At 39.9% G+C, this 144,179-nt stretch overlaps 2 protein-coding genes across 6 annotated transcripts; one reads left to right on the top strand and one right to left on the bottom strand.

Annotated features, from left to right (window-relative positions):
- Positions 1-54,924: 54,924 nt before the first annotated feature.
- Positions 54,925-137,128, bottom strand: AKAP7 (A-kinase anchoring protein 7). 5 transcript variants are annotated; one of them, XR_011336979.1, is made up of 9 exons: positions 136,992-137,128; positions 133,258-133,407; positions 132,070-132,215; positions 129,286-129,422; positions 123,525-123,685; positions 115,378-115,490; positions 103,368-103,512; positions 56,557-57,176; positions 56,087-56,226 (listed from the first exon to the last, which is right to left on the bottom strand). XR_011336979.1 is itself a non-coding variant. In XM_069851923.1 (8 exons), the coding sequence occupies exons 1-8, from the start codon at positions 137,092-137,094 to the stop codon at positions 56,027-56,029; spliced, it is 1,155 nt and encodes a 384-aa protein (XP_069708024.1). In that variant the 5' UTR covers positions 137,095-137,128; the 3' UTR covers positions 54,925-56,026. The 5 variants fall into 5 exon arrangements, 4 of the variants coding, with proteins under 4 accessions (XP_069708024.1, XP_069708023.1, XP_069708026.1 ...); XM_069851923.1 differs by lacking the exon at positions 56,557-57,176 and having other exon boundaries at positions 54,925-56,226; XM_069851922.1 differs by having other exon boundaries at positions 56,085-57,176.
- Positions 107,742-111,205, top strand: MSH5 (mutS homolog 5). Its single transcript, XM_069850975.1, has 2 exons — positions 107,742-107,752; positions 108,769-111,205. Exons 1-2 carry the CDS (start codon positions 107,742-107,744, stop codon positions 111,203-111,205), a joined length of 2,448 nt encoding a protein of 815 aa, XP_069707076.1.
- Positions 137,129-144,179: the final 7,051 nt, after the last annotated feature.

Raw genomic sequence — 144,179 nt, 5'->3', positions numbered from 1 at the left:
ATTTTCTTGGGTACAGAGCCATTTATTCATATTTTTTTCATTACTTTGGTTATTTTGTGAGAGCTTATTTCTATATCCTAATGATCCTTTCAGAGATATTTTGGGTTTGCTAATTACTATCCTCATTCTTCATCTTCGTTCTCTTTATCTGCCCTTTCTCAATCTCTAGCTTTGTTGCTGCTGTTGGTACTAGTAGGGAGATTTTGGAAGGATGCATCCATACAATCCTCCACTGCAGATGCAAGGACAGAGGAAATGCTAACAGACACAATGACACACCATCTGTTAAACCCTGAGACTGGAAGAGGAAAGACAAATAAAGCAAGAAGAGAAAAAAGCTCATTTTCAGGTACAGAGTTCTTAAAAAATAGGGCATAAAATTGCAAGATACCATATGGTATTTTAAGCTAATTGTGTCTATTTTGAGATGTCTCATTCCAAAAGCATTAACAGAACTCTCTTCCCTTAGTGCGTAAGTGCCACTTCTACTATTCAGCTACACAAGTTTAAAGCTGACAATATACTTTTCCACTGCACATTATCGTTAATAAAACCAAGACCTAGGTGTATTCATTACTCATGGCTATGAAATACCAATGTGATACAGCTGTGAAATGAGTTACTAAAGTAAAAGACAGCATTGTCACAAGAATATACAGATAGGATCAGCCATTTATAACCATGATCTGGAAACTAGGAGATTTCTAAGCATCAAAGTTGTGAAGTTCTGCTAAGTCTTCTTGCAGAACAGTAAAGCATAAAACTCAAATTCCACCTAAAGACATCACTTGAGTACTTTCAGGGATCTATTGCTGCAGTAACAGCAGGACCTACACCCTAGGAAGGTCCTTGTGTCCTACACACCTTGGAGAAGGAGACATCTAAGTCCACAGGACATAGCACACACAGACCAAATTCCTGTCTTTCTTTTTTTTTTCCTTTCTCATCTTAATTTTTCATTTTCTCCATTAGTTTCCACTTCCGTCTGACCTTTCATCACTTTTTACCCATTCTTGCTTTCTTTATGAGGCAGAAATATGTCTGGCTTGAGGAAACTGAGAAAGCAGAGCAAGCACCAGGAGAACAAACAGAGAGGTGGAAAGATGAACAACAGACAATGAAAGCGCTTAAGGTCTGTATCTCAGTGTTGTTGGTGATTGCTTTTTGGTGTTTGAATCTCAGAGTCTGGGGATTTGTTCTTTTTTTATTTTTCAGTCTCAAAACTATACTAAGAAACTTTGGGAACAATTGTATCAATTTCCCCTTCCCCCACCTCACTGAAAAAAAATAAAAAAAGATTTTCTAAGCCTTAACATTTGAGTTTACATGGCAGGAATTTACTTGGAAAAGCCTCATGAATCCCTTCCTGTCACTGAAGTCATCCTTACCCTCCAAGAAGGAAAGACTTGTTCTCCTCCTGCAAACATTTGCTAAGAATTCTCTATTAAGAAAGGATGCAGAGTGTCTGCAGGACTAATCCTCTCTTCCATCTCTGGCTGTAAATGCAGTCCCCGAATGTAGCTACCTTCAGGTTTTGGAGACACAGTCCTCCACAAGGGACTGTAGAGCAACTGGAAGCAGTGGTGAAGCATGACAGTGTCAGAAGACTTCGCAGACTTCATTTCTATCGTGGTATGAGTTAAAGTAGAGCCAGTTTTCTACATTCAGCTATGTCTCATCTAAGTAAATTTATTTTCTGAAAGATAACTGCATGTTTTCCAGACAGTGTTTCTCTTAAGAAATGATAACATGGGGCACTGGTACGCAGAAAAGCCATTGCTTATACTTATTCCTATAGAAACAAAGGCAGTTCTCAAGCTGGTGGAGTGCTGTAAGTCAAAGACTAAAAAGGTTGCACCTGCAGAGAGGGACAGAGTGGACAGGTGACCCCAAACTGACCAACAGAGTATTCCATCTCATATTCATCATACTCGGTATAAACCTGAGAGATTACTTGAGTCTTGCTTTCTTCACTGATGGCCGATGTCCAGTGGGGACCTCATCTGTCTGTTTTCCCCTGATTATGGACCTGTGTATTCCTGAATCCAGTTACTGCGTCCAGCTTTCTCCTGTGGCTGGTCCCTTCCCCAACTTGCTCTGCAGGTTTTTTTGTGATATGTAGTCAGTGAGTGGTGGGGATGCAATTTCTTATATTTCTATATATTTAATTATTTTCTTATTAATTGTATTTTCTTCATTATAATTATGATATTTTCATTAAAGCCGTTCTAGTTTTAGTTTCCAACCTGCATGTCTTTTTCTCCCATTTCCCTTTCCCCTTACCCTGAGGATGAACATTAAGGGAATTTGGAGGCCAACTGCTCAATTTTAGCTGCTGAAATTGGCCAGGTCAGGGCTAAGACATGACAACTTCTAATTACTTAAACAAAAATCTTGTTGTGACGAAGTCAATGCAATTTCCTCCTATCACACTTTGATCTGTCAGAAACTTATTACTTGCCTTTGCACAGGTAATATTTATGGATTTAATGGTGCGATATGCATGTATGGATGTCTAGTACAGTTACATGCCCCTGGAGAACACCAATCAATGTGGCATTCAGCTTCACAGCTGCACCGGTGTTGGGCTCTCTCTGTTCTTTCTTTCCTGGGTGGCAAGGAGCCATGCCCTGCCACAATGCCTGCATTGTTGAGACGTAAAGAACAAAATGCACATATTTAGCCTGATCAGTACTGGAACAAATCACTTGTACTTATTGGATTGCAAGGCCGTTTCTGGGAACAGAAATTTGGAGTCCTCAGAAACTCAACAAAAAAACCCAAAACTCGAAGAAAATAGCAACAGTCAGACAAGTCAAAATACAGTTAGGTAGGTCCACCTTTGTGTCATGGTGTTTCACCAGTTGTTCATCTGTGTAACTAAGCATTATAGAGCTGTGGTGACATTTACACATCCAGACATCTGAGCTGGAAGAAAGCAACTTTTCTATAATGAAATACTTACCCGAAATAGTAATCCTTTCTGCCTAAAAACAAGGTATGAACTAAAAGATAAGGAATTGCAACCTAGGACAAGACTGTTCCAGTGTCCTCTCTAACACCGTTTTGTACCAGAGAAGTTGCCAAAATGTCATTTGTGAGTAATCATTCCCTAGGAAGTTTTTTCCCTTCCTAGCACTTCAGATATCATGCTGATGCTGCATTATTCAAGGAAAAACACCCTAGCATGTCAAACTGTGACACAGATATGAATTGAATATAGGTCATCTGTGTAAGTGGTTGTCCCTTATTTACATTTTTGCCTGTCAGAGAATGGCTGGTGTGTTTTAGTCCTGAACCTAAGTAGGCTGAAAACAATGCGCTCAAGAAAAGGACCACCCGTTGCTATTGCTGGGATCTGCAGTTCAGTGACCTTGGCAGTCTCCTTCAATCTTGTATTATTTCCAGTTCTCTGCAAACACCTCTTTGATTGTTCCTAACCATCTTTGGCATCTCTAAGTAAGCTAATATATGTTTTCTTCCCTAAGTTTTAATAATACTGAGTTTGGTGCCAAGGAGCCCTCACAGTCAGAGATCAGTCAACTACATTCCTCGTTGAGCTTCAGAAACAGTCTGTTTATACCCAGAGCCTGTGCAAACAACATTTTGCTTTTCTTGGAGTATAGCTCATTTAGCGTAACAAGTTTGCTAAAGTAAGTGGAGTCAGGAATTCACAGTCTTCTTCCTAGTGTTGTCTTTCTAACCCTGCCTTTCCCAGACCAACATTCCACCTGTGTGCTTAGGGTCTCCACAATTTGCCTCTCTAGGGCTTCTTTCTTCTTTCCTCCAGAAATGGCTTTTTCTGAGTCATCTAACCAGCTTTAACCTTGGCTTTTCTCTTTCCAGGCAAACCAAAGGATCCTAAATGTCTGACTCTGGTTTAGCAGGGAGAGAGAGGAGATACAGTTTTCATACTCCACCCTAAATAACATTCAGATACCTTAATGAAAAGAAGTCACTGCATTTGGAGTGCATACTTTGGTATTATCTGTAGTGTCCACAAAAACTTTTCAATAAATGCACCTATTCATTGCTTTCCAGCTGACAAAAGAATTAAGTTAAATTAGTCATTCTTTCCTGTTCTTATTTCAGTTGTCTATTCCTTTTCTTATTGCTAGTTCTCTTCTGTAATATTTCAGTAAAAATTTCTCCAGTGTAATTCACAGCCTCCCTTCAGCACACAAAAACATGCTGTGTTTGGATATTTAGGACACTTTCACAGTTTCTGTTGATATACACATGAAGAGTGTCATTCTCCTGGCTTCCTTACGATGGGGTTAGGTCCTGCAGGCAGCCACTCTCTCTATGATGTCCTACCTTTTTTACCTTCCTGGAAAAAAAGTTCTTTTCTGGTTGTCCCACTATACTCACTGGTTCTCTTCTGTTAGTTCCACAAAAACAGCTAAAGGAAGTGATTAAACCCAACAGATATTGTTTTGTTGTTAGATCTTCTCATTCCCAGCAGCTTGACAACTGGAAAATGAGATTTGTAAGCAGACAGCAACGCTGTCTAGTATAGCCTGAAATTTTTACTATTGATTTTTATAGGATTTTGTAGCATATATATCTCAGTCAGACAGAATGAGGCACAGCCCTAAAAACTGTTCTGTGTATGTTTGCAGATATGTCTAAAAATATCAAAAAGTACACACCTGACCAAATGAATTCCCATGATCCCCTTCTTTCTCCCCAGTGTTTTTCCTTCAGGTTCTTCTGTGATTCACACTGGTAAATTAGCACCAGTGATAAAAAACAGTTGTTACTGACCTGTAGAAGATAAAAAGGAAATGTTATTTTGCATCTGCAGCTCATTTCTTACTTTTCTTCCTCTAATGTGTGAAATACATATTTAAGGTATTTATCAATCCTTCATAAGAAAAAAGCATAACCGGACAAAAATAGGTGTTGATTTCCCCATCTGCACTTGTCTCTTTTGCAATGTTTCCCTCATTGGCACAGAAGATGAAGGGAGCATTTAAGGAAGACTCGTAGACCATGCAAGCCATTCAGTTTGATGAGGTAGCCTCGTGCAATACCTGTGCTCCCCTTCTACTTTTATCAGTACATTCATCTGCTTGGAGTATAGCAGAAATAAGAAAAGTTTTATCACAGCAGCACAACCCAGATGTACTGCCCCATCTGTACATTCTGAATTACAACATATCCTAGCACCCCAGTTTCTAGGAAAAAAAAAGGCAGGAGGAAATGGGAGGAGCAGTCAGCCAAGTGGGCACTGGGGTGCTGGGATGCTGCAGCAGAACTGCGCCTTGTGCAGATCCTCTTGCCTCCTTGTTCTTTCTACTGTTCCTCTGCTGCATCCATGTGGGGTCATAAGAGGTGTGGGAGCCAGCCTGGGAGCATTAAGGTGAGACAGACCTCTGGGATACTGATGGATCAAAATGCTGGGAGTGAATGATAGAGGCAGTGAGGCTGGCTATGTTCAATGTTTGAAGGCCAGGAAACTAAAAAAAAGTGTTTGGGCAATTTGACGGAAGAATCAGGGATGACAATAAGAGCAGAATGCTATAGTCAGAGAACTGGTGAAAGAAATGTGGCCATGGTAGCAGTGTCTGCCTTTGAGAGCTGGGGGAACCAGAGAAATTAAGACGAAAGAGCTGAAAGAAGAAAAGGAGCAGAGTAAGCATAGGGAACAAGGAAAATAAGGAAGAGTAAATCTTGGTAAAATTATTGGGAAAACATGGAAAAATTTGTAACAGATACTCTATATAAGATCTACCAAGCAACAATAAAGGTTCAAAAATAAACTTCTGCGCTGGTTAAGGCAACTGCTAATTTTGACAACAATGAAAATTCACAACTCCAGAAGAAGATTTATTTTTACTTCTGTTAACTGATGTGCCTTTAATTGTGTTAAGATCTCCCTTTACAAAAGCAGTTATTTTATCATCTTTGAGATGACTGAGGTTAATGATCCCTTTACACCCAGAAGTAGCAGAGAGGGGTTTGAAAAACGTTAAGGGCTCAGAAGTACCATGTCCAAGCTAGGGCATGGGCTAAAGGGCAGGTGTTAAAAGAAAGGAGATTCGGCAATTGTCATATTCCAAGCATTTTTTCTGGTTTCCCCTAAACTTTTGTGCTCATCATGTTGCTATTGCCCACAGTGATGTGGGTGCCTGGGATGAAGGGTGACTCTAACTTCTTCGGCTGCAGTGACAAATCCTGCTCCCTACTAACCTGATATGTGTTTGAACCAGTAACCTAGAGCTAGGAGGCTGCATAGCTCATTAAAAATTCCCCGAGCGAGTTTCCTGACCCAGTTCCAAAACAACAGAGAAAGCTTCTTAAGTTGGTTTTTGGAATTCATGTCATAAAAGATTCAGGCAACATATGGATTATTTATTCACTTAGGGGATTTAAAAATGTTGCTTTATTAAAAAAAAATGCATCTGATATCCAGTACTGTCTTTGTTTTACAGCTATTCAGGCAGCTACTAAAGAAGCAGGTGGAGGAAAGTGGGACAAGGTCTTCAGCATGACTACAAGGATCCAACAAGTCCATTTCTAGTGCCAAATTCTTTTAATGAAAGGGATGATTTTACTTCTAATTTGCCTGTGGAGGGCAAAAGAGCATATTATCTCAGCTATTTTATTTGGTTTTTTCTATATAAAGGACAAGCTCCATTTTCCATGCATTTTGTATTAATCAGAAAAAATAATTCCTCCCATATTTGTTTATATCCTTCATTTCAGAGTCAAATACACAACAGATGTCAGCAGGGTCAGGTCCATTGAAGCCACACTGGCTGTCACAGCTTTACCTCTGTTCCACATTCTATTAAAGAAAGTGAATACTAGTTTGCGGCTTCACCACAGCTATTGTTCTCAGCTTTGGGCTCTAGTTGGAAGCTCCCTCTTGCAGTTGTGATGCACATCAAAATCTTTATGAGGAAAGCAAAGGTAAAAATAGAAAAGCAACATTGTCATTACAGACAAATGTCAAGCAGGGTATAGCCTCTCTCTGTGACCTTTAAGTAGAGAAAATATTTTTGCAGGAAATCCGGGCAGCACTTGAACTCTTCAGCATATGGAAAGTCTTCTGTAGAGCCAGAGTAAGAAACAGAATCACAGAATCACTAGGTTGGAAAAGATCCACTGTATCATCAAGTCCAACCATTCCTATCAATCATTAAACCATGCCCCTCAGCACTTCATCCATCCGTCCCTTAAACACCTCCAGGGAAGGCGGCTCAACCACCTCCCTGGGCAGCCTGTTCCAGGGCCCAATGACCCTCTCTGTGAAAATTTTTTTCCTGACGCCCAGCCTGAACCTCCCCTGGCAGAGCTTGAGGCCATTCCCCCTTGTCCTGTCCCCTGTCACTTGGGAGGAGAGGCCCACCACAATGTGTAGTTTCTATCTCTTCCATCATTGGTTAATGAAAAACTCAGGCAGGAAAAAAAAAGAACCGAGCATAAACACCCTGGAAGTGTTCAAGTGGATGGGGACTTGAGCAGCCTGATCTAGTGAGCAGTGTCCCTGCCCACGGCAGGGGTGTTGGAATTAGATGATCTTTAAGGTCTCTTCCAATCCAAACCATTCTATGACTCTGTGATAAAGTTATGCACAGGACTTTTACACATGACAAAGAGGCTAGAAGGACAAAGAACAAGCCCTCACAGCAGGAACGGTATTGTAGCCTAATCAACATCTGCACATTTGGTGCTGAACTGTTCTGGTTTATCCCCTGGATAGAGGAGTGCTAAACAGCCAAAGACCCTCAGGACAAACAGAGATGCCAGCTCCTCCCTGGTGCCTGCGCGGAGGTCCCACTCTGAAGTTCCCCCAGCACAGGAGCTCCAAAACTGGTGCTGCCACTGCTGGGTTCCTGTACCCTCTATGCATCCCTGTACACTCTCCCCCTGCTCCCCTGGCATCAGGTCTGAGGCGCCCCTGACTCCTTTCCTTCTGGGTAAGACTCATCTGACATCGGAAGACAAAAGGTTTGGTTTCTAAAATTTTCAGCCCAGAGCAGTGTACCAGAACCCAGGAGCTTCCCACCCAAAAAAAGGCTGATGTCTCACACACTCACCTGAGAGTTGAAAGATTCAAAAACAGTCCAGCCAAGGTCATGTTATAACTTGAATAAACATCTAGTGCTGCACTCCTAGAAAAAACAAGTACAGAGCTGTATCTTACAAGTCTTCTCAAACAAGACAAATAAAAGAGTCCATGTAATTATAAGCCTGATAACCCAAAACTAATTCGAGGTAAAATACTCCATAGCTGACCTGAGAGTAAACTAATAAAAATTAAAAGGAAGTGGTGTATTTAATGCTGAACAAAGTGCAATTGTGAAAAAATAGCTTGTTATCCATTGATAATATTACAAGATTGATTGCAAAAGCTAACTGGCTGTTGTAATAGACTCTACGGGGTGTGTGATGTGGTACAGCATGGTACTTTGATTAAGAGACAAAGTGGATTAAAAAACACCTGGTAGGTCTCAAAACGTAATGGGGATTTTTGTTTTGATGGTTCTATTTCTACTGGTTCCCACAGAGATCAATTTTTAGCATTATGTAATTTAAAACTGTTCATTAACATCCTTGACAAATGTAATAGTCTGCAAATGCTAAAAAAAGGCTTCCAATCATTTATGAAGAAAACAGTTCTCTAATACAGAACAGTATGTAGCTATCAGTAAATGAGCTACAAGTAAAAAATACATATTTCAATGTGGTCCATAATGAAAGTACATCTCTACAAACACTGCAAGTTAAATCCTGGGGAGGAATGTAGTAAAGGCTGGAAGTCCTGGTGCATCATCTGCTGAACACGGGCTGCCGATTGCTGATGGCAAAACCACCAGATGTTATCTTTGCCATATCCTGGTTAAAAAAGCACGAAGCAAAAGGAACAGAGATGTTTGGGTCATGCCCACAGGGAGGCTGCTGTTGAAACGTTTGTCCTGTCCGATGACTACAAATTCAAGGTAGACACAGATTAGATTGGAGAAGATTCAGGAAGGAGCCACAGGAATTGCTGAGGGACTGGAAAACATGTCTTTTGAGAAACAAATCAAGATATTTCAGTTATTTAATTTGTTAAAAAGTGTGTTGGCGAGGGAGATGTTTAGTTTTTAAATATGGGTAACAAAGATATGTAGTTAGTCTTCAAGATAACAAACAGACTCAAAAGCTGGAAAATTGACCTGGCCAGAAATAAGGTATTTTTCACACTGTTTCCAAGGAACAGCAAAGACTATGTGACTGGGCTGTCCATTCATCTTTCAGTTCCATCCCTTGTTTTTCCTCCTCCTCTCCTGCTCAGGAAATTTTAAAACATCTTTAGCATGTTTGCCCAGTTACAACCAAAGATACTGGGGTGAAGCAGTAGAAAAATAGAAATCTCAAATAAATCACAAGACTGTAAGTGTCTTGACAAGAAGCAGCTTGGCAGAGCGCTGTACAGATTTGTGTTCTTGTGCAGAGGAAGGCAGCTGTGATTATGTTTCATGCTGTCTAGTGCAGATACCAGCTGGCCAGTCAGTGTACACAAACACACACATACTGCCCAGTTAGCCAATTCATGTCCTATTTGGTTTATACTAGTTTTTTTCAAAAAGCCTGACCAACAGTGTAACAAAGACTGAATCAGAGCAGTCCTGTGTTTTGCACATTGCAGAAGATCAAAGCAGACATCCATAGTGGCCTTTTTGGTCTTACTGTCTCTGCATCCATGATCAATTAACTCAGAAACGAAGCCAGTGAAGAAAGCAAAAGGGGACAAAAATGTTAACCAGTCTGTTTGTCCAAGGGAAACTGCCTTGCCAGACAACAAAGAGGAGCTTACACAAGTGCCACTGGGTCTGACTTTGCCCTGCTCTCTACAGGGATTTCTGAGAGCTGTGTGAGCAGGGCTACCAGGAAAGTCAGAGAGGTGGCATTGTCTTGTCTGTGGCAGACTTCAGCTGTCCAAGGTGGAAATGAGAGCTGCTGTTGCTGCTGTCCTGGGCCTCTGCTTCACAGACAGCACAGGCAACTCAACAGGACATCCTTCCTCTCACCAGCGGCTTGGATCTATGACCCAGTGCAGTCATGTTCTCTGCCAGTTGTTCCAATTTACAAGTAATTCCCTAGGCTGGAAACTGCACCATCCCCTGCTGTTCCTGCCATTGCACCTCTGGCTGTGATTGCATGGTCAGCATAAAAGCAACTTGCCCTGGCCCTTGCAGCCCTCGCTCTGCTCCTCCTCCCGCTGTACCAAGGCTTGCACTCACCCTGGGACACCTGCCCACTGCTTGAGCTGAGGAGCAGCACGGTGAGGACACACAGGGAGAGCTTCCAGCTTCCTTGGTCTTCAGCTGGACCATGCAGCTGCAGAAGCAACAGTGACAGCACTAAAGAGCAGGTGATGCAAGGGCAGGAGCAAGCGGTTGGGGAATGCAGGAAGGAGGCTTGAGCCAGGCATGAAATGCCCGCATGGCAACACTGTCAGCCAAATCCACAAGGAAATGCAATTCGTAGCCCCTAGGCAGTGAGCCCAGGCTGAACATGCGGTCTTTGAGCTGCGTGTGCTAACGCTAACTCAGGTATAAGTACAGAAACTGCTGTCATCCCTTACATATGGGCATGTACTTTGAGAGTCTCATACTCAAAGGAAGTTTTTCTTCCTGGTGTGTTTCATTTATCCTGAATATTTCACTTGTAAAGCGGTCTTCACAGGAGGAAGGAAATACCCCAAGCACTGGGGCTGTGGGTGAGCTGACGAGGAGCAGAACCCCACCAGCTGCTCCCCAGCCAGGTGCCTGCAGCCTTTGAGAGAGGCAAAGTGTCAGTTTGTACAATCTCTTCCACCTGAGCATCCAGCACTTGCTCAGAACATGCTGAGAGGTAAAGTAAGACTGCGACTGACAGATCTATTCCTATTTCTTCTTTGGGTACACGCTTGGTAAGCAGGGGTCGCGTGGACAGAGGGGTCTGTTGTAGGTACAGTGACAGTGTGACTTTACTTGAGTACACATGTGACTTTGGTGGTCAGGATGATTACAGCCATTCAAAGACCTGGTTTTGACGCAGTATATTACCTCACCTGTTTTCAGTATTAGAAACACTTCCCTGGAGGTGTTTAAAAGACGGGTGGATGAGGAGCTGAGGGGCATGATTTAGTGATTGATGGGAATGGTTGGATTCAATGATCCAGTGGGTCCTTTCCAACCTAGTGATTCTATGATTCTATGAAATGAGGAAGCTATAGGTTTGAATGGACCTGTTTGAGCTTTCATCTCCCAGCTTGAGCTTTACATGGGAATTCAAAGGTATCATCTGATGCCATGGGGCTCTACTCTAGACAATGATGGGAAAAAATGAACAATACAGGTCTTGCTACTCTGGATTCAAGGTGGCACCTACACTCCTGCACTTTGCAGCCCAGTGTTGCGTGGCTCCACAATGAAAAGCAGCATACACCCTGGTGACTCAATCACCTCCCTAGAAGGCTGGGTAGGCTGGTACAGGACTAGCCCAAAGCAGCAGACTATCGGTTCAGACTCAGGTCGAGATGTGTCCAGTTTTGTACTTCTTCCCAGGTCCTGAGGGAAAAAACAGCTGAGCCCTGGAGAATGGCAGGGGCATTTTGTGTATGTGTAAATTGTCGCAATACGTTTTTGGAGGAGCATAACTCATTTTCCTAGAAATGTACACAGATGAATAGGAACTAGGAAACTTGCAAACAGTTATCTATTGCACCCGAAACACAGGAAACTCACACAGGCCCTAGTAGGCTTGACAGTTTCTCCAGGTCTCCAGTGTGACTAGACCAGCTCCACCAATGCAGGTACCTGCAGGCTGCTGGGGACACCTTCAGGATGAACCTCTGCTGCAGCCCGAATTCTCCCTCCTGGTGTCACAGTGCAACACCTTAGCTGTTCTGCTGCCTCAGTAACACCTCAGGCTTCAAATACTTTGCAACAGCTTCAAGTCAGAGTGCAGTCAAAGCTTGTTTTGAAAGCTCATCAGCCTGTGATGTGGGCCTCAGCAGATGTCTTGCAGACCTGTGGGTACCTCTCCAGATGCTGTTTGCTTGTCTCACACTACCCATCTGCTGACAACAAAGGGAAGTGGCTGCTGAATCTTCCTGGAGAAACTGCAGCTCAAAAAGCCTCATGGCAGCCTAGAAGACACAAGATAAAAAGAAGAGCCCAGTTTTTGTTCAAGGACAAGAGAGTGTTTACAGGCTTGTTCCAGGGAAGAGAGAAAAAGTGTCTGGGGGACAGTGCAGGAGAGATCCCTGAACACTGTGAAAGATTTTAACAGTAGTGTATCTGCCTAAATCCACACAGTCAACCAATAGTGTTATAGAGTTAAATATCTCACTAACTTCCTTCCTATTTTCCTCCCTATGGTCCTAACCTTTACTCTTCCATTGCTGCTACCTGCCTTCTGCTTTTCCTATCTTTTTTCTCTTTCTGTGCCGGTTCTGCCTTCCATGCCTGATGCTCACCTGTTCTCCAGTACTAAATATCAATTATTCTTTTAAAGTCAGTGATGGATTGGGGAAAAACAATTCTGAAGATGAATTTTCTGTGGTTGTTAAAAGGCACTAGACCTGACCTCGGAGAACCACCAGTTTGAAACCCCAGGGCTCTCTTGTCAAAGCTGTTAGCCAAAAAACACTTGTGTGTTGAGGGGGGAAAGCTGGTGGTTTGCACCCAGACTGGTACCAGGCTCTCTGTGAATTGAACAGAGCAGAAAGCAGCACCGAAATTTTGCTCCGCTTTTCTCTAGGAGCCAGAAAGAAGCGAAGACGTTCTTTTAAAGCCATCACCCTTCCCCATTTACAGCCCCCAGGATACATCTGTTTCTGCCTTGGGAGATTTGTTAATGAGGGATGTAACCTGGGCTCCCAGCTCTCTGCCCAAGTTTGCATCTGATTATCGATATGGCCTGGAAAGATTTCCTTAGCTCTAACAATACAATGTCCATGATGGGCCTCAGAAGGGTTCTGTGGAGAAGACTTTGATGTGGATTAAATTTTGCAGCATAAAGGAGTTGCTTTTCACTTTGGCAGCACGGACAGCCTCAGTAGATATTCCATTCAGAAAGTCTTGTCAGCATTTAAGGATTTGAGATTGGTTGAGATTTATTATTTAGTCAAAAGTAGAGACTAAATTAGCAGGGATAAAACAGAATTTACATCAGCTATTTGTAAACCTCTGTCAAACACACTTTTTTGCTCAAACCTTAACCTACAAATGTGCCACGTAGTCCTCCTTTTCATCACAGAACAAGTGTGTGGTGTCTTTATAGTGGCAAGATCTAGCATAAGGATAAAGCCTTTTTTGCATTCATCTTCAATCACACTGATGCAACCACACAGAGGTGTTTGTGACTGCTTTACATGAAGAGCTAAGAAAACTGTAATGCACGTATTTTTTTTCTGGACTCCTGGGAGCTGTGAGTCAATCACAGCTGAATATGCATTGGAAATCCCAGAAAACCTTGTTGGATTTTCATTACAGGCACTGTGTAAAAAAATGTGCAGAAATGCTGGAGTTCAGGCAGTATAGAGACACCATTATACATCATTTTATATGTTTAAAAACTGCTGGTAAATGCAAAGGGGTTCCCCAGCCAGCCTTCATTAGGATAAAATAGTTGTGTTTTCTCTTGCTTTTCCATCTTAATTTTTTCTAACCCTTTCAGTGTTAAACAACACCAGAGGCAGCAAAACTACTAGCAAGTCTTCCCTTGCCATCCCAAGGGCTTGCAGTGAATGTGCTCCTTGAGACCTGACAGGCATGAGTAGACGAGAGTGGTGGTCACTGTGGGCTCCCACTGCATGGTAGTAGCCCTGAGCTATAACCAATGCAAAGGCACTCAGAAGTTGTCAGCCTTGCAGGCTGCTTGGATAATTTTCTCTTTTTTGTTTTTCCTTGATGCTAAGTACCATCCCTAAACAGATTAATGAAGCAGAGTCCATAAACTCTGCTATTAATTTATCAGAGAAACATGCCAGCTTGATAAGCCAATAGTGTATTAATTGAATAAGCTATTTTGATAGCAAGGCATGTGGATAAATAGAATTATTACTGAATAAGATTTTAGAAGATGTGTTCTTAATTATGTTCTATTCATATATATTTCTCTTAGCTTGTTATCCACATAGATATGTTGATATATTGTAGTTAGCATTTTATATATTTTGATATTGGTCCACATGCGTATGCATTTGGGGGAAAACAAATGTGGACAATTAGTTTTTAAGATATTAAATATACACTTGCTCTAGGTATTCTGCAACACCTTTTCCATCAAAGGTATGGTAATTGTACTTGCTCACAACTGAAAAGGCACAACAATTTGGCCTGCAGTTTTCTGTGCTTGAATAGACTAACCAAGAATGTTGTTTGTGATGGAATAAATAAAATTTCTTTACTTCTTTATAATGGAAAAATAAAATCCAAACATCTCCTGTCTTTGTTCTTTTGAACTTGGATACTGAAATTCACAAGTTGGCAAAGATAGTATTTCATTAGTTACTGAGGCCTGAGATGTTAAAAATACAGCATCATCATATTAATAGCAATAATAGCAGTAATAAATAATAATATCAAAACCAACAGTAGTGTTATAACTAATGCAGAGGCAGCCTGGACATCCTGGGGATCCCCTGCAGTGCAGTGGAGGGTGCTGTATCTCACTGCAAGCAGACAACAACCCATGTTCTGTGTGGCTGCTCTGCAAGGGGAAGGGAGCCAGTGACAGTTTACTTTGCCAAGACTTGCTCCTGCAATTTTACCTGAGGGAGGAAAGGTTCATGTCCTATAGTGTCTGGTTAATCTCAGTGGATTTTTGACAAGCCATGAGATCCATACCCTACACTGTCCATCTTCACATCACTACTTCAAACAGGGATGTAAACCTGACTCTGCCCTGGTACTTCATAGGCTGCGAGAAAGCCAAGATTTTACTCCTTAATTTTAAAGTTTCCTTAGCCTGAGATTTTGAATCAAAGACTAGAGAAATCAGTGGCATTATTTTACAATTTCAATATTTCATTTACGGTGCTTTCTTCTCTTATTATATTCAGGAGTAGCTTTTGCTTGGATTAGCTCAGGCATTTCTTACAACACACTGTATAGGAAATGACCCAGTGCAAGCCATGGCTTTGACAGGGAAGCTCCATGACTTTACTCAATTTGCTTGGCTCAAAGTTCTGCTCTGCCATCTCTTAAAGCTTATCTAGTGGCAGATGAGTGTCAAAAGAGGTGGTTTGATCTTCCCTCAGCCACCTTTCAGCTTGCAACTGGCCTCATGTTATCATGGTGTCTCTCATAGAATCATAGAATAACCAGGTTGGAAGAGACCCACCGGATCATCGAGTCCGACCGTTCCTATCAAACACTAAACCATGCCCCTCAGCACCTCGTCCACCCGTGCCTTAAACACCTCCAGGGAGGGTGACTCAACCACCTCCCTGGGCAGCCTGTTCCAGTGCCCAATGACCCTTTCCGTGAAAAATTTTTTCCTAATGTCCAGCCTAAACCTCCCCTGGCGGAGCTTGAGGCCATTCCCTCTTGTTCTGTCCCCTGTCACTTGGGAGAAGATGCCAGCACCCTCCTCTCCACAACCTCCTTTCAGGTAGTTATAGAGAGCAATGAGGTCTCCCCTCAGCCTCCTCTTCTCCAGGCTAAACAACCCCAGCTCTCTCAGCCGCTCCTCGTAAGACCTGCTCTCCAGCCCCCTCACCAGCTTTGTTGCTCTTCTCTGGACTTGCTCCAGAGCCTCAACATCCTTCTTGTGGTGAGGAGCCCAGAACTGAACACAGGATTCGAGGAGCGGTCTCACCAGTGCCGAGTACAGAGGGAGAATAACCTCCCTGGACCTGCAGGTCACGCCGTTTCTGATACAAGCCAAGATGCCATTGGCCTTCTTGGCCACCTGGGCACACAGCTGGCTCATGTTCAGTCGGCTGTCAACCAACACCCCCAGGTCCCTCTCCTCCAGGCAGCTTTCTAGACAGACATCTCCTAGTCTGTAGCACTGCACAGGGTTGTTGTGCCCCAAGTGCAGGACCCGGCACTTGGCCTTGTTAAACCTCATGCCATTGGACTCTGTCCAGCGGTCCAGCCTGTTCAGATCCCTTTGCAGAGCCTCCCTACTCTCATACTGGTACCAGTGTCCACATGGCCATGCAGTGAGCTGGAGCCCACAGTTTCTCTGGCTCAAAGCTAATCTTTACTTTTAAACTGCTATTGACAGGTTTATTTTCAGCAGATAACCTGGCAAAGGTACTGTTCAAGGGAGGCATTAAGGAGAGTGAGACCTCCTAAGGTCAACAGGACCAACCATTTTAGTAAAATTAGCTCACATACTGATTTTATATGACCAAGACACAATAACACACTCGCAGAGCACAGTTTGTAATCAGTAGTATTGCTAAAGGGCATTTCCTTTCCTCCTTTAAATTTACACTTACAAAACACACTACTATATAGGCAACTAAGTATACTAGAAAATTATCGGGTCTGTTTTTCACGCTTCATTGCTCTTTGATTCTTAAATAAAACACAAAAGATGAAGCAGTGAGGGAATCAAGAAAAAGTAAGAGAAGATAAAGGAATTTAAAAATGGGTCTTTGACCTGCAAAGCAGTGATGAGAATTTTCTCTTTAGTTTATGGAAATTAGAGTCTGCTGCCTAGATAGAGATAACTCTGCAGTGCAACTTCATTCTTGCTGATCTTTTCTTTCCTATAATCCTGCTGACTAGAAACAGTCTATTTCTGTACAGTAAGCATCATCTACTTCAACTGAAAAGCCTTATTTAATTATTTTAGACAGGAAGGTAAGATATTTCTGTGGTTGCTATTATGAACAGCAGAAAGCTAGGTAAAAACTATTGGTTTCTCAAATTAAATACAGTGACTGAAGATTTAAATCCTATGAAATTGGACATTTCTGATTCTTATGTATCGTCTTGAAAGATTCGTATTTGTGACTACTGTTTTCTGGCTCCACAGAGAGAATAAAATGTATAAATCAGGTGCTGAAGTTCATCTAAATTTCATCTGCTGGGAAAGGGAGAATAAGAGAGGAAGCCTTTTTGGAACTTCATTTGTTAACAAAATTATAAATGAGATGCTTGTATGCCAGCAGCAGTTGTAAGATGAGGAGTGTGATGTGGAGTACAAAGATGCAAAGCTAGCTCACAAACTAGTCGTAGCTGGCTAGATTTCACTGAAGTTGCTGGAGTTGCACTCGTATTTTTTTCCAGCTGAAGAGAAGAAAATTGAGGAGCTTTCATCAGAAACAATGTAAAAATGTATTTCACAGAGATGTAATTATTGGGTTGATGCGTGTGAAAGATGCAAAAGAGAAGCCTGTAGTTAGTTTTTCTCATTCAGGGGAGAATTACTGACACCAACCAACACAGCACAGACAACTGAATTAATCCCCTCGGTATCACTGTAGGAAAAGATGGAAGAATTGCTAACGATGGTGAATGAGCCAGGAAGATGAAATGCTGCAGTGCTGCAAGAAGTGCTTCATCATGCAGCCCTGCTGCCATAGCCATCCATACAAATACAAAATAAAGTTTGTTTTCCCACTGGCATTGCAGATTTGCAAAAGTTCTGACCACGCCTCACGGGTCCACAAATGGGTCCTGGCAGCTGGACTCTCCCCACTGCAGCTCCCACAGCTGCAGTCAGTGGACACCCATCTTCCACAGAAAATGTCCCCGCTTCCTTGATGATACATCTATTGTTTTCTAATCTCTGGTGTCAGATAGAATTCCTCTCAAATGTCTTTCAGGTTTGACATGTTTTTTGCTGTTGTGGTTGTCCTTCCTGTGCTCCTCACACACTGGCAGATACTGTTCACTCTCTGCAGCACTGGGTGCAGAGCTTTCAGAGGGTATAAAACATGGAAATAGTGACCCATTGCAATACCAGTTATGTCAGCAACAGGTCACATGTCTGCTTCTATAAAAATTATTGTAAAATATGGACACTGCTCATGCCATCACAGGATCCACATACTTTATGTTCGCTGCAGGACTGGTTTTATGTACAGGAAAGAGGAGCAGCCAGCCCATGAGATCCCACCTGTGCCTGCACCTCAAAGCAGGGAAGCCTCACGGGGAAACTGAAGCAAGCAGAAAAGTATATCCTCCCTTTAGGTCATTTCTAAACTTCCCCATGTAGTGGAACAGAAGGTGATATTTTAAGAGAGGCTGTTTGACAAGAAGCAGAGTAGTAGCTGCGGTCACAGCAGCAAGCTAGGACCCAAAGGAAGACATGGGTTCCCATCTCACTTAAACTGCTAGTGGAGGGCTGAAGGAAGGTGAGAAGCAGAATTTCAGGCTCTTCCTCCCCCTAGTACTTTTTGGTGAAAAAATAGACCAGTGGTATCCAAATTTTTTGATTGTGCAGCAAAAAAATTTTGAGCACTCACCTCCAATATATGTATATTTATTTATTTATAAATCGTATTAATATGTGACTATACTAATATAGTACAAACACAACAAAATACACAAAATAGAAATCAAAGTAGAATGAGATAAAGGTGAAACAAATGTTATTTTTATTTTATTTTAAAATTTAATTAATTAATGGTACAAAAACTATTTGCTTCCCACACCACAATGACCTGTCTGCGCAGCCTTGGTGTGCACACACCTTGTTTTGGAGACCACTGGTTTAGGCAGCTTCCATACTCTAGATGCCCTGAAACCCCCTGTGGAAAGCAATGTCTCTCCCTTCTGCAGCAGAGACCGTATGTGTTTGCCTTGTGTGTGGCCACCTTCTCACCCCTACCCACTTGGATCAGGACAGAGCTGTCTCCACTCCTGCACCTATGCTACTCCTGGCAAGCATCGCCTTTAGAAATTCTCTGCCCTAGGCGCCTCTGTTAACCACTCTAATGTTTCTTGAATCAGATTAATACAACCACCTAAGCAGCAGGTGCCAAGCCTTTAATTACATCCACAGTATGTTCAGCCTGCGCAGCATGCAGATGTGTTATTTTTCTACTTGATATACCAATCAGTTCTAATTATTCTAAACAACTGGAGTCAGAAAAGTACAAAAATGTCAAGGTATACTCTTTTGGCTTTTCTGTACAACTACTGTTCAGGCAATAAACTTTGGGTCTGAAAGTACCAGACCTCTTCATCAGTCACTTTATCCTCAGGAGGCAGATGCCCACCTGTCTTCTGGAAATACTTTCCACACCCTACTCCAAGCCTAACGCCACCACCAGTCACAGCTCAAACACAACCTGCAAAGAGCTTCCACAAAATTGAGCAATGAAAAGGCCTAGGCTAACAGAATGTACCTTCTCCACCTTCTCCAGCCCTAGGAGGAAATCAGCTTGATTATCTTCCCAGGTCTGGGAAGCAGTCCCTGCCCTGCAAGTTGGACGAAGGCCTTGGCTTTCATCAGCGCCAGCTTTCTTCTTACATCACCTTGCAGCCTTCTTCCAATCTTCAGTCACCTAACCCTAAGACCAAAGAGAACTTCAATGACAACCTGGGCAGACCAGATGCCTGGCCGCGGTCCAGCCTGCAGTGCCATCCATCCTTTACTTTGCCTGTGGGGGTATTTTTTGCATATGCTCCACTTGAAACCTAACCATGGTTGTTCTCTCTGCAAGATGCTAAAAGTATTTGTATCTGCTCTGTGCTAGTTCACCAGGGCCTGGAGAAGGCAGCCCACATCAGTGCTTGGGGGTGTAGTCCCCTGTGCCCAGAGAGCGGGAAGCAGCTCTTTATCTTAGTGGAAAAGTGCTTTCCTTTTCTATCTCAGTAGAGACTGTGCCAAGTTATGGCTTCTGTGAGGGTTATGAAAAAATAGCACAAAGACCAGAAATTTTTCATTAATTCAGTAGGACTGTGACCACCACCAGGAGTGTGGTTGCTGGTGATAACTGAGGAGTTTTATTGTATGCACCTTTGGTTGTGTCCGTAGGCTGTCATTCAGCTTAGGGGTAGGGTTTTATCTGGTGTTTGAACCAAGCAAGCCGAAGCTTCCAATCACCCTACTGGAGACCTCACTATGAAGGAGGCTAAGCTAGAAAGAAGGCTGGCATGGCTTGGATCCAACACCTTTTCTCATGTTTTACAGACTTGGTTCCATGGTGTACCTCAGGGGTGGTTCTATAAGCTGATCGCAAATTTAGGGTTGAACCCCACAGGGAAAGAGAACTAGTGGTCCCACCAGCTACCCACATCTGTACTCTTCATAGCTGCTCATGTCTTCTAAAATCTGATAACTAACCAAGGATGTTTGCTCAAGTCTACAGCACCTGAGGGGTTAGAAAGGTGGCTACTTTCAATTATAGCCCATCTTTTCTCAAGTGTAATTCTCCACTTGGATGGACTTAAGGGCAAGGTACTGATTAGTTCTGGAAAATAAATAGCTTCAAGAATGGAAGTGCTTGCTGGCATTTAGATAAACTTGAATTTACAGGAGGAAAGTAGTTGGCACTATCAGCTAAGGTTTTTGTTCTCTTCCTTTTTTACTATTCCTCAGTGTGTTACTCAGGCAAGGTTAAGATTTCTTCTAACTGGGAGTTAGGAAAACTCCATCCTCAGGAAGCCAGATTGCTCCTAGGCAGGGCTGGCCAAGGGGAGATTACCCATGCTACTTGGGGAGAACCAGAATCCTTTGCAAACTGGAGCAAGGACCAGTTCCATCGTTAATTACTCCAGGTTGGTGTTGGAGTTATTTATGTTTTGCCCCAGAGTTAGGCAAACCTGGAAACATTACAGAACGTGTAAATTCTCTGTACATGACTTCTTTAAAACAATTTCTGTATCAAGACGAAGCTAACAGCTGTGTTTCTCAGCCTATTAGAAAACAACAAGGCAAAGCAAGAACATTGTTGGGATTTTGAGGTTTAGGAAACATGGTTTGAAACAGTTTTCCAGAAAAGGTTTCATTTTTCCTTCCTGAGAAGTATTTATGACAGAGGTTGAATTTGTAAAAAGACAAATGTTGGTCTCTGGCAGAACTGTATTCTTTCAATATCTTAGAAAAGTAGCCTCACGAGAAGATATTTATATAATGAAACAGTTTATCTGATTATTTTCCTGAGTACTGGTCTTAATTTCTTGATCAGGACAGTAAAATGATAAACTTTGTTGCTAGTACATAAGGAGCAGGCATGCTTCAGTCTCTTTGGGCTTTTGAGGTAGACATAGAGAGTAAAGTTCCCTATGTTTCACAGCTTTTATGGTTGGACTTATTTTAATAGATGTATCAGTGAAGACAGTGAGTTTTTTCCTGATTTCTAGGTGAAAATATGAAGCTCTGACATTCTTGCAGAATGTCCTGTTTGTCCTCTGCTCATAGCATTTTCATGGCACATGTTAATAATTTATGGAGAAAAATATCGTGGTTAAAATTCTACTCTTAGCTGCATAAAAGCAGCTTGTTGGCCTGAAGGCTTTTCTTTATTTTTTTTTTAATTGGCTTATCCATACATTTTATTGAAAGTTGAGCTTCAGAGGTTCATGATGCGAAGCACAACTCCTTGTTTGGATGACTCTAGACCACCTTGAACTGCCCTGAGCCAAATGAACATTCAGGAGGGAGAAATCAGAAATAGCAAACTGGATGCCATTTCATTTCTTGTGCGCACACAATGTGCCTGGACTAGCAAGTCAGGCAGTACACAGTCGGGTATACTCTGCTGTCAGGGATGTTTTGGCATCATTTCCATCATGCAGAGGTCTGTCAGAGAAAAGGATGACTACTGACTGATTCCATGATTCCATGAATACTGTCAAGAAAAGTGTTGTCAATGGCACTTCACATCCAGAAATACATGCTTTATGTGCTTCAGATCTTAGAATACTACCTCGAAGAAGCAATATTTTACGTAGTTACACATAAAGATGGATAAACTGAAGCATCAAAGAGCTTCCTTGCATTACAGTAGGGCCATTGCTCTGAGTTCCCTGCTCTGAATTCCAGTTTCTGCTCCTCCTTTCAGATGTCAAAAAGGCAAATGGAAATGACAGCTTGTAGGCACTCAAACAGCATCTTGGGTTTGACAGCTGCCACGTGCTGCCAGGCACACAGACTGATGCATTTTGAACCATCCGATGTGTGTGGCATAATGCCAGTTTTGTAGGTCTGCTCCTGAAGTTAGAGCACTAGTCTCTGGAGCTTTTCAAGCAATGGGTTATTTGTGACAGCACATAGCAACACAAGCGCCAGAAATCTCAGTGATTCTTCTGAACTTCTTTTGGGGGTGGGAGATGGGAAGAAGGGAGAACAAACTAGTGATAACCTGGAAGATTTTTTTCCCATGAACCATCCACATTCTATGTAAAATATAAGGTAATTTTCAACAATGCATCTAGGATTAACCATGTCGACGATAAAAAATGACATCGTGTATCTTTTTTTCTCTTCTTTGCTCTAGCCTATGCCTTAGAAATTGAATAGTTTATAGTCTGACTGTAGATTGGAGTTTAGGGAAGAAATCTGTGTTCTTTTTCTAGAAAACTTCTAACTCCACTTTCACATTATCATTCAGCTCTGTGTTTGAATCTAGCCTGCAGTAAACAGGAATTTACTGTAAAACAATCAATATTCCATTTTGGCTGGGTATGGAGGAAGAAAAGGTCCTGGTGAGCCATTAATATCCATGGTGCCAGCAGAATTTACACTGTCTGATGATCTGTCTTCTAGTCTGCTCTCAGTACTCTTTTATTTCTTATCCTTCCTTCCATTTCCTGTGTTATTAAAGCCTTTCTTGGAAGACACCCAGCTCTCCCCTGGGAAGTCAGCTTTGTGCTACCAGATACACCAACACAGGCTTCAGGCTGCTGTAGGTTCAAGTTTTGCATGTAATGAAGCTTGATCCACTGTTGCATTCATAACACACAGTGAGGGATGTTGGTTAACAAGGACCCCACTGACCATGCTGGCTGCAAGCTGCTCATACATGGAGGGTAAATGAAAGCACTATGTGCCTCCTCAGACTACAGGTACAGTCAGTTGGTTTCATCACATTCATCCTCTCTTGTTAAAAAAAAAGTCACACACACTGCCCCGGGGAATTCAGATTAATTTGTAAATCTAGGGATCAACCCGCTGTAAATACACTCGACACAGCAGTCAAGCAGAATGCTGAAAGGCAATGCGGTACCATCTCTGCATTAATTCACTAGGCTCATCAGTGTTTTAATCACAAGATCCAGGTGGCTTTTTTGAACCATGGGATTATTAAAGCACAGTGGGATTTCTTATATCTATTGTCCCTTTATTCAGGAAAAAATATTCTGCATAACAATAGATTTACTTCCTACAGCTGTCAAACGTTGCCAGCAATACATACTAATGTTTCTGAGGAGGAGCTATTCGTCCTAGCCAGAGCATGTTGGACCACGAGGTGAAAACTGCAACAGACACTTAAGATTAGTATCCTGCAGTCCAAGAAGGTTGAGAAGTAGATTCTGATATTAAGAAATTAAAAATAAATTCATGTTTTCTCATGGCCTGGGGAAAAAAACTCCACAGTTCAGTTTCAGTTTCATTCTTCTTTTGCACTGAATCTGCTAGCTGAAATGCCTCCATTTAATACAGGAACATGAGGAGGAAAGGGATCAGGCTAGGTCTGTGTGCCCAGCTGCTCCCAGCTGCTGCCCAGCGCCTTTGCACCACGGCATCTGGTGGCATGTATGTACCATCAGACTGGGGAGCAGGACAGAGAACAGTGACGATGCTCCAGGGTGCCAACATTATACAGTGGCTTGTCCAATCCCCTGGTTAGAGAACCGTGGAGGAAAGGTAAAACACATTAATGTAATGCTGCTCATCACATGGAAAAACCCGTGGGAATAGATGGGATGCAGCTGAGGGCAAATGATAAAGGACAGCATAAAATTTTACCTAGTCCTTTTTAGATTCACATCATCAATCAGCCCATTGTAGAGAAGGGTTGTAGACTCCCTATCCTTGGAGATGTTCACAACTAGCATACAAAAGGCTCTGACCATCTGAGCTAACTTACACTGTTTCAGGGACCCCTTGCCATGTAAATTGTTCTATAACTCAATATCTCAGGATAATAGACAGCAGATAAAAACAGACAAAATATTTTTAAGGAGACATTGTTATGGTCTCTATGATCATAAATACTGATGTGAACCCTGAAAGGTGACGATGTTAGTATTTTCAGAAAGGAGCTGTCAATTAACAACATCATTAAAGGAAAGCTTTGTAGTATAGCTATCTAAAAAGACATATCCCATACTGAATTTTCCTCCAAGAGAATAATTACTTGTTCACATTTCTCTGTGTATTTATTTTGTGGCTCTTCACCAAGATGAAATACTGGATACTATTATGTCACTCTAAGAGCATGTGAATTAGTATTTTAGCAAGACAATATAAAATCAGTGTACTTAGCATTTGGATCTGCTGGAAAACTCTTTTCTTAGGGGTAAGCAACAGCTTTATTGAGTCTAATTAAGCAATCGGTGTGAACTGACCAGAGCTCTTTCACTCATTTGGACAAAAAATAAGTCATGATTTTCCTTCTGTGCTACTAAGGACAGTTCACAGCTTGGCTACAGTCTAGGAACACCAAGGTCTACCAGGTTTATGGTGGGTTCCTGAAGCATTTTTTTTTTATTTGTCAAAGGCTGTATTATGTTTCTTATATATTCCATCTGCCCCTATTGCTAGTTTTTTAGAATATATATATCTGTAGCCTTGGGGTCTTTATAAAGCTGAAAGTTTTTTATTGACTTTGCACAGAGGAAAGTCATTGTGAGTCGATTGCATGATCATAGGTTGAGCTTGCAGTCTGCACTAGCACACACAATGACTTTGTGGACAGATGTGTGGGAACAGGCCAAGACCTGCTATGGGTCTTATTGTTGCTTCTGAAACTCAGATAATCAGTGATCAGGTATCTTTGTATATATAAGAAGTATTTTTCCCACCTAAGATGTTTGGAGACCTATTCAATTGTCCTTGAGAATAGAATGTCACTTTGGTGACATTTCTTACTCACCTTCAACAAGATAAATGAATGTCTGGCCTGATTAAACACTTTTTAAAAGCCACATTTCCTCTCCTGTTCTTTTCCTGGTATAAAAATATTCAGTTTTATACAAGTTTAATATACAGAAATAGCATTTCTTTCTTTATTGCAAAATTTTTGGCTGCCCTGGAATATATCAAATGACTGGTGTTTGTTTAGAAGTAGAGAAGCTGAAAACTGGTTATTTCATTTCTCTCTTCTGGCACCAAGGATACTTCCTTAAAATTCTAACCTCATCATTACTGCAACATTCATCTGTCTAGGGCTTTAAAGTTGTGCAAGGCAGTCTGTCAGGGCAGTACTTAAAATCTTACTGTGATCCCTAGCATCACACAGTTTCTCAGCAGACACAGCTGAGTGAAGTAACACAGGCAAACAGTCACAGTGGTAGCCCTGGCAGGTAAGGGGAAAGAGAAGCCAAAAGGCAGCAATGGCAACTCAGCTTCCAGAAAGCACTAATGGGAAGATGCAGCAATGAGTGGCAACCGGGAATGTTGCTCAAGCATCCAAGCACTGTAAAAGTGCTTTATAGTTATAGTATAGAACTGATCACATAGTTCCAACTACACCTCTGAATATATAGCATGCTTGTTTCTTCCTGCTTTCCCATGCCACTTGGAAGACCCTCATAGTCATTGGCCCTCCTCTTCATTGCAAGATTTGGGGAAGAACCAGCTTCTCAAAGCCCCAAAACCAAGACGGAAGGGAACGAGAGGTATAATTATCATAATGGTAAAAAATCTCTAAAAGAAAACAGCAAACGTTGCTTTAGAAAAAGTTTTCCCTGGTTGTATCTGTTTAAAAAATAATAGGGATTGTGCCTCTGCTTTTCTTTCTGCCCTGCTCTAATCCCTGCAAGCATTACAGAAGCCTCCATAGTGCACGTGTCGATGTCCCACACAACTGCTTCCACATCAAGGTAGGATGAAGAAAGGTAACACCACTGATCTGCTTTGGCATCTTCCTGCACTCTCAGTTTATGTCAGATCATCACACTGATTTCTTTTAATGGGGACTTTTCTATTTAGTTAATAGAGACAAAGCTAAACTCTCCTCAGTATCTTCAGAATGCCACTATAAGTCAATGTGATTGTCCTGAGATAGATTGATTAAAGAAGTACCCATAACTGGTTTTTAATAAGGTTAGACCTGTTACCACTTTAGAAAATCCTTCATTGGAATTAAGTTTCTATAGAAGAGAACTCCATTCTCTCTATTTCACAGCTGAGCACAACCTGCCACACAAGTTTAGAAATATCTGACACTAAATCACTTCATTGTATGGAAAGGGTTGAAATGATAAAGAAATACTTCAGTCATTATTTTCCTCTGTTCTTTTTATTGATATGAGAAGATGACTTAAAATATCAAACTTAATTTAGATATGTGTTTGTGTTAAAAATCTTGCCAGTTTGTTAACAATGAAGAGTTTGTTGTTTTCAGTCAAAATATTGTTTTAGAAAGAACGAAGCAGTAAATCACAGATGAAAAACACACAAACTCAGTGATTTTTCAATCAGGAACATTTTAGAGAAAAGACATATCACAAAAAGAAGTAGCTTACTCTTTAGGCATATTGTTAAGACAAGGTTTGTAGGTAGAGCTGATCTTTTTACTGAATAGAGTATCTTAGCTGGAAAAAATAAGGTTTTGGATACATAAATCCTGGTCTCCAAAGAATCTGGAAATTTGAAGATTGTTTAATTTGTTGGTATTTATTATTTTATGAGACTTTTGTTGGAGAAGCCCCCATATTGCCTCCTCTGTTAAGAAGACTCAGCTTGAACATTTGGAAACTCATTTGAAAAACTGGGTTGTGGAAAATGTGAAATAGGCATGGTAAAAGGGATTAGTTATCTAAATAGCGTGGTTAGAAAGTCTCATTTAAGCTAAATTGTATCTTCTTTAATTTCATGGTCCTTACTGACTTCTGAAGGAGCTTTGCAAATACATGCAAGGGCATGGTTTGGTTTTTGAAGTGTAAATTTACCCGTCCCCATCCCAGTTGAAAGCTTTAGTGTATTGATCTGCAGAACCTAAAGTAATTTTTTTCACACTAATATATTCCACAAATTTTATCCGCGGTGGCAGTGTTATTACAACTCACAAGACAGTTAAACATACTGCCTCTCAGGCACCAGTGCACAAAAATCATCCTGGCCATCACTCTGCTGGAGGTAACGCTGATTCCTTTGACATTAGTGGAAAAATTTCAGAAGTTCACCTTGAATTTTAGTGGAATCTGTGAATAGTTGGATGAAAAATATCTAGAAATATCCTTAGTACCAAAGGGACTAATAAAGACTGTTGCTTTTGTAATTGCCACTTCATTAGACATGTACAGATTTCATGCCTGGAGAATGTGAAGGCTCAATGGAGCAAATAGACATGCAAGCATACACTTTGTTTGCTCTCTTCTGCTAAAACTGTATGTTCTGACAGCATTTCTGAGCAGCTGGGGGATTAATAATCATTGCTCCAGTCTATTGAAAGAAATTTAACACCCCACCATTGAATTTTTCCTCCACAGAAATCTGCACTTTATGCTGTGGAGATGAATATTCAGCATTGCAATAACCTCATTGCAGTAACTGATAGAAAACTCTTTTATGCTCATCTGAAAGAAAAAGACGTAGACAGGAAATGGAGACCAAAACAAGATAAATATTCTATGTCTGCTTAATTCTAATCCCGTTAGACAAAATAAAAGGTCTTGAAGAATCTCTTGAAACTATTTGACTAAAAGACAAAGGTTATATTATTGTCTCCTACAGTGGGAAAAGAAACACCAAGCATCTAAGCTGATCATATCTAAAGCTTCAGCATCTGCAAGCTTTTGAGACCATTGATAATCAGTAGTTTTGCTTCTCTTTCCCTTTAGCTGCTTTCAAATCACTGAAGGGCACAGGCTGCCAGCCGGTATTCCTCCTCCATTAGTCCCTTGCAGCCACTTACTCTCTATGAAGCCTGAGCTGGCCATGTAAGAGGGGAGGGAGCTGCACTCGGGTGGTATGAGCAAAAGAGCTTACCCTGTAAAAACCAAACAGTATTTTGGCTGTAGAAATCATTAGCAAGGCACATATTCAGCAGCCAGCTTTGCATGTCAGCTCATATCTATGTGGAGCAGCAGGGCTTGCAACTCAAGGGCCCAAAGGGCATTCAAGAATTTCAAGTGAATACAGCGTACTGTACAGAGCACAGCAGCATTTTGATGTCCTTGGATAAAAGCATGAAATATTTCCTGACAGATACTGGATAGTTCAAGGTGAGGCTAGTCTTGTTTTTCAAAAAGATGACTCGATACGTTTTGATCTCATGAAAACATCTTTCAGAATTCTTAGATATTTCTGAATACAGACTGTGTCGCTGAGCTTTCCTTACATGCTAGTGTTTTTCAGACTGAAACGATGTCTTATTTGTCTTACTTTTTCTCCCTGAGTGAAACCTAGAATAACCTACTATGAATGTGGTCCTAATACCTAGAAACTGCCCCCCAACCCTCTCTCGCTGCCTCCTGATCAGTGAACCCCTGACTGAGTTTCTGGGGAAGCTAGCAGAAATAGCAGAAATAGGGCAGGGGGGCAGGGATGGGAATGCCTTTCCTGCTGCAGGAGTTAAGAAGCAAGGTTCAATTAGAAAATGCTGAAAGCCTTACAGGCAACATCTCTGCTAAAGCTGGTGTCAGTCCCTGAGGCTGGAGCAGAATAAAGGAGAAACAAGTCAGGCTGGCTGGTTTTGTCTCCCTGCAACCTAATTGCATGGAAATGTTTTGGGAACACACAGCTGCTGTTACACATGGCACTGGCCCATATTTATAGGCAGGCAGAAATATCTGTTTAACCAACCCCAGGATTTCTATCTGGCTGCAGGAAGATGCAGTTATTTCCTAATCCCTACAGACAAGCCCTTGGCAGTTTTATCCAGCCACAGCAGCCATCTGTTTCAATAAGGATTATCTATACCCAAGGACAGGTGGGACCCTAACTCTGCCAGACAAAGCCAATGTTTCCACTCTGACTCTTAAGACAGAGACCTGCCAAGTGATACCTCTGCCATCAGTAGTCATGTAAAAAGGAGCAGTGATAGCTGGAGGTGCTTTGGGAGCCCAGTTAACATCTAACCTTTTCTGCCCCTGAACCAGCACCACTGATCATTAGCAGAGCTCTGTTCTTTGGTACTTGACCTGCTGACTTCTCTACTTGTTCATGCTGACCCCACCCTAGAAACACTCTCCCTCCTCCAGCCCTGTGCTGCCCAAGGTGCCAGACACCCACCAGACTGCGGCCCATCCGTCCTTGTGCCTTGGGCTGGGAGGGAGACCAGGAGCTCTGGGCTACGCTTGATCCTTGGCATCTCTTGCTCAGTGATTTGTCTCTTCAGGGAGAAGTTAATTCTCTCACGTTGCTTTTTGGGGAGTATGTATTTGGCTTGCAATGAATTTTCCTCATCGACTTCCTAGGAAGGCATATCAGGAGCAGTGCCCTTTTGCCACAGCCTGTCTGGAAAAGCCACTGGGAATAAAGTGGTGAAAACATGTCCCTGATTTTCTACAGCCTACTAAGGCCACTGTTGCCCCAGAGAGACAGAGCAGTCACTGGTTGCATGCAAATTTAATTGTGAGTCTTTTTTACTGGATTTAAATGGGTTTAGCTATTCCAAAGCTGCTCTCATACACATCTCTCGGTGCCAGAGTGTTCAGACCTCCATGGAGAATTTGACTTCTCACAAACTAGATTAGTTTATGAAAGGATCTTGGCATTTTGGGTGCTAATGAAGCTTTAAAACATTACTGGCCACAGAGCAAAAGGACATGGTTGTTGGCACAGAGGCAACAGCTGATCTGTCTGATAAGAATGGTTTATTCAAAACTTAATCAGTCACACTTTAGGTTTACCACAAAAAGGGCTGTCCCTGATCATCTCATAAATGTAAAGGAAGTCCTGTGCTCCAGGGTGAAGACTATGCACAGAAATTAAGTACCTTTTACATGAAGGCAGAGAATAATTATATCACAGACTGTCCCAATGTATTAAACCAGTTCAGTTCATAAAGTTTTCAGCAATGACAAGAACTGCAGGCAAAATGAAAATCTTGAATTGAGCCACTGCTTAAGACATTCACATGCTGTTCAGCCTCTATAAATTGCTGTTTCACACTGACTGCTCCATTTTCTTCCCAGGATAGCAACTCACTGGGTTTAGCCAAGAGGATCATGTTATCTCTGTGTAACTCCGATAGTTTTTTCATACCGGGGTTATCGCACACAGCCACATGGAGTCTGGCAGCTGCACTGACCTTTGATTCATTTATTATCGCTCACCAGTGAGGTAGCCCCATAAATTTACATAATGTTTTACGAACATAAATATATTGCTCGCGTTCCAGGAAGGGACCAGTTTAAAAAGTGCTGTGCTAGGAGTTGAATCGAGGTTAATGAGCTATTCAAGTATGATCAGAGAGCAGCCACATGTGTAAGGATGTAGGTGACTTAATTGATTTCAACACCAGGCATTTTCCACCTCCATTATCCCTCCTGCAGTAAAACACGGCTTTGCATGAAGGAGGCTACATGAGAAGAGAAAGCAGTGCTGTCAACAGAGGCACCTTCCACAGCATTTCCAGCTGAGCAAATTTGTCAAAATTCTTGTGCTGTTTCAGTTTACCAGGACACCCGAACATCCACCCACTGGCACTACCTGCTTTTCTCAGGCTGCACCTGCTTTCACAGTTTCTTCATCACTCACCTGGCGGCTGAAAGAGGAATGGCTGCAGAAGAGGAAGGTGATCAGTGGAAAACCTTTCCAATGTCTCCCAATTGCATGTGGGAGATGCTGAAACCATGTAACTTAGCCTGAGACAGCCCACAGGGGCTGAAGGACTGAATCTATTTTGAACTGTTTTGTCTTTGGAAGAATCTTGATGTAAAAAGCTACTTGGAGCCATTAGTGCCCGTTTGTTCTTCCTTGTACTTTTTTCTGGAGCAGAACAGCAAATCCCCTAGCCTGAGACTTTTTCATGTTCTATCCAGAGCTCTAGCGTTTGCAGGATTTTACTTCAGATTGCAGAAATGTGTAGGTTTTTTGTGAATACTGAAAAAGCAATAGTGCACAATTAGTACAAATTGCCATCGGGTGGATGTTGATTATAGTTAATAAGAACTGAAGAGTTTGTACAGAAGCAACTTGAAAGCAATAAAATTGAAGCTCATTTATGTTTTCCCAGCCTGCATTCTGTAGCTGTATGGCATATACACTACATTTTCTACCCTGATTGAAATTCAAATTACTTTCTATGTGGGAAGGTATAGTGAGAACTGAGGATACTCTTCCTCTGCAGATTTGAAATCTTGTGTTTGAAACATGCTATTTAGCCAAAAGGCAGGCTGTCAAACCAAACAGTCTGGCCTGAGCAAAGGAAGGGGAAGTACCTCACTGAAAAGAATCCTTCACCAAAGGGTTTGGGCAAAGTAAGACCCTTGTCCCCAGCCCATCTGTTCCTTCACAAAAACCTCTGTGTTAGCACTGCTGGAATGGACTAGACAAGTTATGCAGCAAGGAAGTGCGAGGGAAAGGCACAAGAAATAACCCTCATGTTCAGCATGTGTAACTCAGCAGCCCTCCAGTCTGTAATTAGCCCTTGTATAGCATTGCTTCTCCAGCACAGCAGAGCTTGCCTATGAATTGAAAGCCTTTAATACGGTCTTTTTTCTCAGTTGCTTGCTGTGAAATCGCAGTAACATGGTATGAGGGGAAAGAAAGTGCTGATGTCATTGATGAAAGCACTGAGATGCATCTTTGAAGGAGGATGAGATTTTATACTTCCAAAGGAGATGAGGCAAGACATAAAAAAGGCAACAGCTCCCACCACCAGTCCCCACTTTAGCAGTGGAGTAAGTGCATGCTTTTTAATATTTACAGTGCTGTACATGAGAGAAGACAAAACCCGCTAGTTCTTTGCTCTGTGTCCTGTCAGCACCAGGGGAAATATGAAGCTCTCTCTGACTGCTGAAGTGCAGAGTTAGTGCCTGAAAAGTTACTCATCCCTTAAGAGTGCTCACGTAACACCAGATGAAGTAACTCCTTCAGAAAGTACTCCCTGTAGTCTGGCATTGGGATGGTCTCTGAGTGCAGTAACCAACTTTTTGATCCCATCTTCAATGTTCATTTATAAGCAGATAGCTTTACTCTTGCAGTGAAGGATTAGGAGTTGCAGTGCCAGGTCTTGCAGCACCACTTCTTGCATTTGGGTAGTGGCAATGCTACGGGCCTGGGGAAGAGTGGCTGGAAAGCTGCTTGGTGGAAAAAGATCTGGGAGTGTTGGTCAACATCTGGCTGAACCAGCAGTGTGTCCAGGTGGCCAAGAAGGCCAGTACCATCCTGGCTTCTATCAGAAATAGTGTGGCCAGCAAGATGAAGGAAGTGATCATCCTCCTGTATTCGGCATTGATGAGACTACACCTCAAATACTGTGTTCGGTTTTGGGCCCCTCAAGTACACAAAAGACACTGAGGTGCTGGAGAGCATACAGAAAAGGGCAGCAAAGCTGGTGAAAGGTGTAGAGAATGTGTCTTACGAGGAGAAGCTGAGGAAACTGGGATTGTTTAACTTGGAGAAAAGGAGGCTGAGGGGAGACCTCTTTACAACCTGAAAGAAGGTTGTAGCAAGGTGGGTGTCAGTCTTTTTTTCCAAGGAATAAGTGATAAGACAGGAGGAAATGGCCTCAAGTTGCACTAGGGGAGGTTTAGGCTAGATATTAGGAAATACTAGTTCAGTAAAAGGATTGTCAAGCATTGAACAGACTGCCCAGGGAAGTGGTGTAGTCATCATCCCTGGAGGTATTTAAAAGATGTGTAGATGTGGCGCTTAGGGACATGGTTTATTGGTGAACTTGGCAGTGTTAGGTTTATGGTTGGACTCAAGGATCTTATGGGTCTTTTCCAGCCTGAATAATTCTATGGTTCCATTTTTTTTTCCAGAGCCCGTTGGCTGCATTTGCTTTCTAATACAGCACAAATAAGAACCTAATTTTTCACAAGTATTCGTCCCTTTGTCTTCCTGCCTCTAGAAAACATTTACAGCTAAACCTATGCAGTGGATGCAAAAGAAACAGCACAATTAGAGAGCAATGGTGAGATACTGGATCTGTTTAATTCAGCACTTTCCCACTTGCAGAAGAAAAGTTGTATTTTCCCTTTCATTCTTAAATTTAAATGATGGATGCAATAAATTAGCAATAATCAGACTCTGTAGGTTTCCATTCCTCAACAGCCTCTAAGTAGCGATGTAGCACAAGGCACAAACAGCCTGGCCCCCAAGCACTATGTGAGATCCCTCTTGTGGGGTGTGCTGCATCCTCACCATGTGGGTTGCAGCAGCCATGCCTTTCTCTTCAGGAAGATCGCACATTACAGAGTCCACCTCTCCAGACCTTGGACGGGCCTTTCTTTTTGTCAGAGTTTACAGTTGTGTTTCTTTTCCTAGGGGATGGAACTTTCTGCCTAGGGCAGCTCCCCCAACCCCTGCTCTCTCTCTTCCTCCTCATTCACAGCTGCCTACAGCTGCCTCTGTGGTGCGCAGAAATAGTGAAAACATGAGGAAATGTAAGACTGTAACAGACATCCTTGAGCAAAAAGGTTTCTGAAAGCTGTAGATGTGTCTTGACAAATGTTACTTCTCTTTACTGATAATTCTAATTTAAAGTGACAGTTTTTAAAATGGCTTTTGGATCTGATTTTCAAGGTGGCCTGAGCCATATCTTTTTTTTTTTTTTTGAGCCATGACAAGGGCAGAAGCAATCTGGTGAGTGTGAGCTTCAATCCTGACTCAGATTCCAGTGCATGGTCACTGTAGAAATTAGCTGATAACAAACCTAGAGATGTTCAAGGTGCCTGCTTATAGATGTTCCTGCCCTTCTTCTGAAGGTGAATAGTTCTTCATGTAAGTGAATTAGGGATTTTTTTTTTATGATCATTTTCCTAGACTTTCAGTTCCCTTGGAACCTGCAGCTTGTGAAGAAAAGACTTTTGTGAACTCTCTTCAACTAGGATCACTCCTCCTCTTTAGGTTTAGGGCAGAAGGGAGTGGAAGTCAAATCACCCCACAGAGAGCTCTACACAATATCTTTTTGCATTTTATATTCACCAGTTGGATACTTATCATTTTGCTATTTTCACATCTGGATTTTATCCTGATTATGCCCTATGTCCCGAAGTGAAGAAGATACTTGATCTATGGCAGCTGTCGTTGTGATTTCTTCCTTGCCTACTGTCAATGTTCCCCTCCAGCACACCTTGATGTTGCCAGCTCATGCTTAGTGTGTGCCCTTCTCCCTCAGGTGCCACTGCTGCTAATGAGCAATAAAGATCATACTACCCAGCACTAATAGTACTGGAAGTGCTAGGCAGCTACTGGTGGTCCCCATCACACCTAATACTAATAGAAAGGAGGTACTGCAACAAGGGCTTTCCTCATGCTGCTGTGTGCATGGATAAAGTGATGCTGTGGCACAAGGAGCTGGCTGAAAAATCCAGGCCTGCAGTATGCAGAGGAACAGCGATAACTCAGGCAGACAGATCTGTTCTGGGAAATGTAACCTTGGGTTCATATTCCAGCACTGCACTGGCGTAGTGCGCTGAAAAAGGTAGCAGAAATATCTACGATAAATGTAGACTGATTCTGAGCACAAGGAGAATGAGCAAACACAGAGAAAGCTCTGCAAGGAAGGGCAATATGATAAGCAGGAGTACTCTGTAAGTCGTAAACATGACCCACATAGCCAAATTGTAGAAGCAGTGACAATTTCAGGCTGGATGAACGTTGCTGTGCGGTAGTGTATTCTTGTGCTATATTAATGAACTGCCAAGGCATCAGCTGAAGACCTCCCCCAGTCATAGCAGCCACCCTCACATAAGAAGTCTCTCTGGACACAATGAATTCATCTGAGTATTGCTTTGTGAATGTCACAGTTTTCAGGCATTAGAAAAGAAGACACACTCATTCTGCATGTGAAAACTCCTATCATGCTTTAAGAGAGATATATCTTTGATACAAATAAGTGGTGTATTCAGAACTCGAGAGTTCTACCCAGCATTTGGTTTTGCAAATTGTTGTAATCATCACTAATCCACACAAAATATTCCTGAGGTGTTGTGACTGATGGGAAAGCTTTAATATCTCATAATCCCAAGGTCACAGCACAGATCTGCAGCTTAACCACAAGTCTTTGGAAAGTAGTATTTGGAAATTCTCTCTGGTTCTTAAAAAGCTTAATTGGTGATTAGCAAGCCATTTACTCATCCGCAATCATTTAGATAACTATTTCAGAGTACATAATACTTTTATGCAGGTACGGCTACCCCAGAGCATTGATCTGGTTATTGCTTTCTGGAAATATAGACAAGACATTTTCACTCCGAAGGCATCAATATTTTCTTGCAAAATACAAGATTTGAAGATCAAATAGTCTTCACAGATAAATCCCAAAGGCCCAGTGAAAAACATAGTTACTGTATGATCGCATCTCTGCAACGTATAGGTGGATTGTCCAGCAAAAAGAGCTGGTCGTTCCCCTTATTATCAAAAAAATAGGCTGAATTAAAGAATGATGCAATAATGCGTTCTGGTTTAAATCTTTGCCACTAAAGGCAAAAAAACCCCAACTTCAGCCCTGTCTGAGGCAAAACTGAGACAGCATGCTGAAGGTTTGTGTTAATGGACAAATCCATACACTTATTTTATGTTCATACTCCAGACCAGCAGGACACAAGCCACCTCCAGGCTAGAAGCTGCAGAACTGTGACCAAACAAATGAGTCAGAACACCGAAATTTTTTACTTGGTGTCCAGACTGGATCTGCCTCACGGTCAGACAAGCTGGAGTGCTCAGACTGTATCATGTCTGTAAGCACACACCTCTCTGTGTGCTCTCGTGGATAGGATCCCCTAGTTATAGAATAATCTTACTATTTTTGAAGTATTTTCAATTTTAAAATAAAATTGATCATGACTAGATCCATTTACTAAATTTAAAGTGTATTACAAGCACTATAGATTTATTTATTTAAAGTCATGATTTTAGAAACTAGCTGAGCTTGTTGGTTTCGTTTAATATCCTTTCTTTCTTTGTTTCTTCCATCCTTTCTTTCTCTTCTTTCCCTTTCTTTCAAACTTACTTTCTTCCCTCTGTCCTGCATATTTTCTTTCTCTCCTTCCTCTCTCTCTGTTTTTAAATTATTTTTTTTCCCAAACAAATTGTATGTATAAAATCAATCATTTTTTTATCCATTCCCATGTCATGCACTGTAATCATCTGGCTGGGGCAATCCAGGGACGTTTTCTCCTAGGGGGGCACCCCTAGTGCCAAGCCAGAGAAGCAGTAGGTGCCTCCTATGGGGCAGCATCCTCAGCTTTGCTGGCGACATGCCTCAAGGGAGAGTAACTCACACATTCAGATTTGTTTTCATAAGGCCCTGATTTTTTACTTACAAGATTTTCCATGTCTTTTTCTTGAGCCATCTGGAAGCCACTGACCACAGCCAGGCTGCACTGCACCCTCTGGACGGGTGACCTAACTTTCCTCTGCACGCAACCAGCTCACACTTCCTTCTAATGACATTTTCATTCCCCCACCCCCTAGCCTTTTACATTTCTCTTAAAACATACTTCCCATAGCATCCACCACATCAATAGCAATGGATATCATCTCACAAATTGCTGCTGACTGTATCTGCCAGAGTGCTTCTCCTGCAGCTAAAAACCAGCAGACAGTTCTTACTAAGAAATGTTTCTCATGACATTTGTATCTGGTCTCTCCCCAAGGATTGTCCCTCTGACATTTTATGCATTCAATGCTGCTGTGCCATACCTAATTGTTGCAAATCAGCTGTACAACTGAGATCCATGAGTGCTGGTATTTTACAGCAGGACTACTTGGCTGACAAGGGATGCTGCCCATAGGTCAGCAATGAAAGCCTCATCTCACAGAGGAATATGGCTGTAAATGAGGTTTTTCCTTCTTCTGAGCACATCGTGCTAATGGCCCTTAGGATCCCTCAGCTATAGTAGCATTGCTTCTGCTTGGAATCCCATGGACTGTCTGTGTTGCTCAAAGTGACACAAACTCCATTGATGGTATTCAATAAGACTAGTGATTTTAAACTTTCTGTCTGCCGTCAAAATCTCCACCTAATACCAGAACTAGAGAGACATTAGCAAAAGTCGTTGCACCTACCTGTGAATCCCAATGACAATTAATCAACCATTTTATTTCTATGAATAATTAAAAAATCCTGCATGTTCAATACAGATTTTGTTCTGTATTTGGAAATAAGTTAAGCTACCTGTAGATTATTAGTATGCTACTAGTAACTCCTAAGGACATGTAACAAATTCAGTGAATAAATTCAATTCAGTAGATATAACCAATCTATTCCCAGCTCCTAAAAGTGTTTACTGAGAAAGCTTTTCCCCATTAACATCATCACCCAGATGATGTGGAAGAGTGGTAATCTAGTGTCAGTAGTTTTTTTAAGACTATCAGTGAACAATGCAATATATGTATATAGCAGCCTGCCACAAATCTTAGGAAAAATAATGACGGAAAATAAAAATGGAGAATCACTGCTGATAGAATTTGTTCAGTTCAGTCATCAGGTAATAACTGCGGCCTGATTGCAGCCTGTATGTATCTTTTTAGGTGGAAAATAAAAGATGCAAAAGCCTTCTTTAATCTACCAGAAAAAAAAATAGTAATTAAAATCCGTCCTGGAATGCAAATCCAGAGAAACTCAATTAGCAATAAGGATCATATTCTTACCAGCAAGAGCACTTAGTGGGACAAGTTGCTTACAGAAATGAAGCAACTTGGTGTTTTCCAGAGAAAGGTGGATGCATTTGTAGGAAAATAGGGCTGGAGCCCACAGTGGGTGTTGACCATGCAAAATGAGCAGGACTGCACAGGGCAGGCAGAAAGAGCTGGTGCCATCGGCCCTGCTGCAGCACTCTGCCAGGCATGGGCAAGCCACCCCTCTGCTCTTTGGAGAGGTAAAAATCACATAACCTGAAATATGATCTGCTACCTTTTGGCTCAGATGCTTTAGTCCAAGTGGTGGCTGAAAAATAAATGTTTTGAGATGTCTGAGGGTGATAGTCTAGGAATTTCACTTCATGTATTTCTTGCAGCAGTGAACCCAAAACATAGGCAATGCCTGCAATCCTCTGCCCTCCTCTCCAGCATGTTATACTTGCTGGTTTTGACCTTTTGCAGACGGTTTTGAATTTGCTGTAAGGTACCATGAATGGCTTCAGTAAATGCCCTCTCTAGCCACCCATTACTTCTGTGCAGGCTGTTCCCTCTAAGTTCAGTGCTCCCACAAAGCCAGCGCTTGTGTGTAGTAGCCGTAGCATTGTGGTTTTGCTGATAATTTAGCCTTCTAGAAACAATTTCCAGGCTGCTTTGCAATGCTGCCTCCTCAAAAGTTGATCATTTGGATTCTTTTTTTAAATTTGGTTCTTTGGTTTAATTCTGGTTACACTTCAAACAGACAGTCATGTGGACTGGACACAAGTGGAAAAACATAACCTGCACTATGTGTCCCTGAGGGTCTAATGGCATCGTACCAGGTGTTCATCCCATGCCAAATGAGCCCTAGTGATTTCTTCTGCTCGATTAGCTGCTTCCCAAACTAACTGTAAAACGCTAAATGCTTGCTGTGTTCAGCACCAAGTATCTGGCAAGTCAGAAGCCACATTGTCTCAGCTACCCCTCATCCATGAGGGCCTGAGCTTTTGTTTTGTGGAGTGAAGTGAGGATGACAGAAACTAGAGCCCTAAGCAGCCCTATGACATGATGCATGCAGCCTAGCTTTGGGTAGGGGAGCTGAAAGGAAGTGCTTGTGCTGCAAAAATCTGAGGTCTCACAGAGGTAAAGAGTATGCCATTTTTTTCTCTGGATGCCTCATTCATGCAAGCTGCAGTAGAAAGAATCGTATTTGGTTTAAGGATTGGTAATGCTGAGGACTGTGTGGCTGTAACCCATACTGCTTGCAGCCATCACCTGAAAACACACATGTACATACCCCCAGAAGTATTCCCCTGGGGTCCCAGAGACCACCAAGCACTTGATTTCTTGAGGACTACTGGCATGTCATTATGAACGCATAGGACGGCAGTAAGGGGCTCTGCAGGGACATTCGGGAACAGAGGTGGTGGATCTGCAGCACCAAGCAGGGATAGAGGGCCCTCAGCCAGCCCAGGAGCAGTAGTGGCTCACACAGGATGCTTGACTTCCCTGACAAAAGATGAAGAACTTCTCCCAAGACAGTCTCAGAGACTTTGTTTCCATGGGAAAGAACTTAGCACTGAATGAAGCCATTTCTGGCCAAGCCTGGATCTGCAATAGGGTGTCCCAGTCACGCAGGAGGTTTCCTGCCTCCGGGCAGCCCATTTGTCCCTCAGCCCTTCATCCACTGCCTTCCTAGCATGCAGCCAAGAGATGCCATGTGCCAGCAGGGGAAGGAGATGTCCAGCAGCACTGAGTCCAGGGCAAGGAGATGCCCCAAGCACACTGGGCTGCTCCCTTGTGTCACTGCGGTAGAGCCAAGCCAAACGGGCCAGGTGTTGGGGACCCTTTCCTGAGGGTCCCACTGTTTCTAACCTTACTCCTGTAACTCCTCTTTCCCCCAGTAAGTGCTCAGGCCTCATTACTGTCAATGACTACCATCACAAAACCAAGATGGAGCAGGACTCTCTCCAGACGTCTGCCACATGACCTGCACCAGTCAATGGTTTTGTGAATAATGGCAGCAGGAAGGGTTCTTGTTTCTGTCATGACAGACACTGGCAGGAGGGGTGCTCAGTGCCCCAGCACAGGTTGGAAAAGAACAACTCTGCCTGCATGCCTCACCCTGAACCATGGCAGGCAGGAGGGCACAGAGGAAAAAGAAGAAATCTGTGGGAACAAATCATATGGGCAAATGTGAAGTGTTGGGAAGCATGGGCAAGTGCCATAAATAAAAAAAACCCAGCAAATCAAGTTTCCTAATTGGTGTTAATCTCTTCAGCCATATATCCATGTGACACTTGGGATTTCCGTGCTGGAACCTGGAACTTTGACAGGTTTGAAGAGAGGTGGCCACAAGGACTGCCTTCTCCTCTAGGGGAAAACAACTCTCTAGGGACAGAGAACTCTGAGGCCACACCACCCCCAGAGCTGTCTGTTCTTTGCCACTAACACAAGAAAGAGCATAGGAGGGAAGGGGACATGTGTCTGAATTGTCCAGGCTTTTGGGGGATCAGCTGCTCTAAGGAGGCAAATTGGTTCCTCAGTAGCCACATGGTCTTTGCGACAACGTTCAGCTCCTGTCTTACAGCTCATCTCTGTTCCAGTAACTCACCTAAAAACTCTTAAATCCAAGTAGGAACACTTTTTAAAAAAAATGATTCAAAGACATAGTATGAATTTCTTGGAGTTCACTGTAAAAAGAAAAGGTGAAAGAGGTTTTTAATTAGGAAAACTGTAGAAGTGAATGAGATTTTTAATTTGAAAACTGAAAACAGGAAGTCTCCAAAGACCACAGAATTTGAGTGAAGCACAAAAACACAAGGTGAAGTCATCCCACCATGACAATGGGGAGTCAAGGAGACTGGTACATCCCCAGCTACCATGAGCACATGGTCTCCAAAGGCATTAATTTTCATTACTAAGCTGAAAGAACTCTTTTCCCAGGCATCTGAAAATGTCCTAGAAACAGAGAGGAAGCACCAGCTAGATAAACGGACATAACTTGATAAGTATGTTCATTTTATGCCATGAAAGAAAGCATAGGTCTGTATAAAAGATTGTATTTAAAATTTATGTATGATAGCAACCTCATGTAACAACCCCTGGCATGTCAGGGTTTACCCATGGTTGCTCTCTCATCTACCTCTAACAAGGTCTCATGGCAATTGCAGATGCTTCTCTGAGATCTTAGAGGCCCTGGTGTCCAGGCTAAGGACACCCACAGCCTGTTAGGGTACAGTACTTCCCAGTATATGCTAGAGAGTAGCCTTAGAGGGAATCATAGAATCATCAGGTTGGAAAAGACCCACCAGATCAACGGGTCCAACCATTCCTATCAAACACTAAACACGCCCCTCAGCACCTCGTCCACCCATACCTTAAACGCCTCCAAGGAAGGTGACTCAACCACCTCCCTGGGCAGCCTGTTCCAGTGCCCAATGACCCTTTCCGTGAAAAATTTTTTCCTAATGTTCAGCCTAAACCTCCTCTGGCAGAGCTTGAGGCCATTCCCTCTTGTTCTGTCCCCTGTCACCTGGGAGAAGAGGCCAGCACCCTCCTCTCCACAACCTCCTTCCTGGCAGTTGTAGAGAGCAATGAGGTCTCCCCTCAGCCTCCTCTTCTCCAGGCTAAACAACCCCAGCTCTCTCAGCCGCTCCTCATAAGGCCTGTTCTCCAGCCCCTTCACCAGCTTTGTCGCTCTTCTCTGGACTCACTCCATATTAGTTCATGAACGCCTCTGCTAGCTCCCAGTTCCCAGCCCAGTACAGATTCTGGGAGGGGAGGCAGGGAAGAAAAGTGATCTATTATGGCTTTAGAATGAAAGAACTTGCAGGGCCAGGTAAAATTGCTTAGAAGTTTTCTCTTAAAGAAAAGTTAAATAAATAAAAAGGCTGCTTTATATACAACTAGGGAAGAATAGCATCAATTATCATCAAAATGCCAAAGAAACAGCAAGAAGGTTTTGTTAAATAGCAAACAGCAATAGGAAATATACCTTTCTATGCACAGCAGGGAGTAAAAGGAACCAATCAGTAGGAGACTAATGAAAGTATTGAACAATTAAATTGCCTCTGTCATTGCAAATGAGAGCTGTAGACAAGTGTACCTATAAAACTTGATTAAGAAGGCCAGAAGCAGACTCATGCAGAATGCTAAGACGTGGCATCAGATCATGCTTAAGAGAGTAAAAAAATTTTAACTGAACAAAGACCTCTGGTTGGAAAAGTCTACAGAGAACCTATGTTTGTTTCTTGGTGTTTTTAGCATTTCTCTGAGGGAAGAAAGATCATTCCAAGAAAAGAAGGGTGTGAGAAGGATTTCCTGTAAGGAAGGTTGCTGCTTTAGATTTTCATTCGAAATAACTGATGTCAAACAAACTTCATGGGATTTTGAAGACTTGCTAATTTATTCAACTTTTTTTTAATGCTTTGGTCTCCATTTCACAGGTGCTGCAAGGACTGGAACCACTGCATAGTTGTGTTAAACAGTTCCCAAAGTACTTCTAGCACAAACAGAAACAGGAAACCCCAGTAATCATAAGGAAAACTTTGTTTTAATCCACCTGCAAGGTTTAGATGCTTTCTTTGTTGCGTATCTAAACACCTGCTCTTATCTCTAGGAGGATTTTCCAGGATTACTTATCAATGGCAGTTGTGATATCTAGAGGCATGAGACTGTTGCATTTGTTTAAACATTATTTTAAATATTAAGATGACATATCCTGCAAATCAAAGTTCAAAGATTTGTACTCTTGCAAGTGAGGAGACCGTGTGTAAACAGAGAAGAAAATTTTTGCCTGGATAGATCTGTTTCTCTGTCATTGTGGGAAACATACTCCTAAATGTACATTTTCAGGTAGGTTTGTTCTGACATAGAATAAACTCAAGTCAGTAAAACTATTGACATATGCCAAAAACATTCTCCATTGCTTAGTTTTGCATTTGAAAATGAAGACTTAAATTGTATTCGTGCATCTGTTACTCTTGCCACATCCCTCAGAAGGATGATGGGACCTTGAGTCTTTGTCACTATACGTAGCAGGTCCAGGGGCAAGCCATGGGGTGAACTCTGCAGCAGCAGAAGGGAAAGTGCTGTAACAGGGTCCTTGTGAGGATGTAACAACTTGCACATCAAAGAACGTGAATCTCTGAAGAGAAAATCAATCTAGTATTTGATGTTGAATATTTAGTCTAACTTATGGAACATTTTTATTGCAATTGAGTTTTAGAGATCACTGCAACTAAGCTTACACAGGAATGGAAATATTTTCTGCCTGCAAACTGGAATAGAAGTCCAGATGGTACAAGCTGACTCTAGCATGACATAAAATTGAAAGCAGCTTTCTTTTTGAAGGCAAAAAAACCCCCATTTTCTTATATAAAACATTATTAACTTCAGCATATAAGGGTATTCTTTTTGTTAAATTCTCTATATATATTATCCTTATTTACTACCCCTCAAATTGCCTAAGTCTAAATACAGTCAAGGGGAAATTAGTCTAGACCAAAGCTGTTGTAAATGCTTGGAAGGTATCCCATCTTCTCCTTCCAACGACAAACTGTTGTCTGCCTTTGTTCCCTAGTTCCACCTCCGTGAGCCCTGGCAGAAGGATAAAAGGGAAGGTCCTTGTAATTTGATCTCTGACAGTATCTGCATTTTCTCTCCAGAGGTGAGCATGGTCTTATCTCACTTGGCAGCTTTTAATAGTCAAACTATTCATCTGAAAGAACAGAAATACTGTTCTTTTTGGTTGTGAGGCCATGGTTCTTCTGGTTATTGTTGAAATGAGAAGGAGGTAGCACATATAGCTTAGCTATATGAGATTCTCATATAGCAAAATTAACTAATTTATGCCAGTTTTGTTAAACTCGTTATTAAGGATCTAAACCAGTTTTCATAGCATATTTTGACAGAAGGACCACTAAAACCTTTCCCTTGGAATTGCACTGTACACGCATTTAAGGCCACTGGCAACAGGTGCCTGTTCTTACTACTTTCTGTTGAACCTTGAAAAAGAGGCTAAAAAATCCAAAAAGTCCTGGAGTTAAAAGGAACTGATACAAAGGAAATGTGTTCTCCTCTGCAGGAGGATGAGGTGCTAAGCCTGCAGCATTGCAGTGCTTTTTCTCTGAAACTTCCCACAGCAATGCAGCAAAACAGATACAGTGAAGTCTGTCTACCAGATCATGAATAACTTCTGCTTGACTCAGTCCTAGGATGGTTTGAAACAACCCAACTGTACTCCATTGCTTAAAATTATCTCAGATCCCAAGGACTGGAAAATGGTAAATGTGGTACCAATACTTAACAAGACTCTTGGTGAAATTTGGAGAATTACTGGGAGATAATTCTGCCTTATGTACTAAGCAGAGTAGCGGGGTGGGGGGAAGATAAATACGTAATACAGGGAATTGATCAATTTGGCTTTTTGAGTAAAATCTGTTAGTGTTATTTGAAGGTATCAAAACCCATACAATTAAGGATGAGCTAATCACCAAATAATTTTAACAATACCTCTCCCTGAAGTCCATTAAAGAAACTAAGCAATTACAAGTATAAAATTAGTACAGTAATAGGAAATGTAATAGCTGTAGAGTTCCATAAATGTTTATAAGTGATCATGAAAAGTACATGAAGAACTAGGAGACATGCTTGCTGATAAATACAATGTAATGCAAAGCCTGCCCTAATTACATATTCCCAGTAATGGTCTCTGTATTGGCCATCACCATCCAGGAGAAAGATCTTGCAATCACTGTGGAAATGTCTCCGAAAAAATCAGCTTAGTTCAGGGCTAAACTGGATGTTAGGAATTGTTAAGAAAGAAATAGGGAATATAAAGAAAACATCATTGAGACAGACCGTATATGCCTCTGGAATGACAATGGTGCCTTCAGTTCTAGCCATATCACCCCAGTGAGCCTGTCCTAGAGCTAGAGAGGTATAACAGCAGTAAACAAGGATAAAAATACAGAAATACAGAATGATTCTCTTGTGAGGAAAAACACACACTCCCAAGTAAAACAGAAATAGCAAGTAGGTTATTTGTGTTAGTAAGGATCTCTAAATTGGACAAAGGGGCAAGGGACAGAGGAGGATAATTCTCTGCAGCAGTGGTGGGAAAGATACTGCTGAACAGTGAAAATCCCCTTGGGCTATAAAAGAGCAATTTGCATATCTTATCACCTCCAACACGCTGTCCTGAATTTACCAAGTCTATGATTATATTTTTATTTGTAATTAGATTGCAGCTTGGCAAAAATGTGTTTCCTGTATATGATTATCTGAGTAGTACAACTTTCCAAAGCCCAAAGAGGAAGGGTAACAAAGATCACCACTTTTACAGACTAAATGAATTAAAAACTTAATAATTTTGTATTTTAAAAGACAGAAATAATTTTACCATTCAGGCTTTCCTGATGCGGATGCGATTTCCCTATCAATCCACAGTGGATTTCCCCTACAAGTACTAATCCATTCATCCCCCAAGCCATATAAAGATTTTCCACTAATGAGATCTTTCTGCAATAGGTTCCACCAGTCAATTTTCTGCTGCATGACAAACCTCTTCTGTTTGTTTTTTGTCCTGCCATCTTCCTCTGATGCTCCTTACTGCAACACAGTATATTGAAAGGATCCAGACAGTTGACATACCAAATAATAATATGCACTCAGACTGTATTTGAGAAGGACCACAATTTAAAAGAAGATAAATAGGAAAGGAGCATAGCAGAACAGGAATATGAATAATACTTTCTCTCCAGTTAGCAGATTTGATGCATTAAAAAGAGCCAGACTCTTCAGCTAACTGTGGCAATACTATTTCACCCAAAAATAAGTGGACAAATAAAAGTGTAATTTCAGTTGTAATTATTATTCAGATGTTTCTGCTGACCTAAAAACACAGTAAGAATGTTTCCTTTGAAAATATATCTCTAGTTTCTTCAGCCACAAATCAGCAACTTTGCCTAACATATTATATTTGACTCTCCGGTCTAGCTGAAATACATTTGCTCTGGTGTGTGCGAATTACCCAAATTGCTTACCTGTGAAAAGAGACCCCTGCTAAAGGGATCATGACCCTGCCAGGCAGAACAGCATGACTGCTCCTCAGCTGGTAGCCGTGGCCTCTGGGCCTCTCAGGTGGTGAGGATTTACAGTGTCCTGTTTGAAAAACAGAGCTGCCCACCAGCTTGTTGCTGGGAATATCCTCCTTACCACAACAACCAAACATTTCTGATTCAGCATGACAATAAAAGGACAGCTGTCGGTATTTAAGTGCTTTTCTACAGAATGCTGAGAGCCATGGCACAGGATGTGCTTTGCCATTCCCTGTGCACACTATGGATACAAATTCAGAGCTGATAGTATTAGGGCATATGAGCAACTGAAGTCCCTCAGCATTTTACAGCCCACCTCTACCTCTGTGAGAGCTGGGACACCACCAAATAATGCTCAATTCATCGCAGTTAAATGCAACTGAGTTTCCCTCTAGCACAGTTATTCACTTATGACTTCAACTGTCTTTTATTATCACCTTCTTTTGCCTCTTCTCTGCTTTTTGGATATAATTTTCATTTTTGGTAATCAGACTGGTAATCAAAGCCTCCAGTTCCACGAGCAAGCTCCACTTACAAAATCCCTGAAGAGTTGATTGCTGTAAACTGGGAGGATCTACCAGGGAAAAAACACCCACTCGGCTGACCCTGTTTAAGCAGCCACTGCTGGTTGCCCTTAGAAGCCAGCAACATGGATCTTTGCTCTAATTCAGTTCTCACATTTACATGAGGAAAGTAGATGGGGAAAAATTCTTGTTTGAAAGAGTACATTTATTCATGTAAACTACAGTCTGATAAGTGCAAAGACAGGGGATAGATTTCCTGTTCTTGTTTGGCTCTGAAATGCTATAGGGAGGCATACAGTCAAAATCAGACAATAAAAGGTGGTTTGCTTTAATGTTTTATTTGTTGTAAAAGCTGGACTGACCTTTCCGGTGTAATTTTATGCATAATGAGATTTGAGCCCATAAAAAGCAATAATGTGACTTGCAGCATGAATTTCTAAGTATATTCACAGATCTACTTCACCATTACTGAACTGTGTTTATCCCAGAGGCTCAGAACAAGAGTTTTAAAAGTATTCACTGGCCTAAATCTGTTTTCATTTCTGTTTATGTTAATGTCCCATTCTGGATAATATTTTCCCTGTAGTCTGTTAGGTCAGTTTACCTCAGTTGGTTGGCAATGGCACTTTCATTTCTCAAATGTAGCCTCAAGTAGTCTGATTTTTTTAAAAACTCAGAGGCTACTTCACATATCATACCAGCAACCCAGTCTACAAACAACTGCCTAATAAATATCTACTGGTTCTGGTTTGAGATTTTATTTCTGCATCTTTCCTTTCAATACCACAGTCTGGGTGATGAAAGACCCTCCTAAGGGTTACTTTGATTTGAAAGCAGTTTCTGTAGTTGTGCTGTCTCATAGCCCGGGTTTGTTTAGCTTTTGGGTATGCTGCCACATCATTCTGAGCTTCTTTTTCTCTCCAGTAAAGCACACAAGGGTGTGAAGGAAGATCTTATGGTGTTCACATGTATGGACAAACCCCCTCTTCTCAAACTAGTAACGTATGCGACGTGGGCTTCTGGAGCTGCAGGAGAAAGTGGAGGGAGTAGAAGTGATTATGTGAGCTTAGGCCCATGCACAACCATGCAGTAGCCTCAGTCGTAGACACCAGGCAAGCCTCCTTGGCCTGTGCTTTGTGCATAACCTGGCATGCCTGCTCATACAGTTAATAAAATGTTCGGACAGCAGATAGCCCATTGGTAAGCTTTTCTCTCTCTGCTTAAAGAAGTGCTTTCCTTTAAAAGCGGCTTAATTTATTTGCACCATTTCCAGGGCAAGTGTTGTTAGGATATGAAGTTTCTTTAATATCGGGGGAGTGTAACTTAGCTGCTGCAACATGTTCACACCTGACTGTGTTAGATCTCTATTTATTTTTAAACTGGTCTTATAAAAACCTACAGAACTAAATAACACAAACAAGAATGGATAAATTACATGAAACAGCTAAACACAAGCATTTCCACGTGGTGTAGTCCTCACCAGAGCAGTCTGCAAGTTGACTCTCAGATGAACCAGAGAAAGGAAAGAAAAAAGAAAATGAAGAACATTTTGGCAGACTCAAGTGCTATGGGATTTCTATGGAAGTCCAGACGGAGATCTGTAACAAGTTGTGTCTCTCAGGGGTCCATACTGGGACCGGTGCTGTTTCATATCTTCATTAATGATATTGACAGCAAGATTGAGTGCAGCCTCAGCAAGTTTGCAGATGACACCAAGCTGCTACATTGGAAGGACGGGATGTCATCCAGAGGGACCTGAACAAGCTGGAAAAATGGGCCAATATGAACCTTATGAGGTTAACAGGGCCAAATGCAAGGTCCTACACCTGGGTCGGGGCAATCCCCCATTTCAGTACACAATGGGGGATGACATTATTGAGAGCTGCCCTGAAGAGAAGGACTTGGGGGTGCTGGTTGATGAGAAGCTTGACACGAGCCAGCAATGCGTGCTTGCAGCCCAGAAGGCTAATCATGATGATCTTTAAGGTCCCCTCCAACCCTAACTGTTCTATGATTCTATGATTCTTTCAAGAATAATGATTAACAAATGTTAGCTAACAGCTTACTGAAACCTCCATTTTCTAATTCCTGCAAGGACCAGTTTGAGTCTGGAATATGAATAGTAACACTAATCCACTCATACATAAGCTAATGTAGAACTTGGATGGAAATGTCTGGTGGCATGGGGAACACGACAACTGTGGACATGGCTTGGTTGCAGGTCATGTTGTGGCTATGGGGGTGGATGTGGTGCGGGAAGAGCCATCTGAGGCCACACAGAGTGTGCTGGGACCCACACGCCAGCACTACCCCTGCCTTCCTAGAGTCTTGCCTGAACATGCTCAGAAGTGTGGTTGGCCTTCCTCAGCACCAGTCCTTGCCACTTCTCCTCCAGGGAAGCACAACATTGATGTCCAGCCAGGACTTGGCTCTCCTGCCAGGTACAGGCCACCTACAACCATATCTTAACTCTTCTTCCCTTTCTACGACTCCACCTTTGGTTCACAGCCACGTTAGGCCAGCCCCTGCAATGCATCTTCCTCCAGCCAGGAGTTTGCTGCTCACCTACCACAGAGCCAAGGTGCCCCTGCACAATTCTGGGTCAGGCTGCTGAGCAAGAGCTGTGAGACACTGTGGCAAGAGGTCAGCAATGCAAAATTACTGAGCTGGGAGTTCCTCAGACACACAGTCAGCGTATCAGCGTTGGTGCAGGAGGTGGCAGTGGCGCCTCAGCACTGGTGAGGCTCTGGTCCAGGGAACCGTGGAGATCGGCCCCTTTGTTCCTGTCTGATGCCCACATGGCCAGCAGAGACTTTGGGGTGGGGTGCATGACAATGCTTAGCTTAGTAGTTTGTCAAATCCCATTTTTTTAATGTGTGTTACATAAAAAATGATCAATTTGCATGACCCTGTCCTGTTTACAGAGTCTTTGTGCCTGGTTAAAGATACCCAAATCAACCCAAAAGAGAGGACATAACATGTTTTGAGATACAACCTACTTGCATTCACCTTCCCAGGCCACGTCTTCTTTGCTGAGGGGGTAGGTTGTTTGCCCAGCTTGCTAGTGCACGTTGCTTTTCTCCACAAAGACTGAAGATTCCCAATTCCTCCTCTTTTAGTCATGGCACTGGTGAGTTCATTGACTAGAAAGAAGATCTTTCTTCCCTTTGATCCCATGGCCTCCAGCCTCTGCTACTCCATCAGACTCTGTATTGTGAATTATTAATCTGCATAAATTATTAATTTGCATTGATGGTCCAGAAATACTACTAGTAAAATACCCAGAAGATTAATAAGTAATTATGAGGGAGCATCTCTGTAGTTACCACAGATGAAAGTCGTCTTCCAATAATCCTAAGTTACACGATAGCAACAAGCCAAAATGATGCAAACTGATTTGTGGCTTCTTTGTGCTTATCTTTTGTGTGACTCACCAAATCTAGTGACATCCAGTAACATGTTTCATCTGTGTTATTTTGAAAATAATAAACCCTCATATCGTGAAAATATAAAAAGTTTCTAGTACATAACTAATTAAGTTAATTTCCAGTCTCTATAAAAAAGTGCCTAACTTAATTTATTTTTTCATAACCTTTTAAGGTACAAGTCAAGTGGGTGTCCTCTGTATTTAAGCATGCTTCCTGTATTTCTAAGAAAGAATTATTACTGTGTCTACAGAGAAAATTCTAGAATACATATGTATAAATGCCAGGTAATTCACAACAAATGTTAGTTTGATAAGCAAAGAATCTATTTCTATATGTCTGCTTAAAAACAGTTTCAGTTATGTAGTTCCTTGATTAACACAACAGATTTTTTTGTGATTTAAGTGTAATGGAGTTACATGTATTAAAGACCTGCCCTGTACTTGAAGTTTTGCCAGGAAGGGTGAAGTTAAGAATATCCAGATTTACTAAACAATTAATCCACTTTTTCCTTTTTGCATCTTCCTTACCTTTGGAGTATCATTGATATAGGATGTTGGTTTCATTGTTCTCCACGTACTCCCCCTTGTTAGCAATCATTCTAGGAACAAGAGTATCCACCTTAGTGCAGTGATACATCTCATTTTAGAGCATGATGGTAAAGTGGCTTTTAATTTCTCTAGTTATCATGTTTGCTTGATGATTCTGCCTGGGTTTGCAATGGATCTTTCTTGGTAATTAACCTAAATAGTTTGCTGATGTTACCTGTACAAAGAACAGACATTGCCTTCCCTTCCTCTTACTCATGATCTGTACTCCAATTTCCTGTACTTTACAAGCATAAAGTAATGTAGCCAGTAGCTTGATGCTGATGCCATCGTACACAGGCTTTTGCAGGCATTCTGTCATCCATTTGTTTCTGCAGGAGGGAGGTTTGTTTCCCACTCTGCTCCGCTGGCTGGCAGCATGCAAACCTCAGAACTGAAGATTATTTGTAATTAATTTCTATAGCTCTCTGTGCACATTTAAGGATTTGATACTTAGTCCACTTTTATTTCTAGACAGAGAAGTTCAGTTGACCTACACAATGATAAAATGTATTGATTAGTAAAAGGGGCTTCAAAGGCACACTTGGTTTCTTTGCTTCTTCCAGCTCCTCTAGAGATCTTCTTCCTGACCTTTGCCTTGACTCAGCCTCTACCCTGCAATATTTCTTGCAGCCAGAGTCCTGCCAGAGTGGTATTTCATAGCCACAGGCTCGTTCAGCCTTCCCTCTCAGATATATTTGACTGGAAAATGTGACTGGGAAATGGGACGTTTGCCTGTACAGTACAGCTAAGTGACAAACACAGGTGGGCACCATTTGACTGACCAGTTACAGAGAACACTGTCATTTTGCTTCATTTCATCATTTATTTCTCTAAACATTTGGACTTATTACATCATTTTTACACTGGCAGCTACCTTTCAATTTCATCAGTAGCTGCCGGTGTTCCTTCTTGGCTTTGTTCTTCTGTTACATATTGGTTGTCTGAGATAGGACTGAAGTTAAATCATGTTTTCTACTTCTTCTCCTCTGACCATTTCAGTGCCTGAAGTTCTCCTTATGGCTGGGGAAAAAAAAAAAAAAAAAGGATTCTGAAAGTGCAATGCTTTCCCTGGCTTTTAATTCAAATTGTAATTTTGCTAAAAAATAAAACCCATGGGAATCTCTAGTCAATCCTGACCTCGAAGTATCTCTGCCTTTCTTATCTGAAAAAAAGCCTCCCTTGATTTCAAATAAGTTTCTGCTGTAATCCTCATGCGGTGTTTCTTAATCAACTCCTTTTAACTACCCCAGTTCTGCATTTTTGATTAGTTTAATCTCCAATCACCAGGAGCAAAAGGGAGCTTTATTTTCCAGCAATGAGGAGAGTATCTTGCAAGAAACAGTTCCACATCCAAGTCCCCGATAATACATTTTGTGTGACAAGAGTCACTAAGCAAAGCTCATAAAAAGCAGTGGGAGCAGGGACCAGAAGCCAGCAGCCAAATTCCAGCCTCTTGCTGCAGAAGTATTTGCTTATCAATGTCAGAGTGCTCTTTTTGCTATGCTAGGAATGGCAGGCATATCACTTTTTGTTTTCCTATATACTGTTCTAATTATTGCTCCACTATGAGTGTGTTTTATTTCTTAGCCCAGCCGTCTCTCAGGACTGATTTTCATTCAGTACAAATGTTCTTATTATAAAGACTTAACATGAGGAGAATATAAATGAGATGAGTGCACGCTAAGAACTTGCTTATACAGAAACTGTATTGATCAAAGGAATAGTAGAGTAAAACACATGTCGGCATTAATGTGCTCCTATTTCCAGGGTTCAAACAGTTTCCTTTCCCATAAAAATGGTGTTACTCCTTGCCTCTGAAAGCAGAACAATGTAATGATTTTGTTTAACTGAAATAAAAAGTGCAAAGCATTTCTATAGAACATTATGATACAGCACTAATGACCTCAGTGAAAGCAAATGCAGCTTCAACAGTTTCAGAGATTACCCAGATTCTTACGGAGCAATCAAAATTCCAAAAGGATTTCACAAATTAAATTACTACATGACCATGACTTAAAACAATTCTCATAAAACTGAAGTAACACTTACTTTATGCAACTGCCCACTAATCACACAGCTGACACACTCACCATCTTGGTTCTGGAAGAGAGCACCCCTTGGGAACTGCTTTTGTCTGGTCGGTTTGGGTTGTCTCCATTGCCCCAGGGTTAGACAGTAGTCATCCTACATGAAGTGAACAGCCATACGGGTCCTCCTCTAACCTCTGGTAGGTTGAGTGAGCAGAGTGAGTGAGTTGAGTGTCTCTGCAAAGATATCACCCTCTTTGGGATTTCAGTGACAACTTCCTCCCTCCTTCAAAGGGATGGAGGCAGCTGAATGCTACAGTACCTCTTCAGTCCTCCACTTTCTCAGGCCAAGACAATACGACACCAACAGCTCAAGAGAGGCAGAGGGCATTCACAGATAAAAGACTGCTTTGAAAAAGATTCTGCAAAACAAAGTCCCAGGCTAGAAGCAGAGTGAAACAACTCTCAGGTGTCTGGCCACCAGGCTCCACATGAGGCTGGATTCCCTGCTGACTTCCACGGAGCTGCAGCTGGTTCTCCAGGCAGTATTTCATCTGCAGCTAAAAAGTTTCAGTTTACACTTCATTTCACAAGCATTTCCCCAGAAACAACTGAATTTAAGAAGTAAATGTGTTTTTACTAAACTTAACTTACAAGCTCTGCTGGCTTTGCTCGTCTATTTTTCCTGCTTGCTGAGTGCATAAATGTGTAGGATATCTCGCAACGCTTTTATAAACTCAGAACTCTAACAAGATTATGAGTCATGTCTAGACTGACATAAAAATGAAACAGTACCATTCTTGTCACCAGAATGAAGCATGGCTGACACTCGTTGATCCATGACACACTCACATGGCCTTTAGGCTAAAATAGCACACACAAAAGTCTGTATAGTTATAATCAGAATCTTCTATAAATATAGAACATGAAGCCTCTTAAATAATAACTTCCAGATTGCATAACCTTGTCATGAAGAAGTATTTTAACTCTCAAACCATCATACTTACTTCGATGGGACAGGGCAATATCCGATGCACGTCCCAATATTCGAATATCTGGATACAGCGCCTGAATCTGATCTTAATATCACTTTCTCTCAACACAGAAACACTATTTAGTTTCCTTTTCACAAAGATCTTGATGCATACATATCTGCTGCTTTACTATCTAGCCATCAGGATCAGCATCCTTATGCCATGTTCACCCATGCTTGGAGACACTGGTTTCTACAACAGTCTCTCAGAAGGTAGAACTAAGACTAAAACATGGACAAACTTGCACCATCTGTTTTGAAATGCCAACACTTTCATGGAATAACCTGCGCATCCCTACTTCAAGATATGACCCAAAAGAAGGGCTTAGTTAAAAATAAAAAGGATTGTTGTCTGAGAATGATTTGTGAGCGGGAGGAAGAAAACATATTTGTTCTGGTGTGTGTGGCTCAGACCTTCACACCTGTCTATATTAGGTTCAGTCTCTAAGTATCTACATCCTTCAGTGCTCATCTCACAGTTCCATACAAGAGATTTATGCTTTAATTTGACAACCAGGCTTCACTAGCAGTGGAAAAAATTATAAAAAACAGGAAAAGCAAGAAAAAGAGTTGTCATAAGAGAATGAATATAGATGCAGGATTTTTTTTTTTTACCCTATTTAGTTTTCCAATTCATGTAATATAATAGTGGTATCTTGTCAAAACCTGAAATAAAGGTTATGATTGGCATTTCACAAGAAACGTGAATGGTTTAGAAACAAAAGCCTTGTTGACTTTCATGGGTCAAAACATCTGAAAATCAAAGATGGGGATTAATTGCTTAAACGTATATATCCAGTGTCTTTATATAGGCTCCAGGCTACCCTCTAGCCCGCAGTACTGTTATCTGCAGGCTGGACTTAAATCACTTGACACCATACAGATAGCTACCTCTGAATGAACTAGAACTCAGTAATATTTAATACGACAAAGAAAATTTGGAACAAGCTGGACTCAGAGAATCACTGTGCTGGGACATGTATACCCACTTGTGACTTTATCTCTAGGGATGACTGCAGATTCAGATGTTATTATTATTGTTGTTGTTGTTCTTCTTCTTATTATTATTATTATAATTATTATTATAATAGAGCAAATATGAGACTACTCATTAAACTCAAACTCAGTCTTTGACATTGAAGAATGGATACAGGCCTCTAGGAAGTTTTACCAGTACTTCCTCCTAAACCCATGCTAACCAGAATATAAATTAATGCCTAGAGATTCAAAGTTTTGCAGTCAGAAACAATAATGACTTAGGACTAGCTTATCTGTGTGAGCCTGTTCACATGATTTCAGTATCCAAGCTCTAGGTCACTATCTTGGCACAACACTCAAAGTCAACTTAATGGTGCAATTCATACAAGCACTGTTTTTGCCAATCCTGTCACTTTTAAGTACTTAATTTTATTAAAGAACAGTTGGAGACAGGTGAAAATATACACGGCATGCAGAGAAAAAATACTTTATTGTGTATATGGCATGTATGAGATGCATTTTCAGTATACTGTCACATATCAAATGAGAAAAAATAAACTCTGACGCATAAGCTAAATGACAAGTGCTTGAGACCAATGATGAATACGCACACAGCTGTTCTAACAGCACAATTCTGATACTGATCACAACACATAATATATAGTTTTATGATCAGAGGCAATTTTAAACAATGTACATAAAAAAATGCAAAGACTGGACCTACTCCTGTACTGTGGTACATCCAAAACTTCAGTGAATCTTCCAAGTGTGTGGAGGGAGCAAGGAGAGCAAACTGACGCCCCTCCTTGGGCAGCAGAGGGTAGAGATGGAGAAAACATCAAAAACAAAAGACAAAACCACTGTTCTACAAAAGTAAAAAGGCAAATATTATCCCAAGGAATATTCACAAGAAATCTTAACTGCAGCATCCCGACTCCATTAAAGTCAATGAGAGTCTGCCATTGAGATCAGTGGAGCCTGAATTTCATTCTGAAATTTAAAACATTCTTGTGTGAATGTAAACATCAACAAAAACAATGTCAGCATCTATACAAGTATTCAAGTGCTATTTTAAAAAAATAAAAACCAGACAGTCCAACCCAAAATGCCAGTACATATCCAAAAGTCAGATAATTAAAAGAGGCAGTTTTTTTTTTCAAATGTACATTTTAAAGTACTTAAAAGCATCATTTTTTTTAACACTTGTATATCATAGCTGGGAAAGCAAGCTATGAGAAAAATCTGAATCATTTGCAATGATACAGGAAGGGCACAGTGTTTGCTCAGATTTATTTGAAACCAGTATTTTTCCACTTTGGAGTCATGACATACCTGCACATTCAAGCATGTTTCAAAACAGGGCTCAGAAGTGGTTGTACTTTATCATTATGAACTATAATCCTTTTGTGCAAGTATTTTAGCACAATCCCTCATGGAACATTTACACTCATTCACATTTTCATCAAAAAAGAAAAGAAAATTTCTTGAAGAATTTTTTTTGTCATTAAAAACCCGATGAGATCTTACACTATGGCAATTTAAAATCATGCACTTGGAGATCCAGAGTCAATACAACTTTCCCATTTACTGTTAGAGTTGCCCCTGTCTTCAAACAGTTCTTTGCTAATTTTCGTGCGGATCTCAGGACTGGATAACAGCTTCTTTATCTGATTCAGTCTGGATAACAGGGCTTGTGTTTCTCTCTGCAAAGCTTCCTTTACTAAGTCTGCTGCATGGCTCTTTCCTAGAGGAAAACAACAATATAATACATTTTATAACAACTAATGTCATTTAGAATTATTAATTTATGGAGAGAGATAGTATCTAGCTTGGACCATATTATGTGCTCAGCCTTTTGCCCGTATTGATTTTCTTATAAAAAGATATTTTGTAAAAAAAATATAATTTACATCAACAAATGCTACCAAAAAGTACAGAACAGTACAGCATCACATTTAAGAGAAACTCCTGTCATATAACATACTGTGTGATAGTATCTGTGATGAATATCTGTACTGGTAATTTTTAGCTTGGGACTGACTGCTGTTTACCAGGAAACAGCATGTGCTCTTACATGGAGTAAGCAGCCCTGCAGCAGTGCCCAGCCCCTGGGTGGGAGGCATCGCTTCCACTTATGGCAAGGCCTCTTCCATGGCCATTCATGACAATCCAAAAGGCAAACACAAAGGGTGCAGTTTCTCTTCAAAAGCAAGGAAGGGTCTCTTGTTATCAAGAGCCAGTGAAGACTGGAGTTGTCTGTTTCACAGTTTTCTTTTTTCCACCGTCCATCCCTTCCAGCATTCAGCAGATTTGGAAGCACTTATGAAACTGGTAGACAGTGTCCTTCAATTCAGAACAAACTTTTGATAAGACTCACAGAGCAGAGTGCCTGTCACCCAGCACTACTTAGCAAATTTCATCAGGGAGCTGGGACACATTTTTGTTGTTATTCTTGGTGGGATATTTGCTCCCAGGCTTTTTTCCACAGTGCTCACTTGCTGTTATCATTGTTGCTCACGTTCTTTTTGCCATTTCCTGCTTCTTCAGTTTTCACGGGGCTTCCATCAGTCTGTCTGGGTTTGTTTTGTGTTTCTTCCAAATACTGCTGTACAGCTTTCAGCACCGCGTTCTCCACCAGCCTTTTGCTGAGGCTCACCAGCTCTGCATCATCTGGCTCTGCTGCACGTTTTTCACCTACGCATCACAACAGACAAGAGAAGGAATTCACTGCTACAGAAAGGTAGCCATAATTGTACTGAGAGCCTCCGGCTGAGCTGGATTTAAAATTTTCAGCTGCCTCTTCCTGACCGTAAAAAGCAAATTTTTCTTTTTTAAGCTCTGAATCAAAAGTGTTTCAGGAAGATATATACTGTATATCAGCTTAAAACCATTTCACTGCTCATCTTTATTGTAACACCCTAGTAAAAGCCACTGGATAACACTAAGCACGCACTCAGCTTAGAAAAGCACAACTTTCATTTCTTCTGGCCAACAATCATATGTGCCATTTGGGCAAAGATGAAGAACACTGCATACAATGAATTTACATTTTAGCAGCACTTTTAAATTTAGCTGATTTTGCTTAATAAATCTAAAATCTTCTACCTACTTATTCATCACTTGTAAATCAAGACTTTCTCACGGGAAAAGTGACTAAAATACTCTATGCTCAGTCTAACTCTTTTCCTAAACAAAGTGTAACACTTGGAAAAGCCTTGTACTCTTTCCTTGTCTCTCTTCCACCTTCTAACGTAAAGCTCTGACACTGAAGGCATGCAAGTTCCAGCAGTCTATTCTTAGATATCTGTTGATAAAAGCAAGAAGCTGGCATTTCACTGCTTTGTTAAGAGTTCACATGAATAGATATGCAACTGTACACATAATGAGGATTCTCATGCATTATTACATGTATTTTGAAATTGTAGTTTTCCATGAATCATTTTCCTAATAAACTACACAGCCTACTACAACAGTCTCCGCTTATGAAGAATGCAATCCAGAAAAAAATAGATTTTGTTTTCTGATTTCCACTGGCCATACAATTTGTCACTTAGCAATTTCTTGTACTAGGTAAATAACTGTTTCCCTTTATCTATATTTAAAGGCCACACTTTTAATGTCCTTTTCTGGAGTTAGCATTCGCCAACTAGGAGTAAGAAGCTGCTTAGTCACACACATCTGGTGAAAGAGAAACAATTATGCACTCTCTGCACAGAGCTTTGTACTGTTCATTTATCTAAATTTGCTCTTTTTCATATATGTAGATTTACTCAAGTTTGCCAGGACATGTAGATTATAACGAAGACTTTTATTAGTCTTCCTAGTGGATTGCACAACCCAGAAGCAAGTTTGCTGATAAAACATAATTCATATGGCGATTTGAGGGGGGAGAGGGAGAGGCAGACAAACCCCTTCATTTTCAGAGGCAGTGCCTTTACTAGCTGCTAGTAAGAGCACTCTGCTCTGGAACAGCAAGGTAGACCAAACTCTTCTGGTTCCAGGCCTCCACTGTGCAGTTACTGTGGTGAAGGAAACACTGTGCTCTCCAGCTGTAGGGTCACCAGATTTGACCTCAGTAATGCATTTCATTACATCTTGGAAAAAGTTTGGAAAAATACGCTGGAAAGTATTTTAAAAGGCAGCTACAGGAATAGTTCTAGTTAAAACCAAATTAAAAAGATAAAGAGAAAACATTAAAAATGTATTTAGGATTTCCAAGAAGAAACATTTTAAGTTAATATGTAAGTTCAAGGGAGGCACAAGCACTATTCCCCAAACCACTCCGTGCCCTCTGGCCCACTGCTTACCATGTTCCTTTCCTAGCTGTAAATCTTACGCTTAGATCTATCCTTAAACTTAGTTAGAGGAGGGACTTAGGCTCTTATCTCTCAGGACACCCTATAAACTTACATATGAGAAGCATCTCCTCACAGCTCTTACAAACTGATCCCACATGCTCCTTGCTCTTTTGAATGCAGCCCTTTGATTCCAAAATTCCTTTGCTTTTAATAAGGACGTTCAACAAAATTACTTGTTTGCCCCAGCCTATTTATTCACTAGAAAAAAAAAAAGAACACCATGGTTTCCACTTTGAGAGTTTTATATTTTTCAGAATTGCTACTGAATCACAGAAATTGTTACTCACACAGCTCTAATGATCTCTCCACACAATTCTGAACAAAATCAATGGCAAATATGGTGCTCAGCCACTCTGCCCCTTGACCCTATAGTACTTAATATGCAGACTATGACTAATCAGTCACAGAGGCCTCCAGATGCACCAAAACAGTACTGATTATGTTTACTCAGAATGCAATTTTACTTGTAGTACATTATGTATTATTCTTACAGCCTAAAAAAGGACAGAGCTCTTCTCTCATACTTATTTTCAGCAAAACCATCCTAACTTGCATATGTAACCATAAAATCCATATATCTACTATTGCATGTAAAACGTCAAATTAATTAGATAGCTCACTGTCTAAGTAGCATCTGAAGCATGGAAAAATCAGACTACCTAAAATAACCATTTTATAAGTACAGTTTTTATAGCTACAGATGAATGCTTTGGGTTTTTTTTGTTGTTGTGATTTGTTTTTAATATTTTGAGATATTCACAGCTCACCAGTCTAGAGGTGAGTCTATAGTACCTCTTAAATGAGCTCTGAACTCTCACTGGGAAGACACATGTGGGATCTGACTGACATGCGAATGCAAAGGCATAAACATCTGTGTATGAAGAGCACCCTTACAATTATATGTCCAGCCACCTTTGTGGCTTGGCATATGGGTCTATACGATTCATTCATGCTCTGGTTATATTGTCAGACTCCCTAAATAGCACTTGTGAGAGTGTCTGTGCAATGCAGGGGTTCATCAGCAAGGTACCAGTACTGTTGTACTATTCCTGTTCATGACTGTTGACAAAAGGAAGTAGCTCACATAATAATAACAGGTTTCAACCATCAGTATGTACTTGAATATTTGACACACATATGGCCCATTTATAGCACTCTCTCCTTGCTGCATCTGCTGCCTGCTTCTTAGGTGGATACAATTGATTTGCAGCAGGGAAATGCTTCTCTGTGTAGAAGCATTTATGTTACAGGAATTATCAGAATATCAGTAAAAAGTCATTGTAGATATGAATGGTTTAGACTTAAAAGGAAGGTTCACAAATTCAAATTTGCTTTGTTTTGTAAACTGCTCTGCAAAGGGAATGGATACATCATACGAACTGTACATGCATCTATGCTGTGCCTCTCAGTATAGACTGTGCCACTACTTTATTTCTGTACCTATAAATAAAAAAATCTACACTGCCTTCTCCTGCATGTGGCTTAGAATAAAAATGAAAAAAAAAAATTTGTTTTGTTTGTCCCAGAATTCTCTTCTATAATTTTTGAAAGATGAAACAGATTTGGACTCTTTGAATGTATCTCAATGCATCCATGCTAAGCAGTGCTCATTGTTACTGAAACTGAAGCACACCTATTGTCCTGAAATCACCACTGTTTTTTACAAAAGGGAACTATCAACTGCACAGAATTGCTTAAAAGGGGCTTTATGATCTCACAGCATGCAACTAGCAATGAAACATCCCTGCAACCAAGTCCAAGTGTAGATTCAAATTCACTGCTGCATCTCTCTACTGCACTAAATTTATTTGCCAAGTCTATGCTCCCTTACAAGATTGATCTGGATTTTGAAATACTAAATTGGAACAAAGTGGATTTCGTGATCCTGTCCTGAGCATTTTTATGGTCCCAACACAGACTGTTTTAGAGCCCACATAGGTATCTCAGATTCAGAGAGAGATAGGATAGTTACTTGGATTCCTCTTCTGTTTATAATACTAGCCCATATTTTTGTGGGATTTAAGTGAAAGAACCAACAGCGGATCCCTTCTGCAGGAAAAGCCAGTTTTACAATCATTTACCAGCTACACTCCAAGATGCTGTTTTGCCATCCTTGCCTCATGGTCTCAACACACTGGGGTTTTGTTTCTACCTCCAATAACCTTTCATCACAACAAAATTATGACAACGTGGGGAAAATTCTAAAGGAGACTCTTGGTATTTTGAATAGGAGACTGAGACTAGCTAAGTAGTCCATACTCTGGCAGCAGTGGTTACGGTTTCCACCCTGGAGAGGGCTGTGGTAACAGACACACCTCAGTCTACCTTTTGGTTTGTTAGTTTTCCAATACTGTTTTTACAAATCTAGAAACTAAGAAACCACGAGGGACTCAGGAAATCTGTCAAAACCTAAACATTAAGAAATTCCTTATGAATGCTGGAAAACTTCATTTTTCTACTTACATTGCGCCTCTTACTGACACCAAGAGGACAAGCTGTTGCATACATGCAAAGCTTTCACCACAAGACTCCCTTTCTGTGGGTGACACCTCAGTGGCTCCAACTCACAATAATCCCTTGCTATGAGATAACTAATTATTAAACCCTCCGTACAGGGCCAAAAGCTTTGCTGATGTGCCGTATAGTGGCACTAGAAGGAAGGAAAGAACTATCATAATGCTGATGGACTATCAATTATTTCCACGTATGGTAGGGTTGGAGAAAACAATGCAAGGCCAATAAAAAAATGCTAGACAGATTTCAGCGTATTAGTTCATACAGTTTGTGACATCAGTGGTTGTGCCTTTATCATGGTCCGCTATCTCTATGTCATCAGGAAAAGACCTAAGAGCGAAGACATTTATACTCACAATGCCTAAGAAGATGTAGGTTACTGGAAGACTGCCATGCCTTGCTGCAGTCTGTGGAAGCATCTAGTTTTTACTACTCTAGACCTATCTTTGTGTCTAAAGAACGTGATTCAAAATTAAACTATATCTCTTTGACTTCTGTGGGAATCAAATGAGGTTCCCACACCTACATACTGAACTGCAATGTCCTATGCATTAGACCAATGTATCGAACATTTTCTTCACTGAGGTCTTTCAGATAAATGTGGTGAGCCATCTATATTAAACAGAACTAGAACATTAGAGAAATACCATCCTCTCTTATCCTGCAAAGACAATGAGTCTACAGTCCCTAATAAACTGAATAACAAGCTATAACCAGGCACCAGACCGTATGCTACCCACCCTTGCAACAGACTGTGAATGAGCCAGCACATTTAAAATCATGGTTTTGAAGTAATGAACACAAACATGAGCATGTGCCCATATCTAATCAACACAATAAGCACCGACAGGAAAGCCACAACTCTGAACATTTCCTTGTTAATTAGGAAGGACTTCTATGAAATGTCTCGAGTGGTCACTTAAGGAACTGGCACAAATAAGACACCGAGAAAAAGGGTGAAATTATAATCTCATTATGACACGATGACATTTGTGTTGCTGGATGTTCCCACCTGATGTTAAGCATTGTGTCTAGTTTAGGTCTCCTGGAAATCCAACAATCTTCTTTAGTTTTACATATGTTGCTCTGTAGATACAGGACTGTCTAACAAAGCAATACCAATCTCTCCTTTGTGCTGAATACATGAGTTTCTAGTTTGGTGGAAAGATTTTTATCTTACTTCACTCATAACAGAATAAACACAACAAAAATAGCAGCTTCTAGTAAACAGGAAATTAAGGGTGTTGCAGGTATTCCGGGAAAACAGTGTTCTTGCCAGGTTCAGTGATAAGAGCAGCAATACCTGCATCTTTCTTTGAGATGGAGGCTTGGAGAACACGACAAAAGTTTGTTTTGTTTCAGACAAAAGCCTTTGAAGCTTAGTGATCTAAAATTTCTGACCACCTCTAATTGGAGAAACAGGATGTTTCTCTGCTACGCCTACTCTTCCTTCTACGAGCACTGAAGAATGCAATGCCACAGGCGTGAGCCTCCAGAAAAAAGGTAACTAAGACTCTAGTGCTGACATACCGGGAGTTCTGTTAAGTATCTTCATTCTATTTTTCTATTAAAAGAGATCTGCTGACAGAAAAAATTCCTGACTAATGTAGTTTAATGCTCAAACTTAAGGAATTTATAAAAAGTCTAGTGCAACATGAAACAAATGGCTGAGGAAAAGAAGATGATTTAAAAAGCTGAGAATTCTATTTGATTTTCTCACCAATACTCAAGTAGAGAAAACAGACCAAGTTACAAAAGTGATTTTACATAAATACAGGAACATCCACTATGCATGCTGATAATGGGAGAACCAAAACATCCAGGCAGATGGTGATAGCAAACACCCAGGCAGAATTATTCACCTCCTTTTACCACCCACAATACTGCTTAGTGCTAGCAGCTCATGGGAAACAGTGAAGAAGAGACAACTGGACTGGCAGGGCTAGTGGGTAGAGCAGAGAGTTCCTTCTTCCTTCAGCATGCAGCCACAGGGGAGCCTTCCACTGTTTTCAGAGCCCAAGACAGATCAGGCTTCCCAGGGAAAAGCTGAATTCTAGAATAGGACAGATCTAGCAGGCCCTCATCTTCCACGTCCCTCCACAAATAATACTGAGAATGCTATGCACTACAGGAGACAGCATATGTCGCTTCCCCATCACTGTGTTGCCAGTGACCACACAGACAGAGCTGGATGGTCTTGAATGCTGAAAATCACCCTGCTAGGTCAGTAAGATGTAGGAGATGTAGGTCCAAGAAATGCAGCAGTTAACCAAACTACTGCATACTCAGATTTTAATTGCCAAAGTCCAAACACGTTATCAAATGCCAGAAGGACCAATGCTTACGGACCAGTCAGCCACAAAAATTGAATATTTACTTAAAAGTGTGATGAGGAAAGTAATTTAATACACCACGCCCTCTCATTGCTGTTTCCTATCCTTCTTATATTCTCTGTGAATTTCTTTAGGATTCATCTGTTACTATATAGCTTCCAATGGGACAGTACTCTAGCTGAGAATTCTTCATGCTCCTGTCAAGTAGACTAAATAAAGCAACATATTTTGGGCCAAGACAGATGTTAAACAAGCGTTCATAACTGAATCTTAACAAGTTGATCCTGCATTGTTGCTTTTCCATAAAACTAATGCTATCAAATACTCATTCACATAATATGTGTCTCTCCTCAGGGCAAGCAAATTGGAACACATTTGTAAATTATGGATAGAAAAGACGAATATTCATCAACATATACTTTCATTTAATTATTTCAATTGCAGTAACATAAATTGTGAAACACAGCTGCATACTACTTGAACTGCAAAAAGAAGACAAAAATCTTGTCCAACAAAGATTAAGATGCAAGTATAATTGCAATTCAAAAGGATGGCCAATAGTGTCCATAAAACACTGCAATAAGGTGCAATTTTTATGGCAAAATGTCATTTGCAAGGTGTATTTAATGCCTCTCTAATCATATTTAATTAGACCATAAATCTAGTTCAAGAAGGTTAGAGTCACATCTTTTGGTAGGGGCATCTTACATAGGTTGGAAGTGGTAGTGTAACTACATTCTAAGCTTGTCAAAATAGATGGGTCCAATCCTTTTCCCCCCAAGATCTTGCATGAAGGAACTGAACTCGCCTTCACCACCACCTTGGGCAAACCATGAGGTTATGTATTTTTCAGCACAAAAGTAATATTATTGCTATCTTTCATTTCATGCATCGAGCCTATAGACTCTCACAAGATTTGTTATTAGCTTTGGGAAAACTAACATAACACCCTTAGGTCAATTCGAACATCATTAAAAAAAAAATCATTAAAAATTTATCATGGCATTCCTATCTTAAATCCCTTTATCTGTTACATATTTTTCCCTAATTAATGCATTTAGTATTATTATTTCCTCCCTCCATTTTGTTTGCCACATAGCCTCCACTTCAAATGTGTTTTTTAAAGGTAGAATTTGACATAAGTTTTGACAATGATTTTGTGAATTGCAGCTGTATAAATGTTCACAGCTCCACCATACATAGGATTATGAAACGTTTGTAAGTAAACGACTTATTTTTAACACTTGGAAAGATTAGTTTATACAAGTGGGGGAAGGGCGGGGGGGGTGCTGGTCACCTGAGCCGTAGGAAATTAGAATAGCTATAGTTAAAGAGTTAAGAATGCTGAAGGTATGACTTCAGTTCACTTAATCTAATTCACAGGAACCTAAAAACTGTTGCTTGAGTACAGCATAAAGAGAGATTACTTAATGAGATCTGTGGATGAAAAAAATTGAAACATTGCCATGTCATAAAACTAAATTTAATGCAATCAATCCTTCACATAAAATAAGCAGACATTATAATCTAGGACAAGAAAAAGAAAATTATAATAATACTAAAGGACAACACTCATATTTTTTCCATCCTGTCTTTTTTTATGAATAGCGCATTTATCAAGATGATAAAGAAGCACCTAGTAATCAAAATTAACATTATTCTTGAGTCTCCTTCACCACTAGAAATCAAGAATAATTGAATCTTGATTATTTATCTAGACCAGTGGGCCTTACTTTCACATCCTTTCTATGCTAAACATCAAATAATTGTAAAACCCTTCTCTCCCCCACCTCGTATTTCTATTTCCTGAAACTCAGTGAGTCAAAGCTTATTCTAGCAGCACTTCCATGAAATCAATCCAGAAAAATATGTCAGGTATGCCAAAAACTTCACAACTTCAACCAACTTATACTCTTTACCACAACAAATTGCTCTTTACCATGCCTTTAATTGATGGTGCCTTTTTCTTTCCACTCCTTCTTCCATTTGCAACTTTTACCTCTACTTACACAGTATACACAATTCCATTCCTGCCTCATCAGTATCCTAATAATTCTAATTCTGTCCCATTAACATCACTGGAGAACTGTATACTTAGGCCATCCAGTCTTCCGGTCTTTTATTTCTATGTTTATAAACCATTCTAATTGGACTTTCACCTTTTTTCATCAGCCTCGCTTATTTTAAAGTAATATTTTTCTCAGTTTCTCTCCAGCTTAGACTAAAGGAATAGACGTTGGATATTCATGTCAGAAACAGTTTTTTTCATTTCTCTTCAATGCGTTTGAGGTGCCTAGGGACACACTTTAGTGGTGAACTTGGCAGTGTTAAATTTATAGTTGGACTTGAGGTCTTTTTCAACCTAAATGATTCTATGAGTCTATGATTCAGAACCAACTGTGAGATTAGAAGCAAGTATTTTTCCTTCACTCCAGCTAAACAGCAATGTATTTGATTCCAAAGTTCTCTTTGCCTTTATGTTTTCCACACAGAAAAGTTTTCCCACTTCTATGTTTGGCTACTGAGGTCAAGAAAAGTTCATTAAGGATGAGGAAAAGGAAGGAGATAGGCATGCCTCCCCTCAAGTGCACCAGAAGAAGTGACCTAGAGCATTTGAAAATTAGCTTGTCCTCACAGCCTGAGTGCAGCTCACATTGATTCAGATATTCTGCAGCTGATGTAGAAGCTTATACATATCTTACACATAGCATGTTTTTATCCAAAGTTCAATCCTATAATCTCTTATTTTAGGCCTTCTATAGAGATTATGGCTAAAAAAGGGCCAAAGGAATGAAATCCATCTTTCAAAGCAAAATGATGTACTTAATTTGGAAGAGAGCTATTATTATCATTGTTGTTGTTATTGCTATTATCGTTCACTTGGGCTAAAGCAGGCAGTACATACAATGTCTCCATGATCTCAGCTGTGTTACACCAAGACTTCTCCCCTTATCACACCAAGAATAGGGCAAACCTGTGAGATTAACAAAAAGTAACAATAATTTCATTAAAAGAGAGTGTTTCAAAACATGCAAACACTACAGCAATTCTCATTCTAACAAGTGTAAGGTAATCCCAGACTTTAGGAGGGTGTCCAATCACTAAAACTCGCCTTAGTCATATTATATTTGGTAGAACTACAAGAATAAAATTTTCATTTTGTTCTGAAAAACTTCTCACATTCTGTTAGCAATGTGTATGTGAAAAGTAAAAGGGGAGGTGAGAGAAGAAAGGAAAAACTTATTGATTGCATTAGGCTATGCTGGATGGTAGTGGATTTTTAAGACAGGAATAGATGTTACCGATTCTCCTCAGACACAGCTAGTGCTGCAGAAAAAAATGCCTGATAGTTAACATGGTTTTGTTCAATCCTCATGCTTTGTACTGAAGTTGAAAATTGAATAAAATGCCATTTAAAACATTACTGCTATGATGTGAAACAGAATGAGTAACACAATAATAGACCATGGCATAAGTAATTTCTCCTCTTAGCAAAAGGATACAAGTTCTCTAGGGAGAGTAAATGAATTATCCATGCCTGAAGATTTTAACTCACAGGAAACTCAGCAAGCACCCAGATTAAGTTCACCTGAGACTGACAGATATTCAAAGGGATTAAGCCATCAGCAAAAAATGACAAAGTTAATGTGGATTTTGTGATCTTGGAGATTGTGGTCCAAAGGAGATAACTAATAAGGAGCGAATTTTCTCTATGCCAATCTAAGACAGCAATTCCAAAGATTCATGAGAGTCACAGGAAGCATCAAGAGCCTGACAAAAGTTCAGCTGCATGCGCTACTATCAGAATTACAGGCCTAAACGCACCGATTATTGTAGAAGTTTCACAGTGCTAAACCAATCACTGTGTTTGGTGTACTTTTAGCTACCTAGGTCGAAGGACTTAGTCTGTGGTCAAACATTTAACAATCTATAAATTTTAAATGACATTTGTGGCATCCAGCCCGTATCCTTTGGCTAAGACAGGATATTATCCTAGCCCTTTCTTCAGGCTAACTTCCATAGCATACACAAACCTATACCCCAAATTCTTCTAAATCTCATTCTCTTTTGCCAGTTCTACAGTTCAAGATTATAGAAACAGAATGACTCAAATTTTAGGAACAGCAAAAATGACTGATTAGGTACAAAACATTACTAAACCAGGAGTAATCAGCTGCTGAACAAGGCACCACTATGCTTTACTGCAATCCTTTTCCAGATAACTTATTTTCCACTTTGCCAATAATAATTCCACAAATAATAACAGACCAGTGTCATCTAAAGGACAACTCACTGGACCAAGGCCCTTTGTTTGGCTTGTGTTCGTTATTTGTCTGCATTAATCAAAAAAACCTTGTCACAACACTGCAAAATGTAGAGATTGCAGTCCAGCATCTGTCATTGATAGGAAGCTTTCCCTGACATATACGCAAAATGTTCTCATTTCACATGATGCAACAGAAGTAATCCTGTGCTATCTGAACATTATGCTTAATCATGTTAACCAGTTCCTACTCCTGCCTTCTGGCTTTGTAGCTTTTTATTTTTCCACCCAAAACCTATCTAGTTCCTGCCCTCAGAGCACATGGGCTGTGCCCAAGACAGAGCAGTTTGCAAGCTATTGGCAAGTTTGTCAGGTATTTTCTGGAAGTGCAGCCCGGTCTCCTGACTTTGACTTTGAAGAATTATCTTCTTTTGAAAATGTAACTCTTTCTCCAAACTTCTTCCCCCTCTGCTCCATGATTGTGCTATTGGAGCTTCTAGGACGAAAGTTACACTGATCTTTCCAGTGCAGGTTTAGCTAGCGCTGGATGCATGCATGCCACTTATCATTCCAGGTTCACAAAGAAACATCAAATTTGGAAGTCTTATTAGTTGCCTTTCTTAATTATATGTTATTGTTAAGAGAGGCTGTACAGACCAATTTTCTGTGGGGTTTTTTTTTTATTTTAATGGTTTCTGGAACAAAGGTTAGAACAACCCTGCCCACTTCCAGGAATATCACTCTCCATTAGAAAACAAAGCACTCAATTAGGTAGCATTAAGCATCACAATTAAGACAGTATAAGAGGAAAAGAAAAGCATATTTAAAACATCAGGTGAGGAAAAAGTAGAGAACTAACACATTTTGATTGTATAACACTTTACCACTCCCAAGTGTGGCTATTCTATTTCTGTAACATGTTTTTTCCACATGTTGCAATTTCTACTTTGTGAGTGGGTCCACTCTAAGCTCACAGGGATTAGATTACAGTAGGACTTGTCATACAGCAATACAATAGGTCAAGGCAAGCAAGTATCTAAATTGGGGTATCTGTTTATACTTAGTAACGGGGAACAGTAGTTCATGTTTAGCATGACAGACTTACTTGGCTGCAATACAAGTTTGCTAACGCACCACTTCTGAACAGAGAAGGAAAATTTAACCTAGGTTTCAAGTTGACATTAGACAAAGCTCCTGTCCTCATGGTAACATGAAAAGCATCTCTGAAACCCAGTGTTTCATTCAGAAGTACATGGCTATATTTACACAGGCAATCTCCACAATGTCAGTCTTTGTTCTTTGGCTATGAGGCCAATTAGCAGACAGCAGCTCAGTTCATCCTACCTAGCTCTGCCCGCCTCTGAAATGGCGTCGCTGCATCCAAACCACCTGATGGGAATGGACTTGCATTGATGTGAACTCTAAACCAGGGCCTAGAATCTGCTGCAGAAGGCATTATTTTGGCAGAGCCAGAACCATGCAAGGGATCACAGCGACAATTTATGAGCATGGGCAAGGCAGTCCCAGTGCCCAGGTGCACCCCTAGACAGCCCTTCACGCAGTCACAGGAGTCCAAGACACAGAGTGTTCTGCAGAGTCAGGGTGTGACTGTAGGTAGCAAAGCTGAGCAGTATGTTGAGCTAAATTCTGCATTCACGGAACAGTTACTTCTGAGGATTTCCACTGGCAGAGGTTTTGCTTTGTAACTCCAAAGCAGCCCAGAACAAACTAGAACAGAACCAAGAGCAGTTTTAGAGTAATGCAGTAGTAGCTAGAGTAACACCTGTGCCAGGATTTGGCTTGTGACTCCAGTAAAGCTGTGGGGAAAACATCATTTCCACTTTCTCTTCCACTGCAATGAAATCCTACTGGCTGCAGTGATGACTTCATCTCCAGAAGTAAGGAAAAACAAAAATTTGTAAGTCTAAGTATTTAGACTTTGCGATGTTTTCTACTTTCTAGGGCACGTCTTCCAGCTGCTCCTGCCATTTGGTGAGTGACAAGCGGCACAATTTGTATAGTGAGTTGAGAGGCAGTGTGCCAGAGCATACATAAAATTCAATAAACTAAGAAAGGAGTATATAAAAATGAACATGAATATGAAAACCAGTACTAAATATTATACAGAATAAGTTATTTGGCGGTTGTACACTGGGAACCATAGGGCAGCTTTTAATATTATCTTATATCAACAACTTGTAAGTAACCCCTCGTAAATCAATAAAAACTTAATGTTGTAGGCTTTCCCTTATTCGATAGTATGGTAGGGTAAAACAAGCAGAGTACCTCTAAGAAGCCAGTCTTCCTTTTGCCATGGCAATGGCATTACTAAGAAAATCTTTAAATCATCATCTTAACAGCTTAAAAGACAGAATATCTCACATCTAACTATATATGGTGTGAATACAAACCATATTTTCCACTAATGGCAATAATGTTTAACCTGCAGACTTTAAGAATTATAAGAAATCTAATACAAGCCTTCCTCTTAGTGGAACATCTGCATACAGGACAATTGGTGAAGTCACACTCCTCAGTTCACCCAAGACACGTTTATGTATATTCACTTTATCTTTTGCCCTTTATTTTCCCTTTCGAACCCGAAAGGATATGGGTTAGCAGCAGACACACTGCTTAAGCAAACAAGTATAAATGCAGAAAATGTAAATGTGATCTTATTTTCCTTGCAGGCTTGCTCTCACTTTAAGAAATAACGTGGGAAATCTCCTGCCAGAGCCACGGGACCAGGCTACCAACTTGATTTCTAATGCCCACGGCTGCAAGAACAGTCTTTCACCTGGGCTCCTTCCCTTGCTATGTATAAAAGAGGATTCCAGATGGAGTTGGCAAGTTGTTGCTTGCCATCTAAACCAATCTCTCTAATATTATTTATAGAAGGCCTGCTTTTAAATGGGCTAGTTGATATTCTCATCCATCTCGCTACAGTACTTGACTCCAGGGACTGCCAGCAGACTGTCACAGCCATGAGACTTGGCAGGCTGGGTCCGTGGTTGGTATAAATCAGCTCTATTCTTGCTCACTGTTCCTAAAGGTTTCACTTGATAATTTCACTCCTGCTCAATTCACACTCCAGATAACCTGTCTCACTTTCATAGTCTTACTTGCATGTTTAGCAAAAATCCTTAAATACTGTTAGCTTGCTTCTAACTGAGTATTCCAACTGAAGTGTCCTTCTAGACAGGATCGAAGCACTGCAGTACCCAAATAGAATATTATTGAAATTATTGCATTTAACGAACATAGCCATCATTAAATTTCCCAATTCAGTTACTGTACATTGGAAATTTTTCTGAGATTTTATCATTACCAGAAAAGTCTAATTTTTATTATATGGAAATAAATTTTTTGGGAAAAGGAACATGTATTCTTATTTATGGTATGTTGCAATTGGACAGACAACAGTCAATTATTTCCCCTTTACAAAAGATGAAATGCCATTACCTGTTACAGTAGATTTAAAAAGAATTATTAATTTCTATTCAAATTTTTGTTCTAACTTTATACTGGATATTCACAAAATAAACTAATTCCATTTGAAAGATTTGGCCCTAAGAGAAATGGTATTCACCATTCTCTGGTCTGCATATCTGTTTTTTTGAACTAAGCAGCAGCACAACTTGGAATATTAAATGCAATTTTCAGCTGTAATCTGCCACTGCAGCTGGCAGCCCACAGAAATGCTCAGGGCTATTTCAGTGCTATTTCAGCAGAACTCACATGTATTCCAAATCATGATAAAACTTCCTTTTTCCTTGAATGACATAGAGAGTGCTTTGGATATATTCTTGGGCCTTCTACATCCTACCCTTGCCCTCTCCCCCAACAGGGCAAATTAATGACCTACGATGGGTGGAATTTAAACTGGTATCTATATCACCTAAGAAACAGAGAGCTTGATTCTTTATCTGCTGAAGGCTCCTCTCTCCCGAGATGTCTGCCAGTCAATTTAATTGAAGGAACATCAGTGTGCTCAGTAAGGAGACCAAGAAAATACTACTTCTCCTTTGCAATCTGCTCTTTTATTCATGTGGTTCTTTGAATGAAATACCTTCTGGAAACAATGAATAAAATATCTGGCTTATGTCACAGTTAGAGACTTCACTACATAAGCTAGTTTTCAGTGCATTAGTTCTCCATGTGGACTGCCTGACCTTGTAGCAAAGCATACTAAAAAGTCACTTGGCCGTATTTTTTAAAATAGAGAACAAAAGCAAGTAAAAAAAATGACAGAAATAATTAACTGCAAAATGTGCAGTAAAATAAGTATTAAGGAAGGTCCCTGTCCTTGGCAGAGGGCTAGGTTTTTTTCTTTCCTTTACAGTGCTATATATAAAATAGCAGCAATACTGCCTAGTACTGATAACCATCTCTTACTGTGTTTTATCTCCACTCAGAAATAACTGCATAACCATAGTATAACTAATAAAGCATTTTTCACAACCTACTCAAACAGCAGCCTCTGTTAGTCTGACAAGTTTCAGCAGTGGTGACCTTTGAATGGGCTCACAGGCTCAGTTCCCATAATCTGCAAAGAGGCCTTCAGCTGTAAACATACCAATTTTAACATTGTCTCTCATCTTTGCTCAAAGAAAAATCCCATAATGGAGTTATCCACCTCACTGCTAATATGACTAAATAGTGAAGAATCTGCTCCAGTCTAATTAAGTGTGTTATTTACCTAAAAATCCACAAATGGCTCATAGAACGCCCTTCACAGCCGAAATTAGGTATAACCTCTTATCAGTGACTCTTAATCTACGTTAACTATCACTTCTTGGTCAATAAACTAATTTCCAGAATTCTCAGACAATTATGGTTCTGCAGGTCAGAAATAATTGGGGAAGCATACAAATATAAAGATAGCCTTCTTGTGAAATGTAAGCATGATAAAATCTACAAGATCTTGGAAGTAAACCAGTCAACGAGAAGTACAGCACTTCATCCTGTGGGGCAGCAGCCATATGAGGCAATATGACTGAGGGATGGCAAAAGGGATAAAATGTATAGTCCATACACCTCTCAGAGATTCATCCTTTCAACTATTCTCACGGCTGTTCCTGAAAAGCACTGGACTACCAGGCAGGTCTACCTTGTTCTCTCTATCTGAGTCCAGGGTAGGTACAGAAACAGCATTTCGCTGTTCTGAGAATGCTGAACTTAGTTGGAAGGCTGACCCATCTGATATCTACATGTTATGTTTGATCCACAATTATCAGTGGATCAGTCTGCACAGAAACAGAATTTACTAGTTCAGATACCGTAAAATCCCTTTCATTGCACCAAGGGAGTTGTACAGTTTTACTTTACCGCAATATGAACGTTACTAACAGAGTCTGTTGAGAAAGACAGTGTAATCAGCCTGTTCTGGTCCATGTCACCTTCCCCTGCACTGCTAATCCTTCCCACGTGCAAGGAAAGCTTCAGCTCCTTGCCACCCCAGCATCCTCTGCTGGCAGCAGGAAGCCAGCATTACCACATGTGTGAGTGTTCACCAGGTACTGAGTCTGTTCCGCATGCCACAAGACTGAGCCCAAGTATTTCTGAAGCAATAGATATTCTTTACTAGATCTGCTCGTACAGTGGAAGAAGCTATTCTGGTCAAGCGATGTTTATCATTATCTGACCCAGGGTTTTTGAGGATTCCTTACTTTGCTTAATGCAAAATTAGCCAGGTTAGCCAGACAATGATGGAGAAGAGTTTAATCTCACTGGGATAGTTTTGCCTGTTCTGCTATGGATCACTGTATACAACATATGTCACCAGGGCCATGGTCTTCATGACCAGGGATGACTACATGGGATCAGCAACCTCATCTGTCAGCAATCTTTATTCTCTAAAAGTATGAAGGTTTATGGCCTGCTTATCTAACAACTGCCAGCATAGGAACTTTGTTTCTACTAGCATTTATCTGTGACAAGTTACGATCACATATTTCTTGCAGGAACTCACTATGAAAGATGGCAGCTTGTAGCAACCCACCACAAAGTACAAGCAGGGTTACTAAAAGTGTGGCCACTTTTCACCTTGGAAGTCTTATCAGTGAAGCAGACATGCCAGAGACAACACAGCTCCCACACAGGTGGTAAAGAGGGCTGTGATCACACCAAAGGTGAAAGCAAAAGACGAGTTATCTTATGCCCCTTTGCCATTTAAATGGATAAAAACGTATATGTAATTCTTAGTCTCCCAATGTGTTAGGGACCTAACACAGTTGCAGAACTGCTAACAGTAAAGTAATAGTAGCATGCAAACACAGAATGGTGCATTTGGCCTCAATACGGAAAATAAACACAATTTCAACAATATAGAAGGAATCTATGCAAATACTTCTGCAAAATATTATGTGTCGTTGGATAGCCGAAAAGGTTTGTATTTTTTCTACTGTTTACTCTTGAATACTTAAGCTAATGAACAGTCTAGCTACAACAGACAGGAAGAAACTGCCCATAAAAATATCCAGGAACTAAATTTTACCCATCAGGGCAGACATTTTCTGCAAGCAACTTCCAGTGGCATCAGTAAAAAGACAGAAAACAACCAATATATCACAGTTACAGCAGGCTGCACTCATAGACCTCCGCACTTCTCATCTTCTACACAGCCACAAATCACTGGAGGCTGGTTCTCTCTCTTTTTGAAAACCGATCATTAAGTTTATTAAAGTTCCATCTTCATCACCCTGGAGTCAATATTAGCAACCTCATCTCCATTTCAAAGTGTCTCATCTTCTGAACTTTATTACTGTTTTTCTTTCTCATCTTCACTTAATGCAATCAAGAACTAGCACTGGTACCCGTAAATTAGTCACCTACCCCAATCAGCTAGTCCTGGTCTTCTGCTGGCTACAACCGACACAAAATAAAATCTCTTCCTAACTTATCATGGGACTTCAAATCCTTTAATACAAACAGGTTTGCTTCAGGGCCAAAGTACTCCCAAATAATGCCTTCATCTGCCACATATGTTTTCATGTCATATAGAAGTTTGTTATATAAAGATTATACTTAAGCGAATTTACCATTTTCACTACTTTAGTAGAGTTACAAATTAACATGGACTTTTTTGACTATGGACCAAAGAACTCCCTATCTTTGCTCATGTTTCCTTACAGGGAAACAAAAAAAAGCGCAGTTCTCCCATATCTCTAAATAAATTCTATAATAAACACAGCTGCTTTCCCCCTCATAACTTAATAGCAAGGCAATCACATTTGACTTGATTCATCTCCAGAATTTATAGTTGCAATCCAAATCCATTTTACCCAAAAAATCCATTTTACCCAAAACATCCTGCCAGGAAGGTGGAAGGGAGCCTAACATCTGCAATCTAACAGATTACAGAGCAAGACTATTCCTTATGCCTAAACAAAAACTTGTACAAAAACTAAATTCAATAAGCTACTTAAATTTCTTTCCACAGGCCATATATGCTGATAGGATTTACATTTGGGCTTATATATATTTGTATTAAACATAAAGGGAGAATGAAAAATTAATTTCACTTTTCAACTACAATTCAAATGCTACCTGAAATGATTATAGATCAGACACTGAAGGAAATTCAGCAACATGTGTTCAAACCACGTAGGACAACTTTCTAAAAGCAGATACTAGTTAAAAAAAAAAAAGTAGAGCCATTTTAATTTTAAGAATTATTTCCTAAGACACGTGGATATATTCAACATCATTTTAAAAACTCCCCAGTTTCAGTCACCACTAGTTTCATTCTATTTCCTTCAAGATGACTTTATTTCTTCTTTTTTTGAGGCCACAAATAGGCATCCACTGCTGAAGATTTTTAAATCTTCTTCCTCCTATTTAAAAGACTGTTGTTCTGTCATCCCCTCCTGTGAAGTTGAACTTAACAGTTCATCTAAACCTGCTATTTTCCCTCCCATGTACAATTCTTCTAGTAGCCTAGCCTCATTAATGAGGGATTATTTTCCACAGCCTATGCCAGTCCCAAGAACGGACAAAGAAGTACAAATACTTATGCTTCTCAGACACTAACGACAGTTTTGGTTGTCATCAGGCCTTGGTTAGGTTTATTGCCCTGGTCATCAAGCCTAATGTTATTGGTTGCAAGAGAAAAATGATTTGTGTGACTTTAAACTTCTTTCTTTTCTTCCGAAAGAGAACAGAAGCAATGTTAGCAACCTAATCGTGTGCACTCTTAAGTTCTATGAGAAAAAAAAAGACAAATAATATCTAGTTGCTATTCAAAATGTCATTTCCAGGAATGCATCTTTCCTTCAAACTATTTGTTTTTTTCATCCCTGTACATAGAGAGGTGCATAATATCTTGTGTGTATGAGTGAATGCATGTGTAGGAATGAAGAAACAATATCATACAGGGAGACTGGAAAGACAGGTAAGAACATCAGCACTGGAGAATGGAGCGTAAATAGGACTCACCTAGCTCAGCTGATGAGAGTGCGTTTTCATATTTAGGAAAAAGGAAAGTGTCTTTACAGTATAAAAGCAGTTATCACTTTGAGCAAGTATGAGTTAAAACCTTATAAAACAGAAGTGAAAAGGACACAAAACCTGCAGGACAGGGAGCTACGAGTATTGGAAACTCATTCAACAGCCTGGCAAATGTACAAGGGCTGTTTAACAACAGGGATTGACTTATTTGTCATAGGCAAACATGTCCTGTCTCTCATGACAGAAAGCTAGACAATGCATGTTTGCAATGGCTATAGTACAAACACAAAATAATGCATGACGACTTATAACAAACAGCAAGTTTCCTTTATGCTCAAAACCCAATGCTTAGTTTTATACAGTTGGGCAATTTTTGTTCAGGCCCAAAAGAGAAAAACCTGCACTTCATGCTGCTAGACTGGCTGTGCTGGAGCTTGTAGTTCCTCTGCACAGGGCACTTAGCCTCAGGCTCTGTGCCCATTTACTTATTTCCAAAAATGTTTGCATGTTTTATATTCAATATACACTATAAATAGTACTGTATAATAGCTATCAAACAACAAATTAAATGCTTAATCTCATTAAATCAAAACATGTAAAGGCACTCACGTGGCTATGCTATGCTCTCTCAAGTTGTGAATCACATCTTTCAGAAGGCAGGTAAGCTTAATTTCTGTTTTGATGTGACCAGCCTTATTTCACATCAGTAATTGCCTGACGCAGGAATTTTGCATCCATTCAATATGTAAGAGCCTTCTTTAACAATTTCTGGCGACTACAACAAAGACTCTAATCTTTGGGTTCCTATCAGGTAGCAAATGGGCCAACACATATACAGCTAAAATTAAGTGTAACAATGTTTATTTTGCAAAATGCTTTTTTATGCCACATTAAAAAGTGTCACACTATGAACTTAACAAAGAAACAACTTTAGACCAAAAATAAGGTTCCAAAGAGATGACTGCAAAAAGCAGTTAAAGATATTTGAGATAACTGCCAAAATAAAAAAAAAGCTCTTATTTAGCACTGACATAAGCAAATCAATACGAGATCTAACTCCATGGTTATCATACAGGGAATTCCTTCATGATGTCAGAAATATGAAGAATCAATTGTTAAAACTCTACACTATTCTTGCTTTTTGGAAGCTACAGTCATTCAAAGGCCCCTCCTTAAACACAGCAAGCCAAATTTTGAAAACCCTACCAGCTTCCCTGGAATTTAACATTGTTAAACAAGGGAAGAAATAAAGTTAGGGAGGAGTTGTTTTGTGGACTTCATTTTTGAAGAAACAGATTTCCACTCTAAAACTTTTAATTTAGAAAAAAAGTCCTTATATAGTTTATCAAAATTTTTGTAGCCTCTAAAAATATTATTTCCATTCATGAGCATAACTTCCTTCAAATTCATAGGAATCTGAGGGATGTCCTGCCGAAGATGAGTATATTATATTAGAATGGTTTCATTTTGTGTACCTTTAAAGAGGTGCAGCAGGGTTGTCTGGTAAAGCAAACAACATAGGATGCATAGATGAATACACATAAAGGCAGCATTTGGAAATCCTGAATCACATGCCTGCATACCTGTAGAAATCTCCCCAACCTTAGAGTGGTTACATGATCTTTCACTGAAAACACTGAAAGAATAGGCTGTGAGGGTCCTAAATACCTAAGTTATAACAGCTTCTACTCACCCTTTACTTGTGTCTCTGTCCCACAACCACTGGCAAGGACAGATACTTCTTTCTGTCTCTGCAGAATACCCTAGCTCCTTGCTCCAAGTACGTTCTGGGAATTGATTTCTATTAAGTGTGGCAGAAAAACTGTTTAGATGGTACTTGGTGAACCAAATTGTATTTGTTGGCATAGCTAATAAGGTTTGTCACAAAATACATATTTAAGTTGTAAAGCTCCTTGACAGAATATGGTACAGAGACTAAATCATAGAATCACAGAATCACCAGTTTGGAAGAGACCCACCGGATCATCGAGTCCAACCATTCCTATCAAACACCAAACCATGCCCCTTAGCACCTCGTCCACCTGTGCCTTAAACACCTCCAGGGAAGGTGAATCAACCACCTCCCTGGGCAGCCTGTATTCAAGAGGTGACAGAAAAAATTGTTGGAAAGAAAATTTATTAAAGACTTTTGATTATCAGGATGCCATCCTACTTCACCAAGTCCACAAGTCTTGAACTGCTGAAGCACCGGAGCTATGTTTTGAGGAAACACCTTACACTTGCACTTTTCTAATGGTTTTATTAGGCACCCTGTGCCTGTGATGCTGGACAAAGGAATCTTAAATCTTGCCCAGAACATCTGCTTTTCAGGTCTTACAAATAACCATAAAACTTGGCTGAATGTTTTCCCAGGTTATACTTGTATTTGGAGACAACAGAAAGTGAAGTGAAATATATACTGTGTGTGGATACAAGATGTAAGAAGTGGCCAAGATGTAAGCAAGTGGCAGTTCAACCTTAACACCATGACATAACTTCCACTTGTGAGTATTTTGGTGTGTATTTCAGTCACAGGCATCCCTTCATTTCTAACGTTAGATTTTTTTTCAATTTTATTTTATTCTTAAATAATGCTTATCAGGCAATGGGTTGAATCTGAATTCCATTCAGACTTGATGCGAGAGAGATCTAAATTCGAATTCTAAAAAAGCACAACCATGAAAGCAGTTAGTTTTCACGTCACTCAACACAAATATGTAGCATCTAACAGTACCACCTGATATAATCTACAACACCTTTTGAAACTACCGCTACTCGTGAAACGGGAACTTCTCCTTACTGAGTAAGTAATGAACTCTCAGCAACTTGATAACTGGTCAGCTATGTTTAACGTGAGGCACCTCAGCTGAAACAAAACACATAGGAGAACCATAATGAATTTTGGAGACGTGTCTTCACTGCGACTGAAGCAAGTCAAGTAGCATGGTGAGCCACTGCTTACTGCAAATGCTTGCCTTTATTTGATGCATTTTTTGTTTCTCGTATAGGTCAAGAGGAAATGGCCTCAAGCTCCGCCGGGGAGGTTTAGGCTGAACATTAGGAAAAAAAATTTTCACAGAAAGGGTCATTGGGCACTGGAACAGGCTGCCCAGGGAGGTGGTTGAGTCACCTTCCCTGGAGGTGTTTAAGGCACGGGTGGACGAGGTGCTGAGGGGCATGGCTTAGTGTTTGACAGGAATGGTTGGACTCGATGATCTGGAGGGTCTCTTCCAACCTGGTGATTCTATGATTCTATGATTATTGTGATTTGCACCTGCATGTTTGCTAACCTGGGTAATTTAGTGGCAAGAAAAAGCTCAGGTTAAAATCTCAACACAATTAGTTTAAAAGCCATGATGATAATACTAGAGGATGATGAAAGAATGATGTGAAAGTCATTGCCTTCTGCATGTTCCATGTCCCCAGCTTCAAACCGTCCATCTAGGTGTGGCACAGCCACACTAGATACACGGCCACGTGTGGCTGCGTTTTCTCCCACCACCCAGCAGAAGAACCAGGCGTGGCAGAAGACAGGGAGGGAGGGCAAGGGACCAGTCAGAAGGAAAGCCCTTTCTCCTCTCTCCCTTTTCTCCAGGCTGTGCTGGACAAAAGGAAAAGCCAATCACATCTACTGTCCCTGTCACATAATTCCTCTATCTTTCCCTTTTTAAGGTGTCTCAGTCTATCTTACTCCTTCACAAACACTGTTAGAGCGTATCTATTTTTTTCTCCTCATTCCAGACACCACTCTCTTACCCTATTCACAGCCAGACCTGCTGGCCTGATTCCCATTGTCCTATATCTATCCTTTTCATCCCTTCCCCGTTCCTGGGGCGGTTGTGCCACATCTTTCAGTTGCTACATGCCAAATGCCCACCTCTTTCAAAAGCCTTTGTGACTGTGCATGCAATGACATCTCCTGAATGATTTTTTCCAACTACAAGCAGCTTGAGGTCAGGCCACACTATATTCTGTGTATGTTCCCATTCACTCACAGGAGCACCAATGAAGAAAGCTGGTGCATGACAGCTAATGCCAGTAGTGAAAAAAGCAGGGAATCGAGGGAAGGACACAGAAGAATCTATTGCTTTCTTGTATCTTTTGTTCTGTGTCAACAGAACAATCTTAAAAACAATTTGTATTTGCTGTCTGTCTTCACTTATTCTGTATATTAGAAGTGAGACACACGAGCAACTCTTTTCAAATAAAGACATTATATACTGGTGATTATACGATAAAAAAGTTTTGAAATATAAAATATTCCTAGCCATTTTCCACATGCAAATATATTTACTCCCAAACCATATCCTCTGAAGGAAAAACATTTTAAAACAGCCAGAATGTCTTCTACATTTCTTGCACTACTGGTGTAAACATTTATCTTTTAATTTATGGTATAAACTCTCAATTTATTTATGCCTAGACAGCTTCCTGAGTAACAAGAATGAAATATAAACCAGAGCAGAAAACTGGATTTTCTAGCCTACAGCTAATGAATTATGTGAATTTAGCTAAAACTGATTTCAGACACAATGTGACAGAAATTTGGCTGCAACTTCTAGAAGAAAGGTTGAGAATATTTCACTGAGTAAAAAGTCAAGTGTAAATATTTTATTGTGTAACCAAACTTAGGACAAACATAATTTTCAGTACATAATTTAACAGAAACAACATTCTGGTCAAATTAGGTGGTTTGACTCAGAGCACCAAGGGATGAAGCAATCAGAACTGCTTCCTCTAATTCAACTTATATTTACTCAACCAAAAGCAAAACCAGAGATATGTACTTTGACAGTCCTGCAGACACAACCAGAGGAATATGTGGAGATGAAGTGCAACTATTCCCTCACTCGGTCAGCTTAAAACTACACATCCAACCAACACCCAGATGGAAAATGAACTGATTTCCTTCAGCATCCATCAACACTGCCACCGATAAAATCACCATTCTATCTGTTGCTAATGAGCATTACCATCAACACGTACACTATCCACATCAAACCTTCTCGTCTCTAACTGTAAAACCTGTTAAAACCACACTTGCTTCTTATCCTTTTTATGTCTTATTCTAAACTGCACTTGCTAAAAGATGGAAATAATCACTTTGGCTGCATTTGCTTAGAGAAATGGACTGCAAGAACACCCGGGAACAAAATCTGACACGATTACTTATCCCTAATACAAGTAAATCTTAAATTGAGCATTATTTCCACTAAGTAGGTTATCTCCACTTATCCCCATCCTTTCTCTAAAGGGCTATCAGTTAATTTTTCCGAAGGAAAAAGCCCAAGGAGCGCGGTGCGCTCCCCTCCCCGAGGCAGCCGCGCCGGAGCCCGCAGCGCCGCACTTACTGATTTTTTCCTCCCCTCTGGAGAAAGGAAAGCAGCAGAGCTGGCCCATGGCATCTACCGCTCTATTTCCTTCCTCTCTGCGCGCACCTCAAGCGAAAGCTGCGTATCAGCCTGTAGTCCGTGAAGAAATTGCTTATTCTGCTCCGGGAACGACTGGGAGACCAGGACTGAGCGGCAGGCTCCGCCCCGCCCCGGCAGCGCTAGCCCAGCCCCAGCCCTGCTCCAGCCCCTGCTCCAGCTCGGCCCCAGCCCCAGCTCAGCCCCAGCCCCGTCCCCGTCCCCAGCCCTGTCTCCAGCCCCAGCCCAGTCCCCATCTCAGCCCCAGCCCCATCTCAGCCCCTGGCAGTCGGGGCAGCCCTCGCTTTCCTCCCAGCCGTACAATTTGCCTTAAAGGCAGCTGCCTGATCTCCCCTCTCTCGTCCTTCTGTTAAAGAAGGGATGGGCACTTACAAAAATAGGCACGATGTGGCCACCTTAAATAAGGCGCCAGTCATTTAAAAAAGCGTCAGTGTGGCTTTAGTGCCCTCTGCCACCACAGCTCCTCTCCACTTCGCAGAAGTGTGCTGAGAAAGGGGAGAAAACATGGATGTCTATCTTAAGTATACATTTAAGTATATCCATACTTAAGAACGGGCTCTCCTCCTTTCCTCCAGAAGCAAAAAAAGGTGGTAAGATCAAGCTGGCCAAGCTGCTGGAGGAGCAGCAGTCCTAGCAGAAGATGCTCAGAACAGATTCAGATTGTTGTTCTCAGTTCAGTAAAGATTCTCTACCAACTTTGCAGGAATATATATGGTCACTTGGACTTGCTCCAGGTTACCGAGTATGGTTTATGAGTGAGGCTGTTGAAGGTCACCCGGTGGATGTAATAAACTTAGGCTTTTCTAAAGTAATAAAAAACTAACGACCTGCAGCATCAGTAAAGAGTAAATTAGTGATTAAAGATGAAAAATAATAAAAGGCAGTCCTACAGGCATTAGTACTAGTTCCACCATTACTCAACACAGTCATTAATTACTTAGAAGTAAATAAGTAATAAAACACCTAAGAGTGGAAGCTCGCCACACACTGTGAGGCAGGATAGTAAATGCGCACAGCCTGCATGGCTTTGGCAAACTGAGTCTATTCATCCAAAGAATGTAAATAAAACCAAATGTAAAGACATGTATTTTGTTTAAGTATTCTTGCATTCATCAGAACCAAAAATGCCCCATGTTCTACCTATTTCATCTTGTGGTTCACTGAATTTTCAAAGGAATTGGACAAACACTGCCAGGGGACTTGCATGCTGTTAGCTATCAATGCGTCTTTGCAGGGTAAATATATTGTGAATATTCCAGTTTTCACTGCAAATAGCTGATATCACAAACTGTCTTCTTAGACAGCAAAGAATGTACATGAGCCTGAGTAGTAGTTCTTTAGTGTCCAATGAACTTATATTGAAGACCGACCCATGGAAAGCCATTAGTGACAAAATCCCAGGGTGCCCCATGTCTCTTACAAGTTGAGGTTGTATTACCTCCAATTCCCTTTGTTGTCATAATTAATCAAATCTCTCTCTTCTATCTGGATGTGTATTTCTGTTATCATGTAAATATTTCATATTTTGAGACTTCTATGTCTGTTTAACTTACCAGAAATTTACCAACAACTTTTAAAGTTATTGTGGTCAACAGATAACACATGCACACACACATCCATAAAGCATGATCCTACAAGCCTTCTGTCATTAGGCTAACAATGAAGGAGCAGAGGCATACATGGAAAGTGTGAGACTACAGTCTAGAAAGTCTGCACACAAGTTCCTGTCCAGGAGATCCAGGAAAACCATGGCGTTTCCCTGAAAGACCAGCTGTGTACACTGGAAGAGCAGCCTTTCAGAACTGTAGTCACTTGCTTTTGAAAGTAATTTTACATTCAGAATGTAAAAAAAAAAAATCAGAAGAAACTAAATCAACAAATACTTTCTATTAAAAGACCTCATCTTGCACACCTTCTCTCGTAATATGTGTAATCACTGGCACATTTTGAGCTCCCCGCTGATATATAACAGAGAGCTTATGATAGCAATGCTACTTCACATTTAATATTAATACAAAGGATGGATAAAGCATGCATTTGTTTTCCTTATCATAACAATTAAATAAATGATAAGGCTTAGATGCCTTTTTAAAATATTCTTGTTTTTATTTTAAAGACTAATTCACAGTTGAAAGAAAAAATCATTAACCACAAAATGAGGGTATGAATTCTACTACTATTAACCAACACTTTTAAGTATTCTAGTAGTTAATATGACATGCTTTCCAGAAAACAAACAATTTAATCAATGGCAGAAATTCTGCAGAAAAATGTCTACTGCTTCATATTCAAACTACTATTTGCTTCACGAAATTATACATTTGTTTTCCTAGATGTAAGAATCTTATTTCTTAGAGAAATAAGTCAGCTTACCTGAGAAAAAGAAGTGTAACATATTTAACATATTTTTAAGGCATTGTCCCTTATTAAAATAGAATCATCTTCAAGCTAAGCACTATTCCAAACCTAAAATGCATTAAAATGTGGTTGCTATGTTGTAATTTTTCAAATTCTTTTCCATCACTTCTCTGTTATTAATAGTAATTAAATAATCTACTGTTTTAAGAACTATTATCTTCCACTAGCAGAAACAAAAAATCAGGACGGTATACGAGTTTTAAAAAGAACTGTTACAGTTATTAATTTCTGTATTCCTAGAAATTCATTCCAGCTGTGCAGTTGCCTCACTTGGAGATGCTGTCAGCCTAACCAAGAGCAAAAAGAAAAGAACATGACCCATATTCTACAACATAAGTGAACTAAACATGAATACTACAGGGCATAAGTGAAGCCAGTCATAAAAGCACAGAGAGACTATATGTAAGAATGAGCAGTATCTTCCAATCTGCTCAGGATCAAAACAAGAATCAAGGCAACACTTTAGGCAAGAAAACAAATATTATCCATCAGGAAAAGTTAAAAAAAAATCAGAAATGTTAAAGTAATACACCAAACAATAACACATATTATTCAGTTTTATGTAGGCGTAATCTCCTTCTATACAGACAGATCACGTTATGTGATACATCTAAATGCATACAAAACTCCCGGTGCTGTCATCTTTTGACAAGCATGTTTTACAAAGCAGCATAAGAAGCACAAAGTCCTCTTGTACTTAAACCCAAGCATCCTTCTGTTAAAAACATGCAATAACCATAGTTCTTAATGATTGTGTTCTAAGCGGTCCTGGCAATCCATTGATGTCAGGCTTACAATACTCTATTAAGCAATTCTGGAACAGTCACAACCAGTGACAGACCTCTTTCATCCATCTAGAAGCCATCTTTTAGCCAAACCTAACAAAGCATATAAGCACAAGTGCAGATGCAGAGAAGAAAAAGAAGATTCAAGGAGGGCCCTAGCCTTTTAACACTGACCAGCTCAGTGTACGTGCTTTAACTTGCAAAATGAGGGCGGAGACCATGAAGTCAGCTGAAATCTCCGCAGCTGGATATGGCCCATCTTAAATATCTGGGCACACATTCTGTGACAATGGTCGGCCTGATCACATTTTCAGTGCTCTACTTGCTGAAGACATGTAGTTTGCTCTATTTTGACATCTTGAAATTTTGGTGAGAGGCATAAAGTATATTTTGACAGAAGTTATAGCATAGCAGCAAAGCTTTCAGCTGTTTCAGGCACATAAGTGTGACTGGATATAGAATTATAGTAAGTCTAGCCATGCGAGGCCTGAACAGCCAAAGTATTATTAAAAATGAACAAGACCCAAGAGATGCTGGTAGGTATTTTGCTGGGAGGTAGGGAAGCTGGAAGGCCCCTTAGGACTAAGAGTGAGGGGTGGAATTTTTCCAGGTAAGTGATGACAAGTTGCGATCCTTTATCAAGGATGGTTGCCTAGATTAGCCAAGACAAACTGCTGCTAAACCAGCAAACTGAACTGCTTGCCTCCACAAGCAGAAACTAAAATTCTGAATCTCAGAAATCTCTCTTCAGAGCAGATAAAGACTAAGAGAAACTAAAAACTATTCATTCTAAGCAGAGGCAATTTCAGCCTCCTTAATGCTCCTGAATACTGTTCAGCTGATCTAGAAGGAACTTAGCAAAGCTTTTTTTGGATGATGCTTGTGGTGCAAATTATGTAAAAAGTGGGTGAGGAAGAAAAGCTGATCTGCATTTCAACCTAAAAGTATTTCTGCATTAAGAACCTAAGCTGTTCCCAAGCTTACATCTTTCAACACACATACACATGCACACAGAGTGCAGAGGACAGTGTATCACTGTGTTTTTTTGGGAGAACCTACCAAATCAGAATTACAACTACCATCTAGAAGAAAAAATAGGAATTAAAAAAATCATGTGCTGGACTTCCCAAAATGCAAACATTTCCTACTGTGTTTGACTATGTGCAGACCATGCTCCCATTTCTTTCTGATGCTTGGTTTGTAATGCAATGTGTAATTCTGTCAAATTTTCAATTGTATCTTTCTGAAAACACTTCCAATTCAGTTTTACTGGAGAATAAGCTTAAATGCTTCGACTAAATTAATTTTCAAGTATTTGATTTTCTTATTCTTCAGTGCCTTAAGAATATTCCTTGAAATATGTTCTATAAAGAAAAAAATTATACTGGGCTGGCATTTGCATTCCAAACCAGAAGTGCCTATTTTTAGCTATGCTTTTTAAAACCACATTAAAATACTTCCAGGGAAATCTCACCACTAGTATGTGTTTTACAACACTGCCTTCTAGAGAGAGATTCTTGCTCCTACTCATTGTAAATCACTGTTTCTGAGTTCCATTTGCTGAACGTACTGTACCTTCTCAGCAAAGGCTGCGATGCCAGCCGCTGTTACGCCTGCCTTCTATTTTAAGTGCAACCTCAGGGTGAGGCTCAAGACCAAATCTGCCAACTGTCCAGACTGTTTACCCTCAGGAATGCATTCAGAGCTGTGTTTAGAATAAGCCATGCAGCACCTCTGGGTGAAAACCTCAAATATTCAAATTCTGCAGAATACTCAGGGCACCCTTTTTTGCAGAGCAGACGTGTCTAGCTGTGGTGTGTCTGTCCAGAGGCATGCTACCTACTCCTGCAGTGACCTTGCCTAAGAGCAGGCATACGAGATGGACTTTTAGGGGATGCCAGCATACAAGCGCCCCCCTTGACATATGAGACTTGCAGATAAGCCCCAAGACAATTACAATGTGAAAAGCCAGGGAAAGGTACACCTCACGTTTCAGGGTCTTCCCAAGGCCTAAGCCTCTGAGACCTATCAAGCTTTCATTTAATTTGATATTCCTATTGGCTGTATTGGGCTGCTGGGAAGATTATGTCTGCATCTTGATAATGCTGTATCAAATAATAACTAAGAAGTGGCAGGATAACTTTTTTAATAAGAAATCTTTTCTTTAAAGTGTTCAGATGGTTCCTGCTGTTGTGGAAAAGAAAGATATTAAGGAATGTATAAAATGAGGAGGAATGGACCAGAAGCTGAAGGATATGTTCGTTATTGTGGAGGAAAACTCCTCCAAAACCACAAGAAGAAATTTAAAGTCTTAGCCTAATAAAAATGACTAAATGCCACATGTGAAAAGAATGCAATTTAAGTCAGGGTAAAAATGTTGGTACTTACATACATTTCGCTTCTAAAATTTCAAGGGTGAATTGAACTGTTGAGGATAATGAGAACTGAAAAAATTTATGCTCACAGCCCAGCAGTTTCTCAGTGATTCTATCAAGTAGTACATACAATAGCTACAGAGAGCTATTATTGTCCAGTGATGGTTTACTGAGTCAACCTAAAAAGTACACCTAGAAGGTATTAAGGAGAATATAAAAACTTTCGCCTACTCTCAATTTATTTATTGTAGATTTTTTTTCTTACATGTATAGAAATTAAACAACAGAAAGAAAATCAGTGATAAGACCCTAATGACTATGTTCTGACTATGTTCTGATATCTAAACTGGTAAACTAATTTCCAGTTTGCCTTTTTTAGAAAGAATTCAATTTTTTAACCAAATGTTGGTTTGAATATTTTCTTTAATGTTCTGATTACATTTAGTATTTTTAAATGTCTATTTTGATGAACAAGAAAGAAAAAGTTAAGAGTTCTGTTCTTATACTTCCTCCCCTTGTTTTCCTTTCAGAAATGACAAATGTTTACATTAAAAAGAAAAAGCAATGCGAACACAGCACAGGGAGGGGGTTTTTTGCAATGTATATATATTATGGATCATGTTATGTTAGAACTTGCTTTCTGGAACACCGAGTGTTGTGCACAGCCTAGAAGAACAATTCTTCTTTATGAGAAAAAAGAAGGCAAAATTAATTTTCCATTAAAAGTAAATCGAATAAACTTCTTTAACAAGCAAAAAACCCCAACCTTAAAATAAATAGTGTCTACTAATATTTTTTCCCTTCGAAGTCTGACAAGAAAGTCATTCAAATGCACTGACACTATACTGCAGTTTTGTGTGTCAGACCAGCTAATGCTGCTAATCCCAGTCAATATTTCATTGCTGATTATTGCTCTTCATTATTGTTCTACACTAGAATTTAGGATTTGGAACATGTATATGAATAGGCTCACCAAATGTGCCCAAAATTTAGCTGGTAAAACTTGCACAGGGAGGCCCTTGTTACAGTCCCCTTTCCATTCCTGTTGCAACACTTCTTGTCATTTCAACTTTTCCCTCGTATTCTACATGTGAAGTTCCAGAGCTCAGATTTGTTAACTTTCTAAGAATATTAGAAAGTTACTTTTCTCCTGGTTTTTAAAGCTCTTAATAAGAATGCTAGTCAGGAAAGAGCTGAGATTTAAGGCAGTTCTTTCTGTAAAATTTTCATTTACTCAAGAGGCACTTGACAATACAACAGCAGAAAGCTCTTTAAATATGTATTTTTATAGTCTGAAGAAAAAGTAAATGTTGAATAGACAGATGTCCTATGCTCTTTGAAATTCTGGAAGTCAGTAGCAATAGGTTACTTCTGTTGACTTTCTGGTGAGAACAAAACCCCAGTGTTTTACATCACTCTTTCAATCTTTTGCGTATTACTCTGGTATGCCAGTGAAAATGTAGTATTCGATGCTGTGCAAATAAATACTTAGCACTTAAGAGCAGAAAAGAAGGGATCAATAATAGTTACTGTGCATTACAGCTATGTTATTGAGATTGCATCAAAGACTTTTCATGAGTTTCATGGGAGGAAAAAAGTAAAGTCAGCAAAGGAATTAATGTAAAACTTAAATTTATAAAATCCTACAATTTATAAATTTTTGTTGTTGCCAGCCAATAGCACTTGTGAGAATGCTGCATGTTAATATGGTTCACTGAAATTTGCCTATGTGCTAACATTTGCTTTAGTAACTGTCTAGCTAACCAAGGAACACACCTTAACCAATCTGTTTGTTCAGCTTACAAAGAAAAAAATATTCTGAAAAAAAGGATTAACTCTTACCTCTCTTTCCTTTTGAAATAGCACATTCAACTTCAAAGCTTTCCAGAAAAGGAATCTCTAGATTTGAATATTTCCTTAAACACATCCTTTTCTTTCACAGCAAAACATCCTTCATAAAGATCAGCCACAGTGGGAAGACAGGCTGTGAATAGTGCAGGAAGAGAGAAAGATGCCCTCACTGCTGACCAAGTTTGGTACAGAGAATCCTCAGTTTTAACTGCCTGACTGGCGCACACATACAAAATGCGCAGGAAGCCAGACCAGTGACAAAGACTGATGACCAGAGGAGGTTTAGCTTCCTCCATGCCAATGAGATGAGAAAGCAGCTTAGTCTTCCAAACAGTTAATTCTGCGCTCTTGCCAGGGCTTTGACCACTGGCAGCAGGCAAAACAACCTTGTTCCACACCTGCATCATGCACCTGCAAGACTCCACAAGAACATCATCTTTTCAGCCTACCTACATCCATTCAGCTCAGTGAAAGGGGCAGGTGGGCTAATAGCAGAGATTGGGCTGGACTATGGAATCATCTCTGGCTTTGTTCTTCAAGAAGGTTCAACAGCTATTTTTTAGAAATTCAGTAGCTTCCACCTTAAGTTTCAAACAGAAATCAAGTATGGACTCTTTATTTGAATTGTTTTATCTGATTTATGTCCAGCACCATGGCTTTCCTCTGAGATGCATAATGCAATTTAAAGCAATATGGACAAGGTTAAGCCCGTATCTTCAGTAATTAAAACTAATACACAGAGTACAATCTTTTGCAGATACCAAATACGCTAAACTGTTAAGCTCTACTCTGAGTATGGTGTACCAGTTAAAACAAACTTATTTCAGGAACAACTTTGCTCTCAGTGCTTCCTAAAACAACAGGAATTGGGTAATGTAATATATAACAAGATCTAGCCCATGTATTCTAGAATGTTGTAAACAATCAGTCTAGCAATCACTTATTGTAGTTTTTAAAAAAAGCTGTTTCTTTCCTTTTACAATTATTTCTTTTGCTGTTGGAATTTAAACTATGAAAAGGAAGGGGGAAATAGCATGGAATTTGAAATGTTCATTCTCATAAACAGGCACAAAATATGTATTCATTGTTTATATATCTTTGCCGCAAGTATATTGAATAATCTGCATTTATCACCTAAAGGTTAGCCCTTAGCATATGGTCCACCAACACATCATAAACTTACTTCCAAAGCATTGAAAGCTGAATAACTGTTGGTTTAATTTTAACTAATATGTATTACACTTCCACGGATGCCTGTGTGCGATTTATCAGATTCATTAACATGAAAAGAAGTACCAAATAGCCTCTACTAATGGATCAGGACAGGCAGTAAGACTGACTCATTCCTTATGGTATTCTGCTCCAAGGTTTTCATGAGACCGAAGTAGAAAACTCATTCTAAATTGAAAGGAAAGGAGAACTGGGAATGCCAGCCAGCTTTTGCTTTCTTAGCTGACTGAACTAAGCCCCTTTCACTTAGTCATACACAGATTCTTGTTATTCCCTTAATACATTCTTCTTAGAAAAAACTTAAGTTACACAAAAATTATGTACTCCCCCAATGTTAACAAAAACTCCTGCTGGAACCCAGCCATTCCTTTGCTGCAGATCAACAGTATCCTAATTTTAATACTGATCTAAACAAATAGTTCTGCTGGTTTTCCATTGGCCTCCAATTACAGACAAGATAAAGTATTAGAGGTCAGTAAAATAATGTAAACTTACATACTGCTTACCCAAGAGAATCAAACATTAACATAAACATTACACTTACAGATTTAAAATTAAGTACATGCATTTTCAAACAAACCAAAATCACTAAGTTATTTTTTAAGTCATTATGTATAACATTATTGACAACAGTTAACCTACAAAGGCAAAAATGAGTGAACAGCTAGGAGTCATTTACTGAAAGGTTCTCAATAAAAGCCAGATAGCACTACAAAAAGACATCCTAGTATCTTCATCTAGAAATTTGCTTATTGGCTTATAATCTCCGTTTTTAAGGTTAATAACTACGAGGAAAGTGTTTTCTGGAATTTTAGTTTCATACATGAGCACCTATTTTACCTGTACAAAAAAATGTATCATTTTGAGAAAAATATTTTCAGTCTTGAAAAGGAATTCAAGGATTGGGAGCTATGAGTGAGATGCCTATATTAACCGATTACAACATAAGTAACTGGTGGGCATTCCTACATATTTCTTTACTCAAAGGACACAGTGATATTTATAAAGGTCAAAAAAAAGGGATTGTGATTCTGCATTTGCTGTCAGAACAAGAAGATACACTGTCTACTAAGTGAAATAACCAATTCTTTCTCCCTTCCTCAATGTATTGAAAAATATTTCTTTAGAAAGTGTACTCATGTATAAACAGGCTTTAGAAAAGGTAAAATGGTTTCCTTTGTTTGCTCTGGATGCTATTTATTTCCATAAAATTTCTGTGTACTGTACAAACTACAACTGTGTTTCCCTCCTAGAGAAGAGAAAGAGACATTTGATTTCCTCCTCAGCAATGATAAATATGTTTTGGAGATAGGAGAAATGACTGGTTACACCATCAGTATCTGCTCTGATTTTTAAATTCTGTTTTATACTAATTAATAAAACCAGATTTATCTATTTATTTTAGTTACAATGTCAGTCATGAACTTTTTCTTTAAGTGCTAATGAAGCTTTTATACAAGAATGAAAAGATAGCATAGCTTGAAAAATAAGTTCACATATAAGAAACAACAAGCAACAATCAAAAAATACGCTCCTTTAAATGGACATTCATAGACATGACAGTGACTGTTTCCAAAGAAAAGGAACATTTCAATGAATTATGTACCAGCAACACATGAGAAAAGGAACATCTGTGCTGTACTCAGTCCAAAGCCTATCACGGGGAATCTACCTTGCGATTGGTACAAAGCTGCTTTGATATATGTCAAGTCAACGTACAAGTCCCATAGTCAAAGGCTGTCCAAAACCACATTTATTCAATGCTTTTCTGGTGTGCTTTTTCTTATCGTCCTCCATGTGAATACCACTCACTCCTGTGGCTAAATTGATTAAAAGGTTTTCACCAAGAAAAGAGCTGCTTAAAAGCATTTTGCATTCCCTAACAGTAAATATCAGAAGTTACACTATGTAGACATGCATGCATGTGCACATACATAAACATGCAAACACACAAACACAGTTATATATATATATATACGTACATATCAACCCTATATACTGATAATTTGTCTCTAATGAATACCAGAAAAAGAGAAGCCCCAAAAAGAGCATTTAGACAGCAGTGAGGTGTCTGCATTCAAAACTAGAATAAAGCCCACATATTCTACTACTGCCTAGCAGTAGCAGTCAAGTGCAGAACTGGCTCAGTTGGAACAACTTCGGTTCCAGTTGCTTAGGATTCAGAAATTGGACTCTCCCTTTCCTAAACTGACCAGAAGAAGAGTGCAGTGGGCATTTTAATACTGTGCCTGTGACCTCCATAATACTAGACACTCCAAGAAGTAATCACAGGATCACAGAGTGTGGCTCATTCTTCAGCCCTATGAGATCTGAATTCTTTGCTACCCGGGAGAGACTCCTTGAAAAATACAGGTACATTGTTCAGGTTCCAAGCTAAGCTGCTTGTTGTGGCTTTTTCAGCTTTATGGGCTTGAGTGGGAATTGTAACCAAACTTATATGTAAAGTATTTTCTCTTTAAAATAAAGTGAAACCTGATTTAAGCACCCATGTATTATCAGGAGAGAATACTGGGTTTTGGATACCAATAGGGTGACACAATACAAAAATCAAATAAAAACAGAGAGGTATTGACACAGTTCTTTGTTGGGTGTTTCCCACTGGCAATGCAGCACTCAGTCCAGCCTGCAGTTTCTCAACTTACTGCTCCGAGATACTGGACTCGGAACAAAATTGGAAATGGAAGCATCTCACTCTGGGGCCAAATTCCTACAGAAGGTATTCACCTGAAACCTTTCTTCAACTTGCAATTTTTGCTTATATGTGAAGACATATAACAAAGCTCTCATTTAATACAAAATAGCAGCACTTGCCAGTGTAATGCATCTCAAATACACTTTTCAGTTAGGTAGGTAACATATTCAGTCCATGTGCAAAAGACTGTAGACTGTAATGTGTTTAGAAAACAGCCCTTAAGAGAAAGTCTGTGGAGAGAATTCTTACTATAATTGGAGTAATAGCACAAAGTTATTAATATAATCACACCAATGGGCCATTACATTTGAATTTGCACAAATGCAAACTTATATTGAAATAATGTTTAAATGTGACAGAAGGGAACTCCTTACAAATTCTTCCATTAAATTAAATAAACCAATCCAGTAATTAATTATGAAGAAAGATAAACCACATGCTCTCTATATTTCTGAAAAGAAAAAAATATATATGAGAAGCTCTGACTAGGTATCTACATAACTTTAAGACAATTGGAAGATGTAAATTACTGAGTTAACAGCTAATCTGGATTACGGATGATAATCAAGATATTTGGAAATCAGGATGTTTGCATCTTGAGAAACATGTCAAGAAAGGAAATTACAGTGTATATAAAATGGAATTCACTAATAATGAAGATCACAAAGAATTCTACATGTGCACCTAAAAGAATACATCTGTAAGTAGGTGTATATTTCCCATGTAGAATAATGATTGTTTCTACTTGTTTTCATGTGAAATAACATTTATAATATTAAAAATACACTAACAAGCATTCTCTTCTGCCAAAGATTGTATAACGTCCTAATCAAGTGAAGTATATTTTTAACATTCAATGAGGTTTCTGTTTGCAACACAAATGATAGGAATGAGAAAGGAAAACTATAGGGCTTGCTTGCACTTGAAAGATAAAACAGGGTAATACTGGCTGAGAATTTTAAAGTACTAAGAGCTGTTTCAGAATAATTCCATACATGCACACTCTTATTTTGGAATAAGAGTGCTTTGTTCCTGTTCAGCTTGACCCACTTTCCAAGTGTATTTAATGAGGAACAGTTTTAGATGTAAGAAAGCCTCTTCTTTGTTCTCTTGATTAAAGCAATAAAGTTCAGTATCTACGGTTACTTATCCAAATACCTTAAACATTTAAAAAAAATAAACAATCTATGGAAACAGTGCCTAGGTATTAAAATGTAATTGTGGCATTTTCACTGTTTCCCCAAATAAGCGATCTTAAAGGTAAAAGGTTTTTTTAAACAGTCTTCAGTCAGCAATTACTTTCCCCTGTAACCCATATGCTGTGGATGGTTACTCAGAATTCTTTAAGACAGATCTGCTCTTTGCAAAACATAAAGTTACAGCACAGTTTTTTAAAAGCAAATGCTAAAGGGTCAACTGTACTCTCTCAACTCTTCAGAAATCAAGCTGTTTACTGACATGCAGCCTAGAGAGGATAAGAAGGGCTCACTCTTCTTGTACTCACAGCTGACTCAAGTCCAGGTGAACAGAATCTGTGGTGCCAACTCAAGCTGTCAAGCTCAGTTCTGTGCCAAACACATACACCTAGATATGAGCCCAGGAGGCCAGCAATACTAATCCACACTGACACAGAAAACACAGTGTAGAAAAGTTTAGAAACTTTAAAAACTGGAAGCTTAAATTCAAATATCTGTAAGTATGTCTAATGAGTACGTATACATGCAGTTTGCCCTAGGCTAAGACCACATAAGTTTCCTGACCTACTGATGTCTGTGTAGAAATTAGGACATTTTAAACACAATAGCATCAGCCCAGAGACAACTGCCAACACCTGAGAAGCTTCATTAAGCATCGTCGCCTCCACCGGATCCTGAGTGCGCCTTGTCTGTTCTACAGCACAGACAAGTGGAGTAGTTTAAACCACTGAGGTAATACCAGATCGTTTATGTCGGGAACGGTTAAAACATTTAATCTTGCAGTAGAACAGTGGAGGAATGAAAGGCAGCATAGAAAACTTATTTCCTCTGCATTTCTCAGCCATTTGTTATCAGCTGTAAATAGTAAGGCTTAGCACTGTTCTGCCTACAGTGGTTCTAGTCTAACCCATGCCTGGTAAATTTTCAAGCTGTGGGGCAGGAGGATTAAGGCCAGTGCTGGACTGTCCACAGCTAAGTGGCTGACAAATAAGGGCCCACAGGCAGACTGAGACATAATTCACTAGGAAGAAATAGAAACTATTCACCTATGTAATAAAGCAACATGTTTACGAATTGTGTGTTGCATCCTCCCAGAAAGCTCTCTATACTGCATGGGTGGCACCTTCCACCTGTTCATGCCCAACAGATCTGTGTAACTGTCCTAGAAAGAGAGAAGTGTTTCAGATTTCTCTACTGTCATTAAATCTTAATTCAGATCTTAAATGTTCAGTCTTCATTTGAAAAACAGAAGATCACATACGATGTATTGAGCAGGTCCTGTGCTGGCCTTTTCTGATGTGTTTGAGAACAGATTATAACTTCAAGTAATTTCGCAGACTACTGTTAAGACAATAATGGTATATTTTAGCTTGTGGTTGAAGTAATCTTGCTCTTACATTCTACTGCTTCCATAACAAATAGCACTCTGCTTCTTTCTAGGAAAATAAGAAATGACACTATGTACAACACTAATAATGCTTCCTTAAAATCTGCTACATTTTTTTCTTGAAACTATTTCCACTGAAAAGACACTACTTTCACAAATGTAGAGGCATCAAACAAGAAAACAACTGGAAATGAAATCATCACCTGTTTCTATTAATTGCTCAGTACTGTTCTGAAAGAGAAATTTAAGTTGTGGCATTAAGCAAAACAAAGCCCTTTTCCCCAACAACTAAATGTTTCTTTTCTGTCAGTGTTTGTACTATTCCTGAAGTACTGATCCCTATTGATCTGCAACCGTATCTTATTTTGGAATACCTCACAGGGATTAGGTAGGAAGCTTAGTAGACTCTGTAACCATGCAGCACACTGGATAAGCTTTTCAGATCTGCACTAACCAACATCAATTGAAAAACAGTGACCTTTTAACAATGGAAAAGTGGTTCTCCTTTCACTACATGTCCTTCAAACTACTGAAAAACACTCCTCATAGGAACTGCAGAATAACTTAATTCAGTTACAGTAAGCCAAACATACCTTCTGTTTGATGTTAAGTCCATACAATAAATAGGTATCAACAAAAGCAACACCCTAGCTAGGAAAGTTTTAAGAATAAAAACAAACTGTCTTTTAATGATCTGTTTAATGAAAGAGTATTGCATATTTAATTTACTCCTAATCTCCTAGACGGTCTGTTTGCTTTTTGTAATTAAAATATCTTGAAATTAATGCTTTATATCTTGCAATGTATTTTTAAAAAAAAAATTAGGAATAAAGAAATTGTTTGGACATCAAAGTCTCCTTGAGGAAAAATGTCTTTAAAGTGGAAATACTTAAGATACAAAAAAGTTGCCGGATATTATTAAATTGTATTTCATAGCATATTATGTTATATTGTGAAAAATCAATTCTGCCTTTTCTACAACAAAATTTTCATGAATCACATTCTTACTGATATCAAATATGCTTTTATGTTTTCCTGTCAGATTTACTTTATAAGTTTCATCCTAATGTCTGCACTTATTTTTGAAAGTCGTTTGAGGGAAAGCTTATTTTCACTTATTTTCAACTACTGATAACAGCTCTGGCGTGAAAACGTATCATTACTTAAAACAACTTTTTGCTGAAAAATAGTCTTTAGAATAGAATTATGTTATGGTATTTTTTAAAGAAAATTGCAAAAATTTCCCTGTACAACAAAGCAGATACTGCATACCTCATAATTACAGAATCAGGAATCACAGAATCACGGAAGGGGATGAGAAAGTTTTACTTACTAGGATATGCATGTTTGAATACTAAACATCACGTTCCTACCTTTGAAGATCCCTGTCATTTAATAATGAGAAGTTTGTTATACGTTTACCAACATTTAAGTTCAGTCAGGGACATTAGAGTTTGTCCTTAAAACAATGAAATTTAATTCTGAAATTAAAATTTCCACTTTCAAATCATATTTACATTGGTTATTTCCCTCTCAGTCAGCTTGTTCTCTTCCTTATCCACACAAAATATTTCTCAATATAGCTTTTAATTTATAACTGGTATTATGAAATTAATATAAAAAAGCTATCTCATTATGAAAAATGCTGTAACAATGGTCAATGTTCTAATAGCATAAAGTTATCAAACACAGAAGAAATTACCCAGGGTAACAATACAAGATGAGCTATGTCCCCAGAGCTATAGAGAACATTCATCAAGTTTTAACATAAGACTAGCAAAAAGAGATCAATAGGGGACCACCTCTCTGTTGTCATTAGTGAATGGAAAATAATTGATATGTGTAAGAAAGCACTGGATCACCACTTTCTAGTTACCATCCATACAGAGCGCGGCTTTTAGGTTATTACCTAAGTGTGAGTATTTCTCTGCCATATTTAAAATAACTATGGTTGAGAGTCAATATTCAACCACAAGACTCTGTTATGAAATTGCACTCTAGGAAAAGACTTTACTGGTTGGCACATAGTATCTGTTGCTTTTTATGTGGGTGATGAGTTATTTAGTATACTGGCATTTACAAAATTGCAGCAGCTGTGAATAAACTCATCACAAACTGTGAATTAACTACCAATTTCAATGTTAAGAAATAGCCCCGGGAAGCCGCCCAAGACATTTTTATCCCAAAGTGGTATGATTGCCATATTATTAATTAAAATTTAGGAAGAGTACCACATATAGTCAAGAAACATATGACCGGTTACTGACAACCTAGTACAGCAGAGAAGGTAAAAGCTAGACTATAAATAGACTATCACAGAAAGAAAAATTAATGTGTGAAACAAATAGGTTCATTTTGATATTACAGGGAAAAAAAAAGAAATAAGAACAAATAACAGATAAAATCAAAGAACGGATCATTATTTTAGAAGGAGTGATTCACTGTCATGTGAGTAACAAGGAGGTAAAAAGAAACCAACACACAATATGCTTAATTATGGAGGATATAGAATCTGGACAACCAAACAAGCATTTACTTTGTTACCACTGCTCTTTCCAGTGTGAGAAAAAGTTTAGTTGCTGTACAAATAAAATTAATTACATTTAGGTACAATCACATGTAGACAGAAAAGCAGGAGAGTATCTAAAGGAGACAAATGGCAGTTTTTCTCTTTGTTTAAGGGAGTGCCACTTCAAAAAGATTTCAGACAAACTGGGCAAACTTCACAGAATCATAGAATCACTAGTCTGGAAAGGACCCACTTGATCATCGAGTCCAACCATTCCTATCAATCCCTAAACCACGTCCCTGATCGCCTCATCCATCTGTCTTCTAAACACCTCCAGGGAAAGTGACACAACCATCTCCCTGGGCAGCCTGTTCCAGTGCCCAATGATCCGTTCCATTAAATATTTTTTTTCCTGATGTCAAGCCTGAACCTCCCCTGGCAGAGCTTGAGGCCATTCCTTCTTGTCCTGTCCCCTGTCACTTGGGAGAAGAGGCCAGCTCCCTCCTCTCCACAACCTCCTTTCAGGTAGTTGTAGAGAGCAATAAGGTCTCCCCTCAGCCTCCTCTTCTCCAGGCTAAACAACCCCAGCTCTCTCAGCCACTCCTCGTAAGACTTGTTCTCCAGTCCCCTCACCGGCTTCGTCGCTCTCCTCTGGACACGCTCCAGAGCCTCAACATATTGCAAGCTGTATTTGAATGCTCTTCTTCCTTGATGACTGAATTTTTTGCTTGACACTGTGCATTTTTAAAAAGAGAAAACCTAGGGATGTTGACTAACTATCCAATTACTAAATAGTTTCCGATTCTTTTATTTTCAGTCTTCTATTTCTTTTCAGTATTACTTTGAGCTCATAAAGTGGCATTATCTATTTTCTGTTTCAGGAACAGCTGTGTCTTTTTTTCCTTCTTTGTTCTTCTGATTCTTTCTTCTTGGTGAGTATCCCTCAAAACCATTGCTGACAAACTTCTCTTCAGCCTGGAGAGCTCTTATACAAGGTACCAGCAGCACCATCTTGTTCTTTGTTTGAGGTGTGGGTGTTGAACAGCTGCCTGGCTAACATCATAAAATGTAATGTGGAAGCATAAACCGCACCACTAAATCCTAACTCAAGGCCATTAAAGTTTAAGTAACTAAAAAGTTACTTAAATGATTTAACTAGCTTAACAGCTGCAATCTGCAAGAATAAATTTTGTTAGTAAAGGGTTCCATTCATAATGTTATTGATCTCCTCAGAAACATAAAGCTTGCAAATATAATGCATCTTTTTCTCATTCAGTTGAAAATATGTATCTTGATATATACATATATAAAAATAAGAAGCAAGCTAATTAACAAATATTAACAACTATTCAAGTAGTGTATCTTAGGCTCACATATTGTCCATTTTAGACACCTCTTAGATCTTGCCTGTCTTACCACACACATTTTAGCGTGAGATGAATGACTCTCTGTAGGTATTACCCATTTCAGAGAGACTGCAGAAGGTACCTTGATGACAAGGTCAGACTCAACACTGAACTCGTACAGAGTTCCACTGAAATATAAGACAACACGCTAATGTTCTGCTACTTAAAAAGGCATCTGTTTGAGGTATTATTTGAGCAGCAAGAAGCATTACCTTTTACCGTATTATTACGCTTTTATCCGGCTAAAATACATGTTTGTAGTCTGATATGTCAGTTTTCATATTGCTACTGCAAGGGGAACTGTAACGGCACTTTAACTTCCCACTTGACACACATTCTGAATATATGAATTCTGGTAGTGCAGAAAGTAAGAATAACCTACTGAGTGTTTTCCACCAAGGAACAGACACTCAAGAGAACCTTATCATAGTTTACACACTGAATACAGCTTGGCATGTCATACCTTTCTTTGATATGCAGATAATCTCATTTTACACTATATTACTATAAACAAATATTCTTCAAAACAAGTCAACAAAAATCTTCATTAATGGATCCTGAAAATATTTAAATGAGATCCTTAATGCTAAAAGCATATATCACATTAGAAGATTTACATGATCCTTCCTTTGATGATCAGAGAGTCTATTGAACATCTTCACTGTGATATAAAGAACTGATCAGTCACTCAGGTGAAGGCATAAATATTGAGAAACTTAATTCATTCCAGCATTCACTGGTCATCTTTGGGATTTGAGGTGGCATACAACAGCTGCCATGACGTGGGTGATCTGAAGAAGGACACTTTGTTGGCTTGTTGTTCCATTTACTTTAAAGAATAAGCTGAACTCTAATTTGAGGATGAAGTTTCAACGCTATTGTCACTGTTACACCAAATTTTAACTCCTGAATACACACCCTGTGGGTCTGGCATTCAGATGCAGAGAAACTTTCTGGTGCAGATGTCTGTAGGCTCTGCTGAAGATAGTGGATGCTGCTCTGTAAGACATTGTCAAAGCTCGTTTACCTTTGGTGCATGTTGCTGCACCTCAGCACGTGTTTCAACTTTGCCTTTACTCACATTAAGCTTTTATGCTTCCCATATTTTTAAACATGGTTGTAAAAAGCACCATAACAAACTGATATATGTTCTGGTACTTATTGGCCATGATAACATGCAATTCTTTGTTGTGTATGGATTTCTGTTTCTAATATTAGTTTTCATCTCATTTTAAATCTTTTCATCTTATTATATACATAACTCAAGTCTAGCAAAATCTAGGTAACAAAAAATAAATGCTGTTGTATTTTCTCTGTGCTTCAAGGCAAGAAGGTAAATGCTTGAGTACATGTAGAAAGAACTACATCTGGATACAGTGTTTTGTCTGTATAAAGTAGTTTTCAATTCCCATTATTTCTGATGTATTAACACAATGGCATTAACTCTCTCCTGCGTATATTTTAACGTCCTAGCTACCTATAGTTACTAAAAACCCTATTCAATAAACATTTTAAAACGTTATAAATGAGTTTTTTCAAAATTCATTAAAATACAGTTTCTTCTTCTCTGAAATTAAAAAATAAGTAATTTAAACCTGTTCCAATATATTTGTTTTCCTTTGAACATTGGCTTTACATGAATATATATATTAACAGGTACAAAACCAGAAAAATGAAATGCACCTATTTGGGCAAGACACATCTATGTCCATATAGGACTGAAAAAAGCAGGGATAATACTATACTTTCTTAACATGGTATCAGTGAAGAACATCCATTCAAATACCATGGCTAGAGAAAGCCAGATGTAGTACTCATGTAAAAATAGTTCAGAGGAGAATTCTCTTTGACCTGTGAAAATGACACTTCCCATAAATTCTTTACACATTATTACACCAGGACTGATTTAAAGCCCAACAAGCATCTGATTCTTGCTTTGAATGCAAGTTGATTGCTATTATAAACCATTTCATGGGTCTCATATTCAAAAGATGGCTGAAAGACTGACTGTCTCATTTTATCATTCTGAGATGTCAGTAACAAGTTCAAGAAGAGAGATTTAAACAAAGGTTTTTAAGAAACATTGTCAGTATCTACCAAATACACTACTAAACAGCTTTTTATTTGTAATGAATTATTTACCAAATTCCTTAATCAGATGTGTATTCCAAAATACTCTGAATTATATCTGTGAATGGTGGATCCTTAATTTCACCCAAATTAAAACATCTATACCATGTTAAATAATCTTGTAATTTCTTTTCTCTAAGCATTTGGATGCACATAAATAATATTGGAACATACAAACATTTACAGAAAACATCAGATATATAGTTACACACACAGATATAAACATAAGACATGCATAACGCAAAGTAATTAATACAATAATATATTTAGATAGCTAAGATACATGTAACTCTATTGCACTTCAGTTTTGACTGGTCTAGATTTTGCAATAGCTTTGTCCCTAATTTAAACAGACACCCTACAGTTCCTTTCCTCTGTACTGCTTTTGATTTGCTTTGTAACAGACTACCTAAGCTAAATCAAGGTGGCCGTAAGTGAAAACTAAAATATTAAGAGCGATTAGCATTTGATTAGACCTTTCTTTTGAGACTTACCACTACAAGACATATAGAAAGAATCAGTAGAGTTAGGACAGGTGAGAAAAGCAATTAATATAATAAAATCTGTATTTTGCTGTAATACTACTTGACTGTCTTCCCATGTCATATGATTTGTAGGTGCAGGAATGGTATTTTTAAAGATATTCCCAATGCATAATGCAATATATTCCTAGATTTAAAGGGGTGACTGCATTTAAGAAAAAATCCTCAACATTCTCTAGTCATCCCCCTTAGAACATTTTGACTCATATTCTTAATACAACTAATAGGAGCTCCAACATCCACCACCAGCTACTGGGCAGTAAGCATCACAGAGAGGTTTATTGTACAAGCCATATCCACTGACCTTCCATGTGTATTACCTGAAGTTCTAGCTACGCAAGACTTGTGGCAGAAATGAGAAGACAAGATTAATCACAGGGATATGAAGCTTCCGTTCAGGCAAAGCAAGAGGACACAACTGTGATTTCTGGAATTACAATAATCTAGGCAATGTGTCTGTACAATGTCTAAAGTCTTGATGGTATTCTGAATTGTTATTATGAAATCTGTTTTACCACTGAAATTCTTTCTATGTATGAATATAGTCCAAGTAAGGTCACATCTCTGCCAAAGCAGAGACATGTCACTTAGATTTAATCATTTATAATTACCATGTCTAACCTAACTTAGTCACACAGGCTGTCTTTGTAGTCAACAGAGAGATGTGCAGCTCTGGAGAGTGATACATCTCGTTTATCTTAAATACTCACTGTAGGATATGTAATGGAACTGGATTCTGGAGACAAATAGTTGAACCATAATAGCTAATAGATAAACTTTATACTATAATAGATAATAGATAATAGATAAACTTTAGCCGTCAGAAAGAATCACTTCACAGTGTTCCTGGAGAGCCAGGATTGAAGGACAGACTTCTATCTGACTCCATAGATGTTATTATAAGAATTGCCTAACACACACTCCAGAACAAAATGGCTTTTTAGGCATACAACTTACAGACACAATTGATACAAGAGGAAAATGAAGATATACTTACCAAAACCAATAGAGGACTCACAGTAGTAGTAACCATTCGGTTGCTTTTTTTTCAACATGGAGCAAAGATCTAGGCGGTGCAGGATTTCATCTCCAAAATAATGATTTTTAAAATCTTCATACAGGCTTGGGTCAATTTTTTTCACCTTTAAAAAGCAACATAAAATTCAACTAGGCATTCTACAAGAAGTCTGAATTTTCATATTTAATTCCTATTATTTTCATTTTAACTGGAAGTATAGTAAGGATGGAGAACTACTTCAAGATGCAAAAAGAATACTGAAACAATAATGTGTCAAAACTTCTACTTTAGTTAAGCACTGTCTGCTGCAGAACTCAACGAAATAAAGTATCATTATGCCTCCTTTCTACCTCTCCCTCTTGAAGTTCTGTAGGAAACAAATCAACATACAAAACACTGTAAATGTTTTAACTTCCAATGGTAACTGTAAATTATTCTTGCTGTCATCACTAGGCATGCTACTTATTACAAAAAAAGAATTCAAATGTTTGTCAAGGTCACTATTCTAGGTCTTTAAAATCACCAAACAGGAAAATCTGGTTAAGTTTAACTAACACTAAGTTTCTTATCTCAGCAAATTTAAAACCTTAGTGATATATAATATAATTAATATTGCATAGTTTCACATACATGGAGTTAAACTTAATAAATATTCTTTAAGGCTGTTTTCAGAAAACCTTGTTTCAGTAGTTATTTTAAGAGTTTAGAGTTTCTCATACCATCATATTTTCAATAAAAATTGATAACCTCTGTAGAAATTAAATGTTTTTTCATCAATCCACCTCAAAATAATGCTGTTCGCTTTTTTAAAATTGTTACTATATGCTAAGGGATGTTACAAGTGACTGTTGCCTCCAGCAGCTCCAGCCCAGGGCTCCCTACTAGAACCCAGTTGCTAGAGCCCTGCGTGGTGCTCCAGGAACCCAGGGTCTCTGATGGATGTACCTGCTGCTTTCACATCCTAGAGACAGATAGACATGCTAAGAGGACATAGACAACACCAGCTACACAGGCTGCCACAGACAAGGCTCTGTCTTCAACAGCACCCACGTACAGGGCTCACATGAGACACAGGTATGGAGAGCCCCTGGCAGAGACAGGTGGTCACTAGTACAGGTGTGCACATGACTCTTTCCAGGGCCACAAGCACGTGCACATTTGTGCAACCCTCAAACACCAGGAAAGCCCCTCTGTCTTCCCAGTACTGCAGCCCAGATCCCAGATCCCAGGCCCCCTTATCCACCTCACAGGTCCCCCACTCACCAGCTGGTGCTGCTTGAGGTTTGGTAGCAAACACCTGCACCTCTCACACACACGTGGTCTGGGGAAGATACAGACATTTGCTCACAGCAGCCAGTATGCAGGACACCGGCTTGGTCAGACAAGCATGCCCACCAGCCCCATTTTACACACAACCAGCACCATTTACAACCCTTTCTGTCCACTCCTCCTTTGTTCCGCCTCAGTCCTTTTCCTCTGTACATCCCCCATCCATTTGCACAGTCTCACTGACACCCCCCCCAACATTCTGGACCATCAGCTTTACATTTCCAACAGGTGTAAAGTCCTTGTTTGCCTGGCAGTTTCTTGACAGCCCACCAATCAGTGTGACTGACAACGTTTGCTTCTTGGTTTTCCGTGTTATGTTTCACAGATTTGTGTCTCTATATATTTTGTTTATGGCTTCCCCCTTTGCCTTGCCATCCCATTTGACAAGGTCTTCAAGAGGCAGTGTTACTGAAATAAACACCCCCACGCTCCACAAACACTCGGCAATCCAGATAACCAGCTTAGGCTCCTGCTACTGCCTCCCTTGCCATATGCTAGTCAGGTTTGCATCTCTGCGTGTTGCTTAGGGCCTCCTCCTTTTCTTAGTATCCCATTCTGCAGTGAAAAGGTCCCTCACTAGACACCTGAAAGGGGACAGACGCTGCTTGCTTCTTCACACCCTTATACCATATCTGCTGATCTGAGCATCACATTCATAAACTTCTTTTCATGCTTCATTCACAATTACTCATTTGCAAGACGGGCTCTGCATTGGTGTCTACTGACCTTTTACTTAGGTACAAAACTGTTGACATCAGAAGCACTTTGCTTGAGCAGATACCTGCACATTTGGTTCTCTAAAGTCTAACTTAGAGACTTTTGGTCGCCTAAAACCTAATTTAGTGAAGGTCAAAAATGTCTTTCCCTTTCCTTAATCTCTGAAATGATGACATCTAGTGGTGGATAATTTTCATTTTGGGCACATGAGCTCCTTGGAAGTCTACATTTATTCTGGCCTCACTATCATGAGTGAAAATTTGATGTTCTACGGCTAGATTAGTCTTTATGTACCAAGCTTATTTTTAAATTAGAACATCATTATTTGCTTTCTGGTTGACAGTTCTATGAAATATATTTAGACATCAATCAATAATATAAAAGATCTTTTCAGCCAGGAGAACATTTGTCTAAATGTGAAGCCTTGAGTACTCATGGAACAAATGGAGGAAAAGATGAGTATCGCTATTTCACACCCCTGAAAAAATAGCATTTTTAAGAGGTTGGGATGTTGCCTGTCAAAACCAGATTGATAAGGTGTGAATCAAATGTTTAATGCTTAGGAACGGTGTCACACTTGTGACACACTACTGAAAGACAGGGGACAGGACAAGGGGGAATGGCCTCAAGCTGTGCCAGAGGAGGTTCAGACTAGATATCAGAAAAAAAATTTTCACAGAAAGGGTAATCAGGCACTGGCAGAGGCTACCCAGGGAGGCGGTTGAGTCACCATCCCTGCAGGCATTTAAAAGACAAATAGACAAGGTGCTCAGAGATGTGGATTTGTGGCAGATAGGAATGTTTGGACTGGATGATCCAAGAGGTCTTTTCCAACCTGGTGATTCTTTGATTCTACATTTGGAAAAGCAGCCATGGAAAACTATATGATATTTTTAATAACTTGGAGAAATTTCTGGCGTGCCATTTGCAGTGGTTGTGAAGAGATGTGAAAGGATGAAACAACGCAGGTGCATGGGAAGGTCACAGTTCACTTTTTAATTGAAAAGGTCTGCAGCAGTGGAGATGAAAGACAGTTGTTCCCACACAGAAAAGTTATAGATGCTGATTATAGAGATAAACTATAATTGGAGAAGTGTGTGTGAGAAACAGAGTACTCAAGAAGCCATTTTGAAGCATTTGGTGCTGGAAGGGGAGGAGGAAGACGCCTGCCTTTCGAGAAAGTGCTGTAATAAATAGATACCTGTAAGTGGACATAGCTGTGTAACGTGGGCCTCGAGAGGCATTGCATGTGAAGCTTTTAGAAGACCCACAGGGTACCAAGGAGACAGAATTTGGCAACCCTGTCGTGTCTGTTAACTCACTGCGCCTCCTCTGTAGGCAGGCAGGGGTGGTCCAGCCTGCTGTCCCCAGCCTGCTGCCCTTCCAGCTCCATGCAGGCTTAGGGAGAAAGGCTCAAGAGCTGACAGGCCTTAACATAGATGCAAAGTGAGGTGCCCATCACCTTCAGCAAGCAGCTTCAGTTTCCATGTACCAGCCCCCACAGCAGAAACACTCATCTCCCACCACCACGTCACAATCTCCAAAGGCAAGGGCTGCAATGGAAGATTCATTTACAGTTGTCTGAAGTACCTTGTTAAGTGAATGAGAAGAAGGGTGCAGAAGCTGCGAAGGGTGAAAGAGGTGAACAGCGGGAGCCAGGCAGCGGGCAGGGGCAGCCATGAGTCCCGCTGATGCGCAGGCAGCGGTGCAGCAGCAGGGCATGGGGAAGCTCAGTGTGACCTGGCAATATGTGCTTACAGCCCAGTTCAACCATATCCTGGGCTGCATCAAAAGAAGTGTGGCCACCAGGCCGATGGAGGCAATTCTGCTCCTCTGTTCCTCACTTGGGAGAGCTCATCGGGAGTACTGTGTCCAGTTCTGGAATCCTCAACATGAGAAGGATATGGAACTGTTGGAATGGGTCCAGAGGAGGGCTACAAGGATGAACAGAGGGCTGGAGCACCTCCCACACGAGGACAGGCTGAGAGAGTTGGGGTTGTTCAGCCTGGAGAAGAGAAGGCTCCAGGGAGACCTTATAGCAACCTTCCAGTACCTGAAGGGAGCTGCAAGAAAGCTGGGGAGGGACTGTTTACAAAGGCTTGTGCTGATAGGACAAGGGGCAATGGGTATAAACTGGAGAGGGGCAGATTTAGACTAGACATAAGGAGGAATTTCTTCAGTATGAGAGTGGTGAGGCACTGGCACAGGTTGCCCAGGGAAGCTGTGGCTGCCCCATCCCTGGGGGTGTTCAAGGCCAGGTTGGATGGGGCCTTATGCAGCCTGGTCTGGTGGGAGGTGTCCCTGCCCATGGCAGGGGGGTTGGAACTGGATGCTCTTTAAGGTCCCTTCCAACCCAAACTATTGTGTGATTCTATGGTGCTTGGCACCCCTCGCCGGCCAGAGGGCAGGGCTGCTCGGGGGGGTTCGTTCTCTGCCACCCCCGCCGCGCCGGGGCCGGGGATGAGGGAGGCGCTGGAGGCCTGGGGCGGCTGTTCCTCAGCCCGAGGCTCCGCTCCACACAGGGACCGCGGGGCGGCGCCGCCTGAGGAGCGGCGGGGACAGCGCGGGGAGAGCCGGGGGCAGGGAGACAGAGGAAAGCCTTTGGGCGGCAAGGAAGGGAGGTAAAACTAGAGCCTTTGGGTTATAAAGAAAAGAGCCAGAGAAAGCCTTTGGGCCACAAGTAAAGGAACTAGAATAGAGCCTTTGGGCTACAAGGAAAGGAGCCAGAGTAAAGCCTTTGGGCTACAAGGAAAGGAGTGTCCAGGACAAGCTGCCTTGAGGAGGGTGCGCAGGGAGGAAAGCAGAGGAAGCGAGAAAGGGTTGGAAGCGGGGTTGCTGACAGCAGCTGGGGACTTTGTTGGGGATCCTGTTTGGTGTGGTCGATCCCCGCAGCAGGACCTTGCGTAGGGCCCCGCGCTGTGTGATGGCGCTGCAGCGATGCCCAGTGCATGAGGCTGCAGGGTTGTGAGAAGCTGCGGCCTCCGAGGGGGCCGCGTTTGTACCCGTGCCTGCCCGGGCAGGCACATCTCCATGTGTGCTTGTGGGTCATCAGGCATACATATATACTTACTAAAATAAAGGATACACATGAAAACTGTACTCTATTCCAGCATCGCTGGTAGTTGGCCCAGTTACAGCTTGCTTGGAAGCAAGACAGCAGCTGTGGTTACCAGGTGCATCTCTTCACCTGAACAGGTAACACCTGTCTTTAATTCCTGGTAGCATCTCGGTTTCTTCACAGATGGAAGAATGAGTGTTAACCTGCTGTTGTCAATTACAGTTACTTCTCAGGATTTTTGGATGAGTTGCGAGAAAAAATGTCTTCCTCTGTCAGAATGAGTGCCACATCAGCCACAAGTTGCGCCTTAGCACCACCCCTTGGTCCCGAACCAGAGGACCAAGAGTGCTCTGAGACACACATGTCTGTTTTGTGGTATGCCGGGCAGCTTGCCATTACTTATTATGATACAGAAGATTGCTCAATCTACTTCATGCCTGACGTAGCTGATAATGAAGACCTCAAGCTACTGCAAAAAGTGATCGAGGAAGTCAGTCCTCGATGTATAGTGACCAGTGCAAAACAGGACCAGAATATTGCCAAATTCCTGACCAACCTAACAACTAACAATGGTGATAAAGATATAAGAAAACCAGAAATTGTCCTGTTTCCTAACATAGACTTTGGCCTAGAAGTCAGCAAGCAACGGATCCTATCTAGGCAATTTCCATTCATTCCATCTCATATGACTGCAACAGAGAAAATTCTCTACTTATCCTCAATCATCCCTTTTGAGAGCCCACTCATGATACGAGCCCTAGGGGGACTCCTTAAGTTCCTAGACAGGAGAAGGATTGGAGTTGAGCTTGAAGACAGCACTACTGCAGTTCCTATTTTGGCCTTTAAAAAATATGTGCTGTCAGATACTGTGAATATGGACCAAGACACTTACTGTGTCCTGCAGATATTTAAAAGTGATATCCATCCTTCTGTGTACAAGCTCTCCAGTGGATTAAAAGAAGGATTCAGTTTATATGGAATTTTAAACCGTTGCAGGTGCAAATGGGGAGAAAAACTGCTGAGGCTGTGGCTCACACGACCTACTCGGAACTTGGCAGAGCTCAACAAACGGCTAGATGTTATCCACTTCTTCCTGCTGGCTCAGAACCATGAAACGGTCCTCACTCTTCAAGGTTGCCTCAAGAATATTAAAAACGTGCCCCTTATTCTAAAAAGAATGACTCTTTCCAACACAAAAGTTAGTGACTGGCAAGCACTCCATAAGACAGTGTACAGCGCAGTGTGCCTTCGAGACACATGTCGTTCTCTGCCCAACACTATTGAACTCTTTCAGACCATTTCACACATCTTCACGGATGATCTGCACTACATTGGTAGGCTAATCAGCAAAGTGGTGGACTTTGAAGGCAGCAGCTCAGAAAACCGCTTCACTGTTAGACCCAATGTGGACCCCACTATCGATGAGAAGAAACGAAAGCTGATGGGACTGTCAGACTTCCTTACAGAAGTGGCACGAAAAGAACTGGAGGCCTTGGACAATCATATTCCCTCCTGTTGTGTGATTTACATTCCTTTGATTGGATTTCTTCTCTCCATTCCACGGCTACCAACTATGGTGGATAAGAGTGACTTTGAAATCGAAGGCTTGGACTTCATGTTCTTGTCAGAGGATAAATTGCACTACAGAAGTGCCAGGACTAAAGAGCTAGACAGCCTGCTGGGTGACTTGCACTGTGAGATCAGAGACCAGGAAACACTTATTATGCACCAGCTGCAGACAAAGATCTTGGAGAAGTCTGAAGTGCTTAACAGTGTGATTGAGTACACTGCACACTTAGACGTGCTACTAGCTTTGGCAGAGATGGCCCGAGAGAATGCCTATTGCCGGCCACACTTTACTCATCGCCATGGCTTCCACATCAAGGACGGAAGACATCCACTCATGGAACTATGTGCAAAGACTTTTGTGGCCAATCCCATTTACAGTGGTGAGGCTACCAGACGAATAAAGATCATCACAGGTCCCAACTCATCTGGAAAAAGTGTCTACTTAAAGCAAGTAGGTCTTATAGTATTCATGGCTCTAATCGGCAGTTATGTCCCTGCAGCTGAGGCAGAGATTGGAGTAATTGATGGGATTTACACAAGAATCCACAGTAGGGAATCAGTTTCTGTAGGGCTCTCTACATTCATGATTGATCTTAACCAGGTTGCCAAGGCAGTAAACAATGCCACAGAGAGGTCCTTGGTACTTATCGACGAGTTTGGTAAAGGGACCAACACGCTGGATGGCCTGTCCCTTCTGGCTGCTGTTCTGAGGTACTGGATCAGTCAAGGAACGCAGTGCCCACAGATCTTTGTCTCCACTAATTTTCACAGTTTAATGCAGCTGGAACTCCTGCCTGACACACCTCTTCTGGAGTACCTGACCATGGAAACCCACCAAGATGGAGAGGAGTTAATATTTTTCTATCAGATCAAACAGGGCACGTCCACTGTTAGTCACGCTGCCAACATTGCTGCATTAGCAGGAATGCCAGCCAAAATTATTGAAAGAGGAGTGGAAGTGTCAGAACTGATTCGCAATGGAAAAGCTATCAAACGTATTGATCATCCTTCAAAAGTAGATCAGATGGAAAAATGCAGGTCTGTTGTGGAAAAGTTTCTTCACCTAGACCTAGATGATCCCCAACTGGACTTAGAAGAGTTCATGCGTGAAGAGGTGCTGCCTTCTGCAGCCTCAGTCCTGTAGCAGTGGCATGGGCAAAAGCATCATATTTACCGTGTTCAGTAGGATAGTTAGGTAATTTAAAGAATGAACATTAACAACTCACACTACATTTAGCTTGTAATGAACTGTCTGTAAAAAAAAAAAAATCTAAAAACATTTCTGCTGATATGCTTTTGGTGAAAGCAAAGTGTTTATTGTTTTGTGTTGTGCCAAAGTGATCATTTCAGCCATTTTAGGATCAGCACCAAAGATTCCAAATAAGTATGTGCCTCAGACTCCCGTATCAGCACGTAACAGTTGTCACAATACAAACCACTGATCTAGAGGCTGTTAAATGGTAACACAGAGGGAATTAATGAGCTCTGCAGCTTTTCTTATATTAGCTTTCCTGACCAAAATGCCAGAGATCCTAGGAGTTATTATAAATGGAATGCTGGAGGTTAGAATCAGCAGGAAGTGATGAACAGAAGTGCTTTGGTTTTACTGAGAATCACTCTTTTCTCAAAAGGTTCTATATGGTATGACAATGTATCTGTGCCGTGTGGGTATAAATAAGAGCAAAATTACAAATTTAGGTAACTGAAAACTATACTAGGAATGTAAGACAGAACTTCACATTCTATATTCTATTTTCAAGTATTGAGTAAAACTTAGTGTTAAAGGAATACCAGAAGAGGAGGATTCTCTTTCACATCTCGTCAAGCAGAGGATCTTTACTGAACACAGTATTTGATGTACGCATATGCAAAAAAAATTAGCACATTAATGAAGCAGGAGACATGATATGTAAGTACTATACATAAGAAGTAATAACCTTTCCTGGAACGAGGTAAGTACCCGAGATTCCTTATCTAGATAAGACAGAACAGATGTTCACTAGCTTATTGCCTGGGTGCTGAAACTTGCTGTTACTGCTTACAGTATGTCTAATAAAAGACATCAGCAGATATACTACATTTCTTCAGTGATATTTCATTTCAAGAAGCCAAAAATATTAATGTCACATAAATGAAGAGAAAACTTACATGAGAAAAAAGTAATTACATTCATGATTATCAGTATTAAACATCTTATCTGGTGTGTCTAGCTGAATAGCACAAAAAGATGAAATGTGAGTACACATCAAAAAGATGTGAATTTGGAGACACTGTTTTGCATTTGATTCAGTGTAGAATTTCCTCCTGTGTAATGGAGGAATTATTATTATTACTACTACTACTGCTATTGCCAAATAAATACCCTGTGTTATCTCTACATGAAACTAGGATAGTGGCAAAAGTTTGACATAATTTACATTAAAAACACAAGAATAAATTAGTGAATTATGCAGTTTCTGCTGTTTCCAGTGCAACCATAATAACACTATCTGCAAAATAATATCTACCATCTTAATGATGTCACCACTGATGTTGAATGGTAACAGTCAATCAGGTCTTGTCCAACACTTTCAGGTGTTGGAAATACAAATAGATTTTCCTCACTAATATATTCTCTTTTACTATTTGTACATACAGCATTCTAAAGATATACTGTACAGAAGAATATCATATATTAAATATTCATAAATTATATTTTGGGCATTTTTTCTTGTCAACCACTGTCTAGGCTAAGGATAGCAGATACCATCAGAGCAATTTAGTCGTCAGTCACCTTCTACTTATGAAATCCATTTCACAGTATTTGCAGTTCTGGCAGCACTAGGTATCAAAGGATCTCCAAATGTCATAAAGCATTAATCAGGTGTGCCTCACAACATGCCCTGAAATAAACAGCAGTCTGGACGAGTGAAAAATTGTGACCTGTGGCAACACAGCAGGCTAGTGAGGGAAGCAGGAACCGAAATGTTATCACAACTCCAGTTGCTTCTTTCTTGGTGTTTAATTAGCTTCTTTGTACAAAGAAAGTGATACTACCCCAGGATTCTTATAATGCAAACAATCAATTGTGGAAATAGCTAAACATGTGCAAATAAATTACATCCCTTTATCTCTTTCCACAAGGACGCCCAGAGGCACACTGAACCTCCTGGTTTTGGGGAAGTTTTCAGTGGCATATTTGATCTCAGAATTGTCCAGTTAAGCATGAAGAATAGGTTGCTTCCATTTCTGAGTAGGTAAATACGTTCTTTGACCTGAGAAGCTGAGGAGGGTACAGTAACCTAGATAGCTTTTTCTAACCCACTTTTATCTCACATGTTTATCCTTTAATAATGTCTGTTTCCAAGTTTTTTGCATTTACCATTTTTAGCTTAAAGCTGTGCCTTCAAATTGCAACACTAGTTTCTTGAAATCTTTATTAATTTGAAGTCTCAAACTCTCTGCTTTGTAAACATCAACAACAATTTAGGAAAGTTAAAATCTTTTCAGAATATATGTGTTTCAAAAACGCCTGTAGCTATATTAAGGTTTGAAAAACATGAGTTTTTTTCCCCAAAAGATAACTTCTATGGAATTTAGATGTCATTATGAGGAAGTAGCTTAGCAAAGTATTGCTTCAAATGAGGAAACTTACATTTAAAAAAATATAGTAATGTAGTTATAAAGTTATAGCTGGGAACTATACTCAACTACCATAGTTCAATTTGCTCTTTTATATGCTTTCTCATGTAATCTTCATCCACTCCCCTCTTCTTCTTTTTCATACTGTTATATGATCTGAAAATTCAATTAGACATTCTTTTTAAATATACTACAAAATAGGTACTCCTTCTATGTTTTATGGATTTATTTATTGTTTTTAGTAAATGCATGAAACTATCTCACAACATGCAGACACAAGAAATGACAGTGAACCGATCAATGCTTGTGCCTGACAGTGGATTGACAAAAATTTACAGATTTTCAATACATAATACCTTTCTATACAGTTTATCTTTAGAATACCATATGCATTATCCAGCATTATGGAGGACTAAGGAAGATGATTTGGAATGACACTGACCTGGTTCTGTCAGCAGCAGTGAATATCAGAACACAGAGAGCACACATCCTGACTAATAGTTCATACAAGGTAGACAAATGTAAACAAAGCAACAAACTAGCCAAAACCAAACAAAAAAGACAATGACAAAAAACCCACACTCTGATTGTCTCGGAAGTTTTTACCGGAGTTAAATTATTGAGCAGCTGGTATTCTAGAAAAGATGTGGATTTTTAAAATGAGCATTTTAAAAAACAACTGTTAATACATTAAAAAGCTTATGTGAGCTTACAAATTTAACAGGTAAAATATACTACTTAGAAGCTGTTGGCAAGTCCTTGTCTCTATTTCAAAGCAAGTATATGTGCCTTTGAGGTTTCTTGATGTGTCTCAAATCTCATTGCCTCCTTCTAACTGATTTTACAACACTACTTAATGGAAATGTGCATCTTCAGTACTTTTTATTATTTATAATGAAATTTTAAAGTTATTTCCTTTAATGCGTACTATTAAGTAAAAAAATCAACTTAAAATATTTATATGTACACTTTAATTCTTAGAAATATTTTTTTCCTAAAAATTACTTTCCTGGTCAAAGAATCACAAAATATTCTGCACAAAGCCAGCAATAAAAATATATGAAGCTATACCATATGTTAAATAATACAATATCACTGACACATTAGTATGAAAGAAAAAAAAAACAGATATACCAGTATTGTTTCTGTGTATTTATCTTCACAGTGAGAATCTACATTTATGCATTCATGTATTTTGTCAGAAAAGCTCATAAATAGGCAAGAAATAACTGCATGCTAGAGAGAATATAGAAGATATGTTTCAACGCTACTCTGAAAGTCACCAAAGCATATTCAATAGTGGGAACTGACAGTCTGCACATTACGCACAATCCAAATAGATTTAACTGTTTACTTGCTTATTTTCTCCTATACAATAACAAACTGCATGCATAGAATCTACATACAATAATTTTGAACAAATACTTTCAGCCCTTGGTCTTGCAGAGTTTCACAAAAGAAAATGGACTATGATATTACTGTACTGAGAATACAAGAGTGGTAACTTAAAGTACATTACAGGACTATTGTTTATACGGTAGATGTACTAATTATTTTTTCTAAAAAAATGAGTACTTCCAAGTCTTACCTTTGGCAGGTTTCAAAGCAGAATGTATGATTCTATAGCTCAAGCAACTACTTTGTTCATCTCCCAATTAAACTTTCTAGACTGAGCTATGTGAAATGTGAGCTCACCTGCTTACGTAGCTGTGTTGATTTTGACAACTTCATGAAGGTCAGATGTGGTTTAAAAGCTCTTTCTTCTCCTGCCAAGATGCCCTTCTCTTGAAATATCTTCTTCATAGTCTCTGAGAGGGGAGAAAAATGCAGAGGTACAAAGATAGTACGTGACAGGATGTTTTCAACTGTAACACAAGTCACAGCCACTCCACATAGAAAAAACAAGATGATGAGTACTAAAAGGCAGAGAGATTTCTAGTTAACTTCAAAGATACGTATTATTTCATGTGAAAATAATCTTATATTTTCATTTAATATGTGTCACAAATTTGGTTTTACTATAATAATGACAATTAGAAAGCTGTGCTGTCTGCTTTTGCTAGCAAAATTAAAAATTGACATAAAAACTGTTCAGGAGTTAGTCTCACTAGAAGTTTTGGAAACTTCAGGAGAACTCTGAGTATGAAACAGAATTTTTCATCCCTGGGCAACGTGTGCCAGTGCTTGGTCACTCTCACAGTAAAAAAAGTGTTTCCAGATGTTCAGACAGACCTTCCTGTGCTTCAGTTTGGGTCCATTCTCTCTCTCTCTCATCCCATGTATATGTGTGTATATATATACCTCTGTGTGTGTGCATACATAACTGCTATATAGATCTATGTATCTAAATGCATACCTCTGTTTATCTAGCTCTATAGAACTATTATATATTTATAACTATTGCCACATATCTATGCATAAGCATAGCTTACCTACTTGTATTATTTTAAATTGTGTCCATGGGAAACATTTCTAAATTTACACTGAATCCCCAGTAAGCAATTGCGCAGCTATGCACACAAACACTGCTGAACACAGATTAACATATCAAAACAGAATACTACAAATAAACCTTTGCTACTTCTTCTGAGATATGGAAGTTCAAATCATTTAGTGCAGGTGTGCATGTATTTCCATGCACCCAATGGCCTTTTTTAATTTCTGTTAGTAAGCTAATAAAATGCTACTTTCATTTAAAACTGAAATTATCTGTAACAAAGTCATTTTCTGGTTCCTGTGTTTGGTTCTCTGAACTGTATCATTTGGGGACTCATTGACTTTGATGTTCCAGCAAAGAATTAGTCTTATCATAACCAGGTTTACACTGCCCTGTGATATACTGACTCAGCCTTGTGGATTGTAGTCTTTTTCTCGCTTAAAAGCTCCAATCCCTTCTGCCATCACATCTTATGTCAAGCAGTGGCTCATCTCCCACACTGCCATTAAGTGAAGTGTGGTGAAGATTTGCACCTCTAAGGGTGTGCCCCTAACTCCACCAAGAGCTTTGTGTCAGACCAGTAGGTTGCCAATGTGCATCTGATCACAGGATTTAAAACCCAGTGTTTTCAACAGGGTAGACTGTACAAACACCACTATAAGTGTTAAGTAGGGCATCTACAGTTTACACTGCTGAACAGCAACCTCACAGCCTGCCTGTCTCCATTTTGTGCTAAATAGCTTTGCTCAAGATCTGCTTGTATTTCTCTTTCTAAATTCATCTTTCTCTTTCCCTACCTGGCAATTCTAATCAAGAAAAAAACATAATGAAAAACTGGTTTAGTGGAAAGAAAACATAACTTCATTGAGCAATAGTAGTTTTCAATGTCATGGATTTATGTGTGTATGCGTCTGTGTCCACACACATTCTCATGGTCATCAGACTTCTCACATAGGCCGTTATTAAACATCACAGGCTCAAGAGACTGGTCTTACTTCCTGGTGCTACAGAGAGCCCCAGTATTGCAGTATTTGACAGACAGAGAAAGTGTGGCATTTTACTGGTTAAGGGTACTTATGAACATAATTAGCACAATGTTTCCTTCTTCTAAGACAATGAAAATAGAAATAAATCTGAGTAGATGGAAAAACCATCAAAGGGAACTGTTTTCCAGAGAGCACAGGAAGGTTAAAAGATAATGTAATGCTATTAATAGCCATGCAGCTCTTTGAAGAAGTGGCCACAAGAAGGGTTTTAAAAGAAATAGGGAAGGAAGTGTGGATGATGTGGGCAAGAGAAAGTTCCAGGCATACAGGACAGCAGGAAAGTGGATTTGAAGACAAAGCAAATACACAAAGGTCAAGGTTTATGACGAGGATTGCCTGAACTGGAAGAAATGAAGATGCCAGTGACGAGAATCATAGAAAGACAGTGCCTAGTGCTCTTAACAAATGAGGATCTGCCATCTCTCCCCCAGATATCAACATTAATAGCTAGACTGAAAAATCATACGAGATCTGTGTTTCCTCTTATTAGTCTCAGGTTGACCAACGCTTGCAGCTTCAAACTGCACTCTAGAAAAGTTAAGGCTATTTTTACAAACTCAGTGACTTCCTCGAACAAATTTTTTGACAGCTTTCAGATCGTTTTTCATGCAATACCAAGTACTCTGCAATACCATTCTGTACCTTATTTTTATAATGTCAAAATTACTGAATGTCATCTGCCTCTTTTACATTGGAGGCAGCTGAATCCATTATACAGCTGTTTCCCCATAATTAGACTAGAAATGTGATATACAAAACTCACCCAAACCAGCTATATACTGGAAAGGCTCAAAAATTCAACAGCTAGATCAACACAGAACAACTCATGGAAAAATTGCACATTGAGCCATATTCCATAATACAATTGGCCATATTCTTTTCCAAGATTTCATTAGATGTGGAAAACTTCCACGTATGTACATTTTCTTCCAGTCTATTAATTTCTGCCTGTCTGTAAACTATGTTCCTCAATTAAAAAGTTTGGAATTTAGAAACAGTATCTGTCTATTGATTTTTTTATTTTTTTTTTACTTTGCACTTAGGTCTAGCTTTTCTTTAGCTCCAGGTAACTTACAGTTATAACTGTAAGTTAAGCCATGTTAAAAATTTTAAGTTCTTAGTTGTTCTGAGTAGTCTGTTAACTATCAGTTGGCAGAAGTTTGGGTTTTACAAAGAAGCTCTTCTGGTCATTCTTCCTTTCCTAATAGCAAAGAGCACAATGCACTTGCAAAGCAGTACAAGGTCTAATTTCCAAGCCAATGATTTCCGATGCCAATATTTATCACAACCTCAACTATACGCCACCAGAGGTGCACGCCACATATTGAAAAAGACTATTACAGATATCATGTTATGCTTGAAATATAGAATCAGAGGCTGCATCAAGCACCAAACTCTCTGCCATCCTACTGTTAATACCCTTATGAAGGATAATGCCAGCCTGAGGAGTGTCCCTGCCTGCTGCCTGACAAAACTACTGACTCCCCAACACCTCAGCAATCCCCAGTCTCTGACAAATAAAAAAGGTGGCTAAACCAAGGTCGGCCACTATCTCATATGGTGGTGATTCTTATCTCCAGGATTTAAGAAAAATAAAGGCTTTCATTCTTACCTCTCTATATGAAATGGGGCGATTTTTATTTCTCATCAGTAACAGCATTTCTCTCCAAATAGTCAGGCAAAAGGTAAACCAGAGACTAGCCAACTACCCAATGGTTCTTTAGCTGTTACTTGGTTATAAAGTACTTTGGGTTTCCTACAGGGAATTGTCACTGTACCATACCACTATCCTACATAGTGAGCTATTGTGTTTGAAAAAAACATAATCAGCAGTATACACAGGTTGTTCTGTTTCTCTTCATCGCCATACACACATACAGAAGAAAAATGCCCCCATTTGTAAAGTAGGATAAAGCAGGAGCAGGTGGACCAAGCAATCCACACTTTCTGCATAGGTGCCAATAAAAAATAAGCCTTACAAGACAAACAATGATAACGTGAAGGATCAAAGTGCTAGACTGAAATAGAAACTTATGGTTCATCAAAGACTTCTTGATGAAACTCATTTTTTCTTCTGACTTTAATACATTCCAGTGTTTCCCAAAAGTTTATCACAGTCACAAAAAGAAGGGAGTGAGAGTTCCTTCTTTTATACCACAAAAAAAAGCATCTTATTGCTTAATTTCAATGAGATCTTTATTAGAGTTATTGTTATTCAGTGTTTGGCAGCACATTATGAAAATGAATGTAAATGAAAGTCTAAAAGCATTTGCTGTCTGTGCTTTCAGAGAGCCATACTTACCATTTTTAAAGAACAAATATGGAGACTACTAATGGATGTTTTATGGGAATGAAAGCAATGAACATAGTGATCAGCACATCCTATTCCATTAAATAACACAGCTGCACTCAGTGACCTTTAAACGGATCATTTTCTTAGGAATTTGAAGACTCCTCCTGGCTCCTTCTACAGAGTTGATCAAAAATTCAAGACCTTGTGTGAAGAGTAGTAGAGTCAAAGCGCAGGAGAGGCACTGCAATAGAGGTTTCCAAAGGCAGGCCTCTGTCCCAGCTTATTCCTCTTGCATATGTATTTCAGCTTTTCTTACTTGTCATGTGACAAACAAGAAAAGGTGAGCTAAGGGATATGGCAACAATAGAACATTTAATATTCACATGCAACAAGTAAAATGTTGAGCTCCAGAGCAAACTGTATTAAATAACTTCTAACTACCTGTTGAAAGCACAAACTCGTAACACTAACTAGTGTTATGTTAGGCTGTAATAGCAACTGTTCTTTTTCCCTTAAAGGTTTGCCCTTTGGCAGCATCTGTCAACACAAGGGGCCTAAAACAAAGAAAACTGTCATGTAGGATAAAGCCGAATAAGAAAAGGTTGCGTTCAGAAAAGTTCATAGTATCAGAAGGCATGAACAATGCTCAGGTCTATTGGAATCCATCCTTCATGTAAGTAAGCACCATTAGCAGGTTGGTGTCTTGGCTTTTGTCATGAAATCAACAAAAGAATCATTGGGGGTTAGTGTTCTGCTGGTTATATTCATCATACAGTACAGCATATATATATATATTTGCTGACACAGATAATTATATTCTTGATACAGCAGAATACTTCCACTTTCAACTTTAGAGCATGCTTCTCTCCTTGCTGTGGATAAGACAAGTTTCTACAGAGCCCAGAAAAATTCTGCTGAACACATCAGTAGGAACTATAGCTAATGGTACACGGACTAGAAGAAAATCTAACATGTCACAGCAGTACATTTTCAATGCAACTGTTATGGATTTGGACTAGTAGCTTTTTGTTCACTTTGAACAAATCTGTTGTTTTAATTGAAAATTACAATAGTTTTGAGTTCTTGATTTTGTCATCATGTGAAATGACAGTAACTGACAAGAGATAAAATTCATTTATCTTAGCTTCAGTCATCTGGAACTAAAGTGAGCTAAACTAACTGAATTAAACAATTTCCCTAGGCTCTCTGAAGCCAGGGCAATGTAAGTCACCCTAAAATAGATGCTAAATGTGTGGTTCCATGCTCTTTAAAGAAGCTTATAAACCACCATCCTTGCCAAAGCACACTGTTCCTCTCTAGCCCCTCTGCCTGACGCTGCTCCTATTTGTTCTGTCGACAGCCATAGCTATCCAGTAAACTGCACTGACAAACTGAATAGGTTAAAAGTTAGCCGGCAAAGGTAAAAATATTAATTTAACCACAGCTGAATTCACGTTGTGGCTGCATAAATCCTCAGCACAACATAAGGGGTTGGACTGCTTTAATTCGGTGGAAATGTCAGCTTATGCTTGAGTAAAGCTGTACGTAGAGAAGGTGAGCAGTATGACTTGCTTTACATTTCTCTCTCTCTACTATGGACTGTTAGGAAAACCAATTTACTGAGATTAGACTAAATGTAATTTATATAAAAGTAAAGCTGAAGGAAATGACTAGTTAGATGTATCACATGTCTCTGTCCTAACTGTTGTAAGGACAGTTAGTTACTGCAGTCCTAACTGTATTAAAATATTTTACTCAAGAAATCAACATTTCTTAAAAACAAAGGACCATAGGCAAATGGAATAGTTATCTGCATAAACAGAAAAGTAACTTCTTGTTCATGAAATACAAGCTCCCCCTCATGGTCAGATCATAATGTGCATTATTTATCCATAAAACCAAAATCTGCAAGTCCTTCAAGATTATGCAAACACAATCTTGAAGTAGCAAAACCGTAATTCATAGCAATAACAGTAATAAACTAAACTTAGGTTTTGAAAAAAAAAAACCAAACTAAAAATCACACCATCTACAAAAATGATCACTCTCTGCTGTTTGATGGACAACAGACTGATCAACATCCTGCAGGCAATGCCATACATTTTTTCTTTCTGCCAGGTTCAGTTTTAAAATTGCAGTTTTCTAGGGACACAAGTTGTATCATAGGCAAGCTGTACTAGCAGCCAGAATGAACTTGTGACAATTAATTTCTGTCAAACATTTACAGCCTCACAACAGTACATACTAAGAGCTGACAGTAAACTTCACACAGATGCTGACAATAGCAGCCCAGCAGAAAAAAGTTTCCAGTCTTTCTATTGCAGCTGGGTATGCAGGATACTCTCCACAAAGCAGGAGTACTAGATATGATTTTGACATACAGCCTGTTCTGAATTAATATATGAAATGTATTAAGAGAAAATAAACTCAACCACACAATATGATTCTTTACATTAGATAGTATAACCTCAAGTTATACCACTAAACATTTTCAGACATTTTACCATGTCCTTCACTAATATAAACCATTAATCTCCTTTTACAAGAAGCATTGAAAGGGAATACAGTTTATGAATTATCTCAGTGTTTATAAAGCAGCATACATGCAATATTCTGTCACCTTTAGAAGAAATCTAAAGATATATTCAAAGACAAAGATGAGGAAACATATCATCTAAAAAACTAAAGAAATACCTGGTAGATTCAATCTTTGAAATAATTACGGGATTATTTGACAAATAAAACTTCTCTGGAACTGCAAGAACTGTTCAATTTCTACCATATCAAACAGTAGACACACATCTCTGTCAAGCTGTGCTTAAAATAATGAAGCATTGCCCAATAACAGCATAAGCAATTCAGTAATTTGAAAAGCTCACAGTCTTATAGTCAACCTTTCTTTAAAACATGGGTTAAAAAATACTAAACATTTTCTAATGGCACTTCAGAAATTAAACTAATGAATTGCTTAAGAATGCACTGTGTTAATAAGACTTCTTCACTTTTTTTCTCTGTACTGGACTGCAAAGAGGTAGCGTGACAGCAACAGTCTTTGCTACTCTGCAAAATGTCCCATGCGGGCTACTGCAATACTACAAAATGGTGTGACCTCACATTCCTCACAGCACAAAAGATAATTCACCAATACTGAAAAACTCTTTTACAGAGTGTTTCCAAGGAATAGTTGGAATTGCTGGAATAGTTTTAAAGGACAGCAATGAATTATAGACAGTATTGTTCTCTGAGGATTTCTATTTAATATCTGTAAACAACACAGTTTAAGTACAGAGTCATCGACAGATAAAACACTTAGACCTGTTTTGGTTTAAGTACTGACTGCTGTTTCTCAGCTGGTGTTTATGCTCCTTTTAATGCATATATACCCACTGACTTGAATTGCACCTTTGTATGCATTTTATCCAACTGGCAAAGGCAGTGGCCTTAGCTCCACTGTTAAGACAGAACTGAGAATTTTGCTCTTGAAGTGAACAAGTGGGTACCCATGCACAGTAGCATATACCTGCCACATCTTTCAGTAACTTTCTGATTGCTAGAGGAAGCCAATTAACATTGAACAAGCAACAGACTAGTTCCACAACTGCTCAAAAAAAAAATTTCAGGCTAAAGCAGCATGGAATCCAACTCAATTTCTCTGGTAGATAAATCATTGTCCTTCTCCTGAATTCCTCTCATCCTCTGGGGTGCAGAGGAAGTCTAGATTTTACTTTATACATACAAAGGAGTGTATATATAAAAAAAGATATATACACCTATACTTATATGTGTGTGTGTGTATACATATACACGTATATATATGGGAGTGGTAAGTTATATTAGGAAATATTACTTCACTGAAAGGTTTGCCAGGAACTGGAAATGGCTGCCCGGGGAATAGGTTAAGTCACCACCCCTGGAAGTATTTAAAAGACATACAGATGTGCTGCTTAGGGACATAGTTTAGTGGTGGACTCAGTAGTGTTAGGTTTATGGTTGGACTCAGTGATTTTAAAGGTCTTTTTGAATCTAAATGATTCTGTGATTCTGTTACTTTGTAAACAAGTGGTACCTGCGATTTCCGTAAGTATAGTTGCATGATCCTTTTTTGCCAACTTCACAAATCCAACTTCATTTTTGAAGTGATCAATTCCTTGAAAAGACAAATCCACGGTCTTTCCTTTCAGGATATCTTCTACAAAATCCTTACTGTCTGAAAGAGCACCAACTGCTCTGTCAAAAGGAAAGAAAATATCTATGTGAATGTCAAATATATTAATACCATTGACACTGCTACCAACAATTATTTTCAAAAGTCTCACAAAGTTTTATTAGTATCAATTTATTATCTACTTAGTACTTTTGCATTACTTCCAATCAATGCAGTCATTATTACTACTACCATTTATAAAGGTAAACTGGTTCATACACAATGCCGTAAAACCACAGACACAATAAGGCAGACACAGCAGCAGGTATGATTCCTCAAAAGAGTTTATCTCAGTCCTCAAAATGACTAGATATTAAGATGCTAGTGTCTCTATTACTTTGTGCAACCCATATAAATAAGATGCTTACTCGGAAGCATTTGGTTTTCCATTCTTAAATTAACCTTTTTCATTTCCTGATAGCTCAGCTGAACACTCTAAGATTTTACTTCATTCAAAGTTACTACAAATCATTACTTAATATTATAAATAGAGGTCAGTGTCATTATATATCTATATATAGATATATATTTAATGATAGAACTATATGGAAATCACTATTAAGCTCATTGAGTATTGTTATTAAAAGAACTACTAAATTGATGCTTACTTCCTTTAAGAGATAAATACAATGAACACATAATATAAATTTAGCTTAAGAAAAGAAGCAAGCCTGGTAACCTTTTAATAATCATTTTAATTAGCCGCATTACGTGTATGCACAATTACATGATAAGTTTGTTTCAACCTGCACTTGAAGTGATTCATGTGCTAAACAAAAATTACATAAGCATTCTTAGTGTCTTCTGAAAGATCTCTCACATTCTCGCAGTTTTAAATTCTGTTCAACTAAACCGAATCTAAACTTTTCACTAAACCAATGTTGATTTCATAAACGCTAGATGGCAGTGACAGGTTGAAAAATCTCAAGAGAGCTTATTTTACTTTTTCTGTCCTAGCTGGATGAAAGCCATCACCACAGTTTCTAAAGTAGGCTAACTCATATTCTTTAAGCCTGTACAAAGAAAAATAACTCTACACATTTTCATTGTGGTTAACAAGATGGACTCTCGATAAGAACTATGCATTTAATTGAAACCCAGGACAGGTTAAGAAGGATGTTAAGATGGTTTACGTGACAAAGTATCACAGAATCACAGAATTGTTTTGATTGGAAAGGACCTTAAAGATCATCCAGTTCCAACGCCCCCTGCCATGGGCAGGGACACCTCCCACCAGACCAGGCTGCCCAAGGCCCCGTCCAACCTGACCTTGAACACCTCCAGGGATAGCGCAGCCACAACTTCCCTGGGCAACCTGTGCCAGCGCCTCATCACTTTCAGGGTAAAGAATTTCTTCCTTATATCTAATCTAAATCTACATTCTTTCATTTTAAGAGCATTACCCCTTGTCTTACCACTACCTGCGCTTATAAAAAGTCCCTCCCCAGCTTTCTTTTAGGACCCCTTCAAGGTACCGGAAGTGCACTATAAGGTCTCCCTGGAGCCTTCTCTTCTCCAGGCTAAACAACCCTAACTGTCAGTCTGTCTGTTCCAGCCCTCAGATCATCTTTGTGGCCCTCCTCTGGACACACTCCAACAGGTCCATGTCCTTGATTCATATAGTCCTTCTGTGGTTTTTCAATAGGGCATTAATATACCGACTAGAAACACTTTAGCTCCTATATAACCACTTTAAAGAACAACGCTATAACTTGTGGCTTGGCAAAGATATTTTTCTTTAAGTATAGTCTCTGTCACTTACCTACCCTTTTATCACCATTAGATGAGCCTGTTCCTATGTCTTCCCTACGTGCTATCCTTCAAGACCTTTCAAAACCATCATCTAATACTGATCACACCTGTCAGATTACTGAAGAGACAATAATCTGTTCATTTATTTACCAACATGAACCTGAAAATTGATCCAAATAAGCACAGATATTTCAAATACACTGCCAAAGATTGAAGTGGGCTTTAAAGTACTGAACCATGCACATACTTAAAACACATACCTGGAGCTCTGGCATCTGAGAACTAGTACATGAGTCATGAAAAGCTAAGTTCCCCGCTGAACAAAGACATATATTTCGATACTGTAGGGTGTGCTGCAGAATTCATTGATCAGCTCACCTCTGCCTGTAAGGTCTATGAAAGGTCAGTTCAAACAGAGCAGTGTGTTTTCAGTTTAGCACTGTGTCACTGAAGGTTTACTTCTACTCTTTCTTATATATAACCTTGCAAATAGTTGTCATCTCACTCTAGCTTTTTGTATTTTCATATTCTTTCACTTTATAATGTCTAACAACTAATTCGTAAGAGTAATGCACCAGAACAAACATTTCTACTAAGGACAATAGCAACAGGTACAACAGTGGTATTTTCTTGTTATTCCATAACAAATAGTATTTATGATGCCAAACAGTAGTTGCAGTAAGTGCACAATAACATTTAAAAGCCTATTTTCCAAAGTGGGGAAAGGAAATATAAAAAAAATAAATAAGCAGCATATTTGAAGTGAATACAAATTACGATTATAGAAGCAATCTGTTTTTTTCTATATTGTTGTAAAGATTATAGTACTTAAAACTGTTCTAGTTTCTTTTTATTATAGAGATTTCTGAATTGTTAATTTTGATCACTTGTTAGAATAAAGCAATCTTGCAATAAAAGCCAAACTGAATAATTTCAACTCTCATATTTATAATGAAAAGGTTAGATTCACAGAGTCTTTCACACTTAAGAAGAACTTGACACTACAGTCTGGTAATGAAGGCATTTATTGCGAAAGCAGTCATCCCAATTCCTAGTACCTGGTCCCATGACTAGGCATACAATTAGCATGGACTAGAACTCCTTTGCTTGAAAGGACTGCTGTTGTGACTCTTGCTTGCTTGCTTTATGAATTTTAATCTCACTTTCTTGATTTCATATAGCCCTACAAAAAGAGGTGTAAAGTGCATTCCTGAAGACTAGATCACAGCCAATCAGTTAGGAAATTCACGTGGGAATTGCAAGTCTGGACTCCCTTAGAGAGAACGCCCTAGAATACAGATCTTCCATTTTCAGGGTGAAAGCCGTATGTGCTAAAATACCATACAAAGGGCTTTGTACTGAATTGAATGTTATGTTTAGCACATTCTTATCACGCATTTTGACTTCAAATAGCATTCAACACATTTCATTTCTGTATAGACAGAGGCACTATTGGACAAACACAGTAGAAAAACTACAAACATCTAAGTAACTTAATAGATCCAAACCTAAGGATCTGTGAGCTCTCAGATGTCCGGTTTACTAGCTGCACCTTGTTTTGACAGATTACTCCCACCCTACATTATACACTGGCTCTTTTGCCAGCCTGGATATTTCTTTATTTCCATTAACCTGGTATCAAAAATTGGTGAAGCAAAGAAAGGAAAATGAAACTTTTCACTCTTCAAGTCCTCCCAAAAGATTAAGCCGAAAACATCAGATAATAATAAAAAAAAGACTCCCATATAATAGAAAATGCAATCTAGAATACCTGAAGATAGCTGAGCTAGACACCTGTAGAAGGCATCTGGCCAGTGAAGGGGTGACTCACTGGGGAAGTTGCTGCTGACTAGAGGACAGCTCCTGGGTGCCTGGACTGCGGAGTTCTGCAGGGAGAGGCAGAGAAGAACTCCATAAGTACTTGGGTGGCAGGACAGGGAGAGCTGAAAAGGAGCTCAAGGAGTAGCAGAAGATTCTCTATTTGAGAATTTTTGTTTTGATACACAGTTTAGGTCTCTAAAAAATATTTATGAGGAGGCATACATGTTTTTGAGATAACCTCTTGCATTCGCTTTTTTAAAAGTTCATACTCCAAACCATTTTTTAAAAAATCTTCCACACTCAGTCAGAGCCTATTCTCACCAACTTTCAGTTTGCTTATGAGCCAGGGCAGGAGGAAGCTGGTGTGCCTACTCCAGGAGACAAGAGGCACATAGAGAGGAGGGGGAGTCCAGCAGATCTAGTATCCTTTATTTTCCTTTCCATTCTGTGTTCCTGGCTATCTGTTTCTCTCCCTTTAGATCAGACTGCTAGAGACAAGGATGCTGACCAACTGACATCCTCATGAGAGATGTAACAATACAGAGGCCACAGGGATATAGCATTCAAGGACAAAAGTGTGAAAAAACAGCCGGGCAATTGATTAACAAACATATTTTAGCCAAAATACTTCTACTTATTAGAAGCACACCCTTAACTACCAAATGGTTCCCACATTCTATCTTGGATTTTTGCCTTCTTATGAGCAATCTGCACTATAACAGCCAAATCTTCTGGGGGAAAAAGTTATTCAATACACATTTCTTAGACACATTATTTTGTAACTGTGTTACCATAACCAAAGCAATGTCTCACTGCACTTACTCACTATTTGATCTAGCTAACTCAGTACATGGACCACACGCCTGCTAACGCTGCAGAGAAAACCAGTAAGATTCTATATACATGACAGAGGGCCCCTGAAAGAACTCATCTAGGGGAGAGAAAACCACGAGGCTTCTCTTTCACAGAATTATAAGGATCTGATGAATTTTGATTCATGAGCAATTCACTACAAAATTGACACAACAGAGGATTCCTAGATGTCCATATATTACCAGCGGGCTATTTATATCGGCGTTTTACATAATACTCTTGTTACAGTTACCAAAGTGTTTGCAATCGCAATTCTGCAATTATAATGTGCAGATAGAGAGACATCACATCTGCTGGTCACCAGGTACCGCATCTAAATAGAAACTATCAAGAAAGTCTGTGTAAAGCAAGACTACAACACACTTCAAGTCAGAATTACAGCTAGACACAAAAATTACTAGTCTGAACACTTATAAATTACAGCTGTAGATACAGACTTAACATCTTCGTATTAACCATTAAACTTACATAGTAGGCTTGTCAGACAGCAACACAGCATGTGATAAACAGCCAAAACCACCAAATAACTTACTTTTTATAGTCACATCTAACACAGACACATGATGACATTTTATACACCTTTCCACAAATTCTCCACCCTTTAAATGATAAAAAAATCAGCTATATCATTGAAGCAATATAAAAATTATTATTTTGATAAGGCTAACAGCCACTTCACTGGCTATTATAACTTTGAGTATAATAAATTCATTTAGGGGCATAAAAAAACCCCTATAACTGCATGAGGCATTAGCTTGGATCTAAGGTTTCTCTCATGATCACCTTTCATTGAAAATTACTAACTTGGCTTATAGTATTTGCTAAACTCTGAAATTCTGAAAATTTCCCTGTTAATCTGTTCAGCATCCCCCATATCAAAACTTTGTTTTGTAATAATTACTTTAGCAAACATGAGGTTTGTGTGTGCAAGTTCAGCACACAGTATGAAAAATACAAGAAAAAGAAAGCATACTTTGTTGAAAGTCTGTAACATATCATGTTATGAAAATGGGCGATAGTGAAGATTAGCAATTTAAGAGCAACAGGAGTTAAATGTTCACTAACCCAGTAATTTAAGGGTGACAAAAGAATATACATCAGTTGCCCCTTCTAGTCTTTTTATTAACTCTTCCAGCAAAAACACTTGCATATATTTAATTTAACACCAAATACCTACACACTGATTTCTTCTTCATTGGATAAATGCATCACTAACATGGTGACATGCAATGAGCCAGAGTGAACCATTGCTTTGGAAAGCCTTTGATCCTTTTGTATTATTGCATCTTGGACAGCCTGAATTCTGCTAGTAATCTGGAAAGAAAGAAAGACACAAACCCAATAGTTAGCCATTACAGTTACTGTATCCCATCATGCAAGTGCACAAGAAGTCACACCAATTGAAATCAAACGTTTATGCAAAAGCCATTCCAGCAGAAGATAGTTTTATCCTCTGACAAAGCTGTGCTAATCAACCCGAGTAAACCCAAAGCGAGTACGAATGGAGTGACTAACCAATCACTGGACATTTGCTTCCCTAAGTATGATAAATTCCTGGAGCAGATTAAGACCATCCAGTTTTACACTGCCAGTAGTCCAAATAAGAGGCTTTTTCAAGGACTTTTGCTGCAACATAAACTTCTATGTTGCCATGTGCAGACAAAAGTCTGGGAAAAGAAAGGGAACTTTGCAGAATATTCAGTAAATAATTTGTAGAGATATGCAGTTTGCAGTTCTGATTACACTCTCCAATAGATAGATATAATATATATATTCTCATCAAATATATTTCAATCACATGATCATTAAGGTTCAAAAAGACCCTTAAGATCATCAAATCCAACCGTAAACCTAACACTGCCAAGTCCACCACTAAGCCATGTCCCCAAGCATACACACATCCTTTAAATACCTCCAGGGATGGTGACTCAACTTTTTCCCTGGGCAGCCTGTTCAATGCTTGACAACCCTTTTGGTGAAGTGATATTTAATATCCTCCAGCCTAAACCTCCCCTGCTACTACTTGAGGCCATTTCCTATCATCCTATCACTTGTTACTTGGGAGAAGAGACCAACACTAACCTCACTACTAACCTCCTCTCTGGCAGATTGTGGAGAGCAATAAGGTTTCCCCTCAGCCTCCTTTCTTCCCTGCTAAGCAACTCCAGTGCCCTCAGCCGCTCCTCGTAAGAGTTTTACTCCAGACCCAACCCTTCACCAGCTTCATTCTCTGGACACACTCGAGCACCTCAATATCTTTCTTGCACTGAGGGGCCCAAAACCGAACTCAGTATTCGAGGTGCAGTCTCACCAGTGCCAAGTATAGGGGCACAATCACTTCCCTAGTCCTGCTGGTCACATTATTTCTGATGGAAGCCTGGGTGCTGCTGGCTATCTTGGCCACACCGCTGGCTCATATTCAGCTGGATGTCAACCAGCACCCCAAGATCCTCTTTCACCAGGCAGCTTTCTAGCCACTCTTCCCAAAACACATAGTGCTGCACGGGGTTTTTGTGGCCCAAGTGCGCAACCCAACATTTGGCCTTGTTGAACTCTACAGAATCGACCTCAGCCGATCAATCCAGCCTGTCTAGATCCTTGTGTAGAACAGTCCTGTCCTCAAGCTAATCAACACTCCTGCCCAACTTGGTGTCATCTCCAAACTTACTTAAGGATGCACCCGACCCTCTCATCCAGATCATTGGTAAAGACAGCAAACAGAACTGGCCTCAATAATGAGCCCTAGGGAATAATATCTTGTAGTGCCATATAAATAAAACTATAACTGAAAGGAACCAACTCTAGGGAGGGTAGCAGAGAGGAAGGTAAAAGCCACTTGCCAGATAAAGGTGACATGGCTTCTGCAAAACCAGAAGTGTCTTAGATAGTGCAAGAAATATAAAGCAAATTGCACCAACATTTTGATCATAAATCATGTTTTGATAAGACCATCTCCCTTCATATGTCAGAACTAATCATATCCTGGATAAACAACACTCCTCTATTCTCAGATGTAGAAGAATTTTAACCCATACTTAAGCAAGTAACTGATAATTGCAATGTATTTACTGCATAATTAAGTTTATAGCCTAAAGAAACACCACTATCTCACTAGAGAAAATAAAACAAAAAAAAACTCAAAAATGAAATCACCTATCATATGAATTACAATTTTATTCCATTTTCAACCATTGCTTTTAAATTTAATTTACACCTGAGAGCTGGCAAAGCGTTTCAGAATACAGAAGACAGGTAGCAGGTACAGATAACTGTGTTGTTTCAGGGACAAGACCAACCTAGCTCTGAAAAAAGATCTGTGTTATTCAGCATTCAGATTAGCAGCCAACATCCACAAGTAATAATGAGAAGTTCAATAAAACTTCATAATTAATGGAAGAACACATTTTATTTCTAAAGATTCAAAACATAAATAAAATGAAAACAAGGAAACTTTAAATTCCAACTTTCAAACCTGTTCTGGTTTATTTTCATTTTGATTCTCTCAGTCTTTGACTTTCTCAGAGAACAGATGGTATAGGTGTAGGATGAGTTAAAATTCACCCAAGATAGTTCCTGGTACTAAAATGTACATATAAATTTGGAAACAGTGGTAAACTGATGGTTTTAACTTTATAAACACAATGCACCTGCATTCCTTGTTTGCAGATACAAAAGGTATCAAAGGTGTATCAGAGACTTCTCACAACATAAGAAATCCTTCTCATTCCCTGTTAGGTTAAATGAGACAATACATGCTCACCACAAGAAAATACACTTTCTTAAAGAGCTGTCTGCACTTTTTGAATCCATTTGAACAGCACCTTGTTAAAACAACAGCTTGAATTTTAAATAAGATGATCAATATTACTGGAAAATGTTAAACTGCAAAATGTTCTTATAAACACATGCAGCTGTTGAAGTAATTCTGGTTATAGCAAATTAGTATAATATAGAATATTACCTTTGGGTTAGTAATTGGAAGGGAAATGAAATAATTTGGCTGATACTGCTTTTTCTTCTTCTTCTTTTTCTCACTCTCTTCTTCAATTTCCCTTCCAGTTGTCCTCTTTCTTTTCTTTTTTAAGTTTATTTCAGAGGTTGCATGCACTGAAGAGAGGGAAAAAAAAAAATCACTTCCAGCATACAGACAAATCAAAACAAAGATAAAATTAATATCAGGCCAATAGAAGCTGGAATTCAGTCAACTGACTGGAGCACGTCTTCCCAGTCATCTGATCTGCTCATGGTCTGAACAGTCTGACTGGGATCCTGCTCCAACCTGAACTAACGTAGCCACACAGGTTGAGTACCATACTTAACTAACAGCTTATACCTCTAAGCAGGGCTTATAAGATGCTAATATAGACACACAGCATCCAAACAGCGTTTCATTTAGCCAGTGCACACTGCAGTGGAAAGGGTCTGTACTTGAACATCAATGTGACTTTAGAGAAAAAGGAGCAATAGTAGGTTTCCGAAAATCCCACGCACATTGCATTCTGAAATATAAAACAAGATAATATATAGGATTATTAAACCAAAAGCTTGTATTAACATTGGACTAAGACTGGCCAACCTACAGTTCAAGGGCCAAACCCAGCCCAGAATAAAATTTTATCCAAGTCAGACCTACTCTGTACTTCCTCCTTTCCCAAAGATCCCTTCCAACATAGCAAAAGAAAAGTGCTTGTCCTCAATTCTTCCTTTGTGCCATAGATTATCTTTCTCCCAGCCTATTTCCTCAAGACTTTGCAGAACCTCTCCCTCCCTGTAGCCCGATATACAGACCCATAAACTGAGCAGGCTGCAGACTAGACATGCACTTAGAGCCACATGCTAGGAATACATATATTGCAAGATAGTTCACAAACGCCATGCCTCGAGAAGCTCACATCCAGTAATGTGAATTGATATACGAGATGTCTTCATTCTGTGACTCATTCCCGCAAAGGATCACAAAACGGTAAATTTTTAATATGCTCAGGTATTTGCAGGACTGAATAGTAGTAAAGAGAGGCTCTGGACTAGATCCTGTTCACAGGGAGAGTCTCCATGTGCACAGCCCACTGGTACACGCCGACAGGTGGGACCAAGAACTAAGTGCGTGATGTGTGCATGCTTCCCCACTACTTCTGTTTAACATACTTACTAACAAACTCATCTTCAATGTCTGTGTCAACAAACGGCATTTCTGCCATCAGAGATTCTTCCGGATCAGCAAGAGATGGCTCTTCTTTCTGTTGTGCCCTTTTCTCATTCTCTTTAAAGACCTCCTTTTGCTGTACATTTTCCAGCCCATCTGTAATGCATTTAAAAGAACACACTGGGTCTTAGTTTTTGATAAAAACAGCTAAGAGACACGCAAGCAGTATATCAAGTATACATTTATCTAACTATCAGCAAATAAATATTGACATATAACCCGCTCAAGAATGCTGCTCTTCTTTGTCAACATACCAGCAAAATACTTCAATGCCTTATGTGGAACAGCAGAAAAGAGAGTTCAGCCTTCTATATTTAATAACTTATGGTCTTGTTTGGTTCTAAGTAAATAGATTGAGTTGCAAAAAAAGGATATTTGTAACCAAGCATGAAAAAATACAGTCTTCAGAAATCACATAAAATTCACTTTAAAAGTAATAGCATAAGAAATTCAGTAGAGTAGAGACAAATATTGGCAAATGAATTCCAATCTAAACACACTGAAAATGAGGCACAAGGGAGCAGCAAGGTAATCTTTCCATTCTGCATATAACAAACAGTTCTCAGCTGACTGTATCGTTCAGAAATGAGATGACTACTCTATTCCCGCATCTCCCACACAGCATGGCAAGTTATAGACTGCAATGAACTGAACTTCTCATTCTAAAAACTGACTTTCAGTATTTAAGCTAAAGAAGGAATCAATATAAATCAAATCTCATCTTGCATGTATAAAGATATAGCCAAAGTTGTATCTCAGAGTAATATCACAATGACAGAATAATCTCCACTCACAAGTTTTTAAAAACCTCTTCTTCCCCAGGAGTACAAACTAAGCATGACTCATTTCCTTATATTTGCTTCATGTTTCTGCATCAGTAAATGCCAATATTTGTGTATTAGGTTATACTTTAAAAAATGAAAAAGTAAAATCATCTCTAGCAGCAAAAAATGTGCACATAACCAGGAACCCGGCAATATTCTTTTGGGACAGCTCCACAATGGGATTACTGTAGTGGAAGAAGCCTTATGTCAGAATCGCAGTTTATCCCAGGACAGCTCATTACTACAGACAACGCACTTTCAAAGCTCCTCTTGTGACCAGTGCAGATAGTCCAAATCTGGCCCAAGGGGAAAATCTGGCAGCAAAAGTGCATATTACGTTCCCGTGGCATGCAAGGCTACTCTATATGCATAAAAATCAATATCACAGACCCAATCTGGGTTATTAGTGGAGTGTTTCTTCCATATATTCCCTTCATGCTAGGGAAGAGAAGTAAGAGAACAAGCTGATTAAATTCTAATTCACTCCAGCAAAAAGTAGGGAGGCATAAATCACTCTGTGGTTGTGGTCTGACACCTAACTTTATCCTGGAGTCTATTAAAAAGAAGCTAAGTATTTAGATTTGTTGCTCATTCCCCCTGCAGACACTAAAGAACTATGCACAACAAACAGATGTTAAAGCAATGATAAATTAATATTCAGACTAAAGTAAATCTCACACAAAACATTGTTGCTGGTGATCCACAAGCACGCAGAAAACATCAGTCCTTCTTTCAAAGAGATCTTAAAGCAAAGGACAAAACAGAAATCCATGAAACCAACAAACCAGTAGGCCTGTCAGGGCAGAAGAGTTATCAACAGGATTCAGAAATGCAAAATCATTACAAGTTGGGAGTAAAAGGGACTTATTAAGGTAGAATCAGCTGCAGACCATGGACTCATATAAATCTGAGGAATGTATATTGCAGATTACTTGTTTCCTTTGCTCTGTCTGCTCAAAAAGCAATATACTTGTACCACTTTGAAAAATTCTGTCTGCTTACAGTAGTGAATGGGCACAGCGAAGGCACAGCTACTGATTAACAATGTTCCTCCTCAAATCAATCAGTTGTACTGAATAGGTACTGCTTCTAAATTCTGCACGTTGTGCCCTTAGCAAAGAACTTCAACCCTCACCTTTTCTGAAACAGTTATTAATGAAATCAGCAAAAAAAAATCAAGAATTGTGTTATAGTCACTAAACCTACCTGAAAACAAGATTTTTCAAATTTACTGACACAAGGTTAATAATCTGAGACCAAAGTAACAAAACCATCTTTCACAGGACCTCCTTGACCATCAAGCTGGTACAGGATAAACTCTTTTTCCTTAATCATGTTACATTATATTAGCTTGAATTTCATATATGAACAATTGTATACCTTATTCCCGCATTTGTTTAACTGGCTGCTCATCTTCACTAGTATTTAAGTAATCTGCTCCAGCAGAAAAAAAAATTGTGATACACCTAACTCATAACGGAGAGAATACAAAAAATAAGGTGCAATAAAACCTCCTCCACTGCAATCCTTTCCCAGTCCCCTTCCCTCTATACTCAGAATGCAGTTTCAGAGAGAATGATCTTCTAATGTTTGACACCTACACATCACAGACTACAGTGAGACTGCACCTCCTACAGGCACTGTTCCCTGCTTAATATATTTATGTTAATATGTTTAATACGTTTATGTTCATATTATCAATAACAAATGAATCCATTTGACTGAAAGTTGCTGTAGAAATCATAGAATCACTAGGTTGGAAAGGACCCACTGGATCATCGAGTCCAACCATTCCCATCAATCACCAAACCATGCCCCTTAGCACCTCATCCACCCGTCTTTTAAACACCTCCAGGGATGGTGACTCAACCACCTCCCTGGGCAGCCTGCTCCAGTACCCAATGACCCTTTCCGTGAAAAATTTTTTCCTGATGTTAGATGGTCTTACTCACCAGGCACTTTGAACCTCACGTTTACATGGCCCAAGAACTGAAAAAGCTTTAAAAAAACCTAGTAAATTTAGGGAAAAAAAATCACAGAATGTCCTTAGCTGGAAGGGACCCACAAGGATCTTAATAAGAGTCCAACTTAGTATACGGCCAGGTCAGATGCTTACATGGGGGCCAGAGCGGAGCAGGCAGGGATAATAAAAACATAAAACCTTTTAGCAACAGCCCACAATTAGGCCTGAATCATCTTCCCTTCCACAACCCCTGCTCTTCCTATGGGATAGTGGAATACATATGCACAAGCCACAGCTTTCACAGCTGCTGTGTCCAGTGTGATGGTTTAACAGTTAGTGGACACCAGCATCATCACAGAGTCAGAATGGTTTGGGTTGGAAGGGACCTTAAAGAGCATCCAGTTCCAACCCCCCTGCCACTGGCAGGGACACCTCCCACCAGACCAGGCTGCCTAAGTCCCCATCCAACCTGGCCTTGAGCCCCTCCAGGGATGAGGCAGCCCCAACTTCTCTGGGCAACCTGTGCCAGTGCCTCACCACCCTCATCCTGAAGAATTTCCTCCTCATGCCTGGCCTAAATCTTCCCTTCTCCAATGTAAGCTCATTCCCCCTCGTCCTATCACTCCGCGCCCTTATAAACAGTCCCTCCCCGGCTTTCCTGGAGCCTCTTCAGGTACATGGAGCCGAACACAAGGGGAAAGCGCCTCCCTCCGGCCTGCCTGCCACGCTTTTGATGATATGGGGGGGGGGGGAGCACGGTCCCTGCGAGGCCCCTCGTCTGCCTCCCCCCAGCCGGGTGCGGGACGCCTGCGTTCGCAGGCGTCCCGCACCCGGCTGGGGGGAGGCAGACGAGGGGCCTCGCAAGCGCTTTCCCCTCTTCTGCAGCTCCTCACCGTGCTCCGAGGTCGCGCCGGCCGCGCAGTGCGCCCCCCCAACGCCGCCCCCGCGGGGCGCCGAGGACAGAGCGGGGAGAAGGAAGCGGAGGAAGCGCCGCATGCCCCGCGCTAAGGGAGCGGCCGCACCGAGCCGCAAGGGGACCGCGAGCCCTTCCGGACTACAACTCCCAGGGTGCTCTGCGCCGCGCGGGGCAGGGCGGGAGGCGGCGGGCGGGTGGCTGAGGGCTGACGGGCTGCCCGGGGTGGGTGAGCGAGTTACCGTCCCTGGAGGGGTTTAAAAGTCGTGTAGGTGAAGTGCTTAGGGATATGATGTAGTACTGGACGAGTACACTTGGAGCTGGTGATCTCAGAAGTGTTTTCCAACCAAATGATTCTATGATTCTACCCTGGGCTGCATCAAAACAAGCGTGGCCACCAGGGCAAGGGAGGGGATTCTGACCCTCTTATTCCTCTCCTGTGAGACCTCATCTGGAGTACTGTGTCCAGTTCAGGAATCCTCAACATAAGAAGGATATGGAACTGTTGGAATGGGTCCAGAGGAGGGCCACAAGGATGAAGAGAGGGCTGGAGCACCTCCCACACGAGGACAGGCTGAGAGAGTTGGGATTGTTCAGCCTGGAGAAGAGAAGGCTCCAGGGAGACCTTATAAGCAGCCTTCCAGTACCTGAAGGGGGCTGCAAGAAAGCTGGGGAGGGACTGTTTACAAAGGCTTGTGGTGATAGGACAAGGGGCAATGGGTATATACTGGAGAGGGGCAGATTTAGACTAGATATAAGGAGGAATTTCTTCAGTATGAGAGTGGTGAGGCACTGGCACAGGTTGTCCAGGGAAGCTGTGACTGCCCCATCCCTGGAGGTGTTCAAGGCCAGGTTGGATGGGACCTTGAGCAGCCTGGTCTGGTGGGAAATGTCCCTGCCCATGGCAGGAGGGCTGGAACTGAATGATCTTTAAGGCCCCTTCTAACCCAAACTATTCTATGATTCTGGGATTCTATGAATCCACACTGAAGGCACTGAGATAGTATTACCTGAATTGTGAGGTCGGCATCTACACGTGCAGTTTACACTCAGCGTTTTACAGAAATGTGTTCAGTGTTGGGCTCCTCACTACGAGAAAGACACACTGAGCACATCCAAAGAAGGACAATGAAGCTGGTGAAGGGTCTGGAGCACAAGTCTTACAAGGAGCAGGTGAGGGAACTGGAGTTGTTTAGTCTGGAGAAGAGCAGGCTGAGAGGAGACCTTATTGCTCTCTGCAGCTACCTGAGAGGAAGCTGTAGTGAGTCAGGTGTTTGCCTCTTCTCCCAAGCTACAATCGATAGGACCAGAGGAAATGGACTCAGGTTGTGGCAGGGGAGGTTTAAATTGGATATGGAAAAAAAAAAATCTTTACCAAAAGAGTGGTCAAGCTGCCCAGGGAAGTGGTTGAGTCACCACACCTGGAGGTGTTCAAAAAGTGGCATTTTGGCACATGATTTAGTAGTCACAGTGGTGGTGGACTGATGTTTGGACTCATTGATCTTAGACATCTTTTCCAGACTCAACAATTCTATAATTCTATGCCCGAGCACTTGTCCTGCATAGGAGCTGCAACTAACAGGAGTGGTTTGGGCGGGTGTCTCCCCAAAATAACCAGTTGCAGTTTAAGGCTGCCAGAAGAACTATATGCAATCCAGAGCAATAATTTCCATCTGTTTAGCTGCAGTCCAAGTGGGACTAGATGGCCTTGTTCTAAATTTGCTCTCAACATCATCCTTTACACAGCCCTCTTGCTCTCCAGCTGAGTCTTTGCTGTGGCTATACAGTCTCCTGTTGAGCATTGGCCTCAGGGCTGTACAGAGGCTGCTTCCCTGAGGCAGGAAATGGGAGAGTCTTTTTTTTTTTTTTTGCTTAAATTAAGTGTTGGTGCGTCTTGGAAGCAAAATTCTGTAATTGTTTTCCATGGGACAAGCCAAACCAACTATAGCATGATGCTTTTGCAGATTGGTTTGTGCACATAGACTAGATCTGAGGCAACTAGTTGTTTATATGTATATAAAATTCCCACTTTCATTTTTAAAGAGAGTAGGGATGGCAAAAAAAAAAAAATTAAATAAAATAGGACAGCCGTGATAGGGAGGAAGCTGCATGTCTGCTGGATGTTAGAAGCTGAGAGTTGAGTGAAAATGAAGCCAGTTTCTATATCTGGCTCCTCTGCACCTTCCCTTTCTTGGAGATAAAATCTGTTTGGAAATATTTTACCACTCTTTGACTTATTTTGTGCTGTGTTTGCCCTGTCTTTCACACAGTATTTTCCTTTGGTCTGCATAGTTCTGTGGAGACCAAAGGCTATATCTGAGATCCAAGAGAAGATTTAGGATGAGGCTGGTGGCAGTTTTCTTGCTATACACGTCATCTGAATATTGGCTGTCATTAGGAGACTAAATATGTAAGCAGTCACTTCTTCCTAGCTTGTTAGCATTGGCAGGTAAGATACTTCCGTATAACTTTGATTCCATAGAGATCTAGATCAAATACAAGGAGAAAAATCTTTCAGTATCAAGTGTCTTTTTGAAAATATGAATTTAAAACATGGTTTTGGATCTACAACTGCTCCAAATCGATTCATTAGTTGCAGAAATCTTCAGCAAGAAAACTGTAGAAAGAACATTTATTTTTGTACATTTGAGAGGGGAGTCCAATTCCATCGGATAAGTTACCATTTAATAGACCTCTTAAAAATTGAATATACAATGCATTTTTTGTGGAGCTAATATTGCATCTAACCAGTACCCAATAGCCTAGCACTAGTATGTCAGTTTATTCCAGTTTATTCTTTGGGTTCATGATGTGCCTGAATGTATCATCTCCAGGATGAGGCAAAGTGGGATACTAAAAACTAGGCTGGTAACATTTACCATGAACTGTCCGTATGAGTTATTAAAGTGGCATTGGAGGGAAATGTTAAACTGAAGACTAGAAAGCTGAAGTAGCAAGTCATGATTTTTCTGCTTGCCCAAATACTGCACAAGTTTTGTAGAGGTCACTGACCTGGTGCCTGACAGAAACTGGTTTTCACTACTATTTAGGTTTGGGCTAAAACCAGCACTTTATCAACTTCTGTGGCATTGCCTTTATTAAAGAAGGTTTCTGATTAACCTCTCAGCAGCACAATTGTCCCTTTGAGGAAATAAAATAGCACATAATGACAGCTGAGTGATGCTAACAGAAAGAGGAAGCGTGGTCAGCTCTACAGATAAATTTGTGTACACAACTGCACTGCACATACCTGTCAGCCTCTCATCCACCTCACCATCTCTTAATCCACTGTCAAATTTCAATCAAATTTAGGAGAGAGTGAGAGGATTCAGAGCTATGATATTCCCATACTTTTTCTGAAAATGAGTGGTTTGGGAGAAAAGAGAGACTCATTTAGCTCCCAGATGAGGGAAAGAAGAAACAATGTTTTGTGTACTTTTTTCCATGAGACAGTGGCTGGCCATGAGCACCAGTCAGCTCATTACGCAATAGGTCATGGTAAATGTTATCAATACATAGCATGCCTTATCTTAGTCAAGCAAGAGATGTGGGGGAGTTATGAGTATTTGGGACATGACTCACTGTGGGAGGTTAGGAAATAAAGTGGCAGGAATGGGACGTGTCACAGGGAGGACTAAATATCGGAAGGGGACATTGCAATATTTTGTTGGACATGGGAGGGAGTTGAAGGTATTGTAATGAGAGGACATGGAGACTATAGGGGAAGCTTGGGTTACTGTGATAAGTAGGGAAGACATACCTGCCACAAAACAAGGCTTCATTACTGACAATGCTCATAAAGCAACTTGTCTTCAGGCAAGTGAAGAAGAGTAGACCATGATCTGGTATTAACAAGATATTTGCTAGAGAAACAGAGACAAATGTGACTTGCAGAGCTACAGACAATGGAAAATGAGAGGTAGAGGACTGCCTGGGATAAAAAAATTCAATGCAAAGATCGAAAAGCAAATAAGCTGGGGTTTCTACAGTAACTGGTATAAAAGGAGGAACTGCGTGAAGGTACTATCAGTTCTACTTAGTGAATAGAAACTACATTTGAGTGACAACTAACACGAGTATGAAGATTAATATGAAAAGTATTAGCATAAAAGGATGTTTTCATGATCTGTTGATCAAAGGCAGTTCATTTACATTGCAGGCGGAGGGAACAAAACAGTGGGAATCAGCTGAAAACTTAACCAATTAGCCAGAACAGCAATTTTTCACTTGTTATTCTCTACACTTTATAAGGGACACTGGCTAAAGATCAGCATATACATTCAAATGCCACTAATGTCAAGGTATTGTTTCAGACATTTCCAGGTTCCTCCAGGCTTTTATGCTCTTTTTGGGGAATGATGACTGTTGAGTGGAGAAGAGGGTTCGCCTAATAGAGTGGGACGCGAATGCCTTTGCCAACAAGCTTGACTGCCTCCTAAGAAGTGCTTTAAACTGGATTATTGAAGGATGGAGAAGCAGTCCCATCAGGCATAAACTAGATGAGAACTGGAAGAGCAGGAAGAGACGTGCTGGCTGAGGGGTAGTGGTCGATAATGGGAAAGAGGGTACAGGATAACACGATGGCAGAGGCTGTCCCTCTTTGCCTGAGAAAGCAGTGTGCCTGGGGCCACATTCTATGTTCCTGCACACAGACTAGCATTTACAGGGACCTTAATGGGCTGTAGAAGTCAGACAATGTATGCTTGCTTTGTGAAGTTCAACAAAGACAAATGTAAAATCCTGCATATAGGACAGATGGGTCCATGACATCTTTTACTTACAGCCCTTGCTTCCTGAAAAAGCAATTATTAAAGCCGTTCCCCTGCAAATACTATCTCATTGGATAGTTTTAATATTTCCTCTTAATTACTTTAAGTAGCAAGGGTTGAATATGCTTTCCTCATCTTATTATTCTTTTACTTTTCAGCACAGAAAATCCATCAGAAGTCATCTAGGTAAATTCTCATTTTGCAGCAGAGTTATATCATTCTTCTATAGTCAACAAAACCAGTCATTCCTGTGTTGCTCCAGCATCAGGTTAAAAGAAGCTATTAATTTCTTTACCTTAATTTCAGAAGCTCAAATTCCATCAAACAATGTGATATATTTAACTTCAATTTCCAAAATATAGGGTTACTAGAATACAAATAATATTATGGAATTTTTTTACTACTTCATATTTTGTGATGTGAGTAGATTGCTTTCTTTTTATTAAATATTTATACCCACACAAATGAAACTATACAATAGAAAAAAAACTTCAAGTCATTTTGATGACCACAATTTTGTTTCTCTTATTCTTGATATGTGTAATTTTGTACTTAGGCAAAAAGTTGCATATTCTGGAGACCATTAAGCGTAGCAGTCTGTGGAGACGTCGTTCAGTTTGATAGGAAACCTTCACAGATGTGCAGCATGAGAGACTGTACCTTAAAATAAAAGAACATTTCTTATTTAGGAACTTTACTAAACCCTATGGACATTTAGCTACAGAGGTCAAGTTAAGTTTGATCCCAAATCTCCAGCTTCCTGGAGCAGTTCTTATTTTGTTACTGAAAATGAGATTTTTAAAAAGCATGTGCAGAGGAAAAGAGGAGGTAATTTATTTATTTTTATTTTAAAGGAGGACACTGCCTATGATTAAAAAACATCTTGATATTGAATGCAGTGAATATTGCCAACAACAGGCAGAAGTCATACAGCTAAGACACGAGATTGTGCATTCCTTGAGTGAAAGACACTTTACTGGGAGTCTTAGGGAAGCAAAGAATGCAGTTCTGAATCCAAAATTCATATTATTGCAGATGTGGGTGGGGGAAATACGTATTTACTGACTAAATTAAAAACTCTGGATTCTCAGCTGCCTGTTTGTTGCATTTCTTGCTCTCCTCTCCCCTCTTGCTCTTCTGTCTGCCTCTGCCTTCAGCCAGAAGCTTCTTTTTTTATCTCTGGCTTCCTTACCTTCCGAAGTTCCAGGTGTTGCACAAACATGCAACGTGTTCATCACTGCTGTGTAGGCTTGGTGTGTGGCCTTTTTTTCTCCCTTTTTTATCTATGGAATTTTTGTAAAGTTAGGATGTCTGAAGAATAGAGATAATATCTTTCATAGAATCATAGAATAACCAGGTTGGAAGAGACCCACTGGATCATCGAGTCCAACCGTTCCTATCAAACACTAAACCATTCTCCTTAGCACCTCATCCACCCGTGCCTTAAACACCTCCAGGGAAGGTGACTCAACCACCTCCCTGGGCAGCCTGTTCCATGTGCATTTGCAGAGCATGAAGTCCAATAACCCCACCCTCTGAATCTTAGCTTCTTATTGCCAGAACATAGTAGAGTCCTTTCTGATGTTCAGGTCATCACTCTTACCTCCACACACATTTCTGGTGTATGCCTGCCTTTCTTCCTAAGAGCAGCTGAACCTTTAGTTCACAAGCGCTACCAGAGCTTCATCCAGTTGCTCATTTTGCCTAAGATGTGAGTGAACCTGCCTTGAGACTCTTCATCAATAAATAAAGACGGCGGTTTCTCCAGGGGAAAATTGTAATTCCCGTAATAAGGAGGAGTTGTTCTAGATATGCTTCTCTCTTCGTAGACAACAGAGATGGCTAGGACAACTAGGCTTGCATTCTGCTTAGGCGTGTCTGTTAGAAGGCTCTGGCTGGGTGAAATGGATCAAAGCCTGAATTTTGTGATCGCCTGGTTCAGAATTAGGAAAAAGGCTTTGTGCTCTGGCCTAATATTTCAGGTTCTGGCAAAGCAACTTGGAGCCCAGGTAACTAAATTCACTATTTACCCTCTAACTGGAAACACTTATGTAAAAACAGCGTTTCTCAGATAACCCTCATCCAGTAAGGTCTGGGGCTCTGCCGAGTTAGAGGCTACCTAGGGAGGAAATAATCAAGCGGTGTTGTTTTATGTTTCACGTGAATTTTTAAATTGATTTACCCCTGGTGTTATTGGGCCTAACTGTGCAGAAAATCCCACCCACTGCTTTCAAATCAGCATTCGCTTAAGACGACTGTTTATATTTAACCAGAAGTGTAAAACAAAAACCCAATGATGTTCAAAATACCTTTCTTACAAGCTAATCAGGGAAACAGTAACTTATTGTTTGAAGGAGAAAAGGGTCCTTGACTGAAACAGAAATGAGAGATCTCGGTTG

This window comes from Phaenicophaeus curvirostris, chromosome 2 (assembly GCF_032191515.1).
Source record: "Phaenicophaeus curvirostris isolate KB17595 chromosome 2, BPBGC_Pcur_1.0, whole genome shotgun sequence".
Classification (NCBI taxonomy): Eukaryota; Metazoa; Chordata; class Aves; order Cuculiformes; family Cuculidae; genus Phaenicophaeus; species Phaenicophaeus curvirostris.
This window is presented reverse-complemented; position numbering and strand designations above follow the sequence as displayed.

Coding starts and splice junctions, on each gene's coding strand:
- AKAP7 (XM_069851922.1), bottom strand. CDS start 137,094: ATGCGGCGCTTCCTCCGCTTCCTTCTCCCCGCTCTGTCCTCGGCGCCC. Junction 115,491..123,524: donor TATACTTACGGAAATCGCAG/GTACCACTTGTT, acceptor CTCCCCTCTCAG/AGACTATGAAGAAGATATTT. Junction 57,177..103,367: donor TGAGTCCTCTATTGGTTTTG/GTAAGTATATCT, acceptor TGTGATGCGTAG/GTGAAAAACGTGCAGCAGAG.